Source organism: Myotis daubentonii, chromosome 12, assembly GCF_963259705.1.
Source record: "Myotis daubentonii chromosome 12, mMyoDau2.1, whole genome shotgun sequence".
Classification (NCBI taxonomy): Eukaryota; Metazoa; Chordata; class Mammalia; order Chiroptera; family Vespertilionidae; genus Myotis; species Myotis daubentonii.
In genome coordinates, this window is record NC_081851.1 from 35,066,306 (window position 1) to 35,208,015 (window position 141,710).

The 141,710-nt window shown below is 47.3% G+C and overlaps 4 protein-coding genes and 1 long non-coding RNA gene across 10 annotated transcripts; 3 read left to right on the forward strand and 2 right to left on the reverse strand.

Annotated features, from left to right (window-relative positions):
* The first annotated feature begins 6,356 nt into the window (after positions 1–6,356).
* On the forward strand, positions 6,357–67,967 carry SLC4A5 (solute carrier family 4 member 5). Of its 3 annotated transcripts, XM_059659387.1 has the most exons (27): positions 6,357–6,427; positions 9,227–9,307; positions 13,908–14,090; positions 24,296–24,425; positions 31,968–32,128; positions 32,354–32,509; positions 34,277–34,372; positions 37,105–37,160; positions 40,758–40,915; positions 41,867–41,954; positions 42,906–43,060; positions 43,440–43,625; positions 44,699–44,873; positions 46,665–46,798; positions 47,431–47,702; positions 50,269–50,327; positions 52,995–53,195; positions 53,901–54,014; positions 55,104–55,265; positions 56,270–56,448; positions 57,670–57,742; positions 59,996–60,064; positions 60,930–61,103; positions 62,467–62,622; positions 64,103–64,187; positions 65,230–65,297; positions 67,507–67,967. In XM_059659387.1, the coding sequence occupies exons 2-26, from the start codon at positions 9,229–9,231 to the stop codon at positions 65,262–65,264; spliced, it is 3,336 nt and encodes a 1,111-aa protein (XP_059515370.1). In that variant the 5' UTR covers positions 6,357–6,427; positions 9,227–9,228; the 3' UTR covers positions 65,265–65,297; positions 67,507–67,967. The 3 variants fall into 3 exon arrangements, with proteins under 3 accessions (XP_059515370.1, XP_059515372.1, XP_059515371.1); XM_059659389.1 differs by lacking the exon at positions 64,103–64,187; XM_059659388.1 differs by lacking the exons at positions 6,357–6,427; positions 9,227–9,307; positions 13,908–14,090 and adding an exon at positions 20,617–20,928.
* A 2,153-nt stretch (positions 67,968–70,120) lies between these two features.
* On the reverse strand, positions 70,121–84,805 carry MTHFD2 (methylenetetrahydrofolate dehydrogenase (NADP+ dependent) 2, methenyltetrahydrofolate cyclohydrolase). Its single transcript, XM_059659390.1, has 8 exons — positions 84,649–84,805; positions 78,752–78,936; positions 76,759–76,881; positions 75,196–75,348; positions 74,519–74,626; positions 73,542–73,634; positions 72,537–72,662; positions 70,121–71,284 (listed from the first exon to the last, which is right to left on the reverse strand). Exons 1-8 carry the CDS (start codon positions 84,747–84,749, stop codon positions 71,121–71,123), a joined length of 1,053 nt encoding a protein of 350 aa, XP_059515373.1. The 5' UTR covers positions 84,750–84,805; the 3' UTR covers positions 70,121–71,120.
* A 16,937-nt stretch (positions 84,806–101,742) lies between these two features.
* MOB1A (MOB kinase activator 1A) lies at positions 101,743–123,647 on the forward strand. Of its 3 annotated transcripts, XR_009447917.1 has the most exons (7): positions 101,743–101,988; positions 105,856–106,022; positions 112,165–112,258; positions 114,255–114,388; positions 115,197–115,257; positions 118,135–118,298; positions 120,068–123,647. XR_009447917.1 is itself a non-coding variant. In XM_059659400.1 (6 exons), exons 1-6 carry the CDS (start codon positions 101,975–101,977, stop codon positions 120,143–120,145), a joined length of 648 nt encoding a protein of 215 aa, XP_059515383.1. In that variant the 5' UTR covers positions 101,748–101,974; the 3' UTR covers positions 120,146–123,647. The 3 variants fall into 3 exon arrangements, 2 of the variants coding, with proteins under 2 accessions (XP_059515383.1, XP_059515382.1); XM_059659400.1 differs by lacking the exon at positions 115,197–115,257 and having other exon boundaries at positions 101,748–101,988; positions 105,859–106,022; XM_059659399.1 differs by lacking the exon at positions 115,197–115,257 and having other exon boundaries at positions 101,749–101,988.
* Positions 118,613–132,866, reverse strand: LOC132213203 (uncharacterized). Its single transcript, XR_009447918.1, has 3 exons — positions 132,468–132,866; positions 132,156–132,239; positions 118,613–118,878 (listed from the first exon to the last, which is right to left on the reverse strand). It is a non-coding gene; the product is annotated as an uncharacterized LOC132213203 (long non-coding RNA).
* BOLA3 (bolA family member 3) lies at positions 132,867–140,018 on the forward strand. Of its 2 annotated transcripts, XM_059659401.1 has the most exons (4): positions 132,901–133,059; positions 135,236–135,356; positions 137,062–137,150; positions 139,781–140,018. In XM_059659401.1, the coding sequence occupies exons 1-4, from the start codon at positions 133,006–133,008 to the stop codon at positions 139,844–139,846; spliced, it is 330 nt and encodes a 109-aa protein (XP_059515384.1). In that variant the 5' UTR covers positions 132,901–133,005; the 3' UTR covers positions 139,847–140,018. The 2 variants fall into 2 exon arrangements, with proteins under 2 accessions (XP_059515385.1, XP_059515384.1); XM_059659402.1 differs by lacking the exon at positions 137,062–137,150 and having other exon boundaries at positions 132,867–133,059.
* Positions 140,019–141,710: the final 1,692 nt, after the last annotated feature.

Genomic DNA, 141,710 nt, shown 5'->3' on the forward strand with positions numbered 1-141,710 from the left:
ACACACACACACACCCCTCTGCCACTCTGTATTGGCTCTATTCTCTCCCTGTGAAGACAGGCTTTCTCCAGAGATGAAAGATAGCTGCGTGCAGGATGAGAAGGTTAATAGTGGCTTGTTCTAGACCAAGAGGTTTACAGGCAGTAACACGAGGTTATGGGTATCAATGAGGGGGCCTGGAGGGGTGTGGGGAGCGGCTACAGCGTTTGGACAGGTTCAAGCCTGGGACTAGTGAGAGGGCACGGTCCTCTCGTGGCAAAGCCACGTGCAAGTCCCAGCACAGTTACAGCCAAAGGCTATAGTTGTAAGCTTGACCTTATGGTCCGAACCTCTGGTCCCACGTGGCTGAGTGATATGGGCTGGGGGAGGTGCAGCAAGTAAACAAAGCTTGATCCGGTGCATGTAACTGAGTACACTGGAAACCCACGAGAACGTTGTGACCACGCCCTCACTTTGCCTCGTGGAAACTGGCTATAAAATAAAGACTCGGCTTGCAGGCCGTGGCGCTGTCTCTCCCTCAGAGAGCAGTGTCTCACCCAGCCTCGGCCTTTTTCTCTTGTCTGTCTTTTCTAAATCCTTCACCACCCCCTCTCAGGTTCACCCATGGCCGTGCCGGCTCGGCACAGTGGGGTCCAGCCCGGAGGTGGCAGTACATGAAGCCACGAGGGACTATGGAGGGGGAAGAGGACGATGTTTGAAGACTCACGGTCTTCACTGGATTGAAAAGCAGGAAGGAAGAGAGTCAGAAGTTAGGAAGTCGTCCACTAAGAGTCTCAGCCTTCACCCCAGCTCCATGAATGTCTGTCATGCTGCAGAGACACAGATTCAAACAATCACAGGCTGTTAGCGCTTGAAGGAAACCTAGATACCATTTAGTCCAGTGGTCGGCAAACTGCAGCTCGCGATCCACACATGGCTCTTTGGCCCCTTGAGTGTGGCTCTTCCACAAAATACCAACTTCTGTGCATGGGCCACGAAGTTTCAATCGCACTGTACATGTGTGCCCGCATGTGGTATTTTGTGGAAGAACCACACTCAAGGGGCCAAAGAGCTGCATGTGGCTTGTGAGCTGCAGTTTGCCAACCACTGATTTAGTCCCATCAACTCCATGCAGGTTCTTTGATTGATCCATCGGCTTTGGGATTTGGGGATGATATTTACTCACAATCTTTCCCTTATGCTTGAAATCAAATGAGAAATAAGATACAGAAGTCAGACAGCTAGAAATCAAGATAGCTTTATAACACGTGAAGCTGATGGGAGGATTTGGTTTAGGATGTATAACAATCGAGCTTCCCAATTCCCCCCTAGAATCAAGCTGATCTACTTAGCACTAGAAGACTCCCTACCTGGGTCAGAACCGGTCCTGGAAAGTTTACTGCAAAGAGAGGAGTGAGGGGGGCAGCTCAGGCCTTCTCTGGGGCAGGTGGTTCTCAGAGGGAGGAGTCATGGCACAGGACCATGGCATTCCCCCAGATTCCTCAAACACACGAGCCACTCACCCTCCACCTGAGAGGGGAGTAGAGCAGCCATGGGCAAACTACGGCCCGCGGGCCGGATTCGGCCCATTTGAAATTAATAAAACTAAAAAAAAAAAGACCGTACCCTTTTATGTAATGATGTTTACTTTGAATTTATATTAGTTCACACAAACACTCCATCCATGCTTTTGTTCCGGCCCTCCGGTCCAGTTTAAGAACCCATTGTGGCCCTCAAGTCAAAAAGTTTGCCCACCCCTGGAGTAGAGCGTACCTTTCTCAAGACGTCAGAAAGGACAGAAGCTTCTACTTAGTAGGGAAGTGCCGGGGTCCAACCCCAGCGGGTCCAGGGGTCCCCAAAGGTGTGGACGGAGTCGGCGAAGAAGGAACGATACAGAGATAGCGTTCAGTTGATCATCATAGCCGGGTTCGCTTGTCAGGGTCTCCAGCCAGGTTCTGTACAGGTACTCCAGTCAGGTTCAGTGTCCAGGTTCCAGTCAGGTTCTCCTGCCAATCTCTGTAGTCAGGTTCAGTCCAGGATCCCTTGCCATGTTCTCCCGCTAGGCTCTGTCTCTAGGCTCCGAGGCCAGTCCCTCTCCAGGATCCTCTGGCATGCTCTCGCCAGCGAAGTTCTTCTGTCTCTAGGCTCCGTGTAGGTTCTGTCTTCTGAATTCTGTCTCCTGAGTTCTGTGTTCTGTCTTCTGAATTCTGTCTCATGAGTTCTGTGTTCTGAGTTCTGAGTGAGTCTGTCTTGTTACAACTGTATTTATACCAGTTGATTCAATCCTATCAATCTCTATTACAAAGGTTAGGGCGTTTCTTATCTCCATTCCAGGGAGAAAAGATTATGTAGTTTAAGCATGATTGTTCGTAGTTAAAGGGATTAATTACCCGCCTGGCACTTAGTTGAGGGGTTTTATTCCCTCCCTAACTTCAGGGGAAAATCCCTACCTGGGGATTTAACCTTTCTCGGAGAGGTGACCTTGGTTAAAACACAGCGCCAAGAAGGTGAGCAAACATATTAAGAACCGTATGCCATATATGCCAGGTCCCTTGAAACAGCAAGGATGGACCGGCTCCCGGCAAATTCCCCCTTTTTTATTTTTTAAAAGCAAGCATTAAAAAGAAAAACCTGAAACGCTCTCTTGTATCCATTTTAAGAGTAGGATTGACGCTTTCTGCTATTACCTGAGTCCTGATCTATCACCCCAGGGAGAGCTTGCCAATCCTGCACTTTCCCAGGGTGGAAAGGCTGCAGTGGGGTTAAGGATAAGGCTCCTTGGGCCTACCTTCTCCCATGCCTCTACATTTACCTTTCCGGCACCTTTCCTTCCTCAGAAAAGCATGGACGTATTTCTTGTATAAAATGTTCTGTCTGACTGGGAGTAACCTTAATTCCTCTGCTAACAAGCATATATGTTAAAAGATCAATACGGAGTCTTTTTTCTTTAGACTCAGTATGGCACATCTTCTTAATCTAAAGATCAATACAGAGTCTTCTTTCTTTGGACTCAGTATGGCACATCTTCTCAATCTAAGAATCAATACAGAGTCTTCTTTCTTTGGACTCAGTATGGCACATCTTCTCAATCTAAGTTCTGTACTATCCACCTTCTTACCCTACTTATCCTCTATAGGGGGGTCTGTAGCACCCTGGTGGAGTCTGATCCGTCCCGAGTGTGGGGGTTCTCAATGGGGGAGGGGGGCTTACCTAGGGGAATCCTGTTCCAGGGGTTCCCAAAGGTGTGGACGGAGTCGGCGAAGACTATCCACCTTCTTCCTACGGTGGAGTCCGATCCGTCCCGAGTGCGGGGCGCTTACCTAGGGGTCCCTGTTCGGGCGCCAGATGCCGGGGTCCAACCCCAGCGGGTCCAGGGGTTCCCAAAGGTGTGGACGGAGTCGGCGAAGAAGGAATGACACGGAGACAGCGTTCAGTTGATCAGCAGCCTAGCCAGGATCTCTAGCCCGGATCTCCAGCCAAGTTCTGGTCTGGATCTCCAGAGAGGTTCTGCTTAGGCTCTCCAGAGAGGTTCTGTCCAGGTACTCCAGTCAGGTTCAGTGTCCAGGTTCCAGTCAGGTTCTCCTGCCAATCTCTGTAGTCAGGTTCAGTCCAGGATCCCTTGCCATGTTCTCCCGCTAGGCTCTGTCTCTAGGCTCCGAGGCCAGTCCCTCTCCAGGATCCTCTGGCATGCTCTCGCCAGCGAAGTTCTTCTGTCTCTAGGCTCCGTGTAGGTTCTGTCTTCTGAATTCTGTCTCCTGAGTTCTGTGTTCTGTCTTCTGAATTCTGTCTCATGAGTTCTGTGTTCTGAGTTCTGAGTGAGTCTGTCTTGTTACAACTGTATTTATACCAGTTGATTCAATCCTATCAATCTCTATTACAAAGGTTAGGGCGTTTCTTATCTCCATTCCAGGGAGAAAAGATTATGTAGTTTAAGCATGATTGTTCGTAGTTAAAGGGATTAATTACCCGCCTGGCACTTAGTTGAGGGGTTTTATTCCCTCCCTAACTTCAGGGGAAAATCCCTACCTGGGGATTTAACCTTTCTCGGAGAGGTGACCTTGGTTAAAACACAGCGCCAAGAAGGTGAGCAAACATATTAAGAACTGTATGCCATATATGCCAGGTCCCTTGAAACAGCAAGGATGGACCGGCTCCCGGCAGGGAAGGGAAAGTGCCTGGGGAGAGGGGAGTTCCCCATGACAAGCCACTATTTATTTTTTAAAATATATTTTATTGATTTTTTACAGAGAGGAAGGGAGAGGTATAGAGAGTTAGAAACATCGATAAGAGAGAAACATCGATCAGCTGCCTCCTGCACACCTCCCACCGGGGATGTGCCTGCAACCAACGTATATGCCCTTGACCGGAATCGAACCTGGGACCCTTCAGTCCGCAGGCCGACGCTCTATCCACTGAGCCAAACCAGTCAGGGCGAGCCACTATTTATTAAGTGGGAGCTCTGCTCCAGGGTCACACAGCTCTGGGGACAGAATAAGGTTCACTAGACTCCTAATGTGGAGGCTTTACCGTTTTATACTTTTATGTACTCGCAGCAGGTCACATGAATCTCCTACACCAGTGATGGTGAACCTATGACACGCATGTCAGAGGTGACATGCGAACTCATTTTTTGGGTTGATTTTTCTTTGTTAAATGGCATTTAAATATATAAAATAAATATCAAAAATATAAGTCTTTGTTTTACTATGGTTGCCAATATCAAAAAATTTCTATATGTGACACGGCACCAGAATAAGTTAGGGTTTTTCAAAATGCTGACACGCCAAGCTCAAAAGGTTCGCCATCACTGTCCTACACCATCATTTAAGAGGTCTTCTCATCTCTTCCTCTACCACCACCACTGCCTCCACCATTTCTATCTTCATCTCACCACCTCCAGCTATACTTCTACCACCTCCATCTACCCCTCACCACCTACACCTACACCTCACCACTTCCATCTATATTTCACCACCTCATCTACACCTCACCACCTCCATCTATACCTCATCACCTCCTTCTATATCTCACCACTTTCATCTACACCTCACCACCTCCATCTATACTTCATCACCTCCATCTATACCTCATCACCTCCATCTATACCTCATCACCTCCATCTACACCTCACCACCTCCATCTATACCTCATCACCTCCATCTACACCTCACTACCTCCATCTATACCTCACCACCTCATCACCTCCATCTATACCTCACCACCTCCATCTATACCTCATCACCTCCATCTACACCTCACCACCTCCATCTATACATCACCACCTCCATCTATACCTCACCACCTCCATCTATACCTCATCACCTCCATCTATACCTCATCACCTCCATCTATACCTCATCACCTCCATCTACACCTCACCACCTCAATTTATGCCCAATTACCATATTGCCACACCTACCACTTTCACCTCTGCCATTTCCACCATCATTACTAACACTTCCCTTTTTGTTAGCAGGCAGCCAGCACGGACCATGTGGGTGGGGAGGCAGAAGTGAACTAGAAGGTTACTCACAAGCCTCTGGTCTTGAAAAGTCTTCAAGTCTTTGCGATCCAGGACCTCTCCAGCTTTTGATCTCCCCTGTTCCCTCAAAAAAAGATAACCTTGGAGTATTTAATGAAGATTGTGATAAAGATAAGAACCATAAGTACACATGTTTATACAAACTCATTGATCACGAGTACAGACTGCCAAACTTCTAAGCCATGTCCCAATCTGATAGGTGCATATTTAGGCACCTACAGTGTTGTAAGGTCTATTGGCACCTCAGCAGTTCTCAAACGTAATGACCTACAGGTTAAAGACATTCAAGGAAGTTGTAATTTTGGGTGCCAGCCATCAGGGTCACCTCAATAGGTAATGCCAGACCCAGGCCTCTGCAGGCTCCTGGATAAGCCACCACCTGTCTGTAATAATGGGTGACCCTGGGGTGGGGCTGGATCATCTGTAAGGACTCTTAGACCTCCACCTCTAACATCCCTGCAAGACAGAATCCAAAAAGTATCTGGAATAGAAACTATGCAGGGAGATAAACCAACCCTTCAGAATCCAGGCTGAGACCCAGCACTCCCATAAAAAGATCACCAAGTTAAAAAAAATAAATGAATAAAAATAAAATAAAATACCACCAAGTTAAAATCCAAGAAGAAATTTAGAGCAAAGACATCTGCCTATGATCTCGGCCAGCTCTGTTAAGACCCTGCACTACGCCGGTCTGTTAGCCAACAGGCTCACTCTGCAGGACTGTCCCTCCCCCTACCCTGGTCACATGGCTGGCCGCCGCGAGCCCACAAGTCAATCTCCTATGCCCCAAATACTGTTCAGCCTAGAAATCACAGTGTGTCCTTCTTGCCATCCAACAGCAACAGAGCGAGGGAGTCTGGCCTTCCGGAGACTTGGGTCGTGGTTTCTGGTGCTGAGACGGTGGCGGTAAGTTTGCATCTCGGAGCTTCGGGGGGAGTGGACAGGCTGTGCACAAGGGACACGTGCTTTGCAGTGAGAGCGCAGGCTGGGCTCCACGCACGGAGAAGGAAAACACCACGAAAGCTGGGTAACTGCTCCCAATGACCATTGGACACTTGCCTCTCCTTAAAAAAGATGTATTAGTCACCTGGTGCCTTGAGTTTGCTGGTTTGGGACACAAAACATCACACCACACGAATAGAAATGACAGGAGACTCATTCCCTCCGACACCCTGGTGAGTTAGGGTTTTTTTGGTTCTCCTCTGATGGAGCTGAGAATCATTTCTTCTAGGCATGTGCATTTCTATCGTCTTTGCCAAATTTATGAGACTGGCTGAAATATTTATAAAGTAGGAAAAACCCCTGAGATTTGCCTCTTTCCAGGAAAACTATGGGAAAATAAATCACATCTGTTAATGTAACATCTCGGGATAGAAACTGAATCATGGCTGGCCTCCTTTCGTTATGCATTTCTGTAGTTAGGCCTTGAATGTAGTACCTGGTTTTGTTACTGGTGGTTTGCTTAGGGATATTCTGTTTGCTTGCATTGTCTTTCCTCTCCTGGGGCATGCCTGGGGTGGGGGATTGGGGTGGGGGGGAAGGTGCAGGTGCAATGTTGGGAGGGTGGCCTTTCTCTAGCTTCTAGTTTAGCTTTTTATTTTTTTAGAATACTTTTAAAAATGATTTTATTGATTTGTAGAGAGAGAGAGGAAAGGAGAGGTATAGTGAGATAGAAACATCAATGACCGTAGAGAATCATTGATCTGCTGTCTCCTGCATGCCCCCTACTGGGGATCGAGCCTGACTGGGAATCAAACCGTGACCTCCTGGATCATAGGTCAACGCTAACCTCTTGGTTCCTGGGTCAATGCTCAACTGCTGAGCCACACTGGCCGGGCTCTAGCTTAGCTTTTAAAAACCCAGCATGACCCTATGTCAGTGGCTCTCAACCTTCCTAATGCCACGACCCTTTAATACAGTTCCTCATGCTGTGGTGACCCCCAACCATAAAATTATTTTTGTTGCTGCTTCATAACTGTAATTTTGCTACTGTTATGAACCATAATGTAAATATCTGATATGCAGGATGTATTTAGGCGACCCCTGTGAAAGGGTCGTTCGACCCCCAAAGGGGTCGTGACCCACAGGTTGAGAACCGCTGCCCTATGTCATTCTTGTCAATTCAGTTTATAAAATAATCCCAGATGAGCCCTTTAATGGACTACTTTGGGCTCTCAGAGGGGCTCACTGGGGGCGTTGCTGGGCTAGTCCCGTTTTCTTAGAGACAGTAAGGTCAAATGGCTTAAAAGATAGGATGGGAGAAAAAGCTCTCAAAAGGCTGATGACCATGGCACGACCCAGTTCATTTTCTTCCAGAGACACGACGCCTAATCGTGAGGGCTTATTATCTCACTAAGGTCATATTATGCCCTTCTTCCCTAGAAACTGAACTGTTTGTTCTGCTTCCAGTGTCTACGCAAACATCTGGAACAAAGTGGATTTGTTGGGCCACGTCGATGCACCCTGTGGATGGGGGTGGGGGGAGTGTTCAATGGCAGGTGGTCCAGTCACCAGGGTTTTGAGGGTCAGAATGTGCTGGCCATCCATAAGGTTGGCTGTACCTCTATCTCCTTGCTGCAGGGGATGAGAGGGCTGCTGGGCAGGGGCCCCGAGTGTCTGCTTGTGGGTGTGGCACCCCGTCCTTAACCGTACAGTCGGGTTTGGATTCCCAGGGACCCCAGGTATGATTCCAGGTTGCTGGCAGGGGCAGTAAAGTTGAATGGGGCCCTTAAGTGACTGAGAACAGAAGGTAATTTGATCTGATCTCTCACTGTGAAGCCATGTTTCCCACCAATACCATCTATGACCTAAAGATGGATGGAAAATAGCGGTGGCTAGTTGGACAGTAGAGGGGCTGGTGTAGGGAAAACTGCTGGCACAAGCTCTTTCATTTGCTACATGGCAGGGGCTGGTGTGTTGCTGACACAACTCCTTAGGTGACATTTTACTGTGGATGGTTGTACTGGTGAATACTCTTTGGATACGAGTAACTCAGATCAACTGAAGGTAGCTGAAGAGGGAAGGGGGTATTATAGGGCCATTGGGAGTGTCAGGAATTCAGCTAGGCCTTAGGAAGGGCCTGCAACCCCGAAGTGGGAGGCTTATCCAGACCACCCTTCCTCCCATCTCTCATGTCTTCATTTCTTTCTGTCCTCCTCTTCCTCCCTCCCTTCCTTGGATCCAGGAATCAGGGAGATTCCAATTTTAATCTTGGCTCCACCGTGCCTGGCTCTGTGACACAGAAAAAATTGCTTAATTCTCAAAATTCTTAATTCTTCAAAATGTACTAGGCCTTTTCTGTGACCTAGTAAACATGCTCTCTCTGTAAATGTTCCACTGGTAATGGAAAAAACAGGTGTGTTCTCTTTTTGTTGGAGATAGTTGAGCTTCTTCAATTTGTTTATACAGTGGGGCCTTGACTTACGGGTTTAATTCCTTCCGAGACCGAGCTCGTCAAGGAGATCGTTAACTCAAATTACTCTGTCAACTGAATGCGAAAAATCGGCCGAGAGACAGCTGGTATCTCAAAAAACTCGTCAGTCGGGACACTCGTAAGTCAAGGCCCCACTGTACATTCTTTTGCCTGAACTTTTTCATCTGCGTTAAGGTCTCCCACTATGCGTGTGGATTTAACCATTTCTCCTTGAAAGTCTAGCTTCTCGTGTCGCACACATACTGAGGCTGTGTTCGTCTTCTACTTTACAGTCATGAAGGTGGAGGAGGAGGAGGCTGGGGCAGGGAAGCTGGACCCTGCTAGCTACAGGAGGCCATGCCAGGACCAGGAAGGTAAGGTCGCCTTGAGAACTTGATGCAGAGCCCAGGAGGGTCTGAGAATCCCTTGAATATTCTTATAACCACCCTTCCAGCTGGGGAATCTGCAGAGCTGGTCCCTTTTCCTGACTCACCCACATTGTCTCTTCTCGATCCCGTGGAGCCAGCGCTCCCTGTGTCTTAAAGGGACCACGTGGTCAGGCTGGAACAGGAAAGTGGCACGTTGCTTGTATTGATTAGGGCACAAAATGAAACTCACCTAATTTTACAAGATCTACAAACCATACTAATGGCAAATATCAACCTGTTATAGATTCTAAAAATGGCAGTTCAGCTAAACCAGTGCAAGAGAGTGTTGAGTGGAGGTATTTCTGTTGCTGACTCAGAGGCCCCAAGGATCCTACACTCAGAGAGGCAGCCACAGGGCTTATAAGAGGCAACCAGACAGGCTGTGGCCCCACGTGGAGGCAAAGGCTGATCTCGCTGCCCAGCTGGAAGCTTGCTGAGCTGCAGACTGTGAAGAGACACCCTGAGGCTGCCACGGGAGAAGAATGCAGTGAGGAGTTCCTGGGAGAACTTGGCATTGCCCCGAGCAAACTGCAACTGTTCGCCGTGGGAGAAGAGGTCCCACAGAGCAAAGAAGGAAGAGGGTTAGCCATTCCCCACGGTTCACCAGCTTAATGGCCATGCTCTGATGATGGGAGCCAAAAAATAAAAGACACCGAAAAAGAAACAAACATGGCCCTCGCTGGTTTGGCTCAGTGGATAGAGCGTTGGCCTGTGCACCGAAAGGTCCCAGGTTCGATTCCAGTCAAGGGCATGTACCTTGGTTGCAGGCTCCTCCTTGGCCCAGGCCCTGGTCAAGGGACCTGCAGGAGGCAACCAATCGATGTGTTTCTCTCACATTGATATTTCTCTCTGTCTTTCCTTCTCCCACTCTCTAAAATCAATGGAAAAATATCCTTGGGTGAGGATTAAAAAAATAAAATAAAGATCATGAAGGAAAATATTAAAAAAGCACACAAACGAACATGGAACAAGGTAGATGCAGAGTTGAAAGTGAACTATGTCCCTGACAACCATCTCCCCTGATTTCTTTAATAAGTCCCTTTCCGTATCTAGCCCCTTACAATTTCATAATCATGTTCCCATACACCATGTCATTCTATCTTCTGAAAAACCTTGCCCAGCCAGTAAAGAAAGGACTTTGTATTCCTGCATAACAGATGAGGACACCGAGTCCCAGAGAGGAAGATGCCCGTGACCACAGACAAGTGAAGGATGAGCCAGGGAGCCTGCAGGGCAGTGACTCTCCCAGGCTCAGCTTGGTGCAACGTCTGTGTGATGTCTGCACTCAGCATGTGCATCCCGCACGTGCATTTCAGGAGTCTGAGCCCAGGGGCAGTCCTCCCTTCCGTGAAAAAATATCAAGTCAATGTAGATCTGGAAAAGTCAAAAGTTCTTCCTCCAAGATCAGGAATAGGATAAGAATGCCCACTCTTACCACTCTTATTAACATAGCACAGTAAGTCCTAGCCAGAGCAATTAGGCAAAAATAAAATACGTAAAAAGCATCCAAATTGGAAAAGAAATGCAACTGTCTCTATTTGCAGATGCCATGGTCTCATATATAGAAAACTCTAAAGACTTCACCAAGAACCTGTTAGAACCAATAAACAAATTCAGTGAAGTTGCAAAATCAGCATAGGAAAGTCCGTTGCATTTCTGTGCACTAATAAACTATGAGAAAGAAAACAATCCCATTTACAACAAATAGAACAAACTACCTACGAATAAAAAAATTTAACCAAAGAGGTGAAAGACGTGTACACCGAAAACACTAAGATATTGATAAAAGAAACTGAAGTAGAACAAATAAATGAAAAGGTAGATATCTTATGCTCATGGTTTGGAAGAATTAATATTGTTAAAGTCTCTAAACTACCCAAAGCCATCTACAGATTCAATGTAATCCTTATCAAAATTCCAATGGCATTTTTCACAGAAATAGAACAAATAATTCAAAAATTTGTAGGGAACCACAAAAGATTCCAAATTGTCGAAGTAATCTTGAGAAAGAAGAACAAAATTGGAGGCCTCCTGTGTCCTGATTTCAAACTATATTACCAAGCCATAGTAACCAAGACAGTATTTGCATTAAAAAGATATATATCAATGGAACAGAGCAGAGGGTCCAGAAATAAACCCACACACGTATGTTCAACTTCCAACAATATACATTGGGGAGAGAATAGTCTCTTTAGTAAATGGTGATGTGACAGTCACATGTAAAAGAACAAACTGGATCCCTATCTTACACAAAACATGAAAATCAACTCAAAATAGATAAAAGACTTGACTATAAGACCTGAAACCATAAACTCACAGAAGAAAATATTGGGGGTACCCTCCTTGACATTGATCTTGGCAACAATTTATTTATTTTGGATTTGACACCCAAAGCAAAGACAACAAAAACAGAAGTAAACAAGTGGGACTATGTCAAACTAAAAAGCTTCTGTACAGCAAAGGAAACCATCAACAAAATGAAAAGGCAACTACAGAATGAGAAAAAATATTTGCAAATCACCTCTTTTATAATGGGTTAACATCCAATTACTAATATACAAATAACTCATACAACTTAATAGCAACCCCCCCCCCAAAAAAAAAACACAACTATTCAATTAAAAAATGGGCAGAGGAACTAAATAGATTCCTTTCCAAAGAAAATATCCAATGGCTAACAGGTACTTAAAAAGGTGCCAAACATCACTAACCATCAGGGAAATGCAAATCAAAATCACAATGCAATATCACCTCACACCTGTTAGAATGAATATTATAAAAAAGACACCAGATAACCAACGTTGACGGAGATGTGGAGAAAAGGGAACCCTTGTACACTGTTGGTTGAAATGTAAGTTGGTACAGCCACTGTGGAAACCAGTATGGAAGTTCCTCAAAAAATTAAAGATTCAACTATCATATGATTCAGCAATCCCACAACTGGGTATATACTGTGGTATCTGAAGGAAATAAAATCACTATCTCGAAGAGATGTCTGCACCCCGTGTTCATTGCAACATTATTCATAAGAGCCAAGGTATGGAAACAACAATGTCCAGCACTGTTTATATGTATGAATATTATTCAGTCATTAGAAAGTAGGAAATACTGATATTTACAACAGCGTGGATGGGTCTTGAAGGCACTATGCTAGGTGAAATAAGTCATACAGAAAAAGACAAATACCGCATGAGCTCATTTATATGTGGAATCTAAAAAACCCAACTCATAGGAAAAGAGAAACCGATTACTGGTTGCCAAAGGCAGGTGGTGGGGAACGGACAAAATGGGTACGGACTGTCAAAGGCACACATTTCCAGTTATAAGGTAAGTTCTGGTGATGTAGTGTACAGCATGGCGGCGATAGTCGATCTGTAGTGTATACTTGAGAGTTGCTAAGAGAGTAGATCTTAGAAGTTCTCATCATAAGAAAAAAAAAATGTAACTATGTCATGATGGATATTAACTAAACTTACTGTAGTAGTCACTTCACAGTGTGTACATACACTGAGTGGCCAGATTATTATGACCACCCCATCAGTACTGCATTGACACTTCCAAAAATACTGAATATTGAAAACTTCCTAAGCAAATACTCTCAAGGTTTTATTATTATTATTATTATTATTATTTGCATAACTAATTCACTTCATTGTACTGATGGGGTGGTCATAATAATCTGGCCACTCAGTGTATATCACATCATTATTTTGCAAACCTGAAATGAATGCAATGTTATATGTCAATTATACCTCAATTAAAAAAAAAAGAGGGAACTTTGTGGAGGTGGGGGCAGGGGGGGTAGGCACATGGAAGTCTATGTACTATCTGCTCAACTGTTCCGTACGTCTAAAACTGTACTGAACAATTTATTAATTATTTTTAAAAATTGTTGACTGCAAGACAACACCGATGAGAAGCTGGTAGCAGCAGTCCTTCCTGAGGGCGGGGAGAATTCCGCTGTCCCTGTGGCCCCGGCCTGGGGGATGGTGGGGGGGGGGAAGGGGGAGGAGGGTGGTGGTTTGCCAGGCTTCCTAGTAGAATTTTGAATTTAAGATTCCTGGTAACTATAGTTCTTGAAAATTCTAGTTTACACAACCAGCTTTGAGAAACCCTTAATAACGTGCTCTTCTGGTAAGTGGTTCATGTAGTCCTTGGTTGTTAGTAAAAATGGCCCTCAATAAGGTGCACTCGGCTTTTCTATACCAGCCAAGGAGGGGCTTGGCGTTTGGGACTAAGCCTGGGACCCCCTGAGGGCCTCTGTCCTGCGTCACAGGCCATATGTGGTCATCGCTGCCTGGATTAGCAGGCAGCTGGGGGTTCTGCTCATGCTGCCAGACTGCAGTGCCAAGGGCAGCTTTTCCAGCCACACCGAGTTGTTCGGAGTGGGGTTCCGTCAAGCCCGTGCCTCCGGCAGTGCCCTGGCCAGGAATCCCATGTCTCGGGTTTTGCTCTTGGCCTTAGCTCTTTGGGACTGGAGGCTGTTAAGGAGAAATGCCAGCTTTTAGTAACTCTTGGCTCCCCCCGTCTTGTGTTGTGCCCACAGACTGCCATTCCATCCACATTGGGCTTTCCGTCCCCAGTTACCTTCAAAGGAAGAGAGACCAGAAGGGACAGCCCTCAGGCCAGCAGAAGGTCCGCTGGGGCCTGTGGCCGGACAGGGACCCGGCCGGCGCGGGGAGCGGGGCAAGCAGCGGGGACAGCAGTGCAGACCGTGCCAGCAGGACCCGTGAGTTCTTGAGGGGTGCGTTCTGGGGGGCCGGCTGCTGTGGGTGCAGGCGGGGCATGGCCGGGCAGGAGGGCGCCTCCTGAGACGTGGCCCGGTGTTCCAGTCCCCCTCTCTCCGCCGCTGCCATTGCTGGCGGGCTCGCTGCCCCGGCCGCCTTTAGTCAAGCTGAGCGCCTCTCTCTGGGGGGAGTTCAGTCCTCTGCTCTGATCCATTCCATGCTGATTTCATGGCTTAATGCTCCGGATTATTTCCTTCATTTCTAAATTCCTAGGGGCCACCTGGCCGTTGCCCTAAGGACCAATACGAACACGCCCGTTGGGTGTGAGGCACTGTGCTCAGCAGACGGAGTTGCTTCGTCATGACCTGCCCGTGGGTCCTCCCGCGTGAGGAACTGGGCAGAGCTGTCCAGGACCTGCAGGGGGGCTGCGGAGCCCTGGGACGCTTTCTCCAGGCCCACAGAGCCCGGGGCTTCCTCTGCGGCTGCAGAAGTCAGTTCTTGGCTGATTACAAATCATTCTTTTGTTCTTTCCTGTGGAAAGATATCAGTCTTAAGAGGAGTAAAAGACCGGAGCTCTTAGAGCACGGCTGAGACATTTTATTCTTTTGTGACTTTACTATTTCTAGGGACATACGTGTACTCCCATCATATCCCAAATCTGCCTACTAACTGACATTTAATTGGTTTTTATTACATATTTTTACTGTCTCGAGCAAGGCAAAACGATGAGGGTTCATCTAAACCCTCAGAGGCATGCCAGAGGCAATCACAGGGTTTTAGTGTCCCCGTGGGAGAAGACCTGACATACATGCTCCCAAAAGCCTTCAGAACCCCTCCAACCCTGCTGCTGCCCCGAACCACTGTTCAGGCACCCAGTCTACCAGGCCTGTGGCCTTCCCAGAGTAAGCGCGTCTACAGGGGAGATGGGTTAATGGGGAGTTTGTTGTACATGCCCAGGGTAAGAGAGAAGTGCTGATTAAAATACATCTGTGTGCATGCACACGCACACACACACACACACACACAAACATGCATGCGTATGCATGTGCACACACACATGCTCAGGGGTAAGAACATCGAGACGCAGTGGAGATCATACCTGGTGGGAACTGGGTGCTCCCCATGTTGGAACTGGATGCCTCAGGCTCACTTTCAGGGGCATTTCCCTGTCACCCCACTGCCCCACCACATTCAGGGGTAAAGTCACCCTCTGCAAGTTGAATCTGTTGGGTCCCCCCTGAGCCAGGGGAGAGGCACATGGTTTAGAGTTAGCGTTCTCTGCTCAGAGGGTTTGGAGGAGAGCTAATAAGTGGCATGTTTTTATTGATTTTAGAAAGAGAGGAAGGGGGAGGGAGGAAGAGAGAGATAGAAACATTAACGATGAGAGAAAAACATCGATCTGCTGCCTCCTGCACACCCCCTACTGGGGATCGAGCCTGCAACCCGGGCATGTGCCCTGACCAGGAATCAACGGGTGACCTTTCTATGCATGGGATGATGCTCAATCTACTGAGCCACACTGGCCAGGATGTAAGTAGTATTTCTTGATGTGACATGGTGCATCACATGGCGTCATGAATGGTGGATTATTTTGATGGTTTCTGGTTCAATTAAAGGGACACTGCTTTTACCTGGAAACCAAAGGAGAGAGAATGGGAGGAACCCTTTGATACATTTGTTCCCATACCACGTGCATGTGTTACTGGCTTGTCCCTGGAATCGGTATGGAACTGGGGGAGGGAGAATGGGAAAGCCTAGGAGGACAGGACATGTCAGGCTGTATCTTTCAAGTTGGAGTAAAGTAGGGACCCCTTTTAAAAAGAAAATCATGTCTGTGGATCCATGAAAATGTATTTGCACATTTGTAGAGCCCCAGGGGGGCATTGGGTCCCAGTTTGAGAAATAACATCTTCATTAAGGTTTTAGCCCATAGAAATGTGTTCCAGTTTTGAATGATAACAATAGAAAAGTTTTTCCCTTGCAGCGATAAAAGAGATCTTTTAAAGATTATCATCAAAATAGAAACACAAACTTTAAAACTTTCCATAGAACCCACCTACTCCTAAGAATACATTCCAGCGCAGTTCTAGATGCGCTTGACTTAAGGGAGCCACAGAGCTGCAGACAAAGTCAGCAGCCACAGCTGTTGTCTATAGCCTGGGGGCCGAGCTGGTTCCTGCCATTCTCCATGGGGTGAGAAGGTGGTAGAGTGACCCCTCAGTCATTCACTCCTTCCAGGCTAATGGGGCACTGCATGTGTGATGCAGATACGGACCCTCTCCACAACCTCACAGGGTCAGGGACAATGACCTGCAAGAGGAGAGCAGGACACGCCAAAATAGCCTGGTCCTGTGGGAGGTCACAGTTCAATTCCCAGGCAGGGCACATGCCCGGGTTGCAGGCTCAATCCCCAGTAGGGGGCTTATGGGAGGCAGCCGATTGATGATTTTCTCATCATTGATGTTTCTTGCTCTCCCTCTCCCTTCCTCTCTGAAATTTAAATATATATGTATATGTGTGTGTGTGTGTATGTGTATATATATATATATATATATATATATATATATATATTTTTTTTTTTTTTTTTTTTGCCAGAACTCTTTTACCTGCACCATCTAGATAATTGTCTGAGTCTCCCACTTCTCCTTGCTGTAGAGCACCTGACCACATGTGTTTTTCCTCGCGGAGTGTCCTGTATATTCTGCGAATCCATCCGGACAGCCCAGGCAGGAGGTCCAGCTGGCCTGGCCACGTAGGCCCAGTGGGAACTCCCACTACACCGGACGGGGTCCATGCAGAATGTGGGGGCCTGGGCCGGGCCGGGGTGGTTAGATGTGGCAGGGCCGGAGCGTAAGGCAGGCTGTGCAGATGCAGAACTGACAGGAAACACCTTTAGTTCCCGCCTCACGGAGGAACGGCCTGGATCCTGCAAGGCAGTGCATGTGAAGGAGTTTTGTACCACAAAATGGCAGTTCATTATAATTTTGTTAACTAATTGTATAGCATTCATAACAGGGAGCTACTACTCTCCCATCTTCAAATAGAGAAATCAGGGCTCAAAGGGATGAGTGTGATGCAGCTGTAACCAGTGAAGCTGGGATTTGAAAACAGGTCTGTTGACTCCAAAGCCTGTGGGTGCCCCTCCCGCCCCACCACTGTCCTTTGTAAGACCTCATTGCTCAGTCACCATATTCCACACAGGCTGGGAATGGCACCTTTCCAAGCAGCCGATTGCCTTGTGGTGAAAGGAACGGGTAGGTAGTGAATATGCCTCAGCAGTGGGCTTGTTTATTCTTTCTCTCTCCATACTGCCCCTTCCCCCAATCCTATATAATAAAAGAGAAACATGCAAATCCCTCTGCTACGCTAAAGCCACGCCCACAAGCCACACCCACAAACCAATCAGGAGTGAGTATGCAAATTAACCCAACTAAGATGGTGGCAGCCACAGAGCTGGAGTGAGCAGGAGGCTTGGGTTGCCCCCAGTGATGGAGGAAGCCAAGCTTCCCACCTGCCCTGGCCAGCCCTGGGCTCCGCTCAAGGCTACAAAGTTTCAATTATAGAAGATAAATAAATCCCAGAAAAAAAAGAAGAGGCTGGGGGCTTGGGTCGCTGGGGGTTGTGGCCAGCCTGAAAACAGCCCTCAGCCCCTCACCCAGGCTGGCTACACCCCCATGGGGTGAGGGTCCCCGCTGGGGGGTTTGGCCAGCCTGCAAGCAGCCTTCATCAGCCTCTCACCCAGGCTGGCCAGGCACCCCAGAGGGACCCCCACCCTGATCTGGGACATCCTTCAGGGCAAACCAGCCAGCCCCCACCCGTGCACCAGGCCTCTATCCTACATAATAAAAGGGTAATATGCAAATTGACTGTAAATGCAGAACAACTGGGAATGATTGGTCACTATGACACACACTGACCACCAGGGGGCAGACGCTCAATGCAGGAGCTGCCCTCTGGTGGTCAGTGTGTTCCCACAGGGGGAGCTCTGCTCAGCCACAAGCCAGGCTGATGGCTGCCAGCACAGCAGGGGTGGCGGGAGCCTCTCCTGCCTCCTCAGCAGTACTAAGGATGTCCGACTGCAGTGTAGGCCTGCTCCCCGCTGGCAAGTGGACATCCCCCGAGGGTTCCCAGGCTGCCAGAAGGATGTTTGATTGCTAGGTTAGGCCCGATCCCCCAGGGAGTGGGCCTAAGCCAGCAGGTGGACATCCCCTGAGGGATCTCAAACTGAGAGAGGTCACAGGCCGGGCTGAGGGACCGCCCCCCCCCCCCTGAGTGCACAAATTTTTGTGCACCGGGCCTCTAGTGTGAGTGAGTATCATTTTAGGAAGTCAGTACTCTGCAACCAATCGATTTAAACTCAAGCAGAGCATAAATGGGGAATAGAACTATCCAGCTGTGGTGAGAACCAGTAAGAGCGATGCTTCCTGCCCTGGAGAGAATGCCTTTTCTGGCCCTGAGGACCTCTAGAAAGGCTATGAGGAGCACGTGGACAGAAGCAGCTTTCGCAATGTGGTTGCATTTCCACTTCTCTAGGCTGGTAATAAGAACTGGAGCCAAGATCCAAGAGAAACACAACCAGCCAAGCCCGACCTGGCTGTGCAGTCCCTGGGCCTTGGTATCCTCATCTGTAGACGGAAAGATGTTTGTGGGATGACCAACTGCCTCAGTTTGCTTGGAATCCAGGGATTTCCCAAGACAAGGGACGTGGGATCTGCAGTGCTAACGCCAGGTCAGTCCCAAGCAAACCGGGACTGCTGGGCACGCTAAGGTGTGTGAGTCACTAAATGCTATATAATGCTGTACACTACAGCCACCTGGTCCAGCAGCCCAGCACCTGGTGTGCTACACCTTCCCTGGGTGGGAGGAAGGAGCAGAAAGAGGAGAGGGGTGCAGGGTGCAGGGTAGGGGAGCAGTGTGGGAGTAGCATGGCCATCTAGAAGTTAAGAAGGATTGAGCCCTTGGAGTATTAGAAAGGCCAGACTGGTGATGGTCATAAGGGAGGGAGGTGTCACTTGTTGGCAACAACAAAAATCGTGAAATCATTTCTTGAGTGACTGATGTGTACCAAGCACTGTGCCAACCACACCACATATAGTATCTCATTGTCCAGCACAATCGAGTGAAGGAAGTGTGAAAATTCCTGCTTTTTAGATGGGGAAACGAAGGCTCAGAGAGCTTACTGCCTTGCCCAGATCCTACTGCCCATAATTAGCAGTCAGGAGTGGAAGCCAGATCTGGGCTGAGGCAGTACCACACGAGTAGAGAGAATCCTCTGGCATCCTTGGTGGTCTCTGGTATTTCTCGGAGGGTCCAGGTCACCCTCAGTGTCTGAGGTGCGGTGTGCAGTGGCTGCCCTGTGGTGCACAGGAGGTGCTGGGCCGACAGCACCCACCGTGCAGTGTGAGCTGTGGCGCCTGGGAGCTCGGAGGCACCCAGCCCCTCATTGTCCTGCCTGCGATGGAGCCTGCCAAGGCAGGAGCTCCTTGATGGTGGGGTTGGCTTAGATTCTGCAGCTGAACACATGCCCTGACCCTCTGCTGATGTTCTCTCAGCTTTAAAGTGACCATATTTGACCCTCGGGCCTCAGGTCTGATAATGTGGTAAGTGAGGCAGCCAGCAGGGCGGTGAGGGGGAGGCGGTCAGCAGGCTGGGCTCTCCTCCAGGCTCCCCGCGCCGGGCCTGTTGGACCTTCTGTGCTATAAAGTGGGTCTTGGTTTTCTCACCCGTGAAATGAAGGCTTTGGGCTGGGCGACTGCTAAGCTCCCTTCCAGCTCTAAGCCTTCGTGAATTCAGGGTTCAGAGCGCCTTGGAGCAGTGACCTCTAAGCAACCTTGGCACATTCTAAGTGCCCCGTAAGCACTTGTTGAACTGAACCCAGGAGATTAGGAGTTTCTGGGCAGAGCAGTAATTCCCCTGTGGGGTTTGCGGGACACCCTGAAGTGACCGGTTCCCACCTTCCGTCCCTGTCCGGGGACTCTCAGAAAACACCCACTGAGTGATGACATTTGGGACTTGTCTTAGAAGTAGCTGAAGAGGAAGAGAAGCATTTAAAGTTAGGAGGAGAGAAACTAGCCCCAGGCGTGGTTGCTGTGAAATGTGAGGCCCCCTCTACCCGCCAGCAACCCTCTCCCCAACAACCCCACCTCCACATCAGGGCTTAGGCCACTCCAGCCAGCTCACCTGCCGGCCAAGGCTCTTAAGGAGGCCCCGGGGAGTCTCAAGGCAAATCCTACCTCTGCCTTATAAAGGGGTCTGAGGAGAGGTGCCCGGCTCTCCTGGAGCTCCGGGCACTGAGGGGAGGGCTCATGGGGGGGGAGGGGCAGCTCTGCCAGTCCCCTCTGAGCCCCTGGCTGCCTTCTTGAGGTTCTGTTGCAGCCACAGAGCCCTTCTCTTCCAGGGCGCCTAAGAGTCTCCCTCCCTCTTCTCTCTCTCTCTCTCTCTCTCTCTCTCTCTCTCTCTCTCTCTCTCTCTCGTAACACTTCTCTCATACTCACAGTATCTTTATTTCCCTTTCAATATAGTTTTCTCTCTTACATACACAATCTCTCTCACACGTACCACATCTCTCTTCTCTCTCACAAGTAGTCCTCTCTCTCCAGCCTCCCAGTCACTCATACTTTTCCTTCTCTCTCGCGCCCCCACCCCCCCACCTCCCTCGCCTGCCTCTCCTCACCCCATGCCTCCCCTGGTGCTTAACTGGAAACAAAAGTGAGTTTGTTGTGCCGGCCAGGAAGCGGACCTGTGGAGGCAGTGGTCGGGGTGGCAACAGCAGAAACAGGCTGGGGCCAGAGGCAGTGCCGACAGCGGGAGACCCCAGCACTCAGCTATTCCAGGGAGCAGGTAATGCCCAGACAGGGGTCCCTCAGGGACCCTCTCTCTGCCCTGTCTCGTCTCTTCATGACGATCCCATGTATTTGCCTTCTTATCTGGCCTGGAAGGGAGAAAGGGGCTCCAGACTCAGGGAATTGTAGGCACTAAGTCCCAGGAGTGATCTGTCCTCCTTTTCAGAGGACTGTGTGTGATCTGGTGTGTCTGGGTCAAGGTCATGTGGGGTCAAGGATGACTGGGGTCTAGGGTATCAGGGTTCAAGTGTGGCTGGAGTCTGGAGTCTGGTGGCGGCTGGGGTTGAGGGCATCTGGTTGAGGGACATGACAGAACCTACAAAGACAAGTTAGGTCCAGATCACAAGGAATGTTTTGAGCCATGTCATAGAGCCTACATAGAGCTCTGGTAATCGAGAGCCATTGAAGGTTTTTCACCTAGAAAGTAACATGACCAAATCTATGTTCTAGAAAAGTAGTTCTTGAACTCTGAACACATGGAGAATTAGGGTGCTAGCAGTCAGTCTTCTCCCAATTAAAAAAAAAAAAAAGTAAGAATATGTGTTCAATTGTTGGTTTTTCTTCTATAAAGTTTCCTTAAACCTCTGATGTCTGCTAGCAAGTGTCAGCTATTAAAAAGCCAATGGGGGGGGGGGGGGGAAAGTAAGTTTAAAGTAATAGAAAAATTAAGAAGTGAAATAAATAAATGAGATCTATTGAACTATATACAGATACACAAATAGTCTTTTCTGCTAGTAGAATTATTTCTATCTCATATGCACAATACTTCATGGTGCTGCCCTGATTCTCAGGAGTCTGCCATGTGAACATGTTTGAAATGTTAGGAAAGCAAACTGCTGCTACATAGGAGATGGGGGTGGATGGAGCACCCAGAAGCTGTAGGGAAGTTAGGTGGCTATTGCAGTGACTGGAACAGGAAATAATGGGAACCTGAACCAAGACTGTGGCAATGGGTGGGGAAAGAGGGAGAGAGATGAAAAGGATTTAGGAAGCAAATGAACGAACTCAGGGTCTGATTGGACCTGGATGGTGAAAGGGAAGGAGGCTTCTGGAGTGAGTCCAACATTTCTCGGCTGGATGGCTGGGTAGCTAGAGGTGTATTAATCAAACGGAGGAGGGCAGGGTTGGGGTGTTGCAAGAAGGGATGCAGAGCTGTTTTGAATATGCTGAGGTTGACTTGACAATTCCCAGGTGGAGCGGTCCGGTTGGCAGTGGGAGATGCTTGATACAGGCAGGGCCTGTGGACATGGGTGACCTGGGGAGAGTCAGTGAAGAGGGACCCGGGAAGGATAAGGCAAAGGAGTCCTCAAAGAGATAGAAAAAAATATCAAGAAAGTGAAGCGTTGTGCGAGCCAAGAGTAGCATTTCAGTTCAGAGGGAGTAGTCAGCACCACTGATGTCCCAGAGAAATAAGCCAGACCATAGCTTTCTCATACTGTTGGTTTGGTTGCTTTTATTAACTTACTGGTTCAAGGATAACAAGAGATAGAAACATCAGTGATGAGAGAGAATCATTGATTGGCTGCCTCCTGCACGCCCCACATCGGGGATCAAGCCTGCAACCTGGGCATGTGCCCACCTCTTTGAAACACTGGAGCACTCTTTCTTCAGATACACACGGTCGCTCCTCCTTTTACATCACAATTCAAATACCCCCCCCCCCCCCCTTAAAGAGGCCACTCTTGGCCATGCTCTCTAATGTAGCTCCCGGTCATTTTATTTTGTTTTTTCAGAACACTTATCACTACCTGAAATAATTATTTATGGATTTGTTTATTGTCGTTCTCTGCCACTATTTAAGAGAGCAAGGACATATGAGCCTTTTCACAGCTTTGTTTTCCAACACCTAGAACAGTGATGGTGAACCTTTTGAGCTCAGCGTGTCAGCATTTTGAAAAACCCTAACTTAACTCTGGTGCTGCATCACATATAGAAATTTTTTGATATTTGCAACCATAGTAAAAAAAAAAAAGATTTATATTTTTGATATTTATTTTATATATTTAAATGCAATTTAACAAAGAAAAATCAACCAAAAAAATGAGTTCGCGTGTCACCTCTGACATGCGTGTCATAGGTTCGCCATCACAGACCTAGAACAATGCCTGGTGCATAATACACATTCATTAAATATCGAGAGAAAGGAAGGGAAGGGAAGGAAGGAAGGGAGGGAGGGAGGGAGGGAGGGAGGGAGGGAGGGAGGGAGGGAAGGAAAAGAAAGCAGGAGAAGCTTGTCTGGGGAAGGGGACATGTTCAGTGTCGGACTGCCAACTTCTGAGGTTCTGGAGACTCATCTGAGAGATGACACCAGTGGGCAGCTGGAAAGCAGACCAGGAGCTCAGGAACAGGCTGTCATCTTGCCCATGTAGGAAGCTGGCCCACATAGCTCACTGGCGCGAGCACGTCCTTTTGCGTGGCAGACCGCTCCTTCCAGGCCAGCGATGGGAGGTGACTGGTTTGGGGCCGGTGGGAAAGGGGTCCCTCTGGGGTTGTTGCACTGAAGTTAGGTCACAGTTTTCCTCACTTCACTTTTCTCTGCTGTTCTCTGTCCTTGCTGCTGCCCTGGCGCTGGCCATTTTCCATCCTTCATTATCAGCTACAAGACCCTGGATTTTGAACGCAGACTAAATCCTTTCGTCTCTGTTCTTCCAAAGGATAGCTCACCCACATCCAACGCACGGAGGCTTGAATCCAGCTTTGCCCAGAAGCCGGACCTAGTTTTACTTACTTAGGAAATACTTTCCCTTGTGCTTGGCTCCTGCCCCATTTCAGTTGGCCTTGCAGCCCTCCGTCCCCCACAGGGCACTCAGCGGACCCTGCTGTCCTCCGTCCCCCACAGGGCACTCAGTGGACCCTGCTGTCCTCCGTCCCCCACAGGGCACTCAGCGGGCCCTGCAGCCCTCCGTCCCTCACAGGGCACTCAGCGGACCCTGCAGCCCTCCGTCCCCCACAGGGCACTCAGCGGGCCCTGCTGTCCTCCGTTCGCAGGGCACTCAGCGGACCCTGCTGTCCTCCGTCCCCCACAGGGCACTCAGCGGACCCTGCAGCCCTCCGTCCCTCACAGGGCACTCAGCGGACCCTGCAGCCCTCCGTCCCCCACAGGGCACTCAGCGGGCCCTGCAGCCCTCCGTCCCCCACAGGGCACTCAGCGGGCCCTGCAGCCCTCCGTCCCCCACAGGGCACTCAGCGGGCCCTGCAGCCCTCCGTCCCCCACAGGGCACTCAGCGGGCCCTGCAGCCCTCCGTCCCCCACAGGGCACTCAGCGGGCCCTGCAGCCCTCCGTCCCCCACAGGGCACTCAGCGGGCCCTGCTGCCCTCCGTCCCCCACAGGGCACTCAGCGGGCCCTGCTGTCCTCCGTTCGCAGGGTCTCCAGCTGCTGAGCAGCTCCAGGACATCCTGGGGGAGGACGATGAGGCTCCCAACCCCACCCTCTTCACAGAGATGGACACTCTGCAGCACGACGGAGGCCAGATGGAGTGGAAGGAGTCAGCCAGGTGAGGGGCCGGTGGGCGGTGGTGGGGAGGGGCTGCTCGCCGCAGTCTGCCCAGGCTGAGCTGGCTCTTCCGGTGGGAGGATCGCTGACAGTGGCGCCTGGCGACTTGAGTTCTGCAGGGCACTTTCTGGCCCATAAGGACCTTCCCATCTGCCTTCCTTGGTATCCAGAACCGGGTTGGACACTAAGGAGCAAGCAAAGACTTAGGACTTTGTCTTTATCCTCAAAGAAAGTAAAATCCAAATGGGAAGATAGACCCGACGCCCCTGAGATCATGAGAGACGAATACCAGGGCTTATATTATTTCATGTCAAATGGTTCAAACTAAATGCTACAGAAGGGGAAGCACCAAGCTGGCTGGGGTGGACAGGAAGGGAGAGAATGTGTGCCAGGAAGAATCCAGATGGTGTGCTCCAGGGGGCTGCTGGAGCTCGGGGCAGGACAAGCAGAGTGAGGCTTGTGTGGGGAGCAGAGAACTGTCTACGGGGCAGAAGAAGGAAGAGAAGAGCCGGAAGGCTGGAGGGGGAACCACATGGTGAAGTCACGGGAGCCAAGGGGAGATCGGGGCGAGGAGTAGTGCTGGCCAAACCCTGGGACAGAGTGACCTCTGAACTGGACTGGTCAGCAGTGCCAAATGCTGCCAGGAACCCAAGGGGAAGGAAGGGTATGGTAGGAGGCAGCAGGTGGGGCTGGTGAGAGGAGGAGGGGGCCTGGGAAGGAAGATGAAACTCTGGAAGACAGACCACACCTGTTTCTTGACCTTCTTTCTCTCTATATATACATATTAACTGATTTCAGAGAGGAAGGGAGAGGGAGATAGAAACATCAGTGATGAGAATCATTGATGGGCTCCTCCCACACACTCCCTACAGGGGATTAAACCCACAACCTGGGGGCATGTGCCCTTGACTGGAATTGAACCTGGGACCCTTTAGTCCACAAGGCTGACCCTCTATCCACTGAGCCAAACCTGCTAGTCTTGACCTTTTTTTGATTAGCATCCCCCACCCCAAGGAAAGTTTAATGTAAGCTAACTTTGTTAATGAGAGAAATTAAATACTACTAAGAAATCAGATTTTGTCGGGTAGGGTTGAGCTTCGGAGTGCCACAAACCATTGTAATACCCAAAACTTTTTTGCTCCTCTGAGAACCAAGGATCCCCCTGTCGGGCTGACATCTCCCGGTTGAGAATGCATGGACCACCTGTGCCCAGGACTGGCTCTGCCTGGTGGCCGCCATGATGCCCAGAGCCTAGCAGCTGCTCCCAACCACGGCCTGGGTCCTTCCCTGCCCACCAATCTCATTCCCCTGGGTAGTTGCTCTGCAGAGCAAAGAGGAATGACTTTTAACATCCCCCAGCTCCAATCTCTCCTGGAAGAAAGGCCTTTGGGAGGACTAGGAAGCCCTGTAGGCCCAGGGAAGGAAGGAATTTCTAGCCTCATGGCTGGACCCAATCTCTACCTGGAAGCCACTAGGCCTCTTCTAATCAGCCCATTCAGTGAGCCCTTAGCATGTGCTAAACAGTTCACAGGCTCATCTCATTCAAGCTGCACGATGACACTAAAGAAGGTGGGAGCCATTATTATCCCCATTTTACAGAGAAGATGCTGAGGGTCAGAGGGGCAAATAGCTTGCAGGGGTCAGAGTGTGCAGGGAGCTGAGTCTGGATTCTAGCCCAGGCCTGTCTGACTCCCCAACTTGAAGACTTAACGCACTTTGTCATGCTTTCCTCGTTTTGTCAGTCACCTCTCTCTCCTTCCTCAAACTTCCAGGAATTCTTGATGTCCATGGGAGGACATAAATCTGGAGGCAATTCCACTGAATGGGAGATAAATGGGGATAGCCACAGAACCCGGGAAGTCTTTCCAGGTCTGACAAGAGTTGGGAGGACATTCAAATGACCAGGGCCAGTCTGGGCTATTGTGGCTTAATGCCTCTGAGGGGCTAGTGCAGCCGTGGGCAAACTACGGCCCGCTTGAAATGAATAAAACTAAAAAAAAAAAAGACCGTACCCTTTTATGTAATGATGTTTACTTTGAATTTATATTAGTTCACACAAACACTCCATCCATGCTTTTGTTCTGGCCCTCCGGTCCAGTTTAAGAACCCATTGTGGCCCTCGAGTCAAAAAGTTCGCCCACCCCTGGGCTAGTGCCTCCCTGAGCAAGTGCCTTTCTTGTTCAAACGAACAAATAGAAAGAAGGAAAGTTGAGAATGGCCTTCTCAGGAGCCCAGTTGGGGGAGGGTGTCTTCTCCCCACCACAGGCAAGGTCTGCATCCAGAACCCCTGGCAATAACTCCCAGAACCATACTTCCCTGAGGGCCTGTCACTCACACCCACACGGCCCTTGCTGCTAAGGCCTCAGGGCCCTCAGAGACCCGAATGTCCATCCCTATAGATAGAACACCCACATACAGTCCCTCAGAGACCCGATTGTCCATCCCCATAGATAGAACACCCACATACAGTCCCTCAGAGACCCGATTGTCCATCCCCATAGATAGAACACCCACATACAGTCTCTCAGAGACCCGATTGTCCATCCCCATAGATAGAACACCCACATACAGTCCCTCAGAGACCCGAATGCCCATCCCCATAGATAGAACACCCACATACAGTCCCTCAGAGACCCGATTGCCCATCCCCATAGATAGAACACCCACATACAGTCCCTCAGAGACCCGAATGTCCGTCCATCCCCATAGATTGAATACCCACATGTAATTTTTTAGAGACCTCATTGCCCATCCCCATAGATCAAATGCCCATGTCTAGTCTCAGACCTGATTGTCCATCCCCATAGATCAAATACCCACTTTCTAGAATCCACAGAGCATCCACACTACAGACCCTGCAATGAAATTGACAAACTGTAGATGATGACGTTTCTAGGAGGCTCCTCCTGAAATACAAAGGTGCCTGCCAGCCACCATCTGCAGCTGGTGGGACTCCCACAAGGCAGGCTTCCGAGGGCAGCGTCTGAGGAGGCCTGTGAGGGCCTCAGTATAACCTCAGCCTAACAGTGAGAGGGAAGTGGTGACTGTAACTTAAAATGGTTGAACACAATTCCTGGCAGATCTGAGAGGCAGCAGCTTGAGGGACAACCTGGGGCAGGAAGCAGTGGGAGGAGAGGAGTCAGGGCCGCCTTCCCGGGAGCCTCCTTTAATCTTCTCCCAGCTGACCCCACCCAGCTTCCTGCTAACTATTGGGGGTGTAACCAGCAAGCTGCTCGAGAGGCCAGAGGAGGGTTTGACCACTGGCCTCCAAGCCCACCTTGGCCCAGCCAGTTGTGCTGGGGACTCCTTTGGGCAAACTGGGATGGTAGAGGTGCTCGGGGCCAGCCTGTTTGAGACCTGTCGCCCCCCACAAAAGAACGGGGAGCATTCCCCTCAGCTGACAGGCTGTAGAATCTCCTCAGGGAAGTCAGAGGTCTCAGAAGTTCCCAGAATCCCCAGATCAACACATTCTCGTGGGTTCTGGGCCTCCTTGGAATGACAGGAGAAAATGGTGGGGGAGTGGGGCCAGTGCCTTACAGAGACACGCAGGCCCTGAGGGGGTCCGTGCCCACCTCAAAGAGGATGGGGGAGGGGACCCTTTAATAAAAGTACTTAATTTGCGGCAGGAGTGTTTGCTTTATTGAGTTAGGAGATTAACAGTGGAAATCTCAAATCCGCAAGGAATTTTCCCGGCAGTGCGTTGTTGGGGGTTATTAGTTTGGGGGGTGTTTGGGGCTCTTGGACGAGTCACCCGTGAATGGATTTAAGTGGCTTTTTGAGCTCCTCTGGGCCTTGCCCCTCTGAGCATAATGGGGACTGTGTGTAGGCATCATTTCGAATGTGATCAATGCTGGTAGGTCAGGCTGTTCATGAGATAGATTTTTATGAACTCTGGCTCTTCAGCTTTCCCGGGAGGCAAACGCAGCAGCTGCTGGGACTGACCTTGCCTGGAGGGAGGGCTGTGCCAGGTGGGGTGTGGGCAGGCGACCCTCCCCGACAGCAAACAGTTCACCCAGAATTCCATGCTCTCTCAAGCCCAAGTCTGCCTGGGTACAAGGACTGGACGGGAAGGAGAATGACCTGAGCTGGAACCTGCCCAAAAGTGGAGGGCTCTTTGGTGTTACTCAAAAATACCCAGAGCTGAGGGCCTTCCAAGAGCTCTAAAAGCAAATTTTAAATCCAAGCTGCCTCTGACCTCAACTCGGAGAAAACCAAAAGCATGAAACTGACAGACATTTCCTATGAGATACATAAGCTCCATGTGACCAGAAAAGGACAGAGAGAGGGGCCGGAGAAGTGTGTCAGCTTAGTTGGGTCAAACCAGGTTAGGACATTTTCAAAAGCCCTGATTGGTTCTTCGCACGTAGGTGGGGATGCTCCCTCCCTCTGTGCATGGAGAAAGCCTGAGCTTCATCCCAACTCTAACCTGCTCCTGCACACGCTCTTGTGGTTGCCCTCTCACCATCGTGATGCTCTTAGTCTGGGACAGAACGCACCCCAGCCCTCTGCTCTCACCACTCACCTGGGGTCACCGCTTTGAGGCCGGAGCTGACCACTCCATGCATAAAGCAGAGGAGGAAGCTGAGAGCTCTTAGCACAGAAGTCAACACACCTCGTCCATTCATTCAGCTCGTATTTACTAAGGGTTTACTACCTGTAGGCCCTGAGCCAGGAGCTGGAGCTACAAAAACCAATGCAGCAGATGCCGTCCCTCCTCTGTCTAACGAGGCACAGAAGTGGACAGCGGGGCATCTGGTCTGGGGGTCCTCTGAAAGCACGGCACAGTGGGACCTAAACAGACAGGAGGGCTCAAGGAAGGCGTCGGGAGGAAGAGGTGTTCACCCTGAGACCTGAAGCGTGGGCCGAGGTTCGCCAGGAGAGGGTGCGGGAGGGGGAAGGGGCCCTGGAGCGGGGAAAGCGAGCTCACAGAGGAAGGGGCACAGGGTCCCTGTGGCTGCACTCTAGAGCAGGGGCTGGGATGGCAGTGGCTGGCAGGTCCTGGGCAGGCCATGTTGTGGAGTTTGAACTTGAGGCCTAGGCTGCAGAGGATTTGGGGAGGAAAGGGACAGGATTGTCTGTTTGAAAGAGATCAGTCGGGCAAGACCTGGCCAGTTAGGAGGCTGGGTCGGGTGAGAGAAGACAAGACCCAGAACCAAGATGTTGGAAGTGGGAATAAAGAAAAGGGGCGGATTGTAGACATATTTTTTGAGCAGATAATTTAATATTATATATCCTTTTTTAAACTATATTTTTATTGATTTCAGAAAGGAAGGGAAGGGAGAGAGAGATAGAAACATCAATGATGAGAGAGAATCATTGATTGGTTGTCTCCTGCACACCCCCTACTGGGGATCAGGCCCACAACCTGGGCATGTGCCCTTGACTGGAATTGAACGCAGGACCCTTCAGTCCGCAGGCCAATGCTCTATCCACTGAGCCAAACCAGCTAGGGCTATTATATGTCCTTTTAAATACTTTATTTTTAGAGCAGTTTTAGCAGCAAAATTGAGCATAAAGTACAGAGTTCCCATATGCCTCCAGCCCCACCCATGCACAGCATCCCCCATTATCAACCTCCTCCATGAGCGGGCACATTTGTCACTATTGATGACCTACACTAACACATCATCAGCACCCAAAGTCCGAAGCCTACGTTAGGATTACTCTTGGTGTTGACCCTTCTCTGGGTTTGGACACATAATGACATGTAGCTACCATTATAGCCTCATATAGTGTCACTACCCTAAAATCTGCGTTCTGCCTCTTCATTCCTCTCTCCTCCTTAACCCTGGATTTTTTTTTTTTTTTTTTTTTTACTGAGTCTGAGATGTGTGTTAACAGGTAGAATTGACAGGATTTCATGACATGATGCATGGCATGTGGGGGGAGAAGGATAGTCAGGGAGATGGACACCCAGGTTTCCAGTTTGAGCTAGTGGGTAGCGCATGGTAGCAATTTAGGAAGCCCAAGAGCAGCAGGGAGGTTTTGTGCTGGGAATGTAGCTTTGTTTTGTTTTGGGGGTTGAGGATGAGTTCCGTTTCGGACATGTTTGAGGACACTCCAAGTGGAGTGGTCCTCCTGCAGGCATGTGGCAGGTCACCATGTAGACACAGAGGCCTGGAGTTCAGCCTCGAGATGGACATCAACCCCAAGGGAAAGGGCACCGTGGCCTTTCTGTGAAGTGAGGAGAACGCCCAGGACAGAGCCCCTAAGGACACTAACATTTCAGGGATGGACAGAGGAAGCAGAACCCACAGAGGAGACTGAGCAGGCGCAGCTGGAGTCAGAGGGGAACCAGAGTGGGGAGACATTAAGAGAGAGAGAGGAAGGGGCCAACAAGTGGGGGAAGAACCGAAGAGTATCCACAGGATGGAGAGACCCGGACAGTCTCGAGGGAAGGATGGGAGTAGAGGATGGAGAAGAGAGTCAGAAGGATGAAGGTGGGTTCAGTTGAAGTTTTTCCAAGATGCTCTTCTGTGAGTCTTTCCATGGGAATGTGGGGTCAAGGAGGCTTTTGTTTCCTGATTTTTGAGGGTGAAAGAGATGTGAGCCTATTGGAGGCTGACAGAAAGGGCCCAGATGAAAGAGAGTGGTTTAAAGATGCAAGAAGGGAAGGGCTGCTGGAGGGAGGATGCAGGGCCCTGGGACCAGGTTTTGGGGCTCCCACAGCCAAGAAGGCCCCGCCGTGCCCCAGTGACAGGGCTGAAGGAGAAGGGGGCCTGGCACCTGCCGGGAGGTTTGGGAGCTCCTAGCAGTGTTTAGAGAGTTCTGGGCTGGTGATTTCCAGACTGGTCTCTCATTTAAGAAGAGTGAGGAGAGGAGTGCTGACTGAGGAGTTGCAGCTTGCCAAATGGTCCCAGCAACCACACCCCATGAGGCAGACACTGCACACACGAGTGACCAGCCCCAGGTAACCAGGTTCCAACGGGAACTTTAACAGCTTTGTTGTTCTAGAACACCGTAAAGCTCCCTCATTGTAAGTGTGCAGTTAAAGGGTTCTTAGTACCTGTGCAAAGGGGTGCAACCGTCACCAAGGCCAGCTTCAGAGCATGCCCACCACCCCTGCAAAAGACCCCTGTGCCCATTTGTGGTCATTCCCTGGATGCCACTTTGCTCTGAGCACGACAGCACCAGGAGGAGTGGGGACAGAGGGAGGGGGTCTCTGAGAGATCCTCCACCTGTGAGTCTAGTAGACTCCAGACCAGCGGTTCTCAACCTGTGGGTCGCGACCCCTTTGGCGGTCGAACGACCCTTTCACAGGGGTCGCCTAAGACCGTCCTGCATATCAGATATTTACATGACGATTCATAACAGTAGCAACATTACAGTGATGAAGTAGCAACGAAAATAATTCTATGGTTGGGTCACCACATGAGGAGCTGTATTTAAAGGGCCAGAAGGTTGAGGGCCACGGCTCTAGAGCCAACGCCCCAGCACCGAGCACAGAATAACTTGCAGGCCAACACCCTCTCCTGAGGAGACCCAGCTAGGGGCCCCTCCTGAGGACCCTGGCCACGCTGAGCCCCATCCTTACCCCTCCCAGGTGGATAAAGTTTGAGGAAAAGGTGGAGGAAGGAGGCGAACGCTGGAGCAAGCCCCACGTGGCCACACTGTCCCTGCACAGCCTCTTCGAGCTCCGGACCTGCCTGCAGACGGGAACGGTGCTGCTCGATTTGGACAGCGGCTCCTTACCACAGATCATAGGTGAGTGGGGACCGCGGAGGCCCCCAAAACCAGGGCAGCTCTCCCCTCCCGCCTCCTGCCCGCCCCAGCCCATCCTCACCTCTGTCACTGCCTGATTCCGCTGTGGCTCCACGGTTCAGTCCCCGGAGAGGTCCAGCCGAGGGAACCAGCACCCTCTGAGACGCAGTGCAGCCAGGCAGAGGAAGACCCCCCAACCCTGCCCCTCTGTCCTGTCTGTCCCCTTAGAGGACGTCATTGAGAAGCAAATCGAGGACGGCCTCCTGCGGCCGGAGCTCCGGGAGAGGGTCAGCTACGTCCTCCTGAGGGAGCACCGGCACCAAACCACGAAGCCCATCCACCGCTCCCTGGCGGACATCGGGAAGTCGGTCTCCTCCCCCGCCGGTGAGGGGGCCATGCTGGGGGGCCCTGGGCGGGGGGCGGGGGGGGCCATGCTGGTGGGCCCTGGGCGGGGGGCGGGGGGGGCCATGCTGGTGGGCCCTGGGCGGGGGGCGGGGGGGGGCCATGCTGGGGGGCCCTGGGCGGGGGGCGGGGGGGGCCATGCTGGGGGGCCCTGGGCGGGGGGCGGGGGGGGCCATGCTGGGGGGCCCTGGGCGGGGGGCGGGGGGGGCCATGCTGGTGGGCCCTGGGTGGGGGCCAGGGGGGGCCATGCTGGTGGGCCCTGGGTGGGGGCCAGGGGGGGGTCAGGTCCTGGGCGGGGGCCAGGGGGGGTTCAGGCCCTGGGCAGGGGCGGGGGGGGCGTCAGGCCCTGGGCTGGGGGCACGGGGCGGGTCAGGCCCTGGGCTGGGGGCGGGGGGCGGTGTCAGGCCCTGGCAGGGGGCTGGGGGGGGCCATGCTGGTGGGCCCTGGGCAGAGGGCGGGGGGGGGGGTCAGGCCCTGGGCTGGGGGCAGGGGGGGGTCAGGCCCTGGGCAGGGGGGAGGGGACTGAGCCCCGGTCAGTGAGCGTCTGGGTACTTCACCAAGCTGGAGACATTCTGGGGGGTCCTTAGCCTCCTTCTCTAGCAGGGACCCCGGCGCTGTCCCCACCCCCAGCGCGGAACCATTTCTAGGAGGAGAGTTGATTCTCAGCCTGACTGTGCCTTGCAATCCCTGGGGTGGGGGTGGGGGTGGAGGGGTTGGGGGGTGGGATAGAGGGTTTGGGGGGGTGGAGGGGTTGGGGGTGGGTATGATATGTGTCCTAAAGCCTAGGCCCCACCTGGAGAGTTGTGGTCAGTTGGTCTGGGGTGTGGCCTGGAAACGGGGAATTTAGGAAGCTCTCATGTGCAGTCAGGGTTGTAAATGCTGTAGAGATGGTGTGTTTATAGTAAGAGCTTAAAGTTTTCCCCACTGAGCACCCCCCAGAAGAGCCAAGAGCCCCGAGAGAAAGTGAAGCACATGGAGATGGTGGGAGGGGCTGGGCCATCTCAGGGCGCCAGGCCTGGTAAACCTGGCAGCTGGGTCATTCTGATTAGGGGAGGGAGGGGGAGGGCATTGGGAGAGCGGCTTGTTCCATTCGCACATCTCAAATCCGCCCCCTCCATCTTGCTATCCCAGAGTTGAGATGCTCAGACACTACTAGCCTTGCTGGACCTCTCAGATAAATGCCGTCATCAGAACAAAGTAGCTAAATAATGAGCCTTGAGGAATTTCTTTAGATGAACCGTCTGAAATGGGGGAGTGTTTAGCGTATTATAACTGCAGGCACACACGCAGTACCTACCATGTTCCAGCACTGAAGCGTGACTCACTTCATCCTCACGATAACCCGTGACTAGGTACTGTTCTCATCATCCCCATTTGACAGATGAGAAGCCTGGGGCACAGAGAGGTTAAGTTACTTGCCTAAGGTCACACAGCCAAGCTAGAGGTGCAATCCGGGATAAAGCCAGGCCATCTACAACACCCGTGCCTATTGGATCAATTGGTTATCTCTCTGTTTCAACAGTACAAATATTAAATCTTGTTCAGACAGTTAACTTGCTTCAAAAAAAAAAAAAAAGCCCCCCAAACAAGAACAAAACCAGAACAACCAAAAACACCCTCTTCCTGGAAGGAGAACAGACAGGTCTTGTAGCCCAGCTTTGTTCAGGAGAAATGACAATACGCTTAGTACCACATCGATGGGGAGGCAAACCCAGGCTCCAAGGCAAACCCCTCTGCTCCTCCTCCCAGGTCGAAGCCTAGCCCGGAGCCCCCCAGCCGGCCCCAGCCTACACCGCTCCACCGAGGACCTGCGGGTGCAGCCACGCATACGCTACGGCCATCTGTGTGAGTCCGCTGCCACTCGCCACAGCGTCTTCGTCACGCCTGGTCCTGGCTGGCAGCCGTGGAATGTTGGCTTTCGTATTCTTTCAGAGGCGGAGGAGACAAAGGCCAGGGCCTGTCTAGAAGTCTCAGGACAGGAGCCAGGAAAATTCTAACTTCCACCGAAAGCTGGTCTACTCTCAGAGCCTAATTTACTACCGTACATTTTTATTTTCCTCACCCAAGGATATTTTTCCATTGATTTTTAGGGGGAGTGGAAGAGAGAGGGAAAGACAGAGGGAAACATCGATATGAGAGAGGCATGTCGATTGGTTGCCTCCTGCACGAGCCCTGACCAGAATCGAACTTGGGACCCTTTGGTCTGCAGGCCGATGCTCTATCCACTGAGCCAACCTGGCTAGGGCTACTACCATGATTTTCTATATAATTATTCTGGAAAAAATGCAGCTCTAAATCAAGTCCTGACATAATCACTACCCAGTCCTATGTGCTAGGCATTTGTAACTTAGTTTATACCTGGGTTTTCATCAAATTGATCATTAGCCCTGTTTTTGGTAAAAAGCCTTCCTAGAAACAGAATTAAAAACATGGGAGGTATCTCCTCCGCCCCCCCCCCCCAAGACAGAGAGTGCTCCCATCACTGGGTGACAGCCGCCAGGACAATGAAACGCTGCAGTCACAGCCCCTGAGCGCCAGGGAGGTGCCTGGTTGCACACGCAGTCACAGCCCCTGAGCGCCAGGGAGGTGCCTGGTTGCACACGGGGCCTTTTCAGACAGTTCATCAGAGATGAACAGGACGGGTGAGCTACGAGGCAAAGAAAAGAGGGGCCTTGGAAAATGAAAAGAAAAGGCAGTGTGAAAATAGCAATCCTATTTTCCTTTAAAGACTTTCACTAAAATGCCAAGATATGAGCAAACGCAGCCTAGGGCTGTGCCCCTACCAGGCCTGAGGGATGTTTCGGGAGGAGCTGTGGCCCTTGTCCGAGGCCTCGGCTGCAGTGTGTCATGGGCTCTTTTCTGCATTGGTAGTGACCCTGGGTCCTCATAGTTCCCCTGGACTTGGTGATTGCACGTAGGGGCGCCAGGGGGCAGCAGTGAGCAGGCGGCGAAGGTCTTCAGTTATTCGCTGTGGAACAGGTCTTCCCCTGCTTTGTGCTGCAGGGTTGGGGACCCCAACAAAAGGCATGAATAAGCGCTTACAGCGTGTGTGCCGGCGGCGCCCGGGAGAGCTCAGTGAGGAGGGGCTGTTCCTGAGTCTTGGAGAATAAATAGGAAGGCATTTTCCAGGAAGGGGAAGGGTGTTCTAAGCAAGGGAGACAAACAGCAGGTGCAGGAAGGCGCTGCGGAGGGCGCTGTGTATCCAGGTCTGGATATAGTGGTTCGGTAATGAGGAGCGTAAGGCCTGCGGGGAAGAGGGTCCCACTGGAGGGGCCTCTGTGCCCTGCAGAAAGGCCCAGCCTTTGTTCTGATGGCAGAGGGGACCCCGGAGAAGTTTTAAGCAGGGGCAGACCATGATCAGATTTTTATTTGAGAGAGATCAGCCCAAATGTGGGCGTGGCAGCAACAGGAGTGGTGTGATTGAGCAAGGATGGAGGGCTTGAGGTCTCTGGAGGAGATGAGGGCAAAACAGGCCCTCAGGGGAGGCCAGGAGGAGAGGCTCTGGATGGAAGGAAGAGGAGGGGGGCCAACGGAGCATGTTCTGGAAGTGAGGGGACACCCAGGCTGCCGAAAGCCAAGAAGTGACAGGTCTGAGAGTGTCCCCTGGGTCTGGCTGAGCTTCTCCTGCCTTAACCAAACAGGGGACCTATTGAGCAGTTCAAGTAATTCACCACCACTGTTCTTCCCACCTCCCCTTCCTCTGCCAGCCCAAATCCTTAGCCACCTTTAAAGACTGACATGGGGCCCTAGCTGGTTCAGCTCAGTAGGTAGAGTGTTGGCCTGTGGACTAAATGGTCCTGGGTTCAATTCTGGTCAAGGGCACATGCCTGGGTTGCAAGCTCAATCCCCAGTGGGGAGGCATGCAGGAGAGAGCCGATCAATGATTCTCTCTCATCACTGATGTTTCTATCTCTCTCTTTCCCTCTCCCTTCCTCTCTGAAATCAATAAAAATATATATAAAAAGAAAAAGACTCACATGGGTCATGGAGGATGGAGGGTGAAACTCGTCTTCTCTCTCCAACAAAGTCCAAGCGTAGCGACACCTCCCCAATCCCAGGGTCTGGCACAGAACAGACATCTTTGTCTCTGCCCAGAAGGTGGTCTCTGCCGAGGAAAAGGGGGTGAGGGTAGATACAAGAATACAGCAGATTGAGTAGTGAGAAGGGAGAAGTAGAACCTGGGATCTGGTAACTCTTTTAAGAGAGCCGCCAGCCCTGGCTGTGCAGCTCATTTGGTTGAGCGTCGTCCCAATAGGCGTAGGTTTTGGGTTCGATCTCTGATCAGGGCACATGCAAGAATCAACTGATGAATACATAAGTAAGTGGAACAACAAATCCATGTTAAGAAATTAAAATTTAAAGAGAGAGAGAGAGAGAGAGAGAGAGAGAGAGAGAGAGAGACAGCTGCCATTGGAGGGAAGAAAAGAGAGTGGAGGCCAGCTCAAGGGGGCTGCAGGACTAGGGGAGAGGAGCTCTTCCTTTGCTTATGAAGACGGAAAGCATGTGTAGGGGCCCGGGGGAAAGGACCTGAGAGAGCCTGCCTTCCCCTGATGGACCTTCTTTTCCTTCTCTCCTAGGTCACGTCCAGAGCAGAAGCATGAATGATATTCCTCGCACCCAAAACCCAGACCAGGTAGTAAAGCCCTGTACTGGGCCATCATGAGGGGCCAGGGCAGGAAGACGCCTTTGGTTCCACGGGCAGGGAGCCCCTATGGCAGGGATGGCGAACCTTTTGAGCTCGGCGTGTCAGCATTTTGAAAAACCCTAACTTAACTCTGGTGCCGTGTCACATATAGAATTTTTTTATATTTGCAACCATAGTAAAACAAAGACTTATATTTTTGATATTTATTTTATATATTTAAATGCCATTTAACAAAGAAAAATCAACCAAAAAAATGAGTTCACGTGTCACCTCTGACACGCATGTCAGGTTCGCCATCACTGCCCTATGGGCAGGGCTCCACTCTCATGAAGGAGCGGGAGTCTCCAGGAAGGACATATGTGTGTGTGGGGGGGGAGCCCTCTGGGCTGCCTGGTGACTCTGCCCACTCCATTGCTTGGGTGTTGACTGAGCCCCAAGTACTGGCTCTGTGCTTGGCCTGGGAGGGGTGGGGGGCAGAGAAGCATGCCTCTGAGCTTGGGTTTGTTGGAGAGAGAAGACCAGCACGCAGGGTTTCACCTGCTGTATGGCACACAAGTACCTTCAAAGATGGAGTGGGATTGGGGCTGGTACAGACTCGCGGTGGGGCCTCCCTGTGGGGACAGCAGTGGTAGCGAATCGTTTGGACCGCCCAGCAGTGCGTCTTCTCCTTGGCTGGGCCAGGATAAAGGCAGTCCCTGCCTCCCGCCAGCCTGGCTGAAATCTCCTGATGAGATTTCCCACAGCAGGTTGAGTCCACGTTCTAAGGCCCACAGCCCGGGAACCCTGTGGCTCTGCCCCTCGGGGAAGCCCAGGGAAACCCCCTCAGTTCCAACCATGCACACCTCTAGGGCAGAGTCTCATGGTCCCCTTGCTTGTGCCCCCAGGAGTGGGAAGGAAGGTGATGAAAGAGCCCTGAAATTTGGTGAAGACTTCTCAGGAGCTTGGGTGAAGGCCTGGCCTTCGGGGCACCCCAAGTTTGGTAGCAGGCGAAACAAAAGCAGTATCACGAGGACCGTTTGGTGGCCAAATAATAAAAGAACAATAATAGCAGCATCAGCCAACACTTAAGACCCACACACTGCACACGCCACACCATGCGTCATGAAGGTCTATATCATCTCCAACCTACTGGGGAGAACATTGGACCTTAAAGCAGTTAAATAACATGCCCAAGTTCATGCAGCAGAAGCATGACTAGACCCAGGCAGTCTGCCGAGAGCCCTTAAGTTGGAAGGGACTTAGCACTGAGTATTCTGGGATATTATTTAGAGAAGATCCCACTTTAGCACACAGATAGTGAGGCCAAGATAAGGAAGCATTGCCTAGGCGATTTTCATAAATGTCTAAGTGGCAACAAGAAGAGCAGCTGTCACTTTCCCCAGGCAACGCTGCCTTGATTTAGGGACTGGAGCCACGTCCCGTGTCCAGCTCTCCTGACTGACCAGCTGATACTGCTTCTCGGTACTGTTTGCAGCCGCAAAGGCCTGTTGTGGCAACAGCGGCTTGTCCGCCAGCGGGCGCTCTTTAGGCTCCTGCCCAGAGGCATTTGCTCTGCAGGCTCTTTCTTCATGGCTCCCCGCCTGCCCTGGGCAGTCCATGAAGCAGAGGGTGGATTCAGACACAATAGTTGTGTGTGGTCACTCGACAGAACTGGACCAGACTCCCCATGGGTTCAGTAAGTAGGGTCAGCAAGGCCCTGGTCCAAACCATGGCCAAGCCCGGTGGCCAGAACGGCAGCATGGCCCATTTCTGGGATGTCACCACCCCAGCCGGCCTGTCGCCACCTGCCAGGGAGGACCACAGCCTGGCCCGTTGCAGCTCCTCTCCTCTCCTGGATTATGAGTGTGCTGTTGGGCTGCCCCCAAGCCTTGTTGTTTTCAAAGACTCCTTTTCCAGGGCACTCCTGCCACCTCTCCGCCCCTCCTGTCCCCTGGACCTGCTCCTCGCCTGATGCTTGTGGGCACAGAGCGGGCAGGGGGCCGCGCTGCCCTGGCACACCAAGCCCTCCATCCTGAAGAATGCTGCTTATGAATCAGCTGACTGGCTGGGACAAAGGGACTTTCTGAGTTGTGAGGACTCTGGCCTTCCCGCTAACTCCTGGCCCGGCTTGTTCTCACTGCGTTAGGGTCCTTGGGGCTGTGGCCTGGGTGGCTGTAGAGAGTTTTAGCTTGGGATTGGATGTAAAAGATTACAAGGGTACAGCCCTTGCTCACATGCCCTTGCTCATGCTGGTAGGCCACCCAGCCCCTGTGCATCACGCCCACCATGAGTGTCAGGGACATGGAGCTTATGGGAACGGACATGTCTGTGCCCACAGGAGAGATCCAGGAGAAATGGGTGGCAAGCTTGTGGGGTCCGTAGGATCTCTCTGAGGTACTCACCTCTAACTTCTGGGCCCTTTCTTCTTCTTTTTTTTTTAAAAAAAATATATTTTATTGATTTTTTACAGAGAGGAAGGGAGAGAGATAGAGAGTCAGAAACATCGATGAGAGAGAAACATCAATCAGCCGCCTCCTGCACATCCCCCACCGGGGATGTGCCCGCAACCCAGGTGCATGCCCTTGACCGGAATCGAACCTGGGACCCTTCAGTCTGCAGGCCGACGCTCTATCCACTGAGCCAAACCGGTTTCGGTGCCCTTTCTTCTTTGATGGCCACTGTGGACTTCCACCAGCCCTGCCCTCCAGATGCTCCCTCTCCACCATCTCTACAAGTTATCTCTGTCCCTGGCCCATCCCCTTTCCGCCCAGAGGGAAAGCGATCTGAAAAACGAGTGCATCCTAAGATGTGAGCTTGTATGTGACCCTCCCTGGGCATGTTCCTCGTGAAAGAGGGCTCAGAAGGAATGGCGGCATAAACGCAGGCGGTGGGAATATGTTTGGGAAGAGGACTTGTCTCCAGCACCTCTCCCATCAGCCCCGTTGCTCTGTGTGACCTCCTGCTCTGAACAGACACTAGCCAGAGGGCCTGGGGAGAGGGCACCTGGAAAGTCTCAGGTGTAAAGTCTCAGAAGCTATGAGTTTCCTTGTAAGTCCCCTGGGGGTGACTTGGGGCCCAGAAGTCTCCCACAGGCTTGGAGGTGTGGTCCAGGGGTTCCTGTGAGCCAGGAAGTGGTGGCAAAGGGAACACACAGTGCACCGGCCTGGCCGTCAGAAGGGGGCCGTCCCTTCAGCGGCCACCCAAGGTGAAGGTGGGGGCGGGGCGGGGGGGGAGCTGCAGTGCAAGGGCCAAGGGTCCCTCTGCTTGAGCCGCAGAGGCTGGGGGATGAGACCGGACACCCCGCACGCCCTCAGCTCACACTTCAGTTGAGCAAAGTTTTTACTCATCAAGGAATGTCTTAGGGATCAAGTCGTTGCCTGCTCCTCCCCGTCTCCACAGGCCTCGTTGGTCCCTGCGGTTAACAAAGGTTGAGTCTCTCATCTGCAGAAGCGGGGAGAGTGGTTATTTCTCTCGGTCGCTTGAGACAGGCCGGGGGAACTTTTCCAAGTTAGGGCTCCACAGCCATCTGAAGGGGGGTGAGGGAGTGAGAGCTGGAACCCCTGCATGTGAGTAACCATGGGCGCCTCGTTTTCCCTCCTTGACCAGCGGAAAAACAAATTCATGAAGAAGATCCCCAAGGACTCAGAAGCCTCCAACGTGCTTGTGGGGGAGGTGGACTTCCTGGACCAGCCCTTCATCGCCTTCGTGCGTCTCATCCAGTCGGCCATGCTGGGAGGGGTGACCGAGGTGCCCGTCCCCACCAGGTGAGGGCCATTGAAATCTGCCCCCCACGACCGCCTTCAGGCGACTAGCTGTCCATGCAGTCAGCATGCAGTGCTGGCGAAGACACCCCTAAAACAGGGAGGGACAATAGGGAATTGGCTGGGGAGGAAAGTCTTCTCACCTGGGAAGAGTTTTAGAGTATTTAGTTAAAGCAATCACTCGAAAGCAGGCGCCAGCAGCTGGGAGAGATGCTCTTGGTGGCTCTGGGACACCGGAACACGGCGAGGATGCTCGAGGGAGAGCTGTGGGAGTGAAGAGGAAATGTCTTTCCAAAACAAACATGGGAGTCAAAAGAGGGAAGGGGCCAGCTGGTGTGGCTCAGTGGTTGAGTGTCGACCTATGAACCAGGAGGTCATGGTTCAATTTCTGGTCAGGCACATGCCCGGGTTGTGGGCTCGATTTCCAGTAGGGGGCGTGCAAGAAGCAGCTGAGCAATGATTCTCACCAATGTTTCTATCTCTCCCTTTCCCTTCCTCTCTCTGAAAATCAATTTAAAAAAAAAATTTTTTTTTAAAGAAGGAATATTAAGCAATAAAAAAAAAATAAAAAGAAGGAATAGACAAGTTTACAGCCAGTTAAAAAGTTAAGAATGGCCCTAACCGGTTTGGCTCACTGGATAGAGCGTTGGCCTGGGGGCTGAAGGGTCCCAGGTTCGATTTCGGTCAAGGGCATGTACCTTGGTTGCAGGCACATCCTCAGTGGGGAGTGTGCAGGAGGCAGCTGAATCGATGTTTCTCTCTCATCGATGTTTCTAACTCTCTATCCCTCTCCCTTTCTCTCTGTAAAAAATCAATAAAATATATTTTTAAAAAAAAAATTTAAAAAAAAAGTTAAGAATGGATACTGTTTGGAGCCAGAGAACCCTTCTCTTCACCTGCTTCTGTTTTTCCTTCTCACTTCCCTCCTCCTCCTCCTCCTTTATCTCCTTGCAGATTTCTGTTCATACTGCTGGGACCTTCTGGGAGAGCGAAGTCCTACAATGAAATTGGCCGAGCCATCGCCACCCTCATGGTAGATGATGTAAGTGGGAACGAGAAATGTATTCCCAATGTCATGGCTCCTGAGTCAAGCACTGGGCCTTCACTCATTCATTTATCCAATAGGCACATTGAGTACCTACTGTGTGCAGGCTCTGTGTAGGTGCTGAGGATTATGAGGATGAGGGAATGGTCATCCTCATAATAGTTGATGCCCTTTAGGAGCGTCAACCGAGTGGGGAGACAGACCTATAATCCAGGAAGTCACAGCAGGCTTCACATGAGGGGCTTTAAAGCTATGATGAGCAGGAGGAGGTAGGTAGACCCACTATGAGCCTGGGAGGCAGGCATTCCAGACAAAGGGAACAGGGGCCAAGGTTGGGAGACAGAGAAGCTGGATGGAAGTGGTTCAACGTAGGCTCAGTGTTAGAGCTTCGAGAGCAGGAGGTGTCACAGAGAGGCGAGTCAGAGTCCACACTGAGCCTGTGGGCGGAGCCCAGAGTGCATACTCCTCCAGGGGTGACGGGGAGCCTAGACGACTTTAGCCACAGGCAGGATCCCATCAGATCTGCAAGTCAGAACGAACACTCTGGGACACTGTGGAATGAGGATACCGACCCTCCAAGGGTGAAAGGCTAGGAAGTTACAGACAGATTTGAAACAGCTGAGCTTCTCGCGCGGGCTCCGCACAGGTTTTCTAATGAGCGTGCTCTGTGCAAAACTGAAAGCAGAAAGGTTGCCACTCAACAAAAGTCCGACAGTCAGAACGCAGAGACCTGGCCTTCATATCCAAGAGGGACCAGCTGTCCCCAAGGCTGCTGTTTCCCAGTGGCCTTATGTCCTGCCGGGTGGTGGTTCTCATTTCAAAATCTGAGAGCAAATTGGCAGCAGGAGCCACAGGTCAAAGTGATTTTCTCCCGGCGTGCTCCTGGGAGGTGGGTAACAAGGAGATGTTGGGCAGAGAGCTGACTGTCCTCCTCCTCCTCACGGCCAGCTCTTCAGCGACGTGGCCTATAAAGCCCGCAATCGGGAGGATCTGATCGCTGGCATCGACGAGTTTCTGGATGAGGTCATCGTCCTTCCGCCTGGAGAATGGGACCCAAATATCCGAATCGAGCCCCCCAAGAAGGTGCCCTCTGCAGACAAGAGGTGAGTATGTGAATGGAGGGGTGGTTAGGGCAGGGAGTGGTACAAGGGAAACTTCAAGTCTGGCCCTTTCTTTTCTCGTTTTGGATTTAAAAGGAAGATGTCACCGTATTGGGGATTATACCTTTCCCCCCCAGTTTCATTTTATTTATCTCTTAAAAACAAATCAGAAGCAAATATGCTGAATTTAAACACCTGTGAAATCTGGGTGACCTGTGTGTGGGTATTGTTCCATCATTTTCCACATTTTTCTCTGTATTTTAAGATATTTTATAGTTTTTGTTGGAGAAATAAGAGGTGTTCTGGGGACAGTTCTGACGGGGGGGTTGAGCCCTTCCCAGGATTGAGAGCCCCATGTCCCAGGTCCCCCTTCTTCTTCCAGGAAATCCGTGTTCTCCCTGACCGAGCTAGGCCAGATGAACGGCTCTGTGGCGGGAGGCGGCGCGGCTGCAGGAGGAGGCCCTGGAGGTGGCAGTGGCGGTGGTGGGGTCGGCGGAGGGAGCGGCACGGATGACAGAGAGATGCCGGCCAAGCACGAGATCGGGGAAGAGCTTATCTGGACAGGAAGGTGCCCACCCCAGGCCTGGCATCCTTTAGATGCGTCTCCTTCCCACCCTCCCTGCAGGAACCTTCCCCACCTCTCCCTGCAGCGCCCACTCCGCACCATGAGGTCTGGCCCGGGGTCGTTTTCTCCCTCATACCCTCAAAGCCCCTCCTGCACCCAGCAGAAGGGTTCCCACAGGCGAGGACAGGCGGGACCCAGCACAGGAATGGAGGAACCCAAACTTTTCTTTAGACTCCCCTTGTGACCTCTACTAGTTTTCCGGGGCTGCCACCAGCAAGTATCACAGACGAGGTGGCTTCAACCACAGAACTTGGTTCTCTCGCAGTTCGGGAGGCTAGAAGTTCCCAGTCGGAGGGTCAGCAGCGCTGTGCTCCCTCTGAGACCCTGGGGAGAACGCTTCCTTGCATCTTCCTAGCTTCTGGTGGCGCCGGCAGTCCTCGTGTTCCCTGTCTGCCTCCATTGTCACATGGCGCTCTCCCTCTTCCGTGTTCACATGGCACTTTCCTCTTCTTATGAGGACACCAGTCATATTGAATGGGGGCCCACCCCAATGACCTCGTCCTAGCTCCACTGCATCTACAAAGGCCCTGTTTCCAAATGAGGTCACATTCACAGGTGCCAGAGGTTAAGATTCCAAGATGCCTTTTGGGAGAACACAGTGAACCTGTGTTATAATCTGGGCTGTCTCCACCTCGGATTCAGACACAGCTGTGTGTACCGAGCTCGGGTGCCCTGCAGATGTCAGGGGCGTGAGGAGGACGGCTGTCTGTGGACCCCAGGGTTCCCATTCCCTGTGGAATGTTAGGTCTACCCCAGAGCATATTCCCATCAGGCCTTCCCCCTCCCATCCAAGCTGTTTATGACCACACTTCTCAGTGGAGATGGTGCTGACCTCAAACTTTCAGTCCTAAGAGGACTCTTCCCTGGTCTTAAACGTTCTGGTGGAAAGATCCTTGCCCCCATCCACTCCTAGTCAAGTTCCCTTCCTCGCACCAGACCCTGCAGACTTGTTAACAGCCCTGCCCCTGCCCTGGTGTTTGTGGTGAGAAAGCAGCGCTGGGGCCTGTCTTAAGCAGGTGCTTCGGGGGCCTGTGCCTGGATGTCAAGAGGAAGTTGCCCTGGTTCCTAAGTGACTTCTACGATGGCTTCCACATTCAGTCCATCTCTGCCATCCTATTCATCTACCTCGGCTGCATCACCAACGCCATCACCTTTGGAGGGCTTCTGGGGGACGCCACTGACAATTATCAGGTGTGTGTGTGCAGGACATGCGTGCAAACCTCAGTAAAATCCGCTGCCACTGGGTGGCAGTAAGGAGCTTTGTCCTATAATCTCCAAACCAAGTCTACCATCCAGGCTCAGACCACTTTTAGTAATCCCTTACCCTTCAAAAAGTTCGTAACAAGATCTTAAAAGATCTAAGGCTAAATCATGTTACTAAAGACTAAATTTAAGGATTGTGTAAATCAGACTCTTAAAGGGGAGTCATCTGCTCTATTTGAACTTTCCACACTGCTCGAATGAACTTAACACAATTAACAAGGTGTTGATTGTGGCCGTCTCCTCACACTTAAAAAACCCCACCAACCTAAAATTCTTAAACTGGAGTTAAGACATATTTAGAATGATGATAAACTGTTTCCATGACAATACAGGTCTCCCTGGGGAAAACACCCGCTCAGCAGACATTCGCTTGAGCTCCAAACAAGGGTCTTTGAGGGGGGCCCTCGAGAGAGAACCACTAGAAAGCTCAAATCATTAAGGTGAAGACACGTTTTCCCAGATAAATTGAGATGAACCCCTATCGCCAGCCCACACCACTCTCCTGAGCTGCAGGTCCAATATCCAGCTGCCTCTGGGCCTATCCGTATGGGATCCATATGGGATCTCCCAACTCTCAGGGTCTACATGGCACCCACTATCTTCCCTCCAGAGCTGCTGTTCTACCATCACAGCCGGTGACACCATGGTTCACCCTGTTACCCACGTGCCAACTCAATAACCCAGCTTCCCCGAGTGGCCCTCATAGCATGGTCACACCTGCTCTCACACCTCATCTCCCAGTGTTCCCTTCTCAGATCCCTGTCCTCCTCACGCATTCTGCATTGTTTTCCATCAATTCTTATTTTCATCTCTCAGTTCCTCAAAGCCATGCTCCCTTCAGGTCCAGCCTTTGTATACAGTGTTCCCTCTCCCTGGGACACTCTCATCACTCCACTTCCTCTCTGGTCAGTTTTGGGTATCAGCTTCCACATATCTACCACTGGAGAGGCCTTCCTCACCGCTCCTTTACTCCTACTGTGTGCTCCTCTGGCACCCTCACCTTATCTCAGCCTCTCATACTCCTTAGCAGTGGTTCTCAACAAGGGATGATTTTGGCCCACCAGGAGACATTGGGTAGTGTCTAGAGATAGTGTGGGTTGTCACAAATGGGAAGGGGTGCTACTGGCATTTAGTGGGTAGAGGCCAGGGATGCTGCTAAACACCCTGCAAGGCACAGCACAGCCCCCACACAGAGAAGTATCGAGCTTGAAATGTCAGTAGTACTGAAGTTGAGAAACTGCTGTATAGAAATTGCCTGGTTACTCGTCTCTATCTCCCACTAGACTGAAAATGCATGATCTTGTTTACTGATGGGTCCCAGTAGTTAGCACAGTGCCTGATACATAGTAGGCACTTAGTGAATTTTGGATGAATGAATGGTCTAACCTCAGAAAGCACCTAGTAGAATGACTGAGTGATTGGATGGGTAAATGGGCTGTCCTCTGGGAGCAGCATGGGCACGGGGGCCAGTGGAACCATTGGCAGCCCTGTTTCCTAGGTCCCGGGGTGCCAAAAGGAAGTCACACAGGACCTTCATCCCAATGGAATTCGAGTGATGTGGGGGGTTGTGGGGTAGGAGATGAACAGAAGTTGGGAAGCAGAGGGCCTAGAATAAAGGATGAGCACTGTGGCCTGGGTCCCTGGTGAGACAGGTATGATCTGTTTTGTGCCAAAGGACCCCTTCTGTCCCCCGGAGCCTCACATTCCTTGTGCCCCCAGGGAGTGATGGAGAGCTTCCTGGGCACCGCCATGGCCGGCTTCTTGTTCTGCCTCTTCTCGGGACAGCCTCTCATCATCCTGAGCAGCACAGGGCCCATCCTCATCTTCGAGAAGCTCCTCTTCGACTTTAGCAAGTAGGTGTTCCTCGGGCAGTCTGCTGAGACTGGGGTGGGGGAGGCAGGGGCGAGCAGGTCCAAAGCTGTCTTTACCTGTGCAGAGAGCACTGCCAGGTGGTCCCCCTGACTTCCTCTGGCTACCTGCCTCTAAGTCATCTTAGTGTATATTAGCACAGCGGATAGGGAGACATCCAGGCAAGACGAGAGGAGAGAATTCACAGCACTCTGCTTGTGAGCAGTGGTGACTTGGAAGTCAGTGCAGGGCATGAGAAGTTGAGCTGGAGGTCGGAAGGCTCCGTTCTAACCTGGCCAGTCATGAAGCCGTTCTAAGGCCTGCCCCAGCCATCAGACTGAAATTCCTTATTATTATCCTTTTTCATTCACATGTTTGTTACCAAAATGTGAGAACTGAGATGTCTTAGACTTAGCACCTTCCTGTCATCCCATGAGATCCTTTTTCAGAATTCTCAAAGACCAGACAACCCCACCTAGGAATTGTCCCAATTGTCCCTGTCCCCAGTCCTCTTGCAGTTCCTAGGAGGGCATCTGTGCCATAGGAGGGACAGATGAGTCATTCAGGGGGTGTCTGGGGAGCCAAGCACAGCCCAGAGCCCTGGGTTGGAGGCCCCTCACTTGCCTCTGCCTTCCAGAGGCAATGGCCTGGACTACATGGAGTTCCGCCTCTGGATTGGCCTGCACTCAGCCATCCAGTGCCTTGTCTTGGTGGCCACGGACGCCAGCTTTATTATCAAGTACATCACCCGCTTCACGGAGGAGGGCTTCTCCACCCTCATCAGCTTCATCTTCATCTATGATGCCATCAAGAAGATGATCAGTGCCTTCCAGTACTACCCCATCAACATGGACTTCAAGCCCGACTCCATCACCACCTACCAATGCGAGTGCGTCGCTCCGGACACAGGTGAGCAGTAACCCCAGTGGTGCCCGGGGCCCCCACCCTCTCCCCCTCATCTGTGTCTCTTCTCAAATGCAGGAGGGTGAGCTTGCTTTGAAGGGCACCTACTGTCCCAAGAGGGCAAAGGCAGAGTCTTGAACCCCTTGTTTGGAAGAAAACCGAGGGGACAGTAACTCTAATGAGGGTGATGCTACCAGAGCCCAGGGGTGTAATCAGAGAATAAAGGAACTGGAACCAGGACAAGTTGTTTTGATTAGAAGAATATGAACAGGAAAGTTCTAGACATTTAGGCGGCTGGGGAGGGGTAACTAACTGAGGAGGGTTTCTCTCCCAGTCCATGGACCACTTGCTTGCTAATGGTTCATCTTCCCAGTGTTACTGCAAAACCAAGTCGGACTATGGCAGTCACTCATTGTCACTCTGCAGCACAAAGGCTTGTTTGGGGCACTTTCTTTTTCAATTTAATCTTGTTTCCATTGTAACTGACTTGTATTCTGTTTATGGATGCTGCACACACTGACTTGGCCGCTTTCATCCCAAGTGAGTACCATTTGCAAACACTAGAATTTCAAACTATTTGATACCGGGACACTCTCTGGACTCTCCCAGGTTATAATTCTTCCTTCTTCATCTCAAAGTGGCTTTCCAATAAATCCTACAAAGTTCCCCATATGAAAGAATGGCTAAGCCTCAGCAAAAGACATCACAGGAGTGTCTGGTGTGGTTGGCAGTGGAAGGAAGCCCAGCTCACAGGCCCAGGCAGTAGCTGGAAGTCCCCGCCTGTTGAGTGGTAGACTTGAGCCAGCCTTCGTGCCACCTTTTCTGTTCGTTGTTAATTGTGCATCACGTCTTCTTGGTCAATGGCACGAGGAAAGGCAGCAAATGTCCCTGATTTCTAGGAAATGAAGCTTTCCTCAGAATAATGGTAACAGCCCTCTGGGGCAGCGGTCGCCAATCTTTCGGACCTCACGGGCCACCAGTGGTCTGCGGACCACCAGACCGCTGCTCTGGGGTGTGGAGCTGCTAGGGGTGTTGTGACCTAGGTCGCAGCTAGGTCCCTTCCCCACGTCCAGCCGAGTTTCCCCAGAAGTGAGCAACTTAGAGGGCCCTGTGGTCACATCCACCCATGACAGCTTGTTGGGGGCTGACGGAAGCTTCGAGAATAGTCTCTTCTGCCCTCTGGGCCCCTAACCACAGCCAGCAGGAGCCAGATGGGGCTGGCAGCGCAGTTCAGATTTGTCACCAGCTAACTGGCGGGCAGGCCTGCTCCCTCCCCAAACCTGCTGCAGAGGTACCACTCAGTCAGCCTTCCCTGGAGGAGGAGGGCGGGAGGACTTGGCCCTTGCGCACCCATGCAGTGCGGGAGCAAGAGAGAGGGCAGAAGTGGCCCTCCAAGACCTGCCTTTGTAGTGAGTGGCCACACCCCCCAGGGCAGGCCTCACAGTTCCTCTCAACTCTTCTCACTGCCCTGATGGAACCCTCACAAGCTCCACTTAGAGTGAGGGATGCTGAGGCTGGACGGGGTTTGTTTCCTCAGCTTCCACTGGAGCAAGCGCAGATTAGAGAAGATAGCATCAAAGCCAACCAGCTCTGCAGGCCCAGCTGACCTGAAAACCAACCAACCAACCAAACAAACAAAAACAGCCCATGCGGACGGACGGGGACGGGGCCGGGGCGGGGAGAAGGGAAGTGTGTGCGGAGAGGAGTAGGACAGGGAAGACGCTCGCTGGGTGGAGCTGGGAGGTGTCTAGGCTCTGGGCCAGCCTGCCTGGGATGGGTCTGGCTCCTCCAAGTGTGAGCTGTGTGACCTTGGGCAATGGGCAGGTTACTTGACCTCTCTGGGCCTCAGTTACCTCATCTTTAAAATGGGGGGACTTTTTTCAGATTTGGAACTTAGCCAGATGATGTGTGTAAAGCAGGGGTCCTCAAACTATGGCCCGCGGGCCACATGCGGCCCGCCGAAAACATTTATCCGGCCCGCCGGGTGTTTTTGCCGCCGCTGCCTGTCCTGCTTAGCAGCTGACTCTTCCCGGGCCCGCAGTGCGCATGTGTGGAATGTCTGAGGGACAGGGAACTGGCCCCCTGTTTAAAAAGTTTGAGGACCTCTGGTGTAAAGGTTTGGCAAGGTGCATGGCATAGAGTTAAGTTCTTTGAAAATGTTTAAAGACGTGGGTCCAGTGGCTGGTAGGGATGCACAAGGCACGTTGTTCACTGATGTGTGTCAGCCCTTGGTCTTGGTAGCAGCTCCCTTACTTCAGGTTATAGAGCCAGCCCTTCAGCATCAGAGAGCAGCTGCCTTAGCCTGGCCCAGCTGGTCTTGGAGCTGTGGCTGGGGCGGGGGGGAGGGCCCCCTACCACCACCTCCCTGCTCCCCTCCCTCCCACCCCGCTGTCCCTGGACAAAGTGAGGAGAGTGCAGAGGGGTGGGGCTCGATAAGCTGCCCTCACAAAGGAGCCAATCCCTGGCTCTATGGGACTGGAGGAAGATGGGAAGAGTGGGGGCTCAGAAGAGCGGTCACAGGCCCCCTGCCCAGCAGCTGCTGACCCTCCCCATGTCCTACGCTCACCCACAGCGAACATAACCGGGTCCAATGCCTCAGCCCTGCTGCCACCAAACACCAACACTTCTCTGGTAAGTCCTTTCCTCTTACCACTTGAGAGCTTTGTGGGGAGAGTGGGAAAGTTGGGAAACTGAGGCCATCTTATGGCAACCCAGACTTGCAAGGTCAACCCAGCTGCCCGTCAGGGTCCCCTGTGGAGCCTTGTCAACGCACATGTGAATTTTATGTGTATTCTGTCAAAATCCCTTTTTATAACATGCCTTACTCCATAAGATGTATGTGCATAAATATCACACACACACACACACACACACACACACACACACACACACACGGGAGGTAGACATGAGGAATAAAGAAGGCTGCATAAACAACACTGTGAACAGTTTCCCATCCACCTTTCTACCTCTTCCTGCCTTTCTACCTGGGATCCCCAGTTCCAACCTGCAGGCCCCTCCCTGTTTACTTCATATTCATGCCCCCTCCTCACTGTGTCTGGTCTGTCCTTGTGCTCAGGGGCCCCAGGCCCTCAGACCTGGCCTGCTTTTCCCAATAATAATGAGCGGTAGCCCCCATTATTAAGAGGGAAAAAGGAGAGTAATTTATAATAAAATGTAATGTATATTGTAAAAATTTAATGTGTAAAGATTCAGGCTCCAATGGTGGGAAGTCCGAAACCAGGTGAAGGGTAGGTTGGCACTCGGGGAGATTCTTGAGCCTCTCATGTCCCCACGGTCGCTCCTTCAGTCACCCCCGCACAGGTAGCTGACGGCTCCGTTGGCAATTTAACCTAAGATTTTTCAAATATCTGATCTTGAGAGAGGAGGAGTGGCATCAGCCAGCGCCTGTGTCTGCGTACTTGTTATCCGCAAGTTGCTGTGCGCTCTGTGAGGGCTAAGAAGACAGGTGGGAACGACCTGGTTCTGCCCTCAAACCTGCTTGTCCTAAGCCTGTGGATGAACCTGGAAGGTCCCGGGCAGCACATGCAGAGCTGCCGTGTGTCACACAGGCCGAGGTGTGCTCCCGAGCTGGAGGAAGGCCTCCAGCAGACCCTGGGACGCCCTCTGGGCTTAAAGTGGCTTCTGTAGAGAGAAGTACATTCCCATTCCAGTCGAGGGACCAGCACAGACAGAAGGGCACAAGAGGGAAAGCACTGTCCAGGACAGCGAGTGAACCATCGGCTGAGACAGTGTGAGGTGAGGGTCGTGCAGGGAAACCACAAGAGATGAGCTGGGAGAGAGACGTTGGGCCAGACCAATGGAGAGTAGAGGCATGCTACCCTGCAGGGGGCGTGTTTAATGGCTACAGTGATTCAGGGACACCTGACATTAGTAGACGGCGGGGCCTCTCTCTTCATGTGGTTTTTCTCCCACCCGAGCCTTCTCACAGCACCGTGGCCTCACGGTTCCAGAGGGTGAGAGCAGATGCCGCAAAGCTCCTTGGGGCCGCGGCTCAGAACCTGCTCAGAGCACTTCCTCTCCATCCTGTTGGTCTCTGCAGGCCCTGGGAGCCCAGATTTAAAGGGCGGAGAAATAGACTGCACCTTTTGATGAGAACTGTCAGTGTCACATTGCAAAGGAGCATGAACACGGGGAGTCATGATTCGTTGGGGCATTGTCATTATGGCAAACCACCGCGCTTCTCTCTTTTTTTTTTTTTTTAATATATTTTATTGATTTTTTTACAGAGAGGAAGGGAGAGAGACAGAGAGTTAGAAACATCGATGAGAGAGAAACATTGATCAGCCGCCTCCTGCACATCTCCCACCGGGGTTGCGCCCGCAACCCAGGCACATGCCCTTGACCGGAATCGAACCCGGGACCCTTCAGTCCGCAGGCCAACGCTCTATCCACTGAGCCAAACCGGTTTCGGCCACCGCGCTTCTCTTATCCACACATCCATTATAGCTGCAAGCATCTGTTTACTTCATTATGTACGTGCCTGAAATGTACACATTAAATTTTTAAAAAATATATTAAATTTTATTACAAATCTCTCTCCTTTTATTCCTCCTTTTATTACACTTAGAGACATATATGAATATATATGTGGGTATATACATATATGCATATATGTACATGTAGGTACACTTATGTTAGGAACATATATATGTATGTATATATGTTAAGAACATAGACTGTATATGTATGTATATATAAATATGTGTATAGGAATATACATAAGAATATATCATATACATTCCTCCATATTTATACATATAAAATGATTGCGTGCCCTGGATTTTGGGCATCGGGGACACCAAAAGGGGAAGTGCCTGAAGCAGCTGACCCAAGAAGGGTCAAACAAGGGTGGGATATGAGCCCCAATATGTGAGAGCGTGTGTACAGGGATAGGAAAGGGAAGAGTACGTGTGCGACACTCCAGGAAGGAGGTGAGCTGAGCTGGGAGCGAGGCCTGCGGAGGAGGAGGAGGAGGAGGGCATCCCACCCTCTGTGCGTTCCCTCCGTGCGAACACAGCAGTGCATCCTAGAGCACACGTAAGAACACATCTCAGCTTCTACTCTCCCAGCCGAGCCTCCTGTGGTCCTTCCTTAAAGCAACCTGCCTCCAGGAGCATCGTTCTGTGGCTGGGCCATGGGGCAGAAGGGCTAGGGCCCCTCAGAGAGCAGGGGCGTGTGGGCCGCCTAGGACTGCAGGGAGCGGGGGGGGGGATGAGGGGGCACAGTTGACCCATGAGGATGGCCCTGACCCTTTCTCTCCTGTGCTTGGTCTCCAAGTCCAACCCCCTTAACCTCACAGCGCTGGACTGGTCCCTGCTGAGCAAGAAGGAGTGTCTGAACTACGGTGGCCGCCTGCTCGGGAATTCCTGCCAGTTCATCCCAGACCTGGCACTCATGTCCTTCATCCTTTTCTTCGGGACGTACTCTATGACCCTGACCCTGAAAAAGTTCAAATTCAGCCGCTATTTTCCTACCAAGGTAAGCTCACCCTGCAGTTAGAAGGGGGCCTATAGTCAGACTGTTCACAAGATCCCCCTGAAAAGATTCTGACCCGCTCGAAGGATGGACACGTCAGCACTGGCTCACTGAGGTGGAAACTGCTGTCTCTGAAGAGATACAGAAAGGGTGACAGGATAGCTGGTGGTGTGGAAGGGCGGTCAGAGGGCAGGGAGATGAGGTCCAGAGCCTGGCCTAGGATGGGCCTCCTGAAACAGAGGAGCAAGAGGCCACGGACTCTTAGTGGAAAGAAGGTCTGAGGGTAGCCAGGGGCCCGGGTGGCAGAGCAACAATCTGTCACACATTTTTAGGAGCTAAGGTTTTCTTCAGAGTTCAGCCATTGTCCTTACCAGCACTGTTGGGTGACCCAGTTCAGTCTGTCACACCAAAAGATGTCACGATGGCTGCCATGCCATGTGCATAACAACAGTTCCCACTTGGACTAATAAATGCCAAGCCCTTGGAATGCATCATGGCTCACTTATGCCAATGAGGTAGGTGCTATCCTGATCCTCATTAAACTGATGCGGAAACTGAGGCTCTGAGAGATGACATGCTTTCCCATAGCCAGTGAGGGCTGAGCCTAGGTCAAGCCCACGCTCGTAACCATCCTCCTCTTTGCTGCCTGGGAACTAGATCCACCTGCAGGTGGGTGGCTATTTCAGTCACTTGCTCATCTTTCTGCAGATCCGGGCCCTGGTAGCTGACTTTTCCATTGTCTTCTCCATCCTGTTGTTCTGTGGAATCGATGCCTGTTTCGGGCTGGAAACCCCCAAGCTGCATGTGCCCAGTGTCATCAAGGTTTGCTCTGGGCAGTAGCTCTGCTGCTCACCGGCCGCAGATCTGGCCCCCTCTACACTGACCCGACTGTCAGGACTCTCAGCCCAGTGACCCTGCGGGTTCTCTGTGCATGCTCCACCCTTCCTGTGCAGAACAGCCACCCAGGGGAGACCCTTTGAGCTGACGGGTTGGGGCCATATTCACAACGAAACCCCACTGTGTGGCAACAGGGTGCGAGGTGATGGAATCTAGCTAAAGCCCTTGATTGCCACTTGAGGGCCTACAATTCCCTGACTCCTGGCAGTCTGCAGCTTGGTCGCCTGGGTTCTGTTGAAAATGACCCTTTAGAACAGTGATTCTCAAAGTGTGGTCCCAGACCAGCATCAGGAGAACCACTGCTGCACAAATCCCCCAGAGTCCATAGTTTGTGCCATTGCTTGTAGCTAAGCTTGAGTCCCACTACCTCCCAAGGAGCACCCTCCTATATGGAGCTGGGAGGTACGGGTTCCAGAACTGGCCCTTCCTGACTTTGAGGGCTTGACCTTCACAATATCACTTCAAGGTTCTCCTAGGGAGCTTAAGCGCAGCCCATAAAACTGGTGTTGGTCTTGAAAATTAAAGCACCTCTTTCTCTTAAGTAAAACAAAAAATAAACCACAGCATAGATAACCCCTTATTCTCAATATGCATTGATGTTCAGTGTTTTACAGACAATTGTGTAATGCTCCCCAGACAGGTGACTTGAAGGAGAGCATCAGGCAGTGGGCCCATCAAATTCTTTATTCTTGCCTGTTGGGCCTCATTTCTGCACCTTTTTAGTTTGCAATTAAGTGGTGGCTGCAAGCTCCCTCCCAACACTCTCTGCCTGTGCACCCCCCTGTTTCCTAACCAACCCCAGGCAGCTGCCACAATGATCCCCTTCCTTCCCAAATCTGTCTGCCTCTGGCTCTCTTTGTCCTAAAGTTGCAGGTGTCCATGTCTTTAAGGGAAAAGATTGCACTTGAAAAGAACCCCAGGTGGAAGCAGGAAGGCGGGGAGAGGGGGGCCCTGGGTGGCAAGTGCACTGGGACGAGGGAGAGAGGAAAGGGTCCTCTCTGTTTGCTCCACTAGCCCACAAGGGCGGACCGAGGCTGGTTCGTGGCCCCTTTTGGGAAGAACCCATGGTGGGTGTACCCAGCGAGCATCCTGCCCGCCCTGCTGGTGACCATCCTGATATTCATGGACCAGCAGATCACAGCTGTCATCGTCAACCGGAAGGAAAACAAGCTGAGGGTAAGGCTGGAGCTAGGAGCAGGGGCACAACCTCCCTCATTACACAAAGTCAGAAGGAACTAAGGGGACAGATGGTGAATCTGTCAAAATTCTGGGCCATTTCTGAAGCAATATATGAGGCCAGAAGACTGAGTTCTGGTGTGGGGAAGAAATGTGACCTGCAAATGCAATAAGGTCCCCAGGGCCAGAGTGACTTTATCCAAAGACCAGGACCAAGTCCAGCGTGGGCCACTGGGCACCTTGCTTCTCCCAAGGAGACCCTCCAGCTCTGTGCCTCCTGACAGCGACCTTGGGAGTCAGAGCAGATCCTAACAGGATTTTGACCCAGAACCACGAGGCAGAGGAGCATCCTCAGCTCTTCTGGTTCCTGCAGCTCCCCACCCTGCCTCTGGGTCTGGGGAGATTCAGGCTACCCTCTCCCCCTCCCCAATCTGGACCTCTCTGGTTTGGTCTAGGGCCTGTCCCAGCCAGGGCCCCCATGCAGGAACTGCAGAGACATTGTGGCCACTGGTAGGAGCCCTTCTTCCCAAGGACCCAAGCCCAGGGCCTCTTCAAGTCTGAACACCCCTCTCCTCCCTCACCCGTGCCCCTTCCCTGGCTCACCAAACCCTGAGGCTGATGAGCCTGAGCCCTGCAGGATGGCAGCCCCTCAGTGTTCCCTCTAGAACAGTGGTTCTCAACCTTCCTAACGCTGCGACCCTTTCATACAGTCCCTCATGTTGTGGTGACCCCCAAATTCATTGTTACAAATTGGACATAATTAAAGCATAGTGATTAATCACAAAAACAATATGTAATTATATATGAGTTTTCTGGTGGTCTTAGGTGACCCCTGTGAAAGGGTCGTTCCACCCCCAAAGGGGTCGCGACCCACAGGTTGAGAACCGCTGCTCTAGGAGGTCAAGGGGAGCCCTGAACCATGCTCCACCAAATGACTGCTTCGGGGAAATTTCTGTCCCACCCCAACCCTGTCAGCAACAGCTTCTCCTCTCCTGCCCCTGCAGAAGGCTGCTGGCTACCACCTGGACCTGTTCTGGGTGGGCATCCTTATGGCCCTGTGCTCCTTCATGGGGCTCCCCTGGTACGTGGCGGCCACCGTCATCTCCATTGCCCACATCGACAGCCTCAAGATGGAAACGGAGACCAGTGCCCCAGGGGAGCAGCCCCAGTTCCTGGGGGTCAGGTAGGTGGGGCTCTGGGCCTGGGGACCCCCTGAGCGGGAGTGGTCAGTTTGGGGGAGGGGAAGCAGGTTTCTTTTACCATCAAGTTATTTGGGTAAAAGGGGCCCCTGTTCTGACAGCTCAGGAGCCACATGGAGAGCAGTGGTATTCCTGAAGGGAGGGGGCGGGAGATGAAAATTCAGTTGAGTGATGCTTTTTGTCTCAGTGGATTCCAAGCACCACCATAGCCGGTATCCACACTCTCAGCTCTCGCCTATATGGGCCCCTCAGGAGCCCCACAGGCCACGTCTGACCTGTCCCTTTGTCTCCTCTCCAAGACACCCGGCCCTCACTGTCCCCCAAAGCCCTCCTGTGGGCTTGGGTCCTGCTCCATCTCCATTCCCTCAGAGAGCCTTTCGGACTGCCCCCACTCCTGGGCTGTGGCCTGTGGCCTGTCACCTCTGTTCCTCTCATGCCCATGCCAGGTCCCTGATCTGTTTCAGACACACCCCTCTGCGGTTCTCCGGAGTGAGCCCACCCCACACACTGGCCTTCTCAGAAGTGGCTGTCCTCAGAGCTTTCCCCACTGCCCCAGGAGACCCCACTTGCCCATTCTGCTCAGAGTGAGGCTTCTCTGGTCAGGGCAGGGTCCCCTCCCAGACCCCAGAGCCTCAGACAGCTGGGCCCAGAGCCCCCAGCGCCATGTCTGGACCTGGGCACACGGGAACACCCACCTGCTCTCCCCCCCTCGGTCACACTTGCTCCGCCAGCAGCCAGGCCCCCTACCCCCAATCCTCATTAGTCATGCCCTACAAATGTGGGATCTTATTGTAGTCAAAGGGCAGGGGTAATAAACACTTTATCACCCATTTCATTCTCACAACAACCAGCCCCCAGGTGGTGCCATTATCTCTCTTCTACTGAGGTGAAGACATTTAGGGCCTGATGCCACACAACTAGTAAGCGCAGAGCCCGCCTAAGTCTGTCTGGTTCAAGCACCCCCACTATTAGTCACTGCACTGGACAACCTCCCAAACACCCCTACAGAATACCCTCGCCTCTGCCGGGCTCTCTCTTCTCGTGTGTGTGCTCAGCTGGGCCTTGAGCAGCAGGCTTACTCTCTGGAATGGGGGGACAAGGCAGAGGCCAGGGCCTTGGCCATAACCTTGAGGTGCCCACAGAGGGTCATGGAATGGTCATGGAGCATCTCCCACTCTACCTGACCATGTGCTCTTCTCTGCCAGGGAACAGAGAGTGACCGGCACCATCGTCTTCATCCTGACGGGAATCTCCGTCTTCCTGGCTCCTATCCTGAAGGTGAGGCCCTGCACCCTCCCCCAGGACCCCGTCTGCCTGGGAAACCACTGGCCTGATGCCCCAAAGGTGGGGCAGGGTCCCACGTGGCCCTAAAATGGCAGGATTCTATTAGGCCTAAGAGATGTCTCATCATCATCATTGCTTTCTGGAAAATTGTATCAGCAGCAGCAGCAGCAGTCGGCCTCGCTGTTCTACCCACCCCGCCCAGGGTCCACCTCACCTTGCTGTGAAACGCTCCCCTCAGAAAGTTCTGCCAAGGTCCATCGCTTAGATCAGAGCCTCCTGAGCTGGCTGTGTGTCCATGTTGCTGTTTATGGCTCACGAGAGGCCTCCTTGCTTTAAAACTTGCAGGGAGGCTTCCCTACATGTTCGTGGGGCCTGTTTCCTGCGTTTCTGTCTCGCATGTATTGGGCGCACAAGTGACTTTTCCAACTCGGTCTGGAGCTCCTCTTGCTCATGTCCCTCCAGAGCAGCTGGAAGAGACGAAATCAAACGGGAGTCCCTTCGGAGTGTGTCCTCACTCTGAGATCCTGGGGGTTAGGACTTCACATGAATTCTGGGGACACGGTTCCTCCCATAACACCCATCGGGGCCCTTTCCCATAATCACGGCCCTCAAAGACTTTGCTGTCTTGAGTTCATCTTGGTTGTAGCTGCCCGCATCTTATGCAGATATTTCCCCATGCATACCTCAGAACGACTCCTTCAGGGAGACGGTGTGAAAAACAAAACGGAAGAGCCACGATGTTAATGGATTCCTTTGCCATGGGAAGTATTTCTAGCTTGAGAACTGGTGTTGTTCCTTTGCATTTTTACCTTGTTTCATTATTCGGCAAACATCTCCCAAGCCGTGTACTACAAACAGAAGGATGCCATGGCCCCACATTTCCTTTCTTTCAGCTCAAATCTCTTAGGTTTACAGCATATGGGTCCAAGCTATGCTTTATGTTCAAAAAATGAACACAGTCTAATTTCTTTTAAAAGAGAGGACGTTTGTTTGGTTAGATTTATTGACCTGCTGAAATAGTATCTAACCGTTGGGCATGGTACTGTGGTTCTCCCACGTCATATGCTCCAGCACAAAAACCCCGGGAGTGACGCAGAGCAGCCCGGTTCATGGTGGCGAGCCGCACGTGCAGCTAAAGTGAAAGGAAAGTAGAAACAGCTTAGACCGGGGAGAAATACCTCAAAAGGCTTCTAAAGAGTCATAATGATGACTGCAGGACAGTCCAATGATATGATTCCATTGTTGAAAAAGTAAGCACTCTACCTGTGAGCACTAGTGGTGAGTTGGTGAATAGTGGTGGTTGGCATGTACATTGTTTTTCTTCTTGTTTCTTTTTTTTATATATATTTTATTGATTCTTCACAGAGAGGAAGGGAGGGGGACAGAGAGCTAGAAACATCAATGAGAGAGAAACATCGATCAGCTGCCTCCTGCACACTCCCCACTGGGGATGTGCCCGCAACCAAGGTCCATGCCCTTGATCGGAATCGAACCCAGGACCCTTGAGTCCGCAGGCCAATGCTCTATCCTCTGAGCCAAACCAGTCAGGGCTCTTTTTAAAAAAAATATCTTTTTGTTGATTTCAGAGAGGAAGGGAGAGGGAGAGAGAGCTAGAAACATCCATGATGAGAGAGAATCATGGATTGGCTGCCTCCTGCAGGCCCCCGACTAGGGATCGAGCCCACAACTCGGGCATGTGCCCCAACCGGGAATCAAACCGTGACCTCCTGGTTCATAGGTGGACGGACGCTCAACTACTGAGCCATGCCGGCCGGGCTCTTCTTGTTTTCTTCATATGATTGTGTGTGATGCATGGATTTTGTTAGTCAGCAGGTACTTCCTGCTGATGTAGGTCTCTCACTAAAGGCCCCCAGCTCCCTACAAGCTGAGCAGCCCAGCTTTGGGCCCTCAGCGGGGACTTGAGGTGGGAAGGGACAGACAGGAATAAGCAGGGGGCTTTCTATGGAGCTTTCCCATGTTCCAGAAGCTACGTCTTCAGACCACATGGCTCTCCAGGGCCTAAAGCTGGGGGCCAGGCTGGGGGAGCACTGCACACCGGACGGGCCACCCAGCTAGAGAAGGCGGCAGAAGAGCCCCAGACCTGCTCTCAGACCCTCAGGTCCTCCAGCCACCCAGCTCCTCCCGCCTGGGGGAAGCTGGGGCAGGCAGGCTGCCTCTGTGACCGGCAGACACTTTCATGCAGAACGGGGCAGCCCACAGCCTCTCTGCTCTCCTCTCTCGTTTCAGTACATCCCCATGCCCGTGCTGTACGGAGTCTTCCTCTACATGGGCGTGGCCTCCCTGAATGGCATCCAGGTAAGGCCTCCCCATGGGGTCAGCGCTCCAAGTCTGGGTCCATGTCACCAAGACCCCAAGTGCTCGCTTTCCCAGTTCAATGAAATAATAATGGTAATAATAAGACTACCATTTACTATGTGCCAAGTAAATAACTATACTGGGCACTTCATAGGTGTCATATCATTAAATCTGTATAGGTAGGCCCTCTGATACCGATTTTATAGATGAGGAAACTGAGGCCCAGCATTCAAAACCCAGGTGGGGCTGACTCCAGGGAGCATTTCACTACACCTCTGACTTCTCTAGGGCAATTCTGGCAGAAGAACACACTTTGTTTCATTCTTTTTAAAAATATATTTGTATTGATTTCAGAGAGGAAGGGAGCGGGAAAGAGACCTAGAAACATCAATGATGAAAATCATTAATCAGTTGCCTACTGCTCGCCCCCTACTGGGGATGAGCCTGCAAGCTGGGCATGTGCCCTGACCGAGAATCGAACCCTGACCTCCCGGATCATAGGTCGATGCTCAACCACTGAGCCACAGGCCGGGCTTGTTTTGTTCTTTATTTACCATGATATACCAGGATGTTTTGAATTACTTGTGTTGCAATTAAGTTGCATTTTCTTTGACTGTGGATGGTATTCATCTGTGGCCAGTTTCAGGGCCCAGCCCTCACTGAAGGCCCAAGCCCTCCCCTGAGCTCTTGCTGTGCAAGATCTCGCTGTATGTCCTCCTATACTTCCAGTTCTCTCTGTGCGTCCTTAACGCCTGACCAAGGGCTCCCTTCTATGAGGCCCCACTGCAGCACCACGTCCCCCACCCCACGCCCCCAGCAGGGCTCCCGGCCCCCCCTGCTGGCTGAGCCTCTGCCTCCTTGCCAGTTCTGGGAACGCTGCAAGCTCTTCCTGATGCCGGCCAAGCACCAGCCGGACCACGCCTTCCTGCGGCACGTGCCCCTGCGCCGGATCCACCTCTTCACTCTGGTGCAGATCCTCTGCCTGGCTGTGCTCTGGATCCTCAAGTCCACGGTGGCCGCCATCATCTTCCCGGTCATGGTAAGTGCGGTGGGGCTGGCTTCCCCTCCGGTTGGAGGTCCGCTCTCGCTTTCTCCTCCCTGATGGCCTGACTGGTCAGGCAGGCACAGAACAAGACTGGAGCTGTGAATCCAGGCCAGGTGGGGCGGGGCAGGTGGCGGGGTGGGCAGCGAAGGTGGTCTGTGCGGTGGTCAGACCCTGCAGTGACCATTCGCACTCCTACCCCCACTCCACTCAAGTGGCAAAGCTCAGCGAGAGTGCAAACGCCACCCAACCGCCCCTGCGCTGGGGCAGGATGGCGAAGCTGGGGCAGGATGGCGAAGCTGGGGCAGGATGGCGAAGCTGGGCAAGTGTGACAATGAGACTAAGGTCCCCACGGCTGACATTCAAACCAAGTGCAGTAGATCTTGCTAAATAGATACCCTTTTGCCCTGGCTGGTTTGGCTCAGTGGATAGAGCTTCGGCCTGTGGACCAAAGGGTCCCGGGTTTGATTCCGGTCAAGGGCATGCATCTCAGTTGCAGGACCCTCCCCAGCCTGGGCCCTGGTTGGACCTGTGCAGGGGGCAACCAATCGATGTGTTTCTCTCACATTGATATTTCTCTCTGTCTTTCCCTCTCTTTTCTACTCTCTCTAAAACTCAATAGAAAGTTATCCTCAGGTAAGGAATAAAAAAAAAAAAAGCAAGAAACCCTTTCATCATTCAAACTAACTGAATTTGAGAAGCTAACTGGGGATGGGAAGAGCTAGAATCAGAGATAAAGAACTTCAAAGTCCAATGTCATTAACAGGACATTTGGGGAAAGGACATTAGAGTTCTGTGACTATTTTGGCAAATTTTATATAAGTTTAAAAGTATTCCAAAATAAAAAGAAGAAAAAAGCCAAAAACATGTTGCCTCTGGCTCCTAGATCAGCCCATCACAGGGAAGTGGCCCCAGGCCCGGGTGGGCCCCAAAGCCTGCAGGGCTGGAGCGGGGGCAGAGGAGGACAGGAGTAGGATTTGAATGTGCCCTCCTGGGGGGCTCCACGTAAGTGATTTTCGTTAGTGTCCCCCAGCACCCAGCAGTGTGTGATTTGATGCAAGCTTAAGTTTGAGGACCACCAATTTAAAGAATAACTGTAGTTCTCCGACCATGGCTGCCACCTGGCTCCCCACCTCAGCCATCGCAGGCTCTGTCCCTGTGGGTTCCGGGTAGGCATTGCCACTGGGGAAAGCCAGGCAGGGTCCAAGGTGGGCAGCTGGTGAATAATGGTTGTGGGAGCTTCGAGATGGCTCCAAAGACATTGACCAGAAAACATCCTTGAACATGGCTGCTGAGGGGGAACGACTGTGCCCAAGTCTGGGGACCTGAGCCTTCCATTTTCTCCCAACTCCCACTGCAGATCCTGGGCCTCATCATTGTCCGAAGGCTGCTGGACCTCGTCTTCTCCCAGCACGATCTGGCCTGGATCGACAACATCCTCCCAGAGAAGGAGAAAAAGGAGACGAATAAGAAGAAAAAGAGAAGGAAAGGGGCCCATGAGGACAGTGACAAGGAGGTGGGGAGGATGTGAGGCTGAGCCTGGGGGGGAGATTGAGAGGCTCCCTCTACATCAGCCAGGGCCGGGATGGGGCGGCTTCCCGGGCGGCCTGCAGCGGCCCAGTCCAGGGTGGGGATGTGAGGCTGGGCCTGGGGGGGAGATTGAGAGGCTCCCTCCACGTCAGCCAGGGCCGGGATGGGGCGAGGCTTCTGCTAATCTTAGTCTGGGGCTGAGAGCTTGTCTGTTTCTGTGACTGTCCTCAGGGCGGGCCAGGGTGAAGGAGCCCCTACCCAGGGAAACGTTGGCCATTATCAATAGCAGTGCAGTCCCCTAAGGCAGTGGCCAGCACACTGTGGCTCGGGAGCCGCAGTTTGCCAACCACTGCCCTAAGGGAACAGGGCAAAGCCTGGCTCCATCACAGCGTCTGTAAGGACTGACCTCCAAAGAATGGAGCGGGTGGCAGGGGTGGGGCGGTTCCGATGGGAGCTCACTAGGAGACTGGACTCCGGGACAGACAGGAGGACTGGGGACAAGGTTTGCTCAGTCCTGCCCCTAGGGTGTCAGGGCGGGAGGTGGGGAAGAGGCCTAGTCCTCACTGAGAATGGCTCCCTTCCCCAGATGCCCACAACCACTGGGTTGCCCTGACTACTCCCTTTTCCCATTCTCCTCCCATCCCACCCCCCAAACACTTAGGGAGTCAACAGACAAGAAGCCAGTCCAGAACTTACAGTAAGTCACAAAATGCTAGGGAGAAAGATCGTCTAGTTCAAGTGCTCATCACAGATGATGTAACTGTCCCCCAAAGGGAAGTGATTCACCCAAGACGGACATAGAGCTAAATACCTTAGAGGGAATTAAGACAGTCACTCCTGACTTTGCATCTGGTCATTCCAGTATACCAAGCTGCCCATGACATCTCCTAATACCAGGCCTGGCTACCCTTCTCCCAGTTTGACCCAAAACCACATCCCTGCATCATCCTTGTATTGTTCTCCTAGTGATCTTGCCTTTTGCAGGTCAAAACTCTTCTTAGGTAAATCCTTGCTGACTGATTGGTGTTGATTCAACCACCTTCTGATGGAAGTGAGGGCCCTAAACTCCCCTGGTCCTCAATTACTGTCCTCGTCCAGGAAGGAAAGAGGCCCACCATTCACTCATGTTTTTCGTTGATGGTTTAGACCATTTTCAAAGATAGGTCCTAAGAACAAGGAAACCAAGTCGAAGTGCCTTTTAAAGACAAATACTATGCTTTCAGATTCATTCAATAAATACTTGAATGGCTACCATGTGCCCCGGACTATTCCAGGGTTGGGGGAAAATCTCTGGATTACATGATATATTCAATGAAAAAACAGGATTCAATTTACACAAATTCATTTTACACACACCTGGAGGCGAGGGTGGCACTTTGCACACTGGACGCACGCAGTTCCCTTTGGGCAGACAGGCAGCGCTGTTGCATTGGTGTTCATCAGCTTTTCCCACTGTCTCTCTCCAGCCCCAGTTCCCTCCTCCCTCCGTTATAAAGATTCCCATGGAAAGTGTCCAAACAGATCCCCAAAATGGTATCCACTGCATTTCCAGTAAGTAAAACACATGGCATCTCTCTCCTCCTTACTAACACTCCGCTTCAAGGAACTTCCATCTCTAATTCAGGGAATCTGTGCTCTTAGATGTTAGAGGACCACTGTGCTAGGCAGACCGTTTCTTGGTGGTTGCTGAGATGATTGAGAGCTCAAATCCAAACTGAGTTGTCCTTTATTTTACATATTTAATATATATTTATTGATTTCAGAGAGGGAGGGAGATAGAAACATCAGAATCATTCACCAGCTGCCTCCTACATGCCCCACACAGGGTGGTGGTGATTGGGGGGGGGGGGGGGGATTGAATCCACAACCCAGGCATGTGTCCTGACTGGGAACCAAAACGTGACCTCCTGGTTCCTAGGCTGATGCTCACCCACTGAGCCACACTGGCCCAGTGAGTTGTCCTTTAGCAAAACAGGTAGCATCGCATTTGGAGTATAACTTAGGCCACAGTAGTTGGGCTGATTCTGTACAAATTGCATCTTCCACCCGCTGAAAGGGAGGCTTCCTGGGAGGGATGCGCGTTGCTCATGAAGATCCTGGGGGGACTGTTGCTGCCTTTACCTGCTTCCAGCCTCAGCACCCTATTGGCAGACAGTCCTGTCATTGAGACAAGACAGCTTGAGATCCCAACCCAAGTCCAGACCCTGATGCTCCTAATATAGAGCTTGCCACTTTCCTCAAAGACCAGGTTAGGGATCCTGCCAGCCCCCTCAAGAGCTTCCCATCACACCCTCCATCAGAGATACTTCGACTTTGTTTCCCCACTTCCTATTTGTATGAATCTATCACCCTTTCTCACTCTTCCCTGGCCCTCCCCATCCCTCCCACCCCCTAACCTGGCTGGGCCTTCTAATGAAGGAATAACTAAACCACCCATCCTGGCGAGGGCCCTGTATCCCTCTTGTGCAGTGTTGGCCATGGGGCCGGAGAATAGAAAGGAGACGAAATGGGTAAGGGAAGCACTGGGAAAAGGATCTCCTCCAGGGGAGTCCTCAGACCTGCTCCCCATCTGACATTTTAATTTCCCTGCCAGGAAAAAGATCCTCCAGCTGGAGTTACTCATTCTGATTCTTCCTTCAGTGACTCAGAACCTGATCGAAGGTAACAGCCATGAAGTGTACTCCTTGGGTGTTGGATAAGAAACTAAACAATGGCCAGGAAGGTTGAGGGACTAGGATCTCCCAGCCTAGCCAGTGTCTCGGTAAAAGGCCTTTGTTTTGTGGTCCACCGAGGAGAGAAAGGCCGACAGTCCTGATCGTTGGGTGTCCAGTAACAAATTTGTCCTCTTATTGACATAAAAACATGATTACAACACACAAAGGTATTCAATTTTACAAGAGGAAATTATTATAAAATATTAGGTAAAACGAAAATGGAGAGTAAATACTGAAAAATAGAAAACAACACAGAGGAAACCCAGATATGGCTTAAGTACTGTCTATTATGGACAGCCAGGCTAAGGGAACTCTAAGGGTCCAAGCATCGGGTAACCTAATACGCTGTGCAATCAAATAACAGCATGGTTAATTAGCAGGTCAGAAAGGGTATCAAGGAAAGCTAACTAAATACCAAAGAGCAGGTGGAGACAGGAACAGTCCAGAAAGTATTCAAGACCTGGTTTCCAGGAGCCCCAGGCCAACAAGGTGGCTCCTACCTGATCTCAATGAGAGCCACCCGTGCAGAAAGCGTGGCTACTTGATGGCTGAAAACAAAGGGGCTCAAACGTGGAAAAGAACAATTCAGAGGCAGGCGAGTCGGCCTCGGGTATTGCTAGGGAAGCTGGCAGGGCCAGTCCCACTCTTACACTGTGCCCTAAACTGGGCAGAAATCCCTCGGTACTGGGTCAAACAGGGAAGGCACAGGCCACCCAGTCTGGAGGCAGATAACCCCCCACTCACATGGCATTCTCTCAAGGGGTTTAAGAAACACATACGTGATCTTCTGAGCTGTAAGTCAGAACTGCTATCACACGCCCAGCTGAAAAGACACGTCACCAGGACTAGCCTCCCTCAGCGGCTGGTCCGGGGCTGTTCCAGCCCAGAGTGTCACATGCCCAAGTACATCTCCGCCTGCCGTCTCTTCCCACCTCCCCAGCCCAGGCTCTTCTACCCTTGGCCACTGACCTTTATATATAAACGTGTTAGAAGAGCAATCTGTCCACCCTGATTTGCTTTCACTTTAGCCTACACTAAATTGAATCTCTATTTGCCCCGAGTTCAGTCAGTGGAGAGAAAATTTGGACCAAGATAGGGCATTTCAAAAACCCTGTTAAGTTATACAAAGCATGGGACAGATTTGGTAACTGGCAGTGGCACCTCCCAACTACACAGGTGTTTTACCGCATCTGTGAAGGCAGAGACCACGAAGTAGCAGGATTCCGTTTCAATGAAGAAAAAGGCTCAGCAACATGATCTAATTTAACAAAGGTTAGCAGCATAAGCTACCAGGCAGGATGCTTACGCCCTGGGGATACAGAAAGGCATGTGGACAGGGACACCCAGCACGTTGTGCCAAGAACAATGGAGTAACGGTGTAAGGGCCCATTTGCCTTACCTGGAGCACCTGGGGAAGATACACAGGAGTCCACTAGCCACTAGAGCAGTGGTTCTCAGCCTTGGCTGCACATTAGAATCACCTGGGAATCTTTTTAAAATCCTGATTTCTGGGCCACGTCCTCCAGAAATTGTTTCTTTGTTATGGGGTGAGGCCACAACATTAGTAACAAAGAAACAGAATTTCTGGAGGATGAGGCCCAGAAATCAGGATTTTAAAAAGATTCCCAGGTGATTCTAATGTGCAGCCAAGGCTGAGAACCACTGCACTAGAGACAGAGTGAGGAAAAGAGAAAAAAGGGCATTCCAGGCACGAGAACAGACCAGAAATGCCATCTGAAAACACACACACACACACACACACACACACACACACACACACTCAGGCCAAAGAACGCAGGGAAGGATGGAGCCGTCAAACTACAAGTAAGCAGGAGGGTGAGCATAGGTGTCTGTGTGCTAAGGTGCTCGGATGCTACGTTTTGAACTGGAAAACCACGGAAAATTTTAAGTGGGGAACCACAGACAGATTTGTGATCCAGACAGTTCACTTTGGCAGCAATACGAATAGGTTGAAACAGGGCAAGAATAGTAATGTCTACAGCTGAAGGCCAAGCAGATAGGATACTGCTAGTTGCTGTGATGTGTTCAGATTTCATAAGAAAAGACAGAACTACTTGCATTAGAGCCCTGCTCTGGGGGATCGCACGACAAACACCCAACACTAGATAAACCATGCTCCCCTTTTTCTCGTTCAGCATCACCTTGCACTTCAAAATTTCCTGTCCAGCTTCACCTGCTTTCAACTACTCTCAGAGGCCAGTGTTCATGGTGCCACAGGTGAAGATAGAGATGGAGTCAGACTGTGACTTCACAGACATGGACATGTACGGAAGAGACGCTGTCGGCGAGACCTCCCTCTAGGAGGCCACAGCATCCCCAGAGAGGGGGCAGAGAGGGAGGGCATGGTTTAGTCTTCATCGTGAGGGTCTGGGCCACAACCCTGAACTTCTCGGAGCCCGTTTCCTTATTTACCAAACAGAGTCATTATTCCAGTTGATGAAAAACTGGGAATCCGTCGATGAAAAGTACTACGTGGGTGCAAAATCTCCCCTTCCTTTGTAGTTATGCAACAACGAAAGCAACATGTTAGACATTATTTTAAAATACAGGTCAGCATAGAAATTATAACATTTCTTTTGAAATTAAAAAAAAAAAATGCTTACCTCCCAAAACTGTGGTTAAAGGTGCAATAGTCCATTTTTATTAAAGGTGCAATAGTCCATTTTTATTGAAAATAAATTAACAGTTGAGAATTTTTTTAAAGGTTAGATTTTAAAGTGTCTAGATGATTTTGAAAGAACTATCAAAATATCCGCACTTCGGTAGAGTAAGGCTGAAAAATTCATCTTGCAATTTTGCATATTAGGAAACACTTAAAAGTCCTATCTTTCCACTCCATCTCATTCCATTTGCTAAGGATCATACAAAAGCTTGAACTGTCTGCATTATGGGCCTTGCTCCAGCACAGAAGTGTAACTGAAAGGTCTGTTAATGAAAGAACCAACAGATTTGAGTGCATAAATATTTTTAAAATAAAAGTTCTTGTTAGAGTAAAACCTCAAACCACGTTAAATCAACACGATGATCCTTTGAATAAACATCACTGGTTTTTCATGCCCAGAATCAAATTTCTGGACTTGTGGGTAGGACCTTCCTGATTCCCAAAGTCAAACTCCCATTCGCATGAACACTGAAGTTAGAGTCTAACTTTGTAATGTGAGACTAACGCTTTAAAGGAATGATTCGAAGCAAGTTGGGTGGATTGAAACCCATTGTTGATGAAGCAAATCCTTTCCTCAAGGAGCAAGATCAGTCTTTACCTTTAATCCATGTTTAGCAAACACCAACCATGTTTTCATTTAACTACTACTATGTGCCTAATAGCCACAATGCATCTGACATAAAACTGGGATTTGGATCTTGAGTAAATCACTTTGATTTGTTACTACATTTATTCAAGATGACAAATGCAGGTGCTTTTTCTTTATTCCTTCCTATTTTTTAGACAAAAAAATCGCTTCTCGGCCTTTTGGCTAAGATCAAGTGTATTTTTTAGACAAATGACACAATTGTTGACAGCTTGAGTCAACAGAACAGTTAAATGTCTCTGTAATTCCTAAAGCCTAGTACAGTGACTGGTCCACAGAAAGCTCTCAATTGTTTGAGTCTCAGCTCCCTTCCACGGGATACTGCCAACAGGTAAAGCTCTAAACCTCTGTTACTTCTGATAGCAGCTGAATTACTTAGCTGCTCACTAATCTAGAACCATTACCTGAGTTTAAGTATAAATTCTTTATCTGTTCCTATCCTGGGGGAGCTAACAACCTACCCTTAACATTTCACTGTTAAAAGTTGGCTGATTTTCAATAGCACTTCGTCCAAATTGAACTGTAGAAATGTTATGGATTCAGGAGTAAATGTGCTTGATTCATCAAACAAACTGAAAAACCACAATGTTAATTTTTTTGTTCTGATCACTGTAATTTTCACCTCATATGTCATTTATATGTTGTATATACATGAACATTTTAATGTTGATAGCTTTTAACAGGTTGACATGTTACTTCTCCATGCAGGTCAGTACATTTTTCCGCTTGTAACTGCAGTTCAATAAAATGTAATCCTGTCTGCTCATCTTGCTCCATGTTTAATAATGTAGGTGAGTCAGCAGGCATGACTTATGGACACTAGCTACTCACTTACAAAAAACATCTCTAACAAACTAGCATCTTCTTTCATCTCCAGAAAATCATCAAAAGAATAAAGGCAGCTGGCAGAGGAACAGGAGGGAATAGGTCAACTCCCCATTGTTCTCCTTTCTCCGTCTGCCTCAAGCTGCCTGGAGCAGGAGCTGCTTCTGCCTGCGCAAGGGCCAGAATTCCCAGTCCTGGTGGGACCTATCCTAGCCCCCAAATGTGCAATACCTTCCAATCTGTCATCAATTACAAAAATTCACACACACACACACAGAGAGAGAGAGAAGAAACTTGGGAAGCACATCAAGTTCTTCGTAAACTGAACAATGTGTAAACTGAATGCATGGTTTAGAAAATACTCAGGACAACATTAACCACTTAAATGAATCTTACCGATTAAGATCCTGGCTTGGCACACCTGTTGGATGTAAGATTAAACGGACTAGGCTGGTTTCTCCACAGCTCTTTAAACCACTTTGTTTAAGGCACAGGAGTGGGTGCTACCACTTACAGAAATAGCTAGATCAATTACATCCAATGAGAAAACTTAACTATGGCTAGGTCACAACGAAGACAATACAGTAGCAGTTAGATCCAGTATTTCAGAAACTCGTTTCATACTAGTCAGAGTGTTTTATTAAAAAAACAAAATAAAACAAAAAACGTAATCAGAAAGTCTGATTAAATTCAATATTAACTCAAGCTCTCAAAAACCTACTGGGGAAAGCCAATAGGTGCATCAGAGAAAGCAGGCAGCAGGCCGACAATTCTTTGGTGGAAAAGGCAGGTGCATATGTATACAAATGCCCTAATGATTATCAAGCCCAAGTTTTGTTTTTCAAAAATAGGTTTCAAGATCTACTAAAGAAACCATACAGACTTCCCCAACAGTACAAAAAAATTAACAATAAAGTTTAAGGAGATAGGAAAAACCAAATATGACAATACACGTGGAATTATTTATAAAATAAGCCTTTCGATCCCAGAAAGCCAAAAGGGGACCTCATGAATGGCAACACACATAAAATAAAGGCTAATAGCACACAGACATTTTCCCAACGACTAAGCTTTAAAATGACAGGATACTATTAACAGGTAGCTTTTCTTCTGGTTATCAGTCAATATAAAATTAGGGTAAATTTTTTCTACTCAAATTACTATCATTTCTTCTTTTGTAGCTTTTCCCTAATTTTCTCGAGCAACATTTTTCCTTTGACCAGTTGCGCTCAAAAGGTTTGGAACCTAAAGTGAGTATCAACTCTTACTGGAATAGCACTTGGGAAATGCAATCCTGGAAAAGGCAATTTGTAACTGAAGTGGTCTGACAAAGTAAAGCAGCCCTTCTCAATGGGAGTGTCCCCCATGCAGTCACCAGGCTAATGGCTCCTCCTATGGCCAGGTCACACGACCCAGCATGATAATGGCACGATCCCTGGTGAGGTCCTGGGGAGAGCTATGTGCACAAGCATCCACCCACTTAAGCTTTCAATAAATACAAAGCACTGTTTAAAACCCTGTCAGTAGAATAAATAAGAGATGCTGCATTTCTATTGGCCTGTTTTGCCTTTTGAACTGGCTTAGGAGTACTGTTCATGACCCAGAAGACACACTAGTTAATTAGTTGCCACTCCAAGCTCTTTAGACTTCAGTACCACCTGCTCTTCAAGCCTCAGCACCTTTTTTGCAGCGATGATGGTATTCTTCATTAGCATCGCCACTGTCATGGGACCAACACCCCCAGGGACTGGAGTGATGTAACCAGCTTTTTTCCGGACTTCTATATAGAAGAAACAAGACAGCAGACTGCTTTAATTATGACAAAGGACATGTATGTATTTTAACATAGCATGGAAGCATTGGGGGGGGGGGGGAAGCAATAATATACATAAGCACCTTCATAAACCCCAAACTCATAAAAATCACATCTAATTACTCAAGAGTAAAGGCCTTTGAACATACTAACAAAATAACATGCACATATTAAACAAAGTTGTTCAAGGAGTATTTATACATCTGAATCACTTGTAATCTACCAGCCACACTTTCCTCCATATTAAATCTACTTAAAAAGAAACATCTCAGTAGGTTGACTGTAGGGGAGGTCTACCGTAAACATTACCTCAATTAATACCTGCCTACAACATTTTCTTAATTTTACTTTATTTATATACTATACTTTTTCATACTGTTTGCCCAAAATACGAAGCAAAGCAATTTTCTGGAAAGAAGCAAGATTTTTTTAATCCAATCTTTTTAAATTGATTTTAGAGAGAGAGGAAGGGGGAGAGACAGAGAAACATGTATTTGTTGTTCCGTTCATTTATGCATTCACTGGTTGCTTCTTGTATGTGCCCTGCCCATGAAATTGAACCTGCAACTTTGGTGTATCGGGACTGTGCTCTAACCCAGTGGTCGCCAATCTGTGGTCCGTGAGGTCCAAAAGGCTGGCGACCACTGCTCTAACCAACTGGCCAGGTCTTTAACTCAATTTTAAGAGCATCTGGCCAGGTCTTTAACTCAATCTTAAAGAAAAAACACTTGGTTACCTAGGCTTGGGTCTTAAGAACTGAAAGGAGATGTCTACAGTACTAGTAAGTGCCAAATTTTCAAGAACATGGCTTTTTCCTGGACTGCTTTAACATTCCAGGTCTGGGATCCCCTCTTAAAATGAGAAATCTGTAACACTTTTTAGGAGACTCAGTGGTTTAGAGAAATCACTTCATTAAATTTTCAGACTTGTTAAAAGTCTTGAAGTTGTTTTAATTATAAAATAACCCTAAGGAAAAACAATTCCCTGAAAAGTTTATACCTACTGTCTGTAATTTTATGACATAAACAACTAAAATAATTCTAGAATGTCTATAACTTGAAAATCAACATCTCTTAATTCTCGTTGAATGCCTTTTAAATGGTATTACCAGAGTAACACAAGTTTAAAACTTATAAGAAAAAGTAAATGATTAGTCCTAAATGTCCATTAATGGTAGTATTTATTGATTTTATATATATTTTTAAATTATACTATTTACCTTCAAAATCCACATCTCCAACCAACTTGGGTTTAGCAGTGATAGGATCCTGAATTCTATTTATTCCCACATCAATGACGGCTGCTCCTTCCTTGATCATATCTGCTGTGATCAAATTTGGAATGCCTGGGGAAATGGAGACAGGAATGATCGATCACCTTACTGAAACATCTGAAAACTCCTGTCAGAGTCTTTTTTAAAATTTATTATTATTATTATTATTATTTAAATATTTTTATTGCCGAAACCGGTTTGGCTCAGTGGATAGAGCGTTGGCCTGCGGACTGAAAGGTCCCAGGTTCGATTCTGGTCAAGGGCATGTACCTGGGTTGCGGGCACATCCCCAGTGGGAGATGTGCAGGAGGCAGCTGATCGATGTTCTCTCTCATCGATGTTTCTAACTCTCTATCTCTCTCCCTTCCTCTCTGTAAAAAATCAATAAAAATATATTTAAAAAAATATATATTTTTATTGATTTCAGAGAGGAAGGAAGAGGGAGATAGAGATAGAAACATCAATGATGAGAGAGAATCATTGATTGGTTGCCTCCTGTACACCTACTGGGGATTGAGCCTGCAACCTGAGCATGTGCCCTTGACTGGAATCGAACCCGGGACCCTCCAGTCCGCAGGCCGATGCTCTATACACTGAGCCAAACAAGCTAAGGCTGTCTGTCAGATTCTTATCTAATTTCAACTTTAAGAGACCTGGAAGAACTAGTTAGCTTGTTTTATAAATACCTACAAGAACCATTAACCAAGGAAACATTTAAACTTCATATAGTAAATAGAAATCCTTTGAGACTCTAGAAATGACATTCATCCATCAAGTCTATGATGAAATGACAGAAACCACTATACCAAGCACAACTCTTCCTTCATCTTTCTGGGCAGCTCATGGTGGCATGCTAGGGTCAGAATGAGTGGAATGGCAGCGAAGCAGGCAGGTTCTAAGGCAAGGGGCCATCTTCCGACGTCCTTCCGCCCCCTTCCCTGGTGGTCTTACCTGCAGCAGAGATCACAATATCTGCAAGAACGGTATGTGTCTTCAGCTGCTCTTTGGGGGTGTATCGATGCGATATTGTAACAGTGGCATCACCTATGAATTAAAATTAAATGTCTTGATTTCTGAATCAAAGCTGGGATTGGAGTAGGTGTCAACTAGGCAAACCATTGTAGAAATTCAACATCTCTGAGGAAATAATTGACTTAATTCATGTGCCATATTTTCTGGACAGCCAACTGTCTTTTTTTTTTTTTTTTTAATTAATACTCAATTTCTTGTAACTTTTACCTGTTAGTTAGTCCTAGCTCTAATCTTTGGAGTCATATATAACTAGATTTCTTCTTTAGCCTGTTTAATAACAGTTTTTCAAGAATTTTACCTTTCCTAAATAAAATATCCCTAGAATTACTCAAGGGTTATTTTTTAAGTTTGCTAGAAATATTTAGTTTTGCCATTGTTCCTGATGTAATCATGTAGGTCCATATTATGATAATCACACATGATAACTCTGATTTGAGGCTTTTTCTCAAACAAATGAACAGAATTTGACATAATGACACATTAGAGTCATATGACGTCAATACTTTGCAATGGTCAAAGATTTTTTTCTATCAAATGACACAGAACAGGATACTAACTTTGAAAAAGAATGGTCTCCTAACTCCAACTATCAAAGCCATTGCTGACAATTTCTAATTACCTACAACCATGCTTATACTTATAAAACTTAAATTTTTGAGGCTTATCCTTTTCTGAACTAGTTCCATAATAAATGAATATAAATAAACTCTCAGGTGACACTGAGTACAGCTTCTCCTACAAAGATTATACCCCAAATATCTGTTAACAACATTACAACAAATGCAAACAAAGACAATGTTCCTTGGATGTTTGCCACAGTGAACACTTGGTCCACAGGACAGCCGCTGAAGGCCTCCGTGAGGGAGAAGACACGCTTCCGAGAGCGCTTCGCTTACCTCCAGGGCGTTCGTGCGCCCCGTCTGTGTGCAGCAACATTGCAATGGGCATCCCGACGTTTTTGGACCTTCCAGCTACAACCACATTCTTCCCTAGGGTCGGAATGCCTATTAAACACACAGAGGGGTCAATGAGGGAAAAAATGGGGCATATGTAGTACTCTCAACAATAAAGAATTATTTTAAAAAATAATATATGTAAAAGCAATGCCAGACTGTCTTAGGGCACCAAAGGAAAAGGCAGATGGCCTAGGACGTGAATCTAATTATAATAATGAAGGAAGTCGCCAAGCTGATTGCCTCAGTCAATTGGCCCTATCGCTTCAAGGCTAAAGAAAACATTTTGTAAACTACAAAATGTTACATAAATGTGCACTACCAACACTACTAAAGTTTCCTTCTCTGAGGCTTCTGGATTTAGTAGCAAAAACAGTCGTAGGCACAGACAACAGCATGGAGAAGGCCTGGGGTGGGGTGGGGGTTGGGTGGAGGGGGTCAATAAGGGAGAAGATGGGAGACATCTCTTAATATTGTCAACAATAAAATTAAATTAAAAAAACAAACAGTCATAGGCGACTGCTGGAAAGGCTCTGGGGAGTCAGACTAGAGGTCATGGGCGGGAGTTCTCACTCTTTTACCATTTGCAAGTACTACGTTCATAATACTAACAGACCTACCAGTTCGCTTAATGATCTCCCACACACCCCAGGGGGTAGCCGGTAACATGGAATACTGGTCCAAACACATTCGCCCCACATTGATTACATGGAAGCCATCGACATCCTTGTCTGGAGAAACAGCGTTGCAGATCTTCCTCTCATCTATGTGCTCTGAAAAAGAGGTCAGACCAGGGGCCTCAGTCACTGTTGCACAGTTACCACTGCTTGCCTCCAGCTTATCTGGTTTGTCCTGCAAACCTGCTCTTTCTACAACTTGCCTCTACGTGACTCAATGATTTCCTTCTTCCATCTGCACAGAAGGGACACAGCAAGCACAGCCAAATGCCAGCATCAAAGCCCATTCCTCTTGCCCTAACCGGTTTGCCTTAGTGGATAGAGCATCGGCCTGCGGACTGAAGGGTCCCAGGTTCGATTCCGGTCAAGGGCATATACCTTGGTTGCAGGCACATCCCCAGTTGGGGCGTGCAGGAGGCAGCTGATCGATGTTTCTCTCTCATCAATGTTTCTAACTCTCTATCCCTCTCCCTTCCTCTCTGTGAAAAATCAATAAAATATATATATATATATATATATATATATATATATATATATATATATATATATATATAAAAAGCCCATACCTCTTGTATAACTCTCCCCTGCACTGTTCCTTGTATCAAGATCTCAAGGTCAAATCATGGAGTCATTGGTATTCTGATGTGGGAGAGGAAAAATTATCTTTCTTTCTATCTTTCTAGATTCTCCTGGCTGGGCTAATGATCAAATTAACATAAGATAGATTAACAGGAGAAAATGTCCAAATGTATTATGTATGTATATCCTGGGATTCCATAATATGACACTGGCCCTGGCTGGGGAGCTCAGTTGGTTAGAGTGTCATCCCAACGCACCAAGATTGCAAGTTCAGTCCCTGGCCAGGGCACACACAAGCATCAACCAATGAATGCGTAACCAAGTGGGACAACTTATCGATGTTTCCTCTCTCTCTCTCACTCTCTCTCTCTCTCCTCTCACAAAAGAAAAAGAAAGAAAAATAATATGAGACCCAGGACAGATCAGGCAGTTAAGGCTTACATACGATTCTGAGCGAAGGAGAAGGGGGTTGTGGTTGGGGACTGGCAGGTAATCCACACGGAAAGCCAATGTTGGGGAGTAAATGTGGGTTGGACCGTCTCTATCAATGGGACACAGAGGAGACTTTGATTAAAGGGGCTTGCTGGCCTTCTCTCTGCTATCACACCTGGTCACGCCCCTGTGACGCCATCTCCCTTCCGGGGGCAGGACCTCGACCTAAACTCCCTTAGGCAGTTACAGGGAAGGTCAAAGGTTTACCTTGAGTCTTTTGTTTCTTGAAAATAACCAGCTTAAAAAAGCCACATCTTAGGGTGGCAAACCCTGCTTCCCCTCACGGAGTAGGTCTGCCCCATGTCCAATAAAAAATTCACTCTCTGGACTTGCCCTCCCCTTGGAGTCAGATTCACACTAGGGGCCAGCCGTATAAAGTAACCAGGCCTCTCCGCTCCTCAGAAATCCTTCTAAATGGTGGAGCCCAAAACTCACCAGGAAGCGGCAGCTGAACAAGGAGGCCATCGACGTTATCATCGTTATTTAGTTTATTGATTAAGTTCAACAGTTCTTCCTCTGAAATTGAAGCAGGTTTCACAATTGTCTCACTGTTGATTCCTGTAAGAAAATTTCAAAATTAAAAAATATTGAGGCATGCCCTAGCCAGTTTGGCTCAGTGGATAGAGCGCCAGCCTGTGGACTGAAGGGTCCTGGATTTGATTCCTGGTCAGGGCACCTGCCCGGGTTGCAGGCTTGGTCTCCAGTAGGGGGCGTGCAGGAGGCAGCTGATCAATGATTCTCTCTCATCATTGGTGATTCTATCTCTCTCCCTCTTCCTCTCCCTCTCCCTTCCTCTCTGAAGTCAAAAGTATATTAGAAATATATATATATTGAGGCATTTAATGAGCAATGCGATGTTGCCTGCCACAGTGGTTTTTATTATTACATCCACCCTGGTAGCTGAAAAGCATGAATCAGCTCAAAACGAACCTGAAACAGTAACATCACAAATATATACACTAGAGCAGTGGTCGGCAAACTGTGGCTCTTTGGCCCCTTGAGTGTGGCTCTTCCACAAAATACCACGTGCGGGCGCACATGTACAGTGCGATTGAAACTTTGTGGCCCATGCGCAGAAGTCGGTATTTTGTGGAAGAGCCACACTCAAGGGGCCAAAGAGCCGCGTGTGGCTCGAGAGCCTGCAGTTTGCCGACCACTGCACTAGAGAATGCTAGCTTGGCCTTTCTATATATTATTTATGTAATCCTCATCAACCTCATTTTGTAGACAGGAGACTGAGGCACGGCGAAACTGAAACAAGGCAGCCAGTGGCGGAACCAATCTTCCCGTTCCAAAGTCCCTGTTTCCCCCTGCAGCATGGTACCTCCCAACATCTTAGGAAAACATGGCTTGCTCTATTCTAGAGGCTCTAAAGCAGTGGTTCTCAACCTGTCCAATGCCGTGACCCTTTAATACAGTTCCTCCTGTTGTGGTGACCCCCAACCATAAAATTCTTTTCGTTGCTACTTCATAACTGTAATTTTGCTACTGTTATGAGTCGTAATGTAAATATCTGATATGCAGGATGTATTTTCGTTGTTACAAATTGAACATATTAAAGGACAGTGATTAATCACAAAAACAATATGTAATTATATATGTGTTTTCCGATGGTCTTAGGTGACCCCTGTGAAAGGGTCGTTCGACCCCCAAAGGGGTCGCGACCCACAGGTTGAGAACCGCTGCTCTAAAGGTTTTCCAATGAGAAGAGCAGGAGTCCTCACTCTTCGGTTATAAAAAATAGAGTATACCAATCGAACAACATATATACCAAGGGCTCATGGTCCAGGAACACTGCCCAGTCACGCCAATCCTTGCACAGCCCTTCAGAAGGACAGGGCACCTGCTCAGACTACTGACCCAGAGATGTCTATCCCCACACAAAGGCTGTGGTACAGTGAGACCTGGACCCAAACCTCCCACCACCCATCCAGACCCCGCCTTCGGCATGCAAAACTTCAACCACTTCTAAACTGCAAGGTTCAACTGGATTTGGAACCAACTGGTGAAGAAATCAAAAGCTATTTCCCAGAAGTCAGAGTTATTCATTTCCTTCAACTCTATGCTGTGTCCTAGGCTACATCACTGAGGTCCCCGCAAACTGCCCCACCCCCACTCTATTGCCTTAAAGTGCTCAAACACCTCAGATACTCTTATCATTGCTCAAGAAAAGCAGATGTGTTCAAGGCCACCTGTCCAATGTTAAAACCAGAGGCAAAGATAAGATAAACCATATTCCTTTCATCCTAGTCTATAAGCCTCCCAAATAGACTCACGCTGTTCTGACAAAGTTTTGCCTATTGTTCATATTAGCTTCTTCTGCTTGGGTTTCTAATCAGAAAAAAAAAAAAAGAGTAATAAAAGACAATGGGGTTTGCCCTGGAGAAGCCTCACTTGAACAGCAGTCCGATCCGAGCGTGACACCTACCCACATCTGCAGCAGCCTTGGTTTTGTTGAGGACATAGGAATGACTTGCAGGATTCTCGCCAACCAGAACCACGCTCAGGTATGGCCGTTTGTTGCCGGCTGCCACCCACTCTTCCACCTCCTGCCGCACTTCCTGCTTGATCTGCTGGGCAAGTTTCCTTCCAGAAATGACAACAGCTTCATTTCTGCAGAAGGCGACAGAGATACAAAACCAAATACTAGCTTGAGTTTTTGTAAAAAAGATCAGACTACAAAAAGAGTATGAAAGACCCCAAATTTTGAGGGATAGGAGGAGGGGAATTGGAGGAAAGGGGTCAAAAGGAACAAATTTCCAGTTATAAGATAAATAAGTACCAGGAATGTGATGCACAACATGATTATAGTCAACACTGCTGCATGACATAGAGGAAAGCTGTTAAGAGAGTAGATGCTAACTAAGAGTTCTCAGCACAAGGAGAAAAAAATTTTTTTCTTTTTGTTGTGTCTGCATGACTGCCGGAAGCTGGTCCATCCTTGCTGCTTGACACAGTCGCTGCAGGAAAGAAACATCTGCACAGCATATGTTTCAAGCGACCTGGCGTATATAGCATACTGTTCTTAATATGTTTGCTCCCCTTAGCGCTGTGTGTTTTAACCAAGGTCACCTCTCCGAGAAAGGTTGTTTCCCCAAGTAGGGATTTTTCCCTGAAGTCAGGGAGGGGATAAAACTCCTTAACTAAGTGCCAGGCGGGTAGTTAATCACTTTAACTACAAACAATCACGCTTAAGCTACATAATCTTTACTCCCTGGAATGGAGATAAGAAACGCCCTAACCTTTGCAATAGAAATTGACAGGATTAAAATCAACTGGTATAAATACGGATGTAACAAGACAATAAAAACCAGAACTTCGCTGGAGATCCAGACCAGAACTTGGCTGGAGATCCTGGCTAGAGATCCTGGCTAGGCTGTTGATCAACTGAATGCTGTCTCCGTGTCATTCCTTCTTCGCCGACTCCATCCACACCTTTGGGGACCCCTGGACCTGCTGGGGTTGGACCCCAGCACATGACGTGACATGAATGTTAACTAAACCTATTTGGTAATCATTTCACAATATAGGCAAAGCAAACCACCATGTTGTACACCTTAAACTTATACAGTGGTGTATGTCAATTATTTCTCAATAACATAGGGGAAAAAGACCCAAAACCTACAGTTTAAATTAAAATACATGGTGCCTAACCTGGGGAACAAGTGTAATCTGAAGCACAAATTCAAAGTGGGAAATCTGTATTCAGCTACATATGCAGGAGTATAAAGTCGACTGAAACAGTTACCATCACTAATCTGAAGCTCAGAGGGTTTAAGTAACTGACAGCTAGTACTTGGGTCTCACACCCAGCTCTGTCTCAATCCAGAGTCTAGGCTTTTAATGCCACGGCCTCCCGCACATTCACAAATTGACAGGCTAAATAAACAAATCCTATATAATAAAGTGGTAATATGCAAATTGACCGTCACTCCAACACACAAGATGGCCAGCAGGAGAGGGCAGTTATGGGCGATCAGGCCTGCAGGGGAGGGCAGTTGGGAGGGACCAGGCCTGCAAGGGAGGGCAGTTGGTGGGGACAAGGCCTGCAGGGGAGGGCAGTTGGGGGTGACCAGGCCGGCAGAGGAGGGCAGTTAGGGGCAATTGGGCCGGCAGGGGAGCAAGTTAGGTTTCGATCAGGCTGGCAGGGGAGTGTTTAGGGGGTGATCAGGCTGGCAGGCAGAAGCGGTTAGGGGAAATCAGGCAGGCAGGCCAGATTGGAGAGTACAGGCTGCGCTGAGGGACACACACACTCCCAGCCCTGTGCACAGCACAAATTTGTGCACCGGGCCTCTAGAAGATAAATAAAATCATTGTTTTATTTCACCCGCTCACCACTGTGAGGTTAAATAGTTCTTCCTATGTGTTGATATACCATTTGTAGTTTGTGTTTTGCCCGTGTTGCTAGCACCCAGTCGTATGACAGAGAGAAGAGCATTCCTGTTGGAGGGAAAACTGCTGGTTGGGGTGGGGCAATGAGGAAACTCAGGTTAGGAGGAACCTCTAGCCACCAAAACCGTGTTCAGATCTCTGAAAGGCTATCTCTTCCCAACGAGAACTGGGAACTGGTCAGACAGCTCTCCCTGCGTTCCAATATGGAAGATTCCTGGTTTTCCTATTTCCACACAAATCCTTACAACAACGTTCCCGTTACGTAAAGTAGGATAAGCATCTGTTCCTTAAACACAAAGGTGCCACTGAAAACAAGGCTTTCCCTTTAGATTTGTGTCCTCAGTGTCATGAGGAAGGCTCCAACCTCAAGACCAATGAAGCACAACTGTTGAAACATTAAAACAATCTACTTGCCCTCGTGGCACATATTTAATTTTCAAAGATAACATCAAGGTACTGAATGACTTGTACGGTCAGATATGGTCAATTCTCAAAGCCTATTAATTAAGACAGAATTTTAAAGTTTCAACAGTCTTTATGCCTTCATTGTCTGCTTTTTATTTGCATTATGATTAAATAAATACTTTAAATCTCAATGTCTTACATACAATGCAGTAATTTTATATTTAAACCTTATATTAATCTGTATTTGCATCCTGTGAGGTATGAAGAAGATATCATTTTATAGCAAATCAAATACTTTTTTTTACAAACCAAATACTTTTACCAGATTATATGTAATAGTACTAGCACAGCACAAATTAGTAATAGCATTTCATATAGATCCATGGTACATTAAGGAATTGGAAACATGTTAATATTTACAAATCCAGTTCAGAATTAGAGTTGAAGGGGACTTCATTAAAAGGGCTCTGCTGCCCTAGCTGGTTTGGCTCAGTGGATAGAGTGTCAGCCTGCGGACTGAAGGGACCCGGGCTCAATCCGCAGCAGAGGCTGTGCAGGAGGCAGCTGATCAATGATTCTCTCTCCTCATTGGTGTTCCTATCTCTCTCTTCCTCTCTGAAATAAATAAAAGCATTTTGAAATCTTAGGACACTATAGAGTAAAAAACTACAGAGGGCTTAGGACACTCATTTATATGGAATGAAATAACATATAAACTTCTAGGCATATATATTCAATAAAAATTAATTTCTTATTCTTTTCCATTGGTTAGATTTATATTCACACATACATACATATGTATCCTTAATATGTAATAGATATACTTATCTACTTATATACTTATAAGGATATATATAGATATAGGAATAGGTATAGATATACATATACATATATAAGTATATGTATAGATATACATATACATATATAAGGACATAGCTTCCACTTCATCAAAAAGTTCCTTTTGAAAGCAATAAACTTAGAATGTAACAGCACATTTGGGCTAAGAACGATACACTGAAGTTAAGGACACAGGGTTCTGGAATAAACAAACCAGTGTTCCAAGTCCCAAAGGCAGATTCTGGATGTTGTGTCAATTTGCTTAAAAAAAAAAGACAAAACTGTCAAAGAATAACAAGAACCAAAAGAAAAAGCCACAATGCTTTTTCTTGTAATGTAACCGTTTCAGCCCTCCTCTGCATACCACAGCTCAGCAGCATGTGGAACAGCCCAGCAAGTGAGTCATCACCTAACTTCCCATCATCTTTTCTGCCAAAGGGCAGATACCTCAAAATAAACAGAAATACAGACTCAGTTCCATGGGAAACCCCACGTACATTAAGTGTATTAGCTAATACTTATTCCGCAATGTAGTGCTTTCACAATGTGTTTAGAAAATCTCCCGTTAAAATTATGAACAACTAGAAAGAAGTCACGAGGATTATTCAAAATCAAAACTAAAACTCTAGTCAGTAGCATCTCCATTTTCCTCCAAATCCAATGAACATCAGGTGCATTTTACAATTCAAGATCAGATTATTTTAGAAAGAATTCTTTTTTTAAAATATATTTTTATTGATTTCAGAGAGGAAGGAAGAGGGAGAAAGAGATAGAAACATCCATGATGAGAGAGAATCATGGACCGGCTGCCTCCTGCAAGTCTCCCACTGGGGATAGAGCCCACAACCCAGGTATGTGCCCTTAAGTGGAATCGAACCTGGGACCTGTCAGTTCACAGGCTGACGCTCTATCCACTAAGCCAAGCTAGCTAGGCTAGAAAGAATTCTTGTTATCGACTGGTTAATGGAACCAGAAATGGATGAAGGCAGGCACAAAGCAGGATGGAACTAACATCTATTAAACACTAGGTATTTTGCTAAGACTTTTGCATTCATTACTCTCAGTTACCTTGGGGCCATTATAATAACCCTGTTATGCAGAAGGGGAAACTGAGGACAGTAGATACAAGATACAAATGCAAACCTCTGCCTCCAAAGTCCCTTTTTCCCTATACCCCACTGTCTCCTAGACTACAGTTCTCTCTCTCTCTCTAACCATGAGTTTATGTTCGTGAAACTCTCAGACCAATCCCCTGAAAGAAATAAATGTAGCCTCTTTAAAAATAAAAAATAATTTTTTTAAAATTCTACATGCCAGCAGTAAAGCAATACAACGGAACCATAAATACCAAACTGAGTATTGCCCTCAGAGATGTGGCAGTCCATTTGTTTATTCAGAAAGGCAAGTAAAAGGAGGGTATTTGTGGCTGGAGAGCAAGCAAACTGGCCCAGTTCTGTAGGTAATAAATTAGAGGACGTTTATAAATCTCTTCTCAATCATAAAAGCCACAGGCCCATGTGGCCAGAACTCAGGAAGGGAGGAAGGAGGAGGAGAACAGACTGTAACAGAGGTGCTGGAGAGGCAAGGCAGGCTCAGACCAAGAAAAGCCTTAAAAAAAAAGAAAATCCTTGAGTGTCCCCGCCCCCAAATCTTCTTTCAAGAGCCCCCGAATCCGCATTCTGTGCTTCTACAGCTCCCTGGCCATGTCTCTAATAACATTTTTACAGCGAGAGGAAATGACACGCGTGTCTTCTGCCCCTTGACAGGTGAGTTCCATTAAAGAACAGTTTCTATCACCTCTGAATTCGCACAGTAGGGCGCAGCCCCGAGCCCGTTACCAGGCTTAGGTCCCTGGCAATGCTAAGGCTCTAAAGATGGAAAAGCGCACAGATTTAGGGAGAGAAATCACAGCCACCCCAGAGAGTCTTCAATCTAGGTTTAAGAATGAGAGTTTGAGGTCCTGGGGGGAAAAAAACCCAAACTCACAGGGAAAAGCTAATACCTCCCTATGAAACGCAAACAGAGCGCCCCTCCTCCTCCTCCCCGGTGTTTCTCAGCGCAATTGACACTGCCTGGCATTGACCAGCTCTCGGGTGGGCAGCAGCCGAGGCCCCGGTGATCACAGCACAGCATTTATTCCCTGGGAGGGAAAGGGCCGGGTGTGGGGAGGCGCGAGCCACACCCCCCTCCCGGAGCAGCGGGGAAGTGCGGTACCCCGAGCGGCGCGGCTGGGGATTTCATCAGACTGCACCAACCCCCGCCGCCGCTAGGGTCCCGGGGAGGGACGGTCGCTGGAGGCTGCTCATTCGGAAGCCTTCCCGGCGCGCGCCAAAGCGTCTCCTCTGCTTTCACCGAGACGGATCTCGGCATCACCCACTTCGGCATGTTCCTGGGCGCCCCAGAGCGCGCCAGTGCCTCTGCTCCGCACCGGGGACCCCGTCCCGCCAGCGGACTGGCCCCGGGACAGATCGACGCCCCGAGCCCGCGGGAGACAGGCTCCCCCCGAAAGGCTGGCACTGGTAACAGCCCACCGCGCCGGGCGGGCACCCAGGTCACTGGCCGCAGCCGCGCTCGGCTGCCACGTCGCCCCGCCAGTCCTCCCCGTGGACAAGCCGCCCCGGACGCAGATGCTCAGGAAGTCCCTCGGAGTCCCTCTGAAGCCCCGGCGGCCCCCGCTCCCCACTCTCTTACCGAACAGCCGAGAAATGGAGTGGACAGTGACGGAGGCAGCAGTTCTGTGCGGGTCGCAGCAGCCGGGTGGCCAACGTGGACACGAGGGATGAAGCGGCCATGCCCCGCAGCGGCGTCGGAGCCCGGAGAGAAGCGCGCGCGCCGGCAGCGCGGTTATACCGCGGGCGCGTGTCGGGCCCCGCCTCTCGCCGGCACCCATTGGTCCCTTCCAGTAAAGCCTTGCTTGTGATTGGAGCAAGGAGAGCCCCGAGAGAGGCCCTGGAAGGCTCGGAAGCCTTGGGACCATGCGGTGATTGGCTGAGGAAGGCAAGCCCTTGCCAGACGCAGCTGGTCGCCGAAGCCCAACCAACCCGAGCATTTGTTCATTCGTTGCTGGAACAGATGAATACCTGCGCGCCTACTGTCCGCCTGTTACTGTAAAGAGTGGCCAAAGAGATGGACAGGTAAAGTGACAACTAATAAATGTAAAAGAGTGGTGGAGTTAGAAAACAACTAATTTGGTGAACCATTGATTCAGAATCGTCAATGGATGTCAAAACAATTGGGTGAAGTTGGATTTGGAACAAGGTATTCACATGTAGGGCTCCCAGACCCTGCAAATAAAAATACAAGATGCACCTGAAACTAGTACAAGATAATATTGACTGCATACTGTCATTGAAAAATAAAATTAAAGTATCTCTTATTTGCTGGGGGGGGAAAAATACAAGACACAATGAAATTTGAATTTTAGGTAAATAATTTGGGAAGATGGCCATACACTTTTTAAAAAGTACTTGTTGATTATCTGAAATTTAACTAAATTTTGGCTTCCTGTATTTTATCTGGTTGCCCATTGCATAGTCTCAGATTATCTCTTCTGTAAAATACGTATTCACAGCAAGGGTAAATTTATGGTCCAGAACCCTACAATCATCACTTTAACCAAGTGATCAAAGTAACACCACCAGTAATGGACAGACATATATTGTATGCCTCCGGGTACGATGCAGTGAAGAGGACATATCACTTCATAACTCTCTCTCTCTTTTTTTTTTTTTTTTTTTTGGTGCCCTTGACCAGAATCGAACCTGGGACCCTTCAGTCCGCAGGCCGATGCTCTATCCACTGAGCCAAACCAGTCGGGGCTCACTTCATAACTCTTAACACGGCTGAAAGGGTCTCAGCTTGAGGGGAGAATGGAAATAGAAATAACAAGCAGTAAAGGCATTTCCAGCCAGGAGCCCAGCCTGCCTGCTCCTCTCCCAAGCACCCCTGTGCCCTGCCACCCCGGCAGCTGAGAGGGGCCAGGCTGAGAGCAGGCAGCATCTGTACCGCTGAGGCTGATTTCAGCCAGGCCTTGGAGCTGCTGGGCCGCCTGCTTGCTCCACTGTCCTTGGTCTCTAGGAGAGAGGTGGGGCTGGGTGACACCTTCTCGGGTCTCTTTTAAGAGCAAAGAGCCCCTCTCACACGCTTGGCAACCCGGAGGCCTTGTGCCTTCCCTGGAGTGGGGAGTCCAAGTGGAAATTTGTCTCCAGGAGCCAACAGTCTCAAACAGTCTCTGTTTTCCGTGGCAGGAGGGCAGCTGGGGGAGGGGCGGGCTGCCCACTGTGGGAGGAAACCACAGATGCCTGAGCGCAGCCTTGCAGGCCTCCAGGACTAGCTTTCCACTGGGCCACCTGATGTCCCTTTACTGTGCTGGGTGCCTCCCACCTCCGGGCCCCTGCCCATGCCTGTCCTTCTGCCTGGAGTGCCCTCACCCTGCCTCTACCTGACGGAAAACTCCCACCTCCAAAGCCCAACTCAAGAACCAGCCATGCCCAGAAGCTGCCCAGGCCTGGCCCTCCCCTCACCATCCCTAAGGTTTTTTTGTCTTTCAACCACGTTCTACCTCAATGATAGTTCCTTGTACTCATGTCTCAGCTCCTCTCCGGATGGGGGCTCTCAGAGGGCCTGATGCACCATTCATAATAGTAAAAATAGTACAAGCAACTAACAGTCACTGAACTCCTGCTCGGTGCCAGACTCTCCCTGTTATCTCTGTTAGTCGTCCCCCTGACTCCTGAGGAAGGTGTGGCTCTCCCCACTTTACAGACGAGGAAAATGAGGCACAGGGAGCAAAGTGACCTGGCCAGGCCTCAGGCTGGTAAGTGGCAGAGCTGGGGTCTGGCCCATGCCTATCCATGTGGGACCTCTCCGCCACCTGTGTTCCCAGCCAGAGCACAGGGTCTGGCCCTTGGTAAGGGCTCAGCAGAGGTTTGTTGAATGAATCAGTGATCCATGGCAAGGGAAATAGGGCTCAATCATTCAGGCTTCCCTCACCCCTCTGTCCTGAGACCCAGTGCCACAGAGTGAATGGGCTGCCCACTTCCTCAGTGTCCCAGATGTTCCAAGGATGGGCCCTGGTTTAGAATGCTGCTTTCATTCTCACTGCTGTGTGACATGCCATCATGTCACCTCTCCCAGCCTCACTGTCCTCACCAGTCAGGTGGGTTAATAGTGTCCACTGCCCAATAATTGTTGGGGTGACCAGCAAAGGACTAAGCACCATGGCCCCGGGTGGGGGGGCGGGGGCGCGGTTCCTCCTCCTGTCACTTGAATCCAAAGGAGCCGCCACATGCAGAGGGCACGTAGCCTTTTCTTCTCTGTCGTGAGCAGAGCAGTCTGATGCAGGCCAAGAGGATGGGCTGGGAGGATGGGGCCCAAACGGGTCACCTGTTGTGTGCCAGTCAAGGGCATGCCCCCGGGGTGATGGAGACAGGCTGAGAACTGGGCTGGCGCACGGCACGCACCCCATACATGTCAGAGTGTGCCTAGGCTTGCTCCTTGTCAGACCTTTCAGGGTGTGATTGCCTGCCCCCAGCCTTGGCAGGAGGAAATCAGATGTAGAAGCTAGTGGCTGCAGTTAAAGAGGCTGGGGCTAGAAGGAGGTGTGGGACAGGACAGGGTTTGGGGAGGAGGGAGTGAGTGTGCAGAGGGCCCAGAAGCCAGCAGGGAGGAGGCTTTCTAGAGTGGGGGAAGGGAGCAAGCAGAAACCCGGAGAACAGGACAAGCCCAGGCCACGGCCTGTGGAGGTGCTGGGGGAGGGCTTTCCAGCCAGTGCTCGCCCTCCCAGCCCCCCAGGAGGCTCCTACCCCAAAGGAATGAGTGCTTCTTCTCTCCTGGACAGGTCCCCAGTGGGCCTTGTGGGACCCAGCTCCTGGCTGTCCCGGGAAGGTGGGTCCTGTCTCTACCCCATTCTACAGAGGGGGAAGTAAAGCCCGGAGTGTTGAGAGCTTCATCGTGGTCACACTGAGGTCAGTGTGCACCCGACGCTGGCTCGCTCAAAACTCCACCTCAGGGCAAATTTTTGTCACCATTTCTCGCTCAAGTATAGTACACTTTCATGCCCTAACCGGTTTGGCTTAGTGGATAGAGCATTGGCCTGCGGACTGAAGGGTCCCGGGTTCGATTCCAGTCAAGGGCATGTACTTTGGTTGCAGGCACATCCCCAGTGAGGGGTGTGCAGGAGGCAGCTGATCAATGTTTCTCTCTCATCGATGTTTCTAACTCTCTATCCCTCTTCCTCTCTCTCTGTAAAAAATCAATAAAATATATATATTAAAAAAAAAAAAGAATAGTACACTTTCAGAAAAAAGCCTCTAGTGGGTATGGCAGGACATGCCGGGGTGACAAGGGTGACAAAGGTTTTCTTCAGTACGTCTGGCTCCTGCCTGAATCCCTTCCCCCACCCCCATGGCATTTATAGCTTCTGTCTCTGACACAGGGCAGTGGAGCATGAGGCTGAGAACTGCTGTGAGAAGAGTTCCCCACAGCCACTACATTTTTTTTTACTCCTCACCCGAGGATATTTTTTCATTGATTTTTAGGGAGAGTGGAAGAGAAAGGGAAAGAATGAGGGAAAGACATCAATTAGTTACCTCCTGCACAAGCCCCGATTAGGGCCCAGGCCAGGGAGGATCCTGCAACGGAGGTACGTGCCCTTGGCTGGAACTGAACCTGGAACCCTTTGGTCCACAGGCTGACGCTCTATCCACTGGGCCAAAGGGGTAGGGCCTCATGGTCACTACTTTTATAACCTTTCCCTTCAGTCCTCATCTAACTGGAACTTTGAAGGTCATTTCCTAGAGTTGACTCCTCTCTTATTCTTCAACATTCTGCTCTTGCTTTATCACATCCCTTCCTATTTCTCGGACTGTTCCTTTGCTGGGGGTCTTTCCCTGCATCTAGAAGGGTTCAGGAATCTGGAGACGGGGCTGCAATAAATTAATAAAGAGACTAGACGTGAAATATAAATTTGGAAGGCATTCTTGAGGGGAGCCAGGGGAGACTTAGCTATAGTAACCGAGTTCTCCTAATCTTTGGACCCAGGGCTTTTTATTCACATATTGTTGTCCTAAAGCAAAGCAAATATACATATCAAAGGTAAGGTTTGGTAGACAGTAAAATTATCAGGTTGGGGGAACTGCCTTGGTTGTTCAGCTGTTTGGCCAGCAGCAGCTACTAACATGTAGATTTTCAGCCCTGCTGAAAGCCCCAAGGTTCACCGACCTTTTTAAAAAAATAAAAAATAAAATATATATATATATATATATATATATATATATATATATATATATATATATACACACACATTGATTTCAGAGAGGAAGGATGAGGGAGAGAGACACAGGAACATCCACGATGAGAGAGAATCATTGATTGGCTGCCTCCTGCAAGTCCCCCACTGGGGATCGAGCCCACAACTCAGACATGTGCCCCTGACCAGAATTGAACCTGGGACCCTTCAGTCCACAGGCCGACGCTCTATCCACGGAGCCAAACCGACCAGGACTCACCAACCTTTTGATGAACTTCTTGCATTTATGACCTGCCGGAATTAGCCCCCAGCATTCCTTCTCAACCTCCTTTGCCACAGTCTTCTCCTCTATGCGGCCTTTAAATATCAGGGTTCATCAAGGTTCTCTCCTGGCACCTCTTACTCTTTACCTTCACTGTTGGCAGCGAGAATGGCACCAGGTGTTAGATCAGACCAGACCTGGGTTCAGCAATCTCCTAGTTCTGGCTAGGAAAGAATTCAGAGCCAAGACTCAAACTATAAGACAAAGATTATTTAGAAAGTCACAGAGGTAGAAGAAATGAGTGGTAGAAGACATGGGCTCAGGAAACCAATTACAGAGGCAAAAGAAGGGCCCTTGCAGCTTGGAGGGAAAAGAAAGGCAAGGAAAATGCCCTGGGGGAAGTGGGGAGAAGAGGGAAAGGGGATGGCTGCTCCTGCCTGAGAGTGAGCACTGGGTCTTCATCCTAAGGGCTTTTAACGGTGGGGACTTTAGGGGCAGTCCCTGGAGAAGATCTCAATAGAATATTCATCAACTTTCCAGGAGTGTCCTTTCAGGGCATGGTCACCACCGATTGGTCAGTGCCAGGCAGGGGGACATTAGTCAATGCAGCTGGCCCTGAGGTCAGCCATTGGCCTAGCTAGCTTGTCTGGTTTTGCTGCTTTTCTGAGCCTGGAGCTGAAACACAAATGAGGCCTAAATGTATTTGATTTGGATCAAGATCTCATTGTCCTGGCGGCTTAATGCTTAAATGGCTATTCTCCACTCCTCTCCACCCCAATTCATTTTCTCTCTTAAGGGGTCTAACCTGCATGGCTAGCAACATGCCAGGGGAGGAAAGGTCGAGCGGGGGTCTGAATCACATGACTAGCAACATGAAAGGTCAGGTGGCCTAAACTGCATGACCAGTGATATAGGGGAGGGAAGACTACCCAGGGGGTGAAGTCCTTGTTTTCCCAGTTTTGTCCACTGGTAGGCACCCAGGGTTTTCTGCCCTGGTGACCTTCTCTACCTGGCCCATCGTCCTTGTCTGCTCATATCTGTCCAACTGCCTGTCACACTCACCTCAGCTATTTAAAAAATATATGTATTTTTATTGATTTCAGAAAGGGAGAGAGATAGAAACATCAATGATGAGAGAGAATCATTGATTGGCTGCCTCCTGCATGCCCCACTGGGGATCAAGCTCAAAATCCAAGCATGTGCCCTGACCAGGAATCGAACTGTGACCTCCTGGTTCATAGGTCAACGCTCAACCACGGAGCCACACCAGCCGGGCTTACCTCAGCTATTTTGTCCACTGCCATGCCTGTAACTATCTGTATGCTGACAACTCCCAAGTTTATCTCCATCTTGGTCTCTTTACTGATCTCCAAATCCTATATAATAAAGAGATAACATGCAAATTGACCCTCACATGCTTGCGTCATCACAAGATGGCCACCCCCATGTTGTCACAAGATGGCTGACAGGGGAGAGAAGTTGGGGGCCACCAGGCCTGCAGGGGAGGGCAGTTGGGGCGATTGGGCTGGCAGGGGAGCAGTTAGGTGTCAATCAGGCCGGCAGGGGAGCATTTAGGGGGTGATCAGGCTGGCAGGCAGAAGCAGTTAAGGGCAATCAGGCAGGCAGGTAGGTGAGTGGTTAGGAGCCAGCAGTCCTGGCTTGTGAGAGAGATGTCTGACTGCCGGTTTAGGGCAGTCAGGCATCCCCCAAGGGGTCCCAGATTAGAGAGGGTGCAGGCTGGGCTGAGGGACACCTCTCCCCCAGTGCACGAATTCTGTGCACCGGGCCTCTAGTCTGTGTATATCTGTATTATTGACATTTCAGAGTTAATACATTTACAACAGAACTGATCTAACCCCAAAGCTGCTTTTCCTCCGTCTTGTCCATCTCAGTCATTGGTAACAACCGGTTCCCAGTTAATTGATTGTTCCAGAAGCACAGAAGAGTCAGCCTTGACTCACATCCAGTGAGACCTGTATATGCTTTTCCCAGAACAGATGTCAGGTCCATCTACTGCTCCTCATTGATCTAGTCCAGGTCAACTCCATCTACTGCCCAGACAACTAAATAGATGTAGTTGAATCTTAATTGCTTTAGCATTTTATTTTTTTAATTTATCTTTATTGTTGAAAGTATTACATATGTGCCTCCCCCCATCCCTTGCCCCCCGTTAGCCCCCTGATTTCGAGTTTTAGAATGTAGATGGCATCATCCTTCTCTTGAAAATCTTTCAATGGCTGGCCCCTTGCTTCAAATAAGAGCCAAGATTCTCAGTGGCTGGTTTCAGCACCTTTCACTTTCCCCCTCGCCTGCCACATTCTCATCACACTGACTTCTTTCAGTTCCGTGATCATAGTAAACTCTTACCTACTTCAAAACCTTTGCACATGGTGTTGACTCTGAGCAGAACACCTTCCCTCTTCTTCCTTCAGTTAATTCATCTTCTGGGGTCTTGGCTTGAATAACATCTCCCAAGACTCCCCAGTCTCTTGGGTCTCTCCTGCCTGTTTCACTCTCTTAATAATCTTTTTAAAAAATATTTTTAAATTAATTTTTTTTAGAGAGAGGAAGGGAGAGGGAGAGAGAGAGAGAAACATCCATCAAGGATGGAGCCCACCTGGGTACATGCCCTGACCTGAACCAAACTGGTGAACTAGTGCATAGGACAATGCTCAACCAACTGAGCCACACCGGCCAAGACTCTTTTAAGATTCTTAATGCATTCTGTGATTTTCCTCCTAGTACTTACTGTGTAATTATTTGATTAACATCTCTCTTCTCCAGTTGAGTGTAAGCTCCAGGGGGGCTATGTATTTTATTCACCAATAGGTATATATATAATTGACACAGGCCTGACTTAGACTTAAGACTAAAGTGGAAACTTTCATCTGGCTTCTTTGCTGAGTGAGTCTTCGTTGTCTGATAAATTGGGACCCCTCTTTTACAATCTTCAACCTGAGTCCTGAGATGACAGGCAGGGACAGCTTAGCAACTTTATTGTGTGTCTGTCTTTTTTTACCCATTTGTGATAGGGTCTAAAACACAAGCTACCGCCCTAGCTGGTTTGGCTCAGTGGATAGAGCATCAGCCTGCGGACTGAAGGGTTCTGGGTTCGATTCCAGTCAAGGGCACATACCTCAGTTGCAGGCTCCCGGGCCTGGTTGGGGGCATGCTGGATACAACCAATCGATGTGTCTCTCTCACATCGGTGTTTCTCTCTGTCTCTCCCTCTCCCTTCTACTCTCTCTAAAAGTCAATGGGAAAAAAATCTCCTTGGGTGAGAATTAAAATAAATAAATAAATAAATAAATAAATAAATAAATAAATAAAACACAAGCTGCCCAGAGAGCACCACTAACTGGGAGGGGCAGAAACCTTGCTGTGATCGCAGTGGGAAGAGGCCCTGCGTGAGCCACGGCGGTTGTTAGGGCAAAGCTGGAGTTTCTGTAAACGATGAGACAGGACGTTTACACAGAATGAAAATGCAAGGTTGCCAATCCTGCCCAAGGGAGCTGGAAAGGGGAACCGTGTGATGAATGGGGGAGGGGGGGTGGCAGTACTGGTGGCTTTATAAATTGCTGCTTAGCTTCTGCTTTCAAGCATCTGCTGTGACCAGATGGTGAGCAGAGATCTCTCTGACCAACTGATCCAAGGAGAGAGTAAAACCTTCCCAGTCTTTGTAAACTAGAGGCTGGGTCTGGGGGACCAAACTGCCCCGCAGCAATTAACACCTCTCTCTCTCTCTTTCTCTCTCTCTCTCTCTCTCTCTCTCTCTCTCTCTCTCTCTCTCTCTCATCAAATCTTATCTTTATTAATACTTTGGTCAAAAATTGATCTAGGATTTTCCCCAAATCCCTGAGGCTCCCTGCCTCTCCCGCTCAGCCCAAATCTAGCTATCCTGAAAGGTTTTCCAAATGTATAATCAACTTCTCATATCCTTGGTGATTCTCCAGTTTGAAGAACAATGCCATTAATGGGGGTTAGGAACTTGCACGAATTCCTTTCTCCCCATGCTGCCATGATGCCTGGAAATCCTTTTATGATAAATACATTATTTAAATCAGGGGTCCTCAAACTTTTTAAACAGGGGGCCAGTTCACTGTCCCTCAGACCGTTGGAAGGCCGGACTATAGTTTAAAAAAAAACTATGAACAAATTCCTATGCACACTGCACATATCTTATTTTGAAGTAAAAAAACAAAACGGGAACAAATACAATATTTGTATTTGCATGTGGCCCGCGGGCCGTAGTTTGAGGACCCCTGATTTAAATAATACAAATCATTATAAAAGTACAAATCTATATCCTTGCTTATAGCTTTTATACCACCACCAAATCACACAGTTATAAATTAAACACCAAGAAAGCGACAGAAGTTGAGATCAAAAGAATATCATTATTGAATGTGACAGGCGATGTTTTGGATAAGATAAAGTCACTTGCAACATGACCATGGTAGTGACAGGCACTGGGCAAGTTGTTTTGGGATGGGCATCCTGTATCACCATTTGCTGAGCTGTGACTTTACTCTCCCACAATTTTCCTTGTCCTTATTTCTTCATTCCACCAAGATGTCATACGACTGACACTTGGTGCTACTACATCGTTTCCATATTGTATGCTCCTGTTAATGTTTCCTTAGACAGTAACAACTTGGTACTTTGGTACCAACAAGAACAAGTATAGCCCTAACCCAGGGGTGGGCAACCCCTGGCACGCGTGCCAAACATGGCAGGCCAGTAACTTTTGCTGGCACGCGAAACCCTCTCTTATAATCTTCCATTTACAATTTTTTTCTTAATATTGACTTTTTTATTTTTCAGATAAATTCAGTGTAGGTGCATCTTAGATAAATAAATCATTTTACATAACAAGTTATCTGAAAGACCATAGACATGGATTGACGAGAGAGGGGAAGAGCAATTTCTATGCCTCTGCCTTAACTCTCCCTGCCTTCCTAGATCTGACCAGTGATTTGGTTTCAGCCTCAGATGCAACGGGTTTTCGTTGACAAGACAACCGCCTCACCTACTTATTCCAGAATTTCACTCTATAAAAATGAAACCTTCTCTCTTGCTTTGCCCACCGGTACTAACAAAAGGGGAATAAATTTCTATGTTTCTCTCAGCAGCAAAAGTCCCACTGATAATATCAAACGGAGTCATAAAGTTTTCTGTTGGACTATCAGTGTACATGTATACATTAAAAAATAAATGTATTTTTCATCATCATATACTGTGTTTTTGTCGCTCGAATGAATTTTATTATTTCTTCAAGGTTCTTCACATACGTGCACCTTAAGAGATATCAAGTAGGCGTAACATGTTCTCAAAAAATTAGGGTTGGCACACAGAAGAATTTTGAGTCAGAGATTTTGCTGGTTTTGGCATGCACTCACAAAAAGGTTGCCCACCCCTGCCCTAGCTGGTTTAGCTCAGTGGATAGAGTGTTGGCTTGCGGACTGAAGGGTCCCTGGTTTCATTCCGGTCAAGGGCACATGCCTGGGTTGCAGGCCTCAGTCCCCAGTAGGGGGCGTGCAGGAGGCAACCAATCAATGATTCCCTGTCATCATTGATATTTCTATCTCTTCCTCTCCCTTCCTCTCTGAAATCAATAAAAATATATTTTAAAAACAAATTTTAAAAAATAAAACCTTAAAGAGAGCAAGTACTGTACCCTTGAAAATAACCAGTTTATTTAAATAGACCCACAGTACTGAAATTGTGTTTATAAGATCATACAGTTGATCTATCCCGCACTGTCCAATAGAGCAGCCATGAGCCACATGTGGCTACTGAGCACTTGAAATGTGACTAGTCCAAATTAAGCTGTAGATTTAAAATACCCTCACATCATACTTTGATGACTTAGGATGACAAAAGTTAAATATCTCATCAAAATTTTAAAAGCCGACTCCTTGTTAAAAATCACATTATTTTGGATATGTTGGGTTAAATAAAATATATTATCAGATTAATTTCACCTGGGATTTTGTGTTTATTTTTGCTTTAAAAAATATATATATACTAGAAAAAATTAAATTACACATTATACTTCAACTAGAGGGCCAGTGCACAAAATTTGTGCACTTGGGGGTGGGGGGTCCCTCACTCAGCCCAGCCTGTGCCCTCTTGCAGTCCGGGAGCCCACAGGGATGTCCAATTGACAGCTTAAGCCCGCTCCCCGCTTCTGGCTGAGCAGTGCTCCCCCTGTGGGAGTGCACTGACCGCCCGGGGCAACCCCTGTGTTGAGCGTCTGCCCCTGGGTGGTCAGTGCACGTCATAGCAACCGGTTGTTCTGCAATTTGGTTGATTTGCATATTAGCCTTTTATTATATAGGATTAGACCACAGAGTCAGAAAGTGTGTATGACAAACTGAAAACACCAATATAAAACGTTCTCATAGTCCTGGCCAGTGTTGCTCAGTGGTTTAGCATTGACCCATGCACCAGGAGGTCATCATTTGAGTCCTGGTCAAGGCAAATGCCTGGGTTTGTGGGCTGGATCCCCAGTAGGGGATGCCATCGATGATTCTCTCTCATCATTGGTGTTTCTAGCTCTCTCTCCCTCCCCCTACCTCTCCCTGAAATCAATAAAAAACATATTTTAAAAAATTCTCATAGAAAACACATATGCATCCAAGATACATAGATTTAGTTTTCAGTGTAAACCGTTGCTCTAGCCTTTAATGGCTACATTCTTTCTTATCAGCCAAGGGTACAGAACAAACAGGACTTTCCTTGTGGCCCTCACTCCAGTATCCTAGTGATATCTCTGTGGTTTTCCCACATGGCTGTCTTGTAAAAGTGTTTGGGAAAGTATCTAGGCACTTCCATCTCTCCCAGAAAATATAAATATGCATTTCTATATCTGGCCATTTCACTGCCATTTGATGAGAGATTGTTCTCATCTGGGGAATCCCAAGGTAGGTAAAGGCAGAGAGATTCCCGAGCTACACAAAGCTTCTGAAATTAAGGGACTGCATCAGTTTAAAACAATTGTTCTAAAATAATATTTAGCCAAATATGCAATTGCATTCATTTAGCAAATATTTGCTGAACATATACCCTGATACAAGGCCCCACAGTAGGCACCTGTAAAAGACTGCACAACGATAAACGGTCGGGATTTGCTCTCAGGAAGCTGGCCAGCTAATAGGGGTGATAAGACATGTCAAACCCTGGCCGATGTGGCTCACTTTCTTTGGGTGCTTGTCTCATGCACTGAAAGGTTGCTGGTTCAATTCCCGGTAGCACACATGCCTGGGTTATGGGCTTGATCCCCTCAATGTTTCTCTCTCTCCCTCTCCCTTCCTCTCTTTTGAAAAAAATCAATTAGCCCAGCCAGTATGGCTCAGTGTTGAGCTTCAACCCAGGAACCAAGAGGTCACTGGTTCAATTCCTGGTCAGGACACATGCCCAAGTGAGGGCTCCATCCCCAGTCGGGGGCGTGCAGGAGGCAGCCCATAATGATGCTTTGCTATCATTGATGTTTTTATCTCTCTATCCCTTTTCTTTCCTTTCTCTCTAAAAATCAATAATCCCTGGCCAGTTTTGCTCAGTGGTTAGAGAGTCGGCCATGAATGGAAGGGTCTAGAGTTCAATTCCTGGTCAAGGGCACATACCTTGTTGCAAGCTCGATCCATACCTGATCAAGGTTCCAATAGGAGGTGACCAATCGATGTGCTTCTCTCACATTGCTGTCTTTCTCTCTCTCTCCCCACCTGCTCTTCCCTCCCCTCCATTCTCTCTAAAGAAATCAATGGGAAAAATAACCTCAGGTGAGGATTTAAACAAATAAATAAAATTTAAAAAAATCAATGCAAACATTTAAAACAATCAATTACAATTTTCTTCCCTTCTAAATAGCAAATGTTGATTGAGTGTATCTATGTTTTTTTAAATAAATCTTAATTGTTCAGATTATCACATTTGTTCCTCTTTTTTCCCCCATAACTCCCCTCCTCCCAGTTCCCGCCCCACCCTCCGCCCTCACTCCCCACCCACTGTCCTCATCCATAGGTGCACGATTTTTGTCCAGTCTCTTCCCGCATCTCCCACACCCCTTTCCCCCCCAAGAATAGTCAGTCCATTCCCTTTCTATGTCCCTGATTCTATTATAATCACCAGTTCATTCTATACATCAGATTATTTATTCACTTGATTCTTAGATTCACTTGTTGATAGATGCATATTTGTTGTTCATAATTTGTATCTTTACCTTTTTCTTCCTCTTCCTCTTCTTAAAGGATACCTTTCAGCATTTCATGTAATGCTGGTTTGGTGGTGATGAACTCCTTTAGCTTTTCCTTATCTGTGAAGCTCTTTATCTGACCTTCAATTCTGAATGATAGCTTTGCTGGATAAAGTAATCTTGGTTGTAGGTTCTTGCTATTCATCACTTTGAATATTTCTTGCCACTCCCTTCTGGCCTGCAAAGTTTCTGTTGAGAAATCAGCTGACAGTCGTATGGGTATTCCCTTGTAGGTAACTGAGTTTCTTTCTCTTGCTGCTTTTAAGATTCTCTCTTTGTCTTTTGCTCTTGGCATTTTAATGATGATGTGTCTTGGTGTGGTCCTCTTTGGATTCCTTTTGTTTGGGGTTCTCTGCGCTTCCTGAACTTGGAAGTCTATTTCTTTCACCAGGTGGGGGAAGTTTTCTGTCATTATTTCTTCAAATAGGTTTTCAATATCTTGCTCTCTCTCATCTTCTGGCACCCCTATAATTCTGATGTTGGTACGCTTGAAGCTGTCCCAGAGGCTCCTTACACTATCCTCGCATTTTTGGATTCTTTTTTCATTTTGCTTTTCCGGTTGGGTGTTTTTTGCTTCTTTGCATTTCAAATCTTTGACTTGATTCTTGCGCTCCTCTGGTCTGCTGTTGGGTGTCTGTATAATATTCTTTCTTTTTTTAATTACTTACTGCTTACGGGTTAGTGCCTCTATGATCTTAGTTAGCATAGAGTCGGCATCAGTTTGACTTCCAGGACCAGATGTAATGGACATCACCTCTTCTCGTGTGGTACTGTACACCATTGTGGGTGCGTCCATGTCAGTGGGAAGCAAGCCGCGCCTCTTCAGGGGAGGTTTTGAGACAGCATCTTCGACCTCTTTGTCAGTGAGTGTTGATAGAGATTCCTTAGTTGATCGGTAGTCCCTGAAAGTCCCATCAATTCGTCGTTTTCTCGGGTTTGCCACTTTGCACAAGTTAGGAAACCGAACAGGTGCCAACAGCTCATGTCCGTGAAGCTTTAAAGCTTTAAGATAAGGGAATAGCCCCTCTCCATGTTCTTCCTTAAGTTCCTGTTCTACTTGGAGGAAAGCCTTGATCTGTGTTGCAACACCAGGCAGCATAGCACCATAAGAAAGTCCTTCGTTAATGAAGGATTTCATTGTCATGTAGGGTGTCATCTCTGCGTATGTTGCCACCAACTTAATCTGCCCAATTAAAGCTTTCCCTGTAGGCCTGGTTGAGCTGTGATTCTCAAGTTCAAGCAAGCCTTTGACTATGAGTGTATCAAAGCCTGCTGAGGTTAACCATATTGCAGCATCCTTAAAGTCAAACAATGGATTAACTTCTACAGTCGGAGGCTGGAGCCCTTGTTTGACTGTGGTGTACATCGAATTGAATCTCTTGGTGACCTGGGCCATGGGATTTTGTTGTGGCTTCCTCACAAGATGATAGAGAAGTGCTATGGTCGATTTTAATATAACATTGATATCATTTAGAGTCACAGTAACATGGTCCATGGTCCAGCTGAGTTCTTTCCCTTCATTGTTTGGGACACCCCTTGACCCGGCTATGTATTGGCTTAACGGGGTAGCATAGAGGGCAGGAAAGGCTGCAAGTAGGAAGTTTACAACCACAGCGACACTTTCCCCAAGAGTATATTTGACAACTCTCTCAGTATGCTGGATAGCCAATACTGCTGCCTTCAGCACGTTCTCCTGCGGAGTAAGGGCAATTGCTTTTGTGACTGTGTCTCCTATCTCTAAAGAGGATGCCAATGTGTCTTGTATAATATTCTTTATTTCAGTCAGTGTATGCTTAATTTCTAGTTGGTTCTTTATCACAACATCGAGGGTCTCATTAGATTTCTTGTAGATCTCATTAAGTTTATCGGTGGTTTCTAGAAAATTATTGAAACACCTTAAAAGTGCGGTTTTGAGCTCTATATCCTCCATTTCTGTCATGTTTCTTTGTCTCCGCATTTTTTATGCTTTCTTGGTGCACACCCTTGTGGTCTTTGTGCGCAGTCTTGTTGTAGTTAAGCCTTGATTGTTGTATGTAATACTGGGTGGGATTTGACCTCCAGGCCAACTGGCTGTGAGAATCAGCTGTGTCTGCAGTGAGAGAACTTCTGTCCTCTAGGGAGGTGCTAATCTAGCCTTTGCCTGAGGCTATCCGGCAAATGCCTCTGTGCAGGGCTTGGGCGGGGCGGGTCCCAGGGGATCTACAGAGTGGGTGGAGCGAGCAGTTATGGCTGCTCTCAGTCCTGTCCCCAGGGGCTCTGCCTCTCAGAGTCCCAGCAACTGCTGCAAACCTCGGAGAGAAAGCTGCCTTCGAGTTCCGACCGAAGCCAGACAGTCCCGCTTCTCCCGTTTGAGTCTGGGTCCCTAGAGACTCGCCCAGATCTGGAGCTCAGAGTCTGAGACTCCCTCCCTATTGAAAACGACAACCTGGCCCTCAGCCGCCAGCCTGCTCCGCGCACCTCTGCACCTTAGTATTTGACTTCAGCACTGCGCCTCCTCTGAGTCTCGGTATGCTATTCTCTTTCCTCCTAGTTGTAGAACTTCCACTCAGCCAGCCTTCCTGTGGTTCTGGATGATGTCCGTTCCGACTTTTAGTTGTATTTTTGAAGTGGTTGTTCGAGGCAGCAAACTCCGGTTAACCTATGCCGCCATTTTGGTTTCCCCCAAAGCCGAGTATATCTATGTTTTAAGAACTGAATTCTTTCCCTTTTATTTAATCCTCACAACCCTATGAGTTTGCCCCCAGTTTTACTGATGAGAAAACTGAAGCATAAGATCACATGGTTATTAAGTAGTACTAGCAGGGTTCAGCCCAGACTGTCACCTCCAAAATATGAGCTTTTTAGTCACTATTCTATCTTGCTTCTTTTTTAAAAAAAAACAAAAGTTAAAAAATAATATAAATATTTGCTTACTAGAATAAAGTTGGAAATTTAAAAAAGTAGAAGAGAACATAAACTACAAAGGACAGGAAGGCAATTCACATGTTGATGCAAAAAGCAAATATTTGGTAAATAAATGTTTGCTGAGACATCTTTAACAATGGGACATAGAAAGGAATTTGATTAGAGAGCCTTGATAGGTTCCTTCCTGTCTGTCACACTTAATTCATATTAAACTGTAGTTATATATGATACTAGGTCCCTTTTTAGAGCAGGTTCTCTCAACAATTTTTTTTTTTCTCTCAACAATTTTTTAGGGGCAGTTAGGGGGGAGGTTAAAGGTTCTTTCTGAGTCTTCTGTTTCTTGAAAATAACCAGTTTAAAATGATCAATATTTCAAAAGGCATAGAGTTTGGGGTGGCGAACCCTGCTTTCCCACCCTCCACCCAGTGTGGAAATGTTCATAGTCACATTACTCATAATAGTGAAAATGTGGAAACGGAAGTGTCCATCAACAGATGAATGGATAAACAAAGTAAGGTATATTCATGCAATGGAATATTACTCTTCTGTAAAGAGGAATGAAATACTGGTACGTACTACAACATAAAGATGAATCTTGGAAACATTGTGCTAAGTGGAAGAAGCCAGTTATACAAAGAGCACATGATTCCATTTACATCACATGTCCAGGTCAGGCAAATGTATGTACAAAGAAGGTAGACTAGTTGCAGCCAGGGCTTGAGGCGAGGGAGGCCGGCTGATGGGTACTGGTTTCTTTATGCGGTGACAAAAATATTCTAGAATAGCGAGGACGGTTGCACAGCTCCGTGAATATATATTTTAAAAGAGTGACTTTTATGCTATGTGAATTATACCTCAATTTAAAAATAAAATTAAAACTTTTAGAGGCCCCACGCTACCTAGGGAACTTAAACCAACAGCAACAAGCTGAGTCAAATACAAGGCCTGCCGCTCTCGGCGGCCTCAGACCGCAACCCGACCACGCCTCCCAGGAAAGGAAGTCCAGGCCCGGGGGCTGATGATTGGGTGATCTGTAAAGAGGACGGGGCCGTGTAACGCTCAGCTGGGGGCGGGGCGGGGCGGGGCGGGGCGGGGCAGGGAGCAGGCTTTTCTCGCGAGATTCGGCTGGTTCCGCATTTCCTCTCCGCTAGGTGGGGGCGGCGGGTGAGGTGGGCGCCGCAGCTTGCACCAGCCTATACTGTCTTGACCCCGGCTCGGAGCAGCGGCGGCCAGTGCTTCCGCTGTCGGCGGGCTGAGGCCTATCTGCTACCTCTCGGTTCCCGTGCGGGCTCCGAGTCCCGACTGCGACGGGGGCAGCGGCCCCGCCCCTCCCCTCTGAGGATAGAAGATGAGCTTCCTCTTGTGAGTGCAGCCGGGCCGGGGGTCCGGGGCCGAGGGCGGAGGGCGGCGAAGGGGAGAGGGGGCGCCTGAGGTGAGGGCCGGCCGCGAGGTCGGGGTGGTCGGCGCTGGGTTTGCTCCGGCTTAGGGTCACGGGGGGAGGCTAGGACGTGGGCCGAGGCAGACGGAGAGGGAAAGTCGACGCCGAGCAAGCGGAGCGAAGAGACCGAGGAAAGGCCCCAGGGCCATAGCGCCTCCAAACTTTTCCGCCCGAGCGGCCCTGAGGGCGACGGGGCGACCTGGGGGCGGAGCCCGGAGCTGCTCCGAGGAGCCGTGCTGACGGAGCGTTTACTCCGCCGCTGGTCCAGTTCTGTTACGGTCGGTGTTCGAAAAGCCCCGAGGAAAAGCGCCGCCCGGAAAACGTGCGGTGCTGCCGCGCGAGAAGCGCTGCGCCGGCGCCTTGTTGATTCCGCTCAGGTGGCTCCCTCCACGCAGCGCATTGCTTACACGTGTGTCGTCTGAATGACTAAAGACCCATTTTTCGTTACAGACATCACCCCCATACTTGACGTTTTTATTAAAATTCAGAATTGCATGGTGTTTCCTAGCCAGAGTTCATCTAACTAGTTCCTGATCGTGAGAAATGAGGGTTCCTTCGCTCTTTATAAAATGGGACTACAGTGCGGAGAACGCCTTGGTCCAGGTCGCTTTCCCCCTCTGGGTTGTCGTGTTAAGGGTAGAGTCTTCGGAGTTTGATTATCAGGTCAAGAAGTCTGTATGGTTTAGATTTTCATTGCAAATTCCTGTGTTACTGGAACCATCTCTCCCCCAAGTCTTTCTCTTGCGAGTCCATGTTTATTTAGCGGTTGGTTTGTGTGTGCACGTTGCCTAGTTGCTTTTGGATGTCAACGTGAGGCTCTGTGTTTCTCCTGAACTTTGTTTTGTTGATGAGTATCTGAGCTTCCACTTTTTGGGGTTTTTATGAATAATGCTGTGAACTTTTACATATTGGACACATTTTTGTGTTGGTGTGTTCATTTCTCTTGGGTGGGTGTTCTACCTGAGCAAGGGATTACTGAGCTCCACGGCAATTAGGCTTAATCTTTTGAGGAACTGCCAAACTTTTTCTTTCTTTTTTTTTTAAAAAATATATTTTATTGATTTTTTACAGAAGGGGAGAGGGATAGAGAGTCAGAAACGTCGATGAGAGAGAAACATCAATTCAGCTGCCTCCTGCACACACCCTACTGGGGATGTGCCGGCAACCAAGGTACATGCCCTTGACCGGAATCGAACCTGGGACCCTTGAATCCGCAGCCGGATGCTCTATCCACTGAGGCAAACCGGTCAGGGCCTGCCAAACTTTTTCAAAGCGCCGCACCATTCTGCATTTTCAGCAGGGACGTGCGAGTCTCTTTTCTTCCCCTCTCTCTCTCTCTCTCTCTCTCTCTCTCTCTCTCTCTCTCTCTCTCTCTTGTCTTTTTTTTATTATAACCATCCTCTGTGGGTGTGAAATGGCATCCCACTGTGGTTTTAATTTGCATTTCCCTAATGACTAAGAAGGTTGCGCAGCCTTTCGTGTGCTTATTGGCCATTTGTATATTTTTTGTTTGGAGAAATGTCTATTCAGATCTAGTGATCCATTTTTTTAAAAAAATATTTTTAATTATAGTTGACAACTTTTGGCCGTTTTTTTTTTTTTTAAATTGGGTTCTCTCTTTGTTTTTGAGTTGTAAGAATTCTTTATCCTTGATACAAGTCACTCACTTATCACATCTATGATTTGCAAATATTTTCTCCCGTTTTGTGGATTCTTTTTCACTGTTTGGTGTCATTTGAATCACGATTTAGATGATGATAATATTTGAATATTGAGCCATCATTATATGCCTTCCAAATTTAGTTTTCTGTCATTCACAGCTTTCTAGATATAAAAGGCAATTCCTTGTAATTTAGTACTTCCCTAATAAATATAGATGTTTACCACGTTGAAAAACTTTCCATATTTGAATTTTAGTGTTTTTATAATTCATTTTACTTCTTAATCTTATTTAAAATTCAAATTACTGGGGTAAAATGAAAGCCCACAGTTTATTCCTTTCCCCTTCTTAGAAGTAAGTGATCACCACTATCAATTTGATTTGTATCCTTTCTGTACATTTACAAAATGGGTTCCTGCTGTTTATTTGGTTTTGTTTTAACCATGTTTGAGATCTTTTCTTTTTTTTTAAATATATTTTATTGATTTTTTACAGAGAGGAAGGGAGAGAGATAGATAGCTAGAAACATCGATGAGAGAGAAACATCGATCAGCTGCCTCCTGCACATCTCCTACTGGGGATATGCCCGCAACCCAGGTACATGCCCTCAACCGGAATCGAACCTGGGACCTTTCAGTCCGCAGGCCGACGCTCTATCCACTGAGCCAAACCGGTTTCGGCTGTTTGAGATCTTTTCAAGTAAATACATGTAGCTCTCTATCTTGTCCTTGTATCTTGTCCTTAACTACAATGCAATACTCTATGACACAGATGTATCATAGTTTGTTCATTCTTCTAATTAGCCTTACGATTGTTTCCAGATTTTTCACTGTTACAAACAATCTTGGAGTACACATCCTTACCATATCTAAGAGAGATCCTTAGTGGAAGGGATGGATTGAGGAACATTTCAGTGTTAACAGATACTGCCATATTGCCCTCCCAAACACTCTACCCTTTCACCAGTGCTGTATTAAAGCACTAATTTCTCTATACCACACTTAAGGTAATTGTTTTCACTTTTGACACTCAGTTTAAGGAAATATCTTATTTTAATTAAATAGTTTTTCAGATGTTCATTGGTCATTGTAGTTTTCCTTCTGAATTGCCTATTCATCTCATGTCTCTAAAGCAGTGGTTCTCAACCTTGCCTGCACATTGGAATCACCTGGGAATCTTTTTAAAATCCTGATTTCTGGGCTTCATCCTCCAGAAATTCTGTTTCTTTGTTACTAATGTTGTGGCCCCACCCCATAACAAAGAAACAGAATTTCCGGAGGATGAGGCCCAGAAATCAGGATTTTAAAAAGATTCCCGGGTGATTCCAATGTGCAGCCAAGGTTGAGAACCACTGCTCTAAAGGGTACCTTACCTTTTTCTTAACAGATTATGGAAGCCCATTATTAATCCAGATTATCTTTTGTAATACATATATTGCAAGTACTTTTTTTGGTTACTTATCTTTTTGCTCTGTTACTGAATCTTAATTATTATAATTTGAAATTCATCCATTTAAGGTTTTGGGTTTTGTGACATGTTAGGAAGACCTTCCTTGTGGATGGTGTGAGATAGGAATAAAAACTTACTTTCCCCCCAATAACCAGTTGTCTCTCTCTCTCATTTACTTTTTCTGCTTAAAACTTCAAAAAATGTGTTGCTTCCGCTGTGGTTTGCTTTGATGGCATCCCAAATATTTTGGTATAGAAACTTTTTGAGCTATTAGAACCTTAGGGCTACTTCCCTCGCAGCACCATTTTGTGTAGGTGGAAATTTAGGCCAAAGGGAGGTTAGGTTTCTCAAGCACCCACAGAGATAGTGGCAGATCAAGGACTAGCATCCAGGTTTTTTCTTTTTTTGCTTCAAGTGCCCTTTCTATTACACCAGACTGCTTCAGGAGGCATAGTTAAATCGCCTTCTATGTGACATTGTGCTGCTAATACTGTTTCTACATGAGGAAAGAAATTTAAAGCATTCTTTTTATTGTGATCATCTCCCCCTACCCCCAAATCCTGGCACTTTTCAGGAAGTATTTTTTATTTTATTTTACAATTTATATTATGCCATTAAAATTATGCCATTCTGCTTCTTTCTAGTCCTAAAAATTTATATACATTTTCTTTTAACCTAACAGCAGCAGCCGCTCTTCTAAAACATTCAAACCAAAGAAGAATATCCCTGAAGGGTCTCATCAGTATGAACTCTTAAAACATGCAGAAGCAACTCTAGGAAGCGGGAATCTGAGACAAGCTGTTATGTTGCCAGAGGGAGAGGATCTCAATGAATGGATTGCCGTTAATAGTAAGTTTTAATAACATTCAACTTTGCTGGTTTATAGGAAGGTTTGCTAAGATCTTTTTGTTAATGAATTTTATTTTAACAGGTATGTGAGGGTTGTAATATAACAGATTATCTGTAAAGAAACACATACATACAAATACATGAAAAACTGTAGTGTTCTCTTTGGAGTACTTGGTTGTAGCTTTGTGGTTGAGTAAGGAGACCTAAGAAGAAATGGTGAGTGCTTGGGAGAATGCAGCTGAGTAAACTTAAGTAAAAGATTGATAAATGCAAAGATTCCACTTGTGGTGGACCATGACTTTGTAGAGAATCCATCTGTATAGTTGTGTTCCCAAACCCAGCAACTCTAATTTGCCTACTATGTATACAGAAAAGTCAATTGCAGTTCAAAGCTTTAATCACTTATTTGTTGTGACTTGAGTAGTCATAGGAAATTGAGAGATTGGGAGAAAATGGTGGAATCTATAAGCTGAAAGTCACTCTTGAGTTCAAGAAAGTAAGGGCATGACATGGAAGAATATGCAGAGACTAGAGATTTGAATATTAAGGTTATATAATTTCTGAGATAAAATCAGCTCTGGGTGATAAGGTTTAAATTTATTAAAAATTTCGGATGTTCCAGGAATTTTTTAAACTATTTTCCCACCCAGCATGCTCAGTGGTTGAGTGTTAACCTATGAACCAGGAGGTCATGGTTCAATTCCTGGTCAGGGCACATGCTCGGGTTGTGCATTTGATCTCCAACGTGGGGCATGCAGGAGGTTAGCTGATCAATGATTTTCTTTCATCATTGATGTTTCTATCTTTCTCTCTTTCTCCCTGAAATCGGTAAAACTATATTTAAAATAAATAAATAAACTGTTTAATGAAAAATTTCAAACATACAAAAGTAGAGAAACTAGCACGGTGAATTCCCAGGTAACCATTATCCAGCTTTAACAATGATCAGTTCATGGCCAATTCATAATTCTTCTGTGTATCTCACCCTGATTATTTTGAAGTGAATCCCAGACATATTATTTCATCTATAAAGGTTTCAGTATCTCTAAAAGATAACTCTCCTTTTATTTTATTATTATTATTATTATTTTAATATATTTTATTGATTTTTTTACAGGGAGGAAGGGAGAGGGATAGAGAGTTAGAAACATCGATGAGAGAGAAACATCGATCAGCTGCCTCCTGCACACCCCCTACTGGGGATGTGCCCGCTACCAAGGTACACGCACTTGACCGGAATCGAACCTGGGACCCTTCAGTCTGCAGGCTTATGCTCTATCCACTGAGCCAAACTGGTTAGGGCAGATAACTCTCCTTTTAAAGATAATGATGATACCACCATTCCTTTATGATATCAAATATGCAATCAGTGTTCACATTTCTGCTGATAGTCCTATAAATGTTTCTTTAATAAAAAAGTATGATTGAGCCCTGGCCAGTGTCACTCAGTTGGTTGGGCATTGTCCCGTGCACTGAAAGGTTGCCAGTTCTATTCTCAGTCAAGGCATAGCCCCAGGTTGTGGGCTGGATCCCCAGTAGGGGGCATGCAGGAGGCCACTGATTAATGTTTCTCAACCACCTCTCTCTCTCTCCCCCCGCTATCTCGCTCTCCCCCTCCCTCCCTCCTCTCTTCTCTCTCTCCCTTTCTTTCCCTCTCTCCCTTACTCTCTTTCTAAAATTAATAAAAAATATATATATTTTAAAAAAATGTATGGTTGGCGGACCAAAGGGTCCAGATTCCATTCTGGTCAAAGGCATATACCTCAGTTGCAGGCTCCTCCCTGGCCTGAGCCCTAGTCGGGCTCGTGCAGGAGGCAACTAATTGATGTGTTTCTCTCACATCAATATTTCTCTCTGTATTTCCCTCTCTCTGCCACTCTCTCGCTCTGAAAAATCAATGGAAAAATATCCTCGGGTGAGGATTAAAAATAAAAACAAAAAAAATGTATGATTGGTTTAAATCAGGATCCAGGAAGGCCTGTTTTCTTCTTTTTTTAAATTTTAAAAATACATTTCTTGAGGTGACATTAGTTAATTATATAGGTTCCAAGTATACAAATTCTATAATACATCATATGTATATTGCATTGTGTACTCACCACCCAAAGTCAGATCTCCTTCTGTCACCATATATTTGACTCCCTTTCCCTCTGGTAACCACCACAGAGATGGTAGTATATACTTCTAATGGAATAGCGACTTCAATTGGTTGCCTCTAGCATGCACCGGAGATCTAGCCTGTAACTGAGGTATGCGCTCTTCACCGGAATCAAACCCATCGTCCTTCAGTCTATAGGACAACACTCTATCCACTGAGCCAAACTGCCTAGGGCTTGAGTGTTTTTTGTTTTTTTTTAAAAACATTTTTATTGATTTCAGAGAGGAAGGGAGAAGGAGAGAGAGCCAGAAACATCAGTGATGAGAGAGAATCATCGATTGGCTGACTCCTGCACGTCCCCCATTGGGGATCCAGCCTGCAACCTGAGCATGTGCCCTTGACTGGAATCGAACCTGATTTGCAGGCCAACGCTTCATCCACTGAGCCGAACCAGCCAGGGCTGTTGTTTTTAATATATTTTTATTGATTTCAGAGAGGAAGGGAGAGGGAGAGAGAAAGGATGAGAGAGAATCATCAATTGGCTGCCTCCTACACACCCCCTACTGGGGATCGAGCCCGAAACCCAGACATGTGCCCTTGACTGTAATCGAACCTGGGACCCTTCAGTCCACAGGCCAACACTATCCACTGAGCCAAACTGGCTAGGGCTAGGGCTTGAGTTTTTTAAAAATTTTTTTATTATTTTTTTAGAGAGGAAGGGAGAGGGAGAGAGAGATAGATCGACTGTCTCCTGCATGCCCCCCACTGGGGATCGAGCCCGCAACCTGGGCATGTGCCCTTGACCAGAATTGAACCTGGGACCTTTCAGTCTGCAGGTCGATTCTCTATCCACAGAGCCAAACCGGCTAGGGCAGGGCTTGAGTTTTTGATTGATTGTCTTGTTTATTCATTTGTGCTTTCAGTTTTATATCCCATACTAGAAGCCTGGTGCATGATCCCCTGAGGGGTCCCAGATTGCGAGAGGGTGGTTCTCTGGTGATGTACCCTGGAATCGGGCTCCCTCCTCTCTGGTTCCGGGTGCGTCATCCGAGAACCACAGCTGCCAAGTCGGTGCAGCTCGGCAGCTCCTGCATTGAACATTTGCCCCCGGGTGGCCAGTGCTGGTCATAGCTATCCGTCGATGGTCACTTAGGCTTTTATATCTACTACTAGAGGCCCAGTGCATGAAATTCATGCACTCGGGGATTCCTCAGCCCGGCCTGTGCCCTCTCGTAGTCTAGGAGCCCTCAGGGGATGTCTGACGGAGGCCCACTCCCACTCCCACATCAGTCAGACATCCTTAGTACTGCCACAGAGGCAGGAGAGGCACGCAGCACAAAGGAAGGCCCTGATTAACCCTGATTTCTGGCCAGGCCTAGGGACCTTACCCATACACGAATTTGTGCACCAGGCCTCTAGTATATAGATAGATGAGTGAATCATATGGTTCTTGACTTTTTCTGTCTAACTTATTTTGCTTAACATGATATTCACAAGATCCATCCATGTTGTTGCAAATGGCAGTATTTCATCTTTTTTTATGGCTGAGTAGTATTCCATTGTATATATGTACATGTGTTTCCCCTCATTTTAGTCTGTCTTTCTTTGCTGTTTTGTTGTTCTTGAAGACATTAGTTCATTTGTTCTCCACAGTGTGAATTTTGCTGATTATATCCCCAAGACACCAATTATGTTCTGTTCCTCCTTTTATTTCCTGTAACTGTTAGATCTAGAGCAACACTGTCCAATAGTACTTTCTGTGATGATGCAAGTGTTCTGTATCTGCACTGTGGCCACTTGAAATGTGGTTAATGTGACTGAAACTGAATTTTAAAAATTTAATTTCATTTTAATGTAAGTGGCTACATGTGGCTAGTGGCTACCATGTTAGCACAGATTTGGAGCTTGAATTAGTCAGACTTGATTTTGTTTGTTTGTAAGACTACTTCATAGGTGATAATATATACTTCTAATGGTATAGTGACTTCCATAGTGTTTAGTTGTCTTTATGTGTTATATTATTAATCAGCTATTGATAACTGTTGCCTTGATCAGCATATCTGATAGAAATATAATGTAAGATCCAAATGTAATTTAAAATTTTCTAATAGCCACATAAGAAAAATTTTGCTTTTCTCAATTCTTTAAAAAGCCATTATTCATATCACTAAGAGAAAAAACAAGGTGCAGCCCTGGCCAGGTAGCTCAGTTGGTTAAAGCATCATTCTGAAATGCCAGGGTTGTGGGTTCAATCCCTGGTCAGGGCACATACAAGAATCAGCCAATGAATGCATAAATAGGTGGAACAACAAATTGATGTTTCTCTCTTTTTTCTTCTCTAACAACAAACTTCTCTCTGACAATAAACTAATTGCTAAAATTCTGCGGCAGAGGAAAAAATATATTTTTGCCTATCTGACCAAAATATAAGTATAATTTTGAGTCACTCACACCAGACAGCTATTGTGTTGACTGTTGTCATTTTTTAAAAAATATATTTTATTGATTTTTTACAGAGAGGAATGGAAAGGGATAGAGAGTTAGAAACATCTATGAGAGAGAAACATCGATCAGCTGCCTCCTGCACACTCCCTATTGGGGATATGCCCTTGACCAGAATCGAACCTGGGACCCTTGAGTCTGCAGGCCAACGCTCTATCCACTGAGCCAAACCGGTTAGGGCTCATTTTTAAATTTTTAAATTTAAGGGAAAAAGAGGTCATTGCCCCTGACTAGTCAGGTATTGCATGTTTTAAAATTTCTGGCAGCACACTGGTTTGAAAATTGCTGCTTTAGATTTATAACCTAAACTAGCATACCGTCTGAGCATACTCTTTGTTTTGAATGAATATTGAGTAACTAAGTATTGCTTTCTTAGAAACATGACTAAAAGTAAGGTTTGTAAGTGAGGGAGTTTTGTACAAAGTTCCTTTAATATGTTTTTAAGAAACTTGAAAAAGCCCTAGTGGAATTTTAGGTATTCCTTCAGACAGGGAACGAAAACATTTTTTTAAAACTTGTGTGGTTTTAAGGCTTACGTGGTTCGCTTTGTACAGAGCGTAATATGCTTCACTCGGTTGTTTCACTCACCTTCTTCCTGTTCCATTTTTTTTTTTTTTTTTTTGCAGATCTAGCTGAAACTCCTTTACAAGTACTCCCTGACTACTTCAACTCTTTAATATGTTGCCTTTTCTCTGAACTCTCACATTTACTGTTGGCTTTTGTATAATACCTTCTTATATGTTGTATTATTCATCTCTTGTAATTTTGCTCCTTCTGTTAGCTGGAGAATCCAGGGCAAGGGACATTATCCTGTGTCTTTTTTTTTTTTTTTTTATGTCTTCAATATGTATAATCTCAATTTTTTTAAAATATATATTTTTTATTGATTTCAGAGAGGAAGGGAGAGGGAGAGCGAGAGAAACATCAGTGATGAGAGAGAATTATTGATCAGCTGCCTCCTGCACGGCCCCTCCTGGGGATCGAGCCTGCAACCCAGGCATGTGTCCTTGACTGAATCTAACCTGGGACCCTTCAGTCCTCAGGCCGATGCTCTATCCACTGAGCCAAACCAGCTAGAGGTAGCCTCAAGTTTTTAAGATGAATTGGATTTTTTTAATGATTGTTCATAACTGCCAATACACCTTCTCCCTCACAATGTATTTCATAACACTTTTCTAACGTAAATGATATTGTCTAGTCCAGATGAATAGAAGCTATGGCTTTTTTCATTCCCTTGGATATAATCAAATTGTGTATTCTAGTGATGTATAGTCACCATTAAGTTAGAATTATGTCTGATTTTTATTTTTCTGTTGTTGCATGCTGGTTAAAAGCTTAGTATATTAAAAATGAATATATATCAAAAGTTAACTTTACTTAGGTGTGACAACTTAGAAAGAAAAGAGAATTTACAGTATCCTTGGATCGTTGAATTTCCCAAGGATTCAGCCAAGAATTTGTCTATTTTTCTTTCAACTGAGAAGTCTGATGGTGGTGTGTTTACATAGATATTTTAACACAATTCTGCTGTTATATTTCTAGCTGTGGATTTCTTCAATCAGATCAACATGTTATATGGAACTATTACAGAATTCTGCACTGAAGCAAGCTGTTCAGTCATGTCTGCAGGTCCAAGGTACATATTTCTGCATTTTATATAGGATTACTAAGTAAAGCTAATCACTAATTGATAACAATTAAATAATAAAGACTTTTTTTTCTTATAGGCTTGTGTAAAAGCAGTTCAATTTTATGAATTTTTGAATACTTACCAATAAGCTTTTACTTATTACTAAATACTTTGGCATTTGGTACTTAGTGTTTGATTTTGTAATTGCATTACAGTAAGGAGTTGTAAAAGGAAAAGAAATTTAGAACTCTGTTAACATTATGGTTCTGTTTTTTATTTTTATTTTTTTTAAAATATATTTTATTGATTTTTCACAGAGAGGAAGGGAGAGAGATAGAGAGAGTTCGAAACATCGATGAGAGAGAAACATCGATCAGCTGCCTCTTGCACATCCCCCACCGGGGATGTGCCCGCAACCCAGGTACATGCCCTTGAACGGAATCGAACCCGGGACCTCTCAGTCCGCAGGCTGACGCTCTATCCACTGAGCCAAACCGGTTTCGGCATGGTTCTGTTTTTTAAATTAATTTCTTGAAACTGAGTTTTTAGTTAACTTTTTAATATTTGATTCCTTTTTCTTGTGCTTACTTAGTGTTAATTACTTCCAACTGTGCTGCGTTAGTTATTTCGCTTAAAGATGCTAGATTTTTTAAAAAATTGACTATAATAAATTTCAAGAAATACTGAGAAAGAGATGACGGAACTTTGTCACCCGTATGTTGTCAAAGTTTGGTAGTGTGTGATTTAGGTGTTTCCTTTCAGTCTTTTCGATATAGTAAATGACTGAATTTATGTCATGGTAGTTGTCAAGATATTTATTTACCTCTTGGGGGAAAAAATTGTCTTTTCCGAATTTGCTACAGGTGCAAAGGATAGATCCCCAGTCAGTTGGTAATCCTATTTTTATTATAGTATTTTATGAGGAATTTAAAAAATATATATTTTTATTGATTTCAGAGAGGAAGGGAAAGGGAGAGAGAGAGAGAAACATCAATGTTGAGACAGAATCATTGATCGGCTGCCTCCTGCACACCCCCTTCTAGGGATTGAGCCCACAACCCAAGCACATTCCTTTGACTGGAATTGAACCTGAGACCCTTCAGTCCGCAGGCCAAGGGTCTATCCACTGAGCCAAACCAGTTAGGGTGAGGGATGTTTTTATTTTGTGTTGATTTAAGTTTTAGTTCTCAAGATTTCTTAAAGAAATTTAAATAAAATAAGAAAATTAAACTGATCTATGGCTTAAATACTTTATACAGTGAAGTTCTGTATAAATCTTGTTAATCATTCTAGTTAAGCACACCATCTGAGCATACTCTTTGTTTTGAATGAATATTGAGTGCCTAAGTATTGCTTTCTTAGAAACATGACTAACACCCTCTCCAAGAAACAGGATTTTATATTTTTAAAAAATGTTTTTATTGATTTCAGAGAGGAAGGGAGAGGGAAAGATAGAAACATCAGTGATGAGAAAGAATCATCCATTGGCTGCCTCTTGCATGCTCCCCACTGGGAATCGAGCCCGCAACCCGGGCATGTGCCTTGAATCAAGCCGTGACCTCCTGGTTCATGGGTAAATGCTCAACCACTGAGCCACACTGGCTGGGCAGGGTTTTATGATCTTAACTCTATTCGTGATAACTTGGTGCCCAAGGATCTCAGAGTGTGGTGATGATCCCTCCGTCCCTTCCCCAGTCCTCTGCATCCTCTTCCTCACAGACAGAAATACAGTTCATTTTCCCAGGGCTGTGCTAGAAAATATCCATTCTGGCACTGCCAGCTGCCACATTATCATCTCTTTTTCTTCCAAGTATAACCATCACTTTTCAAAATAATTCTGTGGGAAACTCTCAGTAATCTTCAGTAGTTTAGGTAATTTACTAAAGATATAGATATAGATATAGATATATAATTTCTGTTGACAAAATGTGAACCTACTTTGATTATAAGTTGCACATTTGTTAATGTGAAAACTTTATCAATAAAACCTTTCTCTCTTCAGATATGAATATCATTGGGCAGATGGTACTAATATTAAAAAGCCAATCAAATGTTCTGCACCAAAATACATTGACTATTTGATGACTTGGGTTCAGGACCAACTTGATGATGAAACCCTTTTTCCTTCTAAGATTGGTGAGTTAATGTTGTATAACTGTTTTTCTTTTTAAATGATAAATGTGTGCTTTTTAACACTCTATTTTTTAAAAATGTAACAGACTCAGATTTTTCTGTAAAAGATTATAAATGTATATTCCTTTCAGACATGTTTGTGTCTGCCTGTGTTTCTTCACCAATACTGGTTGTTACTCACTGAAAATTTTTTTTATAATTTAGGTAAATAAGTTAGTTTTAAGGCACATTTTTAAGATATTGATGAGATTGAGCATTTTTTGTTTATTGATCATTGTGTTTTCTCTTTATATCCTTTGTTCATTTATTTTTATGTTAAGGATATTAGCTTTCTGTCATAAATGTATTTTTCCCTAGGTTGCCTTTTGTCTTACTGTGTTCATCAAGTGATTTTGCTATATATAACTTTCTTATTTTGTCTTATTAATCTTTTCTTTAATGATGTCTGGGTTTTAATCAATGATTAGAAAGGTTTTCCCTACTTCACTATTATAAAAATATTTATCCATGTTTTCATTTAGTACTTTTTTGTGGTTTTGTTTTTACATTTAAATCTTTGTTCTGTCAGGAATTTTTTCTCTCATCATTCCCTTCATTTTTTCCTCACTTATAATGCTAGTTAGTTTGTCCAGTACTATTTATCAAATACATGTGTCTTTTCTCCCGTGATCATCAAGTTGTCACATATTTTGGAGTCTTTTAATCTCTTTATCTGTTCCTATAGAAATTCCATACTGTTTTAATTAACCATGGACATAAATCTTTGAGCATCTTATAGGGCTGGTCTCTCTTCCTTGCTCTTCTTTTTCAGAATATTCACGACTATTCTGGGATATTTGTTCTTCCAAAGAACTTAGAATCATTTTGTCAAGGTAAAAAAAAAAATCTTTGTGAGATTTTTATTATGATTTTATTCAATTTGTAGATTAATATAGGGATTCTTGTTCTCTTGACAATCCTGTGTCTTCCTATCCAAGAATAAGGTATATTTCTTCATTTACTCACGTCTCTTATTTGCTGTATCCTCTTATAAAATTCTACAGTTTATGCTAATCCTTCAAGTTTCTTAAGTTTATTCCTAGGCATTTAATTTTTTTTATTAATATTTGGTTTCCAGTGGTTAGTGTTTAGTACATAGACAGTCTGTTGATTTTTATATAAATTTTATAATTGACGACCAGATTTTGATTATTTCTGTTGTTTTGGGTTGTTTTTCTTGAGTTTTTAAAGTATACAATTCCATCATACTAATGGTAATTTTGCCTCTTTCTGATAATGTATACTTCTTGTGTAACTCTTATCTAATTGTACTTACCAACTAGAACTTCCAGAGCAGTGCTGACTAATGGTGATAACGCAGACATCCTTTTCTTCTTTCCTTTGATGAGTGCGTTTAGAATTTTAGCATTAAGCAGGAATCTTGCTTTTGGTTAGAGGTGTGTGAATTGTGTTACTAATGGCCATAAGGTTTTCTCCATTTTTTTTTTTAAATGTTCTCCTGGAAGAGTATTTTTATTTGCTAATATTTTGATTAAGGTTTTGGAATTGGTATTTATGGATGAGATTGGTCCTTGTCATTTTCAGTGTAAGGGTGTCTTATGAACAACATATTGTTGGATTCTGTCTTTTTTGGGCTGTTATAATAAAAGAAATGACAGAAAATGGATGGCACATAAACAAGAGAAATTTATTTCTCAAAGTTTAAAGGCTGAAAGTCTGAGATGAGGGTGCCAGCATGGTTGGGTTCCAGACTTCAGGCTTCTCACCTAGTCCCCACATAGTGGAAGGGCAGCTCTCTGAGGCCTCTTTATAAGGCCATAATCCCATCCATGAAGGGTTGGCCCTCATGACCCAGTCACCTCCCAAAAGCTCCATGTACTAATACCATCAGCTAGGGGGTAGGACTTCAACATATGGATTTTGACAGGGGGTGGGGGGGGGGGGGGAAACAACACAAACATTCAGACCATAGCAGATTCCTTGTTGGTAGTCTAACTAAAGGTTTTTCAGAAGTTATATCATGTTACATTTTTTCTGTTTGCTATTGGTCAACTTTTCCATTCTATTAAGCATTTTATTTGCTTAATAGCAAATAAAGATTTGTTATATAGTGATTATGCTTGAATATTTCTGTTAAATTCAGCTTGAAAGTGCTTAGACTAAAACAAATATTTCTTTATTCATTAAAGTTTTTAAGATACTTTTGACTTTATTCTTTTCTCAGCTTCCCATTCATCAGTAATTTATCCTGGCATTCTTTCCCCCCTCATTAGGTTATTATTATATACCACATTTACTTATGCCAATTATCTACTTAGATGAAATTATTCACATTTAAACTAGTATATCCAAGTTATTACTGTCCTTTTTATTAGCAAGGTACCCATTTACAAATTTTGAAAAGATATTTGACATAAAAATCCATCTTTTCAGTACATCAATACAAGACCCATTTCAGAAAAACAAGCCCATACTTCAGAATAATGTTTGAAAGGGCAGGTTGTTAGCCAAGACTGGGGGTGGGGGGAAATCCCCCACAAAGACCAGCTTATAAGAGCAAAATATACTAAATTTCAAGCCAGTAAGGACTAATTGAGGAAAAAAAACAAAATTCAGAGAAGGAAAAAGTATTTAAGCTTTTGTTCTTTGGAAATTTAAAGAAAATGTTTCAAGAGTAAATGTTCTGGAACAGACCTTTAAGGTTATTTGGAAGCAAGTACCTTCCTATGTGTTTATTTACTGTATTCAGTGCCAATTGTATTGTCTTTCTCCTATCCCTGCCTTCTAAGAAACTTTGGTCTTGTTAACCAAAATTCTCAGGAATGTAACCAGTTGCATCCTTACCTGCACTGCTTGGAAAGAGATCACTAAACCCTCTCCCTGTCTTTTCTAAGGAGATGTATATTTTCTTGGAAAAATAGGGAGCTGCCCTTCCTCCCTTTTTTAAGGAAGTATATTCCCTTCTTAGACTACAGAAAAATGAAAATAGCCCTTTAAAAAAATAAAGTTTATACTCCCAGTTTAAGAAAACTGGCTTTTCAGAGTAATTCAAGAAGATACTAGTAAAATACTTGTAAAACAGATTATGATGACCTGAAGTATGCCTTTTTCTTTTGTTTAGGAGAGTTTCCAGTCCTAGTTGAATGTGTAAATTTTTTTTAGTTACAGATTACAAAAAGTAAAAATTTTCTATTTATAGTCAAATGTTCAATATTGTTACATTTTATCTTTTTTTTTTTTAAAAAAAATATGTGTTGATTTTTAGAGAAGGGAAGGGAGAGGGATAGAGAGAGAGAAAAACCAATTGGCTGCATCAGCACTCCCTATTGAGCCCACAATCTGGGCATGTGCCCTGACCAAGAATCAAACCTGTGGACTCTTGGTTCCTGGTTCGTTGCTCAGCTGCTAAGGCACACCTGCTGGCCTGTAGCATTTAGTCTTAGGAAGAAACTCTTCAATATTAACCACAAATAGACTTATTTTAATTTTGATTCAGTAACATTTTATATATAAATTTTGAAACCTGTGCCTGCTATTTTAAGATAGAAAATGTGTGGTATATGGGCATACCTCATATACTTCGGTTTGGGATTCTCTTTTCCCTTGCCTTTAAAAAATGTATATATGGCAGTAGGCTTGTATTTGTCAATGTGCATGTTTGTCTTTTGGAGTTGCTCATGGCTATATCTAAACTTTCTGCTGTTCAGTTAGATAAAAGACTAATGGATATATATGTGTATTTATTATAGGTGTCCCATTTCCCAAAAACTTTATGTCTGTGGCAAAGACCATTCTAAAACGTCTGTTCAGGGTTTATGCCCATATTTATCACCAGCACTTTGATTCTGTGATGCAGCTGCAAGAGGAGGCTCACCTCAACACCTCCTTTAAGCACTTTATTTTCTTTGTTCAGGTAAGTTGAACCATGTTGACTTCTGTGTTCTTTGACTTGGACATAACTTGGCTTAGTAACTTTAATAAAGAACAATTTATAGAGTTTTTTTTAAAAAATATATTTTATTGATTTTTTTACAGAGAGGAAGGGAGAGGGATAGAGAGTTAGAAACATCAGTGAGAGAGAAACATTGATCAGCTGCCTCTTGCACACCCCCTACTGGGGATGTGCCCGCAACCAAGGTACATGCCCTTGACTGGAATCGAACCTGGGACCCTTGAGTCTGCAGGCCGATGCTCTATCCACTGAGCCAAACCAGTTAGGGCTATAGAGTTTTATTTATAGATGCAGAGCTAAGTATAAGCAGGGTTCTCTTTTCTACATTATTTATTTCATTGATGGGCATAACAGCATAGAAAGCATCATCTCCATTCTGGGTTTCCTGCCTCTGGCTGCCCAGGTCTCTGGTTAGGACATGACAAGGAGCACCAAAAACCCAAGAAAGCTTGTCCATACCCTTCTGATCCATTGCCACTGCTGGGTAAAGGGACACTATGAAAAACGTCTGAAGTTGGGTTGTTTCATGAGATGTTTATGCCTGGAAGAGAAATATTTAGAAGAACCTGTTACATGTTATCTTAGGTTCTGTGTCTAGAAGTCCCACATAAGGCCAAATCTTATGAAGTTTTAGCAGCTAGAAACTTTAAAAATCAAAATAATCACATTGTTTGAAAAAGATGTGGAAGAATTGGGACATCTTTAGTTTCACTTTAGAAATATATAATTCTGCCCTAACCGGTTTGGCTCAGTGGATAGAGCGTTGGCCTGTGGACTCAAGGGTCCCAGGTTCGATTCCGGTCAAGGGCATGTACCTTGGTTGTGGGCACATCCCCAGTAGGAGGTGTACAGGAGGCAGCTGATCAATGTTTCTCTCTCATCGATGTTTCTAACTCTCTTTTCCTCTCCCTTCCTCTCTGTAAAAAATCAATAAAATATATTTAAAAAAATATATATATAATTCTGAATGCAAAATACAAATATGTCTAGATATTTTTTGGTGGAAAACCCAGCAGCTTTATAGTAGACTAGAGGCCCGGTGCATGAAATTTGTGTGCTCGGGGGTGGGGGGTGGTGTCCCTCAGCCTGGCCTGCACCCTCTCCCAAAGCCCAGTAATGGATCACCCTGCAGAGGGAGGCCCTGCCCACCTGCTGCAGCCCACTGGTCGGTGGCCTGGGCCTCCCTCTGCGGGGCTCCCCTGCCAATTGCATCACATCCACCTTGGCTGGCCTGGTGCCAGTGCATGGTTGTCCGGACAGTCGTTCTGCTGTTTGGTCGATTTGCATATTATGCTTTTATTATTATAAATAATTGTGTATTACAATATTATGTATCACACAAAGGATAATGTGCTCTTCTCTATCTTCCTTCTGAGGTTGTTGCATGGCATAGATATAGAAAAGAAAAGGTCTATGAAAGGAAAAGGTCTGCTGCCCTTGAGGTGGCCACTAGCAAAGATTCAGCGTAAAGTTTTCAGATAATTCCTATGTAAATGCCAACATATACAACTTTAATGTTTTACCCAGTAAGCATCATTCTATTATAGTTGCTTATTTAGTAAGTCCTCTATATTTTATAAAGGAGTAAAAATTATTAAAAATGTTCACAGAGATCATTTCATTATTCCTTTCAGTTTCAGAAAACTAGGGTTGGGAATACTCTCTCAGTGACATTTACAGAGTTTTAATTTTAGATCCATTTTTAAATTTTATTTTTCTTCTCTTTTTAGGAGTTTAATCTGATTGATAGGCGTGAGCTGGCACCTCTTCAGGAATTAATTGAGAAGCTTGGATCAAAAGACAGATAAATGCTTCTTCTAGTACACAATTACCCTCTTGCTTCATCTACTGCTAGAGCTATCTCATTGCTGTCTGTTATAGACTAGTGATACAAACTTTTAAGAAACAGTATAAAAAGACCTATTGTCCCAAAGGTAGGTTGGCCTGATACCTTCAGAGTGAGAAATTCAGGACACAGCCAGATTTGAGGCACTGTGTCACCACACTTGTTATTGTCACTGAGTCACACTTGCTGTTAATATGTGATGGTTAATCTGTAGTTTATCAGTTTACATATTATTCTTTTACTAAAGAAAATGATTTAGTCTGTTTCAGGTTATAGCATAATGGATATTAAGAATTTCTACCAATAACTTATTAACAAGTTTCCACAACAAATTTGTTAATATCTCAGTCAGATAGGTTTTATTCTGCTTATAGAAGAGGTGTTAAGTTTCCTTAAGGTTTAGAACAATTTGTGTCACTTTGGATAAATATGTTGTTTGAAGTTATATACTAGTGTTTTTATAGATAATATGCATATTTTTTCAAAATCCATGATTGCCATTTAAATCATATGACATGTGGGAGTAACCAAATGACTTTACTTTTTAATCTTAATTTGGGATTTTATTCACATACGAACCTATCTCAATGTTTAGGAGAGTGTGCATATTAGAAATAATTGTTTTAAGGCATCCAAGGTGGTCTTGCAGATTTTTTTTTAAATACTTCATTCAGGTTAATTTGAATATGTAGCTTTTGGCTGACAAAAAGCAGACTTCCAAAAAATTAAGACAAATTTAGGCCTCAAACCACTATTTTCATTCATGTTGTCTTTCAGATGGCTTTGAAATTCTGGATAGAATGAAAAATACTCAGATTACTTGATAGTTTTGAGTTTCCTTTTAAAAAAAATGATTTCTATGTGTTTTGGGGTGTTTTTTTGTTTTTTTTGTGTGTGTGTGTGTGGCTTGAGACTTAGTGAAGAGTACTATAGAAATGCATCAACTTTATCCCAATAAGGATAAAACTTAAGGAAAAAAAAAGATCTTGCAAAAAACATCTTGAAAGGTGTACACATTTTATAACACAGAAGTTTGATGTGTTTCCTGTTCTTGTTTGTTCGTGTGCGCGTTTAAAGGAGACAGCATTGGAGGAATAAGTAAAAAAAAGGTCTTCATTCTGTTAATAAAGGATGGATTGAGCTCCTCTGGGGGTTTTATCCTGTGTTAACTATTGTATCAAAACCTGAATTTATTCTATTTCTATTCAGATAAAAAGGATCTCCCCTTTTAATGAAGAAAAGATCTGATTTTCATTAGGCTTCTAGGATTTAGTGAACTCTGACGGTTTAAAAGTATTGAGGCACAAATATATTAAAGACTTGTCAGACAGCAGCCACTTTAAGTTCACCAGCATTCTGTTTCAGAGTTGTGACTTTTGCAAAGTACCAACTTCTTGATGGCTTTGGCAAAGGTTAGCTTTGATAGGGTTTTTTTTTTTTTCGTTATTGTTATTTATTTTTATTATTCCACTCGTGTATAAGGAAGAGAATAACTTAGAAACTCTTAAAAACTCAATTTCAATAAATTATTAAATATATTCAGGATTTTAAAGGAAACAAAACATTTCATCTAATTAGGCTGAAATGTACCTCATGGTTTTTTTTTTAGGAATTAAAGAGTGGGATAATCACCTATGAAAAAAAGAGAAAAGCCCTCTATGAGACATTCCATGGTCCACATTTTAAGTTTATTCAAAGGTCCCTGTCAAGCTGTATATATGTTTATGTTGATTCTTTACAAATAAGAAGGCAGGTTTCTGGATACCACTGAGAATGTTACTGCCTCTCAACTATTGGCTTTAATTAAGTCTGCAAGGAAGTTGCACTTGCATCATTTCTAATATTTCAAATATTCTCAAACAAAAGGGTTCTCAGTTTTCTCCATCTATTTTTCATGATAGAAATCCCCCCCTCTCTTCAAGACTCAGCCCAAAATGAACCAAAGACTGTAACGTTAGAATAGTAGTAAAGGCAGCGTACTAGTGACACAAATAAAATTGTTGGTAATTTGAGACTCAGAATGGCCTTTTAAAAAATAAAAACATTACCAGGTTCCCATACTAATCTGGCTTAATCAGCAATGCATCCAAACATCAGTGTTGACTTTTTGTGTTTATATCCAAGGCCAAGGAGTTGAGGGCAGGAGAATTGGAGGAATGGGGAGAGGATGGCCCCTTCCTGACTTGGCTAACGGGCCAACTTTTGCTAACAGTTGGAAGAAATCTGTCTTTGACTCTCATTTTTGACTTGTCTCTCTTTGCCCAGCATATGCCTCTTGGACAACACTCCCTACCTTGACCCCTCCTAATCACAAGCCATCTCTCAATGTATGATCCACTCATACCTGATAATCATGGGGCGGAGGGGGGAGTGCTTTATAATATGCAGTTAATCCTTTGGTGCTTTTATTTTCAGGCCTTTAAAATAAAATGTGCAGATTTTTGTTTAAATATTGAAATTTCCTTGTACTAGTTTTTGTATTTACAGCCAAATGTATCTTTTATTCTTCTCTTGACTGAATAAAGTGATTTTAGAGGGCTGCCAGCTAAAAAAGTATTTCCTATCACCTTAAGACTTATAGAGCCCCTAGCTCATGTAGCTGCCTGTTCAAGAAATGCAAATCTGTAGTCATCATGACTCTGATAACAAAAAAAGGAAAGTTTTCCTAGTCATGTGAGGCAAGAGGAGCAATCCTGGTGCTGATTTTAACTTTTGCAAACATTGTTGAGGTTTCCTGATTATACTGTTGGCCTTTTCTCTGAGCAGTGAGGTTATACTAGAAGTAGAGCTTCTGAAAAACATTATTACCTCACAAGCATAAACAAACCAGGCCCACAGAATGTAAGTCCTAAAAATTTGTTTAGAAGCAGCCCCAGTCACAGCACTGGTGTTACCCCTGTGTGGTTAGAGGAGGCCGTCTGCTGTCTGTAGAACTCCAGCCTAAAAAATGCTGGCCTGGGACACCAAACTGAGCATCTTCAACAGGGACATTATTTCCTCCTGGTATTTGTTCCAATAAGTGGGTTTACTATTTATTGTAGAATTCTGGCAAAGAGGGAAAATAGTAGTCCTTCAGTCTTCCTGTATTTTTACATTAGATTTTGATATTTCAGACTGTAAAGCCTTTTGGGGGATATTACATGTGATTGTAATTTTATTGAAGCAACTGCATTGAAATTCACTTGGGTTTTCCCTCATTATCAGATTCTATTCCAAACAAGTATTCTGTAAATCCAAATAGACTGCTGATTTATTATGTTTTGTCTACATCAAAAATAGCTTGTATAAGTTAGTTTTGGTTACCATCTAAAATATTTTTAAATGTTCTTTACATGAAAACTTACGTTGTATTTTTAAATCTTTAGGGGCTTTATCTATTTTTCTAAGTCAGTTAACTATACTTTAAAAAAAGTAATTTGTATCTACTTTTGTAACTTCATCAGAATAAAATATATTGAAAGAAAGTAATGACTAAGATATGTGTCTCAACACACTTATTTGTGAAACTTGAGAATTTTTGCAGCCTCTGCAGAAGATTGTCTTTGCTTAACATTTAGTAGCTAAAATGTTTTCTTACCTCTTAGAAGAAAGGGTACAGTGGCTAAAGCACATCCCAGAGAAAAAAACAAGTGGTCTCCTTTCTACCTTGCTAACCCAGATCTACATTCCTGGCTATGAGATTGAGAAAAGGGAAGAGGAGAGACTAGACTTCTTAATTTTCTGACCTTGAAACTGAGTACTCAGCATTATCTAAAAGACACCCCCACCTCAGCCATTTTTCATTACTGTAAGAGAAATATTATTTTTAGAGGTCCAAATTATAGATACTTAATTTTAGGTCCAGTCAAAATAGTGCTAGGATTATTTTGACCTTCATTGGGTAAAGTTAAAATTAAAAAACTTTAATGAATGTGAAATAAAAACTTAATGACTGTGGCTAAATAATATGGGTAAGCTACAGTCAGTTTTGGAATTTTTGGACAGTTTTATTAGGCTTAAAATTGACTATAAAAATGTTAAGTATCTAATGGCTAAATTTGAAAGCTATTTCAAACTTTATAAATGAGTAGTAGAATAAACCAAATAATCTTTGGAAAGGCCAGAGTCATTCTTCAAAGTTGCACAGTCAGAAACAATGTCCAAAACATGCCTTGGACCTTCTCTATCAGATACTCCATTGCTCTCTGGCTAGGTACGGACACCTCAACCTGCATCTTTACCACTGACCACCAGATGTCAGTCTCTGAGCTCCCAAAAGCTAGATGTGTGTGTCCTGACCAGAATAAGGAATTTTAGGGGTGAGAACCAAGATGGAGGCATAGATAAACACCTGTATCTGCCACATCCCACAACCACATCAAAATTACAACTACAATACAGAATAACCATCATTCAGAACTGCCTGAAAGCTGGGTGAATGGAAATCCTACAACTAGAGAAGTAAAGAAGAAAGCACATTGAGACTGGAAGGAGGGCAGGAGGTGCAGGACAGACTGGTCCGGCACCCTTGTGTGCCGCATTTTTTAATTAATTGGGAGGGAGATCATCTCTGCAGAGGCCCCTCGTGGTCAAGGGGTGCCAGCTCCACACCAGATCCCTAACCCAGGGTCTCAGAGCTGGGAAGAGAAGTCCCTGCAACCATGAGCTATAAAAACCTGTGGGGATTGTGGCTGCAGAACAGGGGCCGCCAAAGACCCAGGTGTCCCTCATAAAGGGCAGGTGCACAAACTTACTTGGACTCAATCCCTATGAGCTCCAGCACTAGAAGGTGTTGGGGGACCCAGACACATGCAGGGAGGAACTGGATTGTCTGGCATCAGGGCAGGAACTCAGGGTGGCTTTCTTCCAGACAGGGGTGCTTACAGGAGTCACTGTTCCTGTGCTGGGACATACCCTGTCTGGCTGGCAGCCATATCTGAGTCCCCATCAACCTGGCTCAAACCGTTTCCTTGGCCCTGGTGATTCCTTGAGACCCTGCCCCATACTATTTACAGTCCCACCCAAGCTGTTTGTAGCAGCTTTTCCATATGAACGCCTGTTCTGGCTCAGGTTTCAGACTTTGCTAAAATCTCTCAAACAAGCTGCAGCTAGTCACAGTGACAGCATGTTCCAGACCTATCAAAAGGCCCATACCTGGCATTAGCACCAGCCTGCCTTGCTTCACAGCTGGACCTCGCCTGGGCACTTCCAAACCCAATACAAATACAAGGCATCTGCAGATTTTTCTTTAGCTCCTGCCAGGTGGCCCCAGGCAATGGCTAATTTTGCACCTCCCTGGAGACCCTAGAGCCAGTGCACCCAGTGGACAGCTTCAGACCATAGCAGATTACAACTCTACACATCCACAAGCGACACACTCAAGGGGCAGACTCAGTGAGCACCAAAGCCCCATTGAAGCAAGTCCTCCATAGGGGTATTTCCTGCATAGCAGCTCTCCCACTGTAGTCACAGCTGGTCTTCATAGCCAGTTGGCCTGGAGGTCAGTTCCTCCCAGTGGCACCAACAGCAATCAAGGCTCAACTACAAGAGTGCACAAGCCCACACAGTGGTGCACCTAGAGTACCCAACTCAGGTGACTGGGGAGGCTGAGCCACTGAGCCCTACAGGACACCTACTACACAAGGCCACTCTACCAACTCCAAGAGACATAGCTCTATCTAATACATAGAAACAAACTGGGAAGCAGCCAAAATGCAGAGACAACGAAGCATGTCACAAATGAAAGAAATGGAAGCAAGCAAACTTCTGGATACAGAGTTTAAAACCATGGTTAAAAGTTTACTCAAGGATCTTCATGAGAGCTTCAAGGGACTTAGCAAAACTTTCAAGGATCTTAGTGAGAATGTCAAAAACATGAAAAAGGACCAGTCAGAAATTAAGCATACAGTAACTGAAATAAAGAATAGTTTACAGGGATTCAACAGTGGAGTAGAGGAGTCTAAGAATCAAATTACCAACTTGAAATATGAGGAAGCACAACAAAAACAAAAACAACCCAATCAGAAGAGCATAAAGAAAAAAGAACCCAAAAAATAAGAGAATGTAAGGAGCCTCACGGACAACTTCAAGTGTACCAATATTTCCATTATGGGGGTGCCAGAAGGAGAAGAGAAAGATATTGAAAACCTATTTGAAGAAATAATGACAGAAAACTTCTACCTGGTAAAAGACAAGTCCAGGACAGATATATGCAAGAAAATGAAACTAGACCACCAACTTACACCATACACAAAAATAAACTCAAAATGGATAAAGGACTTAAATGTACGACAGGAAACCATAAAAATTCTATAAGAATCCAAAGGCAACAAAATCTCAGACATATGCCAAAGCAATTTCTTCACTGATACAACTCCTAGGGCACTTGAAACGAAAGAGAAAATTAACAAATAGGACTACATCAAAATAAAAAGCTTCTGCACAGCAAAAGAAACCATCAACAAAACAACGAGAAAACCCACTGTGTGGGAAAACATATTTGCCAATGACATATCTGATAAGGGCCTAATCTCCAAAATTTATAGGGAACTCATACAACTTAACAAAAGGAAGATAAACAATCCAATCAAAAAATGGGCAAAGGACCTAAATAGACACCTTTCAAAAGAGGACATTCAGAAAGCCAAGAGACATATGAAAACATGCTCAAAGTCACTAATCATCCGAGAGATGCAAATCAAAACAACGAGGTACCATCTCAAACCTGTCAGACTGGCTATCATCAACAAATCAACAAACGACAAATGCTGGAGAGGATGTGGAGAAAAAGGAACACTTGTGCACTGCTGGTGGGAATGCAGACTGGTGCAGCCACTATGGAAGACAGTATGGAGTTTCCTCAAAAAACTGAAAATGGAACTCCCATTTGACCCAATGATCCCACTTCTAGGAATATATCCCAAGAAACCAGAAACACCAATCAGAAAGGATATATGCACCCCTATGTTCATAGCAGCACAATTCACCATAGCTAAGATCTGGAAACAGCCTAAGTGCCCATCAGCAGATGAATGGATTAGAAAACTGTGGTACATCTACATGATGGAATACTATGCTGCTCTAAAAAGGAAGGAACTCTTACCATTTGCAACGGCATGGATGGAACTGGAGAGCATTATGCTAAGTGAAATAAGCCAGTCAATGAAGGAAAAATACCACATGATCTCACTCATTCATGGATAATAGAGACCATTATAAACTTTTGAACAATAATAGATACAGAGGCAGAGCTGCCTCAAACAGATTGTCAAACTGCAGCGGGAACAGAGGAGGGTGGGGGTGCCAGGAGGTAGGGGGGTAAGAGATCAACCAAAGGACTTGTACCAATGGACATAAGACACCGGGGGATAGGGGGGGCTAGGGGACTGTCTAGGACGGGGGGGGGGGGGGCGGGAAATGGACACATATGTAATACCCTTTGTAATACTTTAAGCAATAATAAAAAAAAGAAAAAAAAGACAAGTCCAGGAAGTGCAGAGAGTTCCAAACAAGAGGAACCCAAAGAGGCCCACACCAAGGCACATCATAATTAAAATGCCAAGGATTAAAGACAGAATCTTAAAAGCAGCAAGAGAAAAGCAGTTAGTTACCTACAAGGGAGTGCTCATATGATTTCTCAACAGAAACTTTGCAGGCCAGAAGGGAGTGGCAAGAAATATTCAAAGTAATGAATAGCATTCAAAGTAATGAATAGCAAGGACTTACAACCAACATTATCCAGCAAAGCTCTCACTGAGACTTGAAGGTCGGATAAAGAGCTTCACAGATAAGAAAAAGCTAAAGGAGTTCATCACCACCAATCCAGTATTACATGAAATGTTGAAGGGTATTCTTTAAGAATAGGAAAAAGAATAAGAAAAATACCAAAAATATGAATAGAATGGCAATAAATACATATCTATCAACAATTGAATCTAAAAATAAATGAACAAGATATCTACTGAACAAAAATAACTAGTAAATAAAATCGAACATAGGACTGACAAATCTCAGAGGGAATGGGGGAAGGGGACAGGGACGGGAAGAGATTAACCAAAGATCTTACATGCATATATACATTATCTAGGGACACACACAATAGGGTGGTGAAGGCCTGGGGCTGGGTGGGAACCAGGTGAAGGGGAGATATGGGGGGAAAAAAGAGGGGCATCTGTAGTACTCAACAATAAGAATTTAAAAAAAATAGAAAATACAAACAAATGGAGTGTATACCATGTTCATAAATTGGAAGAATTAACATAATTAAAATGTCTATACTACCCAGAGCAATCTACAGCTTCAACACAATCCCTATTAAAATACCAATGGCATATTTCACAGAGCTAGAACAAATAATCTAAAAATTTATATGGAACCATAAAAGACCCCAAATAGCTGCAGCAATCTTGAGAAAGAAGAACAAAGTAAGAGGAATCACAATACTGGATATCAAACTGGTCTACAAAGCCATTGTAACCAAAACAGCCTGGTACTGGTACAAGAACAGGCATATACCTAAACCAATGGATCAGAACACAGACCCCAGAAAATGACCCACACCATTTACGGTCAATTAATATTTAACAAAAGAGGTAAGAACATACAATGGAGTAAAGACAGTCTCTTCAACCAATGGTGTTGGGAAAACTGGACACATGCAAAAAGATGAAACTAGACCACCAACAAGAATAAACTCAAGATGCATAAAAGAAAAGTAAGGCATGAAACCATAAAAATGTTAGAGGAGAACATAGGCCAGTGATGGCGAACCTATGACACGCGTGTCAGAGGTGACAGGCGAACTCATTTTTTTGGTTGATTTTTCTTTGTTAAATGGCATTTAAATATATAAAATAAATATCAAAAATATGTCTTTATTTTACTATGGTGTCAAATATCAAAAAATTTCTATTATATGTGACACGGCACCAGAGTTAAGTTAGGATTTTTCAAAATGCTGACACGCTGAGCTCAAAAGGTTCGCCATCACTGAATAGGCAGTAAAGTCTCAGACATCTCACTTAGCAATATGCTTACGGATACATCTCCTAGGGCCGTGGCCGGCAAACTGCGGCTCTTTGGCCCCTTCAGTGTCGCTCTTCCTCATCCTTAGGAGTACCCTAATTAAGTTAATAACAATGTACCTCCGTATATAGTTTAAGTTTAAAAAATTTGGCTCTCAAAAGAAATTTCAGTCGTTGTAACATTGATATTTGGCTCTGTTGACTAAATGAGTTTGCTGACTACTGTCCTAGGGCAAAGGAAACTAAGGAGAAAATAAACAAATGGTACTACATCCAAATAAAAAGCTTCTGCACAGCAAAATAAACCAACATCAAAATGAAAAGGGAACCCACCGTATGGGAGAATATATTTGTCAATGATACATCTGACAAGGGGTTAATATCCAAAATATATAAAATACCCATACAACTCACAAAAGGAAGACAAATAATCCAATAAAAAAAAAAAATGAAGACCTGAATAGACTTTTCTCCAAAGAGGACATACAAATGGCCAAGAGACATATGAAAAAATGCTCAAAGTCACTAATCATCAGAGAAGTGCAAATTAAAACTATAATGAGATAGCACCTCACACCTGTCAGAATGGCTATCAACAAAATCAACAAACAAGTGCTGATGAGGATGTGGAGAAAAGGGAAACCTAGTTCACTGCTGGTGGGAATGCAGACTGGTGCGGCTACTATGGAAAAAAGCATGGCGTTTTCTCAAAAAACTAAAAATGGAACTTCTGTTTGACCCAGCAATTTCACTTCTGGGAATATATCCTAAGAAACCCCAAAACTCCAATCAGAAAGAATATATGCACCCCTATGTTCATAGCAGCGTTATTTACAATAGCTAAGATTTGTAACAGCTCAAGTGTTCATCAGTAGATGCATGGATAAAAAAGCCGTGGGACATTTACACAATGGAATACTATGCAGTTGTAAAAAAGAGGGATCTCTTACCCTTTGGGACATCATGGATGGACCTGGAAAAATTATGCTAAGTGAAATAAGCCAGACTGAGGAAGACAAATATCACACAGTCTCACTTATTTGTGGAATCTAATGAACAAAATGAATTGCCCAACAAAATAAGACCTGAAGCATGGAGGCATGGAACAGACTGCCATACCTCAACGTGGGGTTGAGGGGCGAGAAGAGGTAAACCGAAGAACTTACATACTTATATGCATAGCCTATGGACATGGCAATAGGGTAGTGAAGACGGGGGTGGAAGGTTGGGGGAGAGTAGGACTAAGCGGAGGGGGGAAAGGGTGTGGAATGGGAGATATCTATAATACTACTAAGAATAAAAATAATTAAATTAACATCCCTAGGTTATCTGCACCAATAGAAATGCTTTCTTTCTGATGTAATTGTTCCCTTTTCCTTTGTCATAAATACCCATTGCCTTTGTCTCCTAATTGAACAATATTTGGACTTCTGCCTGAATGAATGATTCCCGGATTCCTATCCTTTTTTTTTTTTAATATATATTTTATTGAATTTTTACAGAGAGGAAGGGAGAGGGATAGAGAGTTAGAAACATCGATGAGAGAGAAACATCGATCAGCTGCCTCCACACCCCCCACTGGGGATGTGCCCGCAACCAAGGTACATGCCCTTGACTGGAATCGAACCCGGGACCCTTCAGTCCGCAGGCCGACGCTCTATCCACTGAGCCAAACCAGTTAGGGCATACCTATTCTTTTTAAAAAAATATATATTTTATTGAATTTTTACATAGAGGAAAGGAGAGGGATAGAGAGTTAGAAACATCGATCAGCTGCCTCCTTGCACGCTCCCTACTGGGGATGTACTTGCAACCAAGGTACATGCCCTTGACCGGAATTGAACCTGGGACCCTTGAGTCAGCAGGCCGACACTCTATCCACAGAGCCAAACCTGCTAGGGCCCAGATACCTATTCTTATTGATCTCAAATAAACACTTGTTTTCCTCTCACTTTTAAAGGTCTTTTTAACTTTTAAGTTAACACCAACTAAAATGTCTTTAGTGATCATTTCTGGCACTGCCGGTTTCCAGCTGTACAAGCAGTGTCAAACTTGTCCTCTCAGCTCGGCTTTCTTCTGTGTGCTTCATTTCCAAAGTGGCTCTGCCCACATGGTTACAAAGATAACGGCCTGGAGTAGGCTTTCTACCAGTTTAGCAACCAGTTGAAAATGATCTTTTCTCTAGTTCCAGAAAAATCCCTAGACCAGAGGTTCTCAACCTTGGCTGCACATTAGAATCACCTGGGAATCTTTTTAAAATCCTGATTTCTGGGCCTCATCCTCCGGAAATTCTGTTTGTTACTAATGTTGTGGCCTCACCCCATAACAAACAGAATTCCCGGAGGATGAGGCCCAGAAATCAGGATTTTAAAAAGATTCCCAGGTGATTCTAATGTGCAGCCAAGGTTGAGAACCACTGCCCTAGTAATGGTTCTCTACTAGCCCTAGGCTAGACCATCTATCATTGGTCTGGCTCAGAACATGTGACCAACCCTAAACCAATCCCTAAGTCTAATTGGCCAGACCTGGGTCTAGTTATCACTCCTAAAGTGGGGTGGGTCTGCCGCACCTGCACCTGTGGTTTGAGTAGCAAAGAGTTCACCACTACACCAATGGATTAAACATTGTTGTCAGTTTTAATTACGTCATTGACAACAATGAAGAAAAATTAAAAGTTAGCAAAGTGTCTTTAATCCTACCAACCATAATTTCTAAGAAAAAAAGCGTGAGAGAGGCTATTGCAGTAATTCAAAGGAGAAATTAATGAGAGACAAGATGTAGGAGTCACTCCATACTGTAATGAATGAGCACATTTTTAGCCGAGCACTTTAAAGAACAACGAACGGTAGGTCTGACCAACCCATCCATTGAAACGCTGCAGGTTATTGATTGGATAGGCCGGAATGAAATAGCAAAAAGAGCTGGTTTACCAAAAGGATATAGGCGGGCAGTTTTTGCTGACAATCTTACCTCATGGCGTCAGCTTCCACTACATTCTTGCGACTCCACCGTCCGTGGAGCCTAAGCTTCAGGTGGGCCGTGTCCCGCAGGCACCTTAAACTCAGGCAAGTCCAAAGCTGACTTTGGCGCTCCCCCTTCACGCCCAGCCTGGGCCTCCTCCACCCACTTCGTTGTCCAAGCCAGAAACTTGGGAGCCACCCCAGACGACTTCCTCACCCTCACCCCCAATCTAGTCACCGCATTGCATTCACCTCCCCCAAAATCTCAATCCACTCCTGCCCTCCCCGCTGCCGCGGCTCTAGTTCAGGCCTCTGGTCTCACCTGCCAGGTACCGACAGCCTCGGAACTTCGTCCTCAGCTCCAGTTCCAGCCGCTACAGTCCCTCCTCCTCGCAGGAGCCACCGGGACCTTCCTAACACGCAGGTCTGAAAACGACACCCCTGTTTTCAGGTCCTCCTCCAGCTCCTCTTTTCTGGAGGGAGAAACCCAAGCCCCTCAGCAGGGAAGCCAGGTTGCGGGAGCGGGGGAGAGGGAATCGGCCCTGGGCACGGGGGGGCACTGAGACAAGGGAAACACCTGGGTAGAGTTTGCAGGCTGAGGGGGCGGGCCCCGCTGGTCGCACGAGCCGGGATTGGCTGTCGGAGCGCCGAGTGGGCGGGGCCCTGGGCGGGGCGCGGCAGGTCCCAGGTGGCGCGTCCCGCAGGCTCAGACCAGGCGGGGCGAGGGGCGGAGCGGCGCGGGCGGCCCGCGGCCTCCGGACGGCAGGGGGCAGCCTCGCTCGCCCCGGTGGCTTACGCTTCTGGGCTCCTCGCCTTTCGGGAGACGCGGCGAGCTCGGGCGGCGGGTTGCGTCGCCGGGCATGGCGGCGTGGAGCCCGGCCGCGGCAGCGCCTCTGCTCCGCCGGATCCGCGGGGTGAGCACGGGCAGGGCCAAGTGCTCGCCCCGGGGCGAGAGCTGCGGGGGGGCCGCGGGGTCGGGGCAGGGGCTCCCCGTCCTTTCTCTCGTTCATTCATTCTTTCACTCGTCGATTCATTCGTTCAGTGGTCCCGGCAACTGGCATTCGGGGAAGTGTCAGGACCCGGTGCGCGGGGGGACCCCAGAGCTGGGTGGAGGCCGGGCGGGGGGGACACCCCGACACCCCAGTGCAGCGGCACGGGAAAAGCAGTGCGGATCTATCGAGCCGCGGGCATCGGAGTCCTAGCCGGAGTCACGGCGCGGGTGCCGGGCCTGTGGCGGGGTCTGGACTGTGGGAACGTCCGCCGGCCTCGTTGACCTTGACCCGCACAAATCCCTCAGTCCGGGCCCCGAGCCCAGCAGAGGGCACTCACCACGCGCTCCTCATTCCCTCTGCCCCTTTCTGATTCATCCCTTCCTCGCTTCACCCACCTCTTTCCCTGTCCTCCCAGTGCTTCCTGCTCCCCGGCTGGCCTTGGACCCGCTCCCCTGGCAGGTCTACGGGTGACTGTCAGCGTGGCCCGGCGGCAGCTGGCGACTTTGCCAGTAGGTTGCCTGTTTAAAGGCCGCTGCCCACACATCTGCTAACGCAGGAAAGGCTTCTCCTGAGAAATCTGCAGCGCTGACAACCACCGCACTCCTTAGTGGTTGCCCTCTGCCCGCCACCCCATTATTCTCTGCCTTTGTCCCCCCCCCTCCCCCACTCCACCCCACCCAGATCCACAACATTTTCTCCCTTCACACAGCACTCAGTGTAAGTCCAGCTCTTTCTGCGGACCTGCATTTCAGCTGCCTGCCGGACTTCTTTGTGGGAGTCCAGTAGGCATGTCCTGAATTGTGTGGTCCTTTCCCTGCTCATCCATCCATCCGTCCATCCATCCATGTGGTCCTTTCCCTGCTCATCCATCCGTCCATCCATCCATCCATCCATCCATCCATCCATCCATCCATCCATCCATCATCCATCCCCAGGTCCTCCGAGGGCCTGCCCTGGCTCAGCCCTGGAGGGCTGCAGTAACAGGACAGACTCGGTCGTGGCCTTTGAGACCAGGTGGTCATTTTAAAGAAGGTGCCCTGAGCTTCTATCACACAGGACCCTGCTCTGGGCCGTCAGGAAAGGCCTGAGGGTGGCCAGGACTGAGCGTGGGGGGGAGGTCCCTTTAGCACCAGCACGGGATAAACAGTGCAGGTGTTCCCCACCTGCCGTCCTCCTCCAGTCAGGGACCCGGGCTGGCGCTGCTGCCTTTGCCTCTTACCTGGGCATCTTTCCTGACGAGCTTCAAAAGACACCGCATTGTGCAGGTGACTTTGGCACCAAGATGCCTGACTGAGTCCAACATCTGTAGCCTGACATTCAAGGCCTGGCATACCCTATCTTACGCCTCCCTTCTCAGCATCAACTCAGCCAAGGGGCTGCTGGCCTGGTTTTCTGCTCCTTCACCCCTAAGGACTGAGATACGCTCCCCTCGGAAGCACTGGGTCTCTGTGGTAGCCGTTAGGGGAGGGGGGAGAGTGGTTGCCAATGGCAAATAATCTAAAAATGTTTCTCCTTCAGGTGGTTTAATAGAATTCTGCTTCTCCCCAGTGAGAATTCATGTTGCAAAAGGTCACTGGCTTATTGAACAGTAGGTCACAAGGTCATATCCCACTGGAGAGGCTGGAATATTAATCAGGCCTAAAGGGTGGGTGGCATTTTGGCCCCACCAGTCCTGGTCAGTGGCACCTTGGGCCAGCGGGGCACAGCTGCCTGGCCTCTCCCAGCTCTGCATTTTACTAATGGATCCAGCTTTGGGCATATTACTTAATGCCAGTGTCTTCACCTATACAACTGGCATCATGATAGTCTCTCTCCCGGCATCATCATGGCAAGTCAAACATCTGTTGAATTAGGTTTGGGGCCTTGTCTCTAGAGTCCAAATGAGTTCTTTACAATCACACCCCCCCTCCCCCCCAAGAAAGCTGATTCTGCATCCCAGCGAGCTTAGATGACTTAGCCCAGGGCCACGCTGGCCCTGCCGGGGTGGGGGAGGTGCGGGCGTTGGGGGAGATGGCAGGTGGGTCCTGCACAGTGGCCCCCGGGGGGCGGCGTCATCTTGCTCAGCCATGCCTATTCCGTCTTCCCTGTTCTGTGGCAGCTTCCTCTTCGCTGCACCCAGCGGATGTTTGCCTCGCAGTCTGAGGGGGAGCTCAAAGTAACCCAAATCCTCAAAGAAAGCTTTCCTCGAGCTACAACTATCAAAGTCACTGACATTTCAGGTAAGGTTTCCTCATCTTCCCACAGAGTTTGGTAGGATTTTGTTCTCTGGAGGGGCAGAGGGCGGGGAGGGGGCGGTGGGCTTAGTAAAAAGGCACTTGATTGCTCCTTAATGTGGAAGAGGGGCTACCGAACCATGGAGGGAAACTGGGATGAGTTCCCTCTCAGTCACCCCTGGGCTCTGGTCCGGCCTTTAATTTGACCGCCAGATGGGCTTTACAGAAATCCCCCCACATTGTCCTGATGCCCTCGAACGTCAGAGCTGGAGCGGACCCGGGGGAGTTTGTCCCTTGGAGGAAAGTAGCTGCCTCACTTTCCTCACGAAGAGCTGAGCCCCTCACAGGGAGGAGGCAGCCGCCCAGGACCCAGGGCAGACTCTGGCCCGAGCCGGTCTCCTGCCCCAGCCAGACCGTGCATTCCTCAGGCCGGCTGTGTGGCAGGAGCTGACTGGGCAGTCACCTCCTGTACCCACAGGACGGGGGAGATAGGGCCTTTTGCCAGACACACCCATGCGGGGGGTGGGGGAGCTTGGCAGTGGGCGGGCACCTGACTCCCACACCCAGACTCGGTCTTTGCCGCTCTGCACAGCCACAACGGCCCACAGGCTTTCCTGAGAACGTAACATTGGGAGAAGGTTTAGAAAAAAGTGTTGTTCTGGGAACTAGAGATGAATCAATCTGAAGATCCTTTGGAACGGGAGGTGGGGTGCGCACTCTGCCGGGGTCTCGGCAATGCTGGGGCCTTGATATCACCAGCCCTGTACCTGCCCAGGCCCACGTAGGCAGAGCCGGAACTTGACCTCCTGTCTGACTCTGCCCAGCCTGGGACGAGTACAGAAAGGGCATTGAGGCCGGCAGCATTGGTTTAAGCAAAGCTTGGACGCAGGGCTCGTAAGCATAACAGAGCACTTTGCACACAGTGGCCTGGTGTAACAGCTCCCTGCTGAAGCCCTGATGAAACACTCCATGCTGCTTACAGATCAGGAGGCCCTGGAGAGAGACCCGCCTGGCGGCCAGCGGCCAGCGTTATTGTTGTGATTGTTAATCCTCACTGGAGGATATTTTTTCCATTGATTTTTTAGAGAGAGTGTAAGGGAGGGACGGAGAGAGAAAGGGAGAAGCTTCCAAGTGAGAGATTGGTTGCCTCCCAGGCACGTGCCCTTGATTGGGAATCGAACCCGTGACCCTTCTGTTGCTGGGCCAACTCTCTAACCATTTAGCAACACTGGCCAGGGCTGCAGCTCCTATGTCCCTGTCTCTCTTGCACATTCTTTTCTTTTGGGTAGTATTCTAGTTTTCAAACCAAATTTTAGTGTATTTTTGCACTAAAAAAAGCGATTGCCAGTATAGTTTGAAGGTGGAACACTGAAATTCAGTCCCTCCCACCCTCTTCCACGGCATTTGTTGGCTTAATAAAAGGAAATACCAGGAAAACCTACATTCGTGCCTTATCTTTCCTTCCCCACAAGTGACAACCCTGGGTGGGGCACCTGCCTTGCAAAAGGAGGAACACGTTTTGGATGGGGGCAGCCTGCCAGGAGGTGTGTGTGCTCAGACCCTAAGCCGTAGCCTGCTTCTAACAGTCTTAGCAACTTTCTGCTGAACAGCAGTATTCGGACCTCGAGACTGTGCGGGACTCCAAGGACCTGCCGGGCTGTGACGACCCTGACTTAATAATGGAAACGCTTTCAAACTGCATTTATTTCAGGAGGCTGTGGGGCAATGTATGAAATCCAAATCGAGTCAGAAGAATTTAAGGAGAAGAGGACTGTCCAGCAGCACCAGATGGTAAATCAGGTCAGAGAGGAATAGCGCCCCTTTGCCCCTCCACCCCTGTCCCTACATCCGGGAGGGCCTGCCGGGCGGCATGGTATTTGACTGGCAGTCGTAGGAAAGAATAATGCAGTACCACAGTCATGCCAACAGGACCCAGGACTGAGAAAATGTAACCGGGAACTATCTGGAACCCACTGTGGACAATTACGGCTTCTTTTCAAAACGGAAAACAAGCCACCTGATAGTTTTGTCGTGTGTTTGTATGAGCCAGTGCTTACTGTTGTGGTCACATATTGGATAGTATTGGTAAGTGTAGGCGTGCCGAAAGATACGTTTTGTAGATGTGAAGATTTTTTGAGCCTCTCTCCAGGACTGCTGTACAGATTGGGGCACACATGGCTGAGAATTGCTCCAGCTGCCCCAGACCCAGTGACAGGCACCATAGGGGCCTGAAACATCAGCTTTAACCAGGCAAGGCCAGGTTTACTTATGATCTACGCTTATTTTACATGGAATTAATACAAGCCGTGACCCTGGGGCGTGTCTGTAAACTCGCCGCCTTCAGCAGGGATATTTGGCATCATTCTGGAAGGTCTTCAAGGTTTGTGAACTAGTTTAGCGTTTGTAAAGCACTGCTTTGGTCATGAGAGCCTCTCTGTGACCCCTTCTACGTCACGTTCAGGCGTCCCGGGTTGCTGTTCCAGGCCTCCCCGCCGCCCCCCCGCCCCCCCCTCGCCTGTCTTGGCACACACCCTCCCTTGGCCCCTGCCCCGTGGTCTCTGTGCATGAGCTTCGCCCAGATCGGACCCCCTGCAGGGTTCCCTTCCTCCCTCCTCTGCCCAGCTCAAGTGCTGCCTCCCGACCCGCCTGGCAGGGATGAATGCCCTCCACCCTTGACTCCAGCGTTGTCTGCCTTGCATCCTGGATACCCATGCCCCTTGGCCCTGTCAGCCCTCTGTGGGCTGGTTCCCTTCTAAATCTGTCTTTGGATCATCGTGGAGCCCAACCCTTCACTCCCACGCGGACACCTACGGCCCGAAGGTGCCAGTGGTCTGCCGGGCTGTCGGGGATGGAACAGCAACCACTTGGCTCTTCCAGTGGTCCCTGCTTGGTTCCCTGTGTGGCCTGCCTTAGTTCACCCCTCAGATACCTGACTGGAAGCCAGGCTTTTCCTGGGGAGCCACGGTGCGTTCCCAGCCTTTCCCCACCTTGTGCTCCTGGGCCCGATGTCCTGTCCCTCTCTGCCCATTCCATCCCCAGCTGCCCCGCTCCTGGGCTGCCTCCTGCACAAGTGGCCAGTTCAGTAGCAGACACTCCCTCCTGGGAACACCCACCACAGCCCTGAGCTGGCTTGGGGTCTGGCAGCACCCGTCACTGCACTGAGTCCCTTTCTCGTGGACTTGTGTTACTTCTCTTGCCTCTCTTATCATTTTCCCGTGGCTTTTTCATCTGTGTCCCCAGATGAAAGCCAGTGTCACACCTGAACACTCAGGCTGGGTCAGGGGCATAGCTCCCTCAATGCCAGGCCAGTGGGCAGTCCCACCAGCAAGCAGTACACAACGTGGAAAGCAGCTGAGAAGGGAGATGGCTGGACAGACTGGGCGGGTGGGGGGACTGTCCAACCCACTGTGATGGTCCGATTTGGGCCTAATGTAAAGGACGTGGACTCTTCCTCTGCACTGATTATACACCCAGTGGCCCACGCCTCCCTGGGCCCAGTAGCTTTCCTCTTGGAAGCCAGAGAAATGAATGCAGTTTGGCTGTGGTGGCTCATTCAGGTTTGTGCCCTGGTGCTGAGTCTCATGTTTTACAACTTTATTTTTCAAGTAAAAGTGGGCTATTTGTGCTAAATAGTGTGGTTTTAAAGAACAGCTGCTTGATGTTTGAAATAGCAAAACACAAAAAACAGCCTAATAGTTCATCATGATGGGCTGGGCTGAACAGTTACGGTAGATCCACATGCCAGGCTGACGCAAACAAGGGATGTGCTCTTTATGCCGATACAGCACGCTCTCCAGTGGTGAGGGGGAAAGCAGAGTGTAGAACAGTGTGTTTAAAGTGCTACCATTTTGTTTTAAAAAGGTAGTGTGTGGGGGGGGAATATATATTTATATTAGCTTGACTATGCAATGTTGAATCTTTGCATAGAAACTAACAGCAGTTCTCTATTGGGCAGCGGTTCTCAACCTCTGGGTCACGACCCCTTTGGCGGTCAAACGACCCTTTCACAGGGGTCGCCTAAGAACATCCTGCATATCAGATATTTACATGACGATTCATAACAGTAGCAACATTACAGTTATGAAGTAGCAACGAAAATAATTCTATGGTTGGGTCACAACATGAGGAACTGTATTTAAAGGGCCAGAAGGTTGAGAAGCACTGCTACTGGGGGACGGAGATGGACACTGAGGGATGGAGGGCAGGTGTGGGAGGGAGCTGTCACTGTTTGCCTTTTTAGGCCTCTGATTTTTGAGCCAGGTTAGATTCTGATTTAAAAAAAGAAATTGTTTTCCAAAAAAAGGAAAAAGTGCTGCACGAAGGTGCACAGTGTCTTACAGATAGAGAGCTGTATGAAGGTACTGTCTGAGGGACTCATTGTAGCCAGTGCCATATACAAAGGAAATGATGAGGCTCTTTTCCTTCCTTAGGCCCTAAAGGAAGAAATCAAAGGAATGCACGGATTGCGGATATTTACCTCTGTCCCCAAACACTGACCACGCCCCGGCTGCATAGATGCTGCTGCTTAAAACCTCGGATGAACTTGACCATTCTTTCCTAGGCATTTGCCAAAAAATGTATCTATTTTGTTCATAGACATTTCCATGTTATAATTATAGAAGAATATGTTATCTATTTAGATGTTAATTAAAGGCAACAGATAACTGAGTCTTTTGCGGCGTCATTAATAACGCTTCTAGTTCCTTTATTTTAGGAGCGATGTCCTTTTGTCCAGCGTGGCCTTGTCCTTGGACAGCTCTGGCCTGCTGCTGGAGAGGCAGGAAGGAGTGCTAGCTACTTTTGTCTTGTCATGAGACCTCCTTTTTTGTCATCTATGAAATGGCTCAGGCCTAATCTTATCGAACAGAAAAGAAAAGCCCTACCCGGTTTGGCTCAGTGGATAGAGTCACCCTGCGGACTGAAGGGTCCCAGGTTCGATTCTGGTCAAGGGCACATGCTTGGGTTGCGGGCTCAATCCCCAGTAGGGGGTGTGCAGGAGGCAGCCAATCAACGATTCTCTCTCATCATTGATGTTTCTATCTCTCCCTTTCCCTTCTCTGAAATCATTAAAAATATGTTAAGAAAAGAAAAGATCCTTTGGTTTCGCTCTTCCCATAGTTTACCACTCTCTTCCCTTCCCCTCCTAACTTCTTATGAGAATGATTTTGGACCCTCATTTTCTTACTCCCTGGATCGACTCAGGATTTGGTGCTGCCTGGATCAGGGTCTCTGTCCTGTGTTTGAAGATCCCCCCCTCTGCATCTCGGGGGAGGTGGAGCCCCCCTCCCGACAGGAGCTGAAAGGCTTGCTTTCCTCGCTCTCTTGAAAGTAAGGCACAGGCAGATGTCGACTCAGCCACTCAGACAGATCTGCCCAGGACTTTGAATTGGGAGCCGGTGACACCAGGAAGCGGGGGCAGTGGTGCATTGGTTCTGGCCGTGACAGGTAACGGACACACCTGTGTGTTACTGGGAGGACCGAGGCATTTCACATGCTGAAGGAAGGGTTGATGAGCCAAACTGCAGAAAGGATAAGGGTACAGCTAAATGGCAGGAACACAGTACTACCAGGCCTTTGCATCTGCTGTCTGCTCTGCAGATCAGTACTATTATTTTTTTTTAAATTTTAAATTCTCACCCAAGGATGTTTTAAATTGATTTTTAGAGAGAGAGAAACATGGATGTGAGAGAAACAACGGTCGTTTGCCTCTCACATGCGCCCAGACTGGGGAACCCAAACCCAAACCTAGGTAGGTGCCCTGACTGGGAATCGAACCTGCAACCTTTTGGTGCATGGACGACGCTCCAACCAACTGAGCCAACGGGCCAGGGCAGGTCAGCATTATTATCTCTCACTTTGCATTGGTGTCCACTATAATATAGCGGTGATTATATTGCTAGCAGCTCTTAATTTATATATATATATATTTAAATTTTATTTTTCAATTACAGTTTACATTCAATATTATTTTGTATTAGTTCCAGGTGTACAGCGTAGTGCTTAGACAATCATATGCTTTACAAAGTGTTCCCCCTAATATTTCCAGCACCAACCTGGTACCATACATTAATTTTTATATCTTAATTGTTGCCCAGTCAGCATGGATCAGTGGTTGAGCATCAACCTATGAACCAGGAGGTCACGGTTCGATCCCAGTCAGGTCACATGCCCAGGTTGCAGGATCAATCCCCAGTGTGGTGCTTGCAGGAGGTAGTTGATCAGTGATTCTCTCTCATCATTGTTTCTATCTCTTCCTTCCTCTCAATAAAAATATATCCAGGCCGGGAGAAGGGCATACTTTCCTTCCAAGTTCAGTTCAAAGACGCCAGGGAAGACCTCTGATCTGCCCCTCTTGAATCA

What these genes read in the sequence shown, in the direction of transcription:
- BOLA3 (XM_059659401.1), top strand. Translation starts at nt 133,006, where the DNA reads ATGGCGGCGTGGAGCCCGGCCGCGGCAGCGCCTCTGCTCCGCCGGATC. An exon ending in TGCTCCGCCGGATCCGCGGG is followed by an intron (nt 133,060 to 135,235) that starts GTGAGCACGGGC and finishes GTTCTGTGGCAG; the next exon opens with CTTCCTCTTCGCTGCACCCA. An exon ending in CAAAGTCACTGACATTTCAG is followed by an intron (nt 135,357 to 137,061) that starts GTAAGGTTTCCT and finishes CATTTATTTCAG; the next exon opens with GAGGCTGTGGGGCAATGTAT.
- SLC4A5 (XM_059659389.1), top strand. Translation starts at nt 9,229, where the DNA reads ATGAAGGTGGAGGAGGAGGAGGCTGGGGCAGGGAAGCTGGACCCTGCT. An exon ending in GCACCCAAAACCCAGACCAG is followed by an intron (nt 37,161 to 40,757) that starts GTAGTAAAGCCC and finishes CTCCTTGACCAG; the next exon opens with CGGAAAAACAAATTCATGAA. An exon ending in GAGCTTATCTGGACAGGAAG is followed by an intron (nt 43,626 to 44,698) that starts GTGCCCACCCCA and finishes TGTCTTAAGCAG; the next exon opens with GTGCTTCGGGGGCCTGTGCC.
- MTHFD2 (XM_059659390.1), bottom strand. Translation starts at nt 84,749, where the DNA reads ATGGCCGCTTCATCCCTCGTGTCCACGTTGGCCACCCGGCTGCTGCGA. An exon ending in CAAGGCTGCTGCAGATGTGG is followed by an intron (nt 76,882 to 78,751) that starts GTAGGTGTCACG and finishes ATTTTCTTACAG; the next exon opens with GAATCAACAGTGAGACAATT. An exon ending in TGGAGATGTGGATTTTGAAG is followed by an intron (nt 71,285 to 72,536) that starts GTAAATAGTATA and finishes TCTTCTATATAG; the next exon opens with AAGTCCGGAAAAAAGCTGGT.
- MOB1A (XM_059659399.1), top strand. An exon ending in TGAATGGATTGCCGTTAATA is followed by an intron (nt 106,023 to 112,164) that starts GTAAGTTTTAAT and finishes TTATATTTCTAG; the next exon opens with CTGTGGATTTCTTCAATCAG. An exon ending in ACTTTATTTTCTTTGTTCAG is followed by an intron (nt 118,299 to 120,067) that starts GTAAGTTGAACC and finishes TTCTCTTTTTAG; the next exon opens with GAGTTTAATCTGATTGATAG.